We start from the raw sequence: 144,179 nt of genomic DNA on the forward strand, positions 1-144,179 counted from the left end.
GAGTGGAACTGCACCCGAGGGGAAAGGGCCCGACAGCCGAGAAGGCTGGCACTGGGTTTGTGATTGTTTGCTGTTACTGCCATAGTTATTGTTGTTTGTTTGACTGGTTATACACATATAGATATATAACAGTAAAGAACTGTTATTCCTATTTTCCACATGTTTGCCTAAAAGATCCTTGATTTCAAAATTATAATAGCTCAGAGGGAAGGGGGTTGCATCTGCCATTCCAAGGGAGGCTTCTGCCTTCCTTAGCAGACATCTGTCTTTCAAGCCAAGACAGCATAGCATTAAGTGAGGCCCCAGACACACATCTTGGGATAGCCAGATGCACAAGAGAGAGGAGATGGGACACAGCAGAAACACTGAGATGTGAAGCTCAGAGATCAATACCGCAGGGTGGATGTGGAGGCCTGAGGGTAGGAGCTCACACAGGTGACCTGTTCCCAGTCAGTCCTGTTCTCCTCCTGTTGCCATAAACAAGCCTGGTGCAACCAGTAAGGTGGCTCAGAGCAGTCCCTGGGGCCTTGGGGCCCAAAATACAGTAACAAACAGTTGCCCACAACTTCCCAGCCAAGTCCTCCTTTCTGTTCCACCCATGTAATTCCCTCTGGGCCATATTTCACTGCATGAGTTTTGCTACAGTTCTAAAACAGCTGATTCAAGCTGCTGATATAAGCAGCTGTAAGGCCACTGCCTTTATTGAGAGCCACCAGAATATTTTCAGAGGCAAAAATCAGGCCAGAAGTTTTAGCTTCCTTTTTTTTTTTTTTTTTCCAGTGTGAAACATCCTTTTTTATAATCAAGAATAGCAAGTAGGCATGAACATAAACAATTACAATCTTTTCTGTTATCAACACTCCCCCTCAGAACATTAACCTAATGATGCTAAGATGCTGTCTTTTAAAATAATTTTCCCCTTTATACTTCTTCTCTTTGGAAGTCTGCCTGTCTAGAGGGAAGCTCTTTGTTGATAAGGGGGAAATAGCACAGACATTGAACATTACCTTTCTTTAGAAAAGACACTTCACACAGATTTAAAGGACTCCATTTCAAATCAGCACAGCAGATCAATTCAAGATGAACCTTTGAATACCTTACAGAAATCCTCCTGTTTCAGACTTGCAAGAATTTCCTAATGCAAACCCACTTGGAATCGTCACTGCCTGCCCACAAAACAATGGGATCCAGCATCATCCTCTGCCCAACAGCTCTTAACACCCACACACCCCTCCAAGCGCGCCGCCCTATTTCAGATACCCACTACAAACAAAGTGCCCCGACAAATTTGCCAGAGGTGGACTGGCGGAATAAACCAGCAGGACTATTTGAGAGGAATTATGTAATGCATCCCGCTCTGCACCACTGCCATAGCGGCTCATGGTGCCGGCTCTCCGCCGCACGCATCGCGCCGAGCTTCATGCGGAGTGCCGCTCCCGCCTGCCTCTTCCCTTTAAAGAGCTTGGAATACCCTTTATCCCGGAGCAGGGAGGGCCAGGGGAAGCTGGATCGCTGTCCCAGAGGCCGCTTCGGAGGGTTCGGGCCAGTACCACCGTGCCAGGGCGAGGAGCGGGTCCCCACCCGCTGCGGAGAAAGGAGCCAGGAAACAGGGAGGGAGGCGGGGAGAAGGACAAACCCCCGCTACCGAGGCGGGTCGGGGGAGCACTCACCTAGCAGCAGCCAGCCGGAGCCCGCGAAGCCCAGGAGCGGGGCGAGCATCCCTGCGGCGCGGCCCCCGCGCCCCGCTCCGCGCACTGCGGCGCTCACTGCACACCCCGCCGGCCCGGCCCGCCGCTCCCCCGGCGGAGGGCGGTGTTTTTAGCAGCCCTCCTCCTCTCCCCATCCTGCCGAGCCCTCCAGATCCCTCCTAAAAGGGGCTATACTGCCGGTGGTGTGCGGATGCTCGTCAGAGCATCCCTGCCCCCTCGGATCCATGAGCGGCGGCGGGGGGAGCGAAGGGGAGAAACTTACTCCTTTATAGCTTTATTTTCACCTCTGGCCGGTGAAATTGCAGCTGGCCGGTGACCCGCACGACCATCAGAGATGCTGAAACACACCCAGTTTCAATCAGCAGAGACAGCTCAGCATTGCCTCTAGACATCTCATCATCACACAGCTCGTGGCTACTTAAACAAAAAAAAAAAAAAAAAAAAAAAAGAAGGAGGCAAGCTGCAAGCTGTGTGTGATACTAAATATGTGGAGAGAGGAGAGAAGAGAAGATTTGTGTTCTTCACTGTTCCCTGAACAAGCTAATTGTAAAAAAACTAATGTCCGTCCCAGCTCCATGGTACATGAAGGGCTTTGCAGAAGAAGGTATTAAAAATGCTGCACCAGTGGTGAGAGCACGTCTTGCATCCCTCTGGGAATCACAGTGCCAGTGGGGTAAACAGGATGGGAGTGCCAAAGGGTAGAAGAGACGCTGTCTTTTTATTCAGCCGTGTGAGTCACTAACATGGCAGGTCTGCACAGCAGGCAGAACTGCCTGCTCCAAGCTGTGACATGCAGCTGTTTAACTCTTTGGGAACATGGACCAAGATACACCAATAAAATTCCCTGCTTGTACCAGGAATTAGCACTAGTTCAGGTATGATTACAGCTGTGAAGGTCACATTTCCTTTGCAGATACAAGGTTTTGGTTTTCTTAAAGGTGAAAATGAAGCATATGAAAATGAAGAATTTCTATTCCATGTCAAAAAATTTTTCACCATGTGGTTTCCTTCTGATTCAATATGAGAAGGACTTTAAAAAAATTCCTGTGTACAGAAGCCCAGCAGCTGATTAAACCTGATGTAATTTGTATTAGAGTCACCACTGCCCACTCCTGAAAGCTATTATAAAATTGGCATGTCCAGTTTATTCAAGGGCTATTTGTCTTCCAAGACTCACGGTCTCAAGGCAGAAAACCATCATCAAGCACTTAACAAGTGAGCTGGAAACCAAAGAGAACTGTAACTGCTTCATCAGACTGCAATTCTCACAATAAATGCCTCTAAAGTAGTTGGGACTTCAGCTACACCTTCAAGTGCCATAAAATCAAATATACCATCTATAAATTTGACTTGGCAAAATCATTTCTACTGCCATCTATTTTGCTTGAGAGCAAGATAGATTATAGATTAAATACTGCAGCATTTATTTTACTCAAGAGCATCTGTAGCCTATTCCTACAGCCTTCTCTTTCTTGAGAATGAAAAACAAGTTTCTACCCCAGTTTTTACTTGCCTCCCTGTGGCAAGTTTTGTGTTGCAAGGCTGTAGCATGTCTCATCTTCTCCAGGCTACCTGGATCCTACAGTTCCTCTGTCTAGGCAAGCCCAGACTTCTCCCTGAACCACCAGTGTCATTTACTGAGCCTTGCTTCTGGGCTCCTGAAATCTGTTAACTGGAAATCACAATACTGAAGCTAACTGATATAACAAAACAAGTTGTCCTAGAAATATTCGAGGCCAGGTGGGACAGGGCTCTGAGCAAAATGATCTAGTTGAAGATGCCCTTGCTTACAGAAGAGGGGTTGCACTAGATGACCTTTAAAGGTCCCTTCCAACCCAAAATGTTCTATGATCCAGAATCTATTGATCTTTGAGGCCTTTTAAAATAATATATCCTTAGGGAATTTGAGGGATCAGAGGAAACTGGCTGAAGAGTACCAGCTCCCAAAACTTCACTAAGATTTATGCAAACAGATCTGCATATGCAGTTGCACAATGAGTCCTGGAAACACCTTCCGTCATCTACCATAAGAGTGAAGATCATTGGCATGACAAATCCCACCTGGACCTCCATGCCCTTGCTTTGGCGCGCTGCAAGGTGTCTGCCTATGCTCTACAAAGCAGAGCTTTCCTGACCTCAGCATCTCCTGCAGCAGCTCCTCCAAGCTCTACACAGATTAAAAAAAGGCAAGTGACTTCCTGTGTTTCACACAAACTTCCTGTCTCTCTGCAGAGTTCTCATAAACCTTTCTTTAACTCTTGACTTTAAAACCTTTTCTAGCTCTTTGCTTCTCTGTAACTACAGCCCAAGGCAAATTTGGCTAAACTGATTATTCAAAAGGCCCACCTACAGTTTTCTGAAGTTGTCGGCACCTCAACAGCAGTTTAAGTGCTCTCACTTACTGGTGTAATAGTAATGGATGTTCTGCCTTTGGAGGTGTCAAGGTGACAGACATCTGTCATAATAATGCTGAAATTTTCCATGCTAGGAAACCACCCAGAATCTTATGATTCACAGAAGCATCCCAAATCACTACTACACCAGAGCTGTCACTCCTGCAGAGGACCTTCAGCCACCAAGATATTAAGGCCACTGCCAGCAGTGACCTTCCTAATAGTCAGAGAAGAGCAGAGGGCAGCATGAGGAAAAAACTACCAGAACCCCCATCTTCTGTTTGCATCACAGCCTGGGCTGGGTTATCGAGAACAGGCATTTTATCACCTCCCCATGAATACAAAGTGGTTCCTACTTGCTCTCAGAATTAGATACAATAACATTAGCCTAGCTGGGAAGAAATCAGTTTATTTCTTGCTTGAATACATTTGTGTCTATTCAATAGTCCAATATAATCTGCTTGCCCCAAGTAACACCACTATAAAAAAACTTCAGAAGTATTCCATTTTGTTAAATATTTTTAAAAGCATATGAAATATATTTCAAGCTGTGGTTTACATGATTTTTATTTCAGATTTTTCAGTCTCTCCTCATTCCCAACCAGATGGTAAATAGTTACTATGGCAGCACCTAAAGTAGAGTGACTCAGCACTCCCTCAGATTCCAGTAGCAGCACTGTCTACCCTTCTGGTTTCTTACGATTATAACCTTATCTTCTCTTTATTGTTTCATTGCAGAAGTATGATGTTTAAAAGATCATTTTTTCCTTATGAAACTCAGCATTTATTGGTGGAATCAATGCAAGAATCTGCTAAATAAAGATCATATCTATTCAGGATGCTATTTCAGCTTTCCTTTTGTGTTGATCACAAAGATATTTGAATTGTTTTCATAATTTCTCAGTGTTTCTTTGGAGCTTTATATTGCCAAGTGAGCTTGTCTCATATCAAGCCACAACACGCCCAGCTCCAAAATATCCCTGTCTGTTTGACTGGGAGCAGAAGCCCCCCTTCCCTTTGTTAATGTTCAAAGCTTCTTGCTTTCTGTACCTGTGGAGTTTTTTTAAAATTTACCTTGCTTTGAAGGTTGTATTTACACCCTGAGTCTTCTCCTTTATCCTTTCTTTGGATTGCAGTTCAACCCAGAGGTGACGGGCCAACCAGTGGCCATTGTTACTAAAACTCTTTGAGTGTGACCATCCAGCCAATTCTTTATCCACTACAGTCATCCAATTTTTCATGTCTAAGAGCATGAAAAGGTTTTGGCAAGTCATCAATTTAGAAGAAATTATTTTTGGTAACAGTGAAACTTGAAAAGTCTGTGGTTTCCCATCTCATGGTTGGATTTCCCCAGAGCTAGAAGGGTGTGAATGCTCTCATCATGGATATTCCTGCCATTGAGGTAGTTGTTTTACTGTATTATGACATTCTGGAAGAAAGCGAATTTCAAGTGGCTGGCTAGGGATCTCAGCTGAGTTAGTTTCTTAACTTTAACTTTCTAAAATTGCAGTTGACAGATTTAGGACAAATAATATAGCAAATATGTGTGGGAAGGGTTAAGGTACTTTGTGAACATTAAGATAGTTCTTTTAGACCTGGAATGCAAAAACCTGCCTGAGGATGAATAATTTTATTTTTCTAGCTAGCCCTGCAGGCATCTTTCACTTTTTTCTCAGCTATTACGAGCCCTCCCAACCGTGAAATCACACAGGAAGCTCGAGGCCCTTCCCACCGGGTGTGCACCTGCCCGGGTGTTTTCAAAGAGCAGATAAATGAGACGATCGCGGCCGGTGCCGGGGCCCGGATCGTCCCCGGGGGCTCAGGGGACACCTCCAGCACCACGGACAGCGACAGCGCAGTAATTATCGTTATTAATTAACAAACCCGTTCTTTGCCCCGTTAAATCACTGGAGGTTCTGAGGGACTCCCTACTGTGTTCGTGTTACTGCTAACATTAGAGATAGCAACTGTAATTAATGTGTTACCCTAGAAGTTGCAGTTGTTCCTTCCTTGTTGTCTGCTTTATCACTAGCCTCCTCTTCTGCCATTTTATCTTTTCCTACCTGCAGAAGAGAAGATAATTAAGTCCATCCTGCAACGGACTAATAGAACCCTTTAAGTTAGTAAATGCTTTTGAGATATTCAAGCCCAACACTAAGCCATGTCCTCAACATGTGCCACAACTACACATCTTTCAAATCCCTCCAGGTATGGTGACTCAACCACTGCCCTGGGCAGCCTCTGTCAGTGCCTGAAGAAATTTTTCACAATAGCAATCTAAGCCTCCCCTGGTGCCGTTTCCTCTTGTCCTGCTGCTTGTTCTGTGGGAGCAAAGAGCAACCCCTACCTGGCTCCAAGCTCTTTTTTGGGAGTTGTAGAGAGAAAAAGTCCCCTCTGAGATGCCTTTTCTCCAGGCTGAGCCCCTTTAGCTGCTCCTGATATGCCCCAATGGTCATCTCATATAGATGATTGTGGGCCTCTGCCTAAGGGCTGTAGGCAGCAGGTGTACTCAGGATGGGCAGAAGATTTATTTACCAGAGGGACAGCACACAGATCAGTGCTATCTCGCAGCCCAAATCCAGATGAAGAGGTAGGACTGCCATTTCAATAAACCTTTTTTTACATCTCATAGCCAAGAGAAGATTCCAATTGCTGCTGAAAGCTATACAAACATGCTACATGGTGCCAACTCTCCATACTTTCCTGACCTTGAAGATTTAGAGAAAGATATTGTGACTAAATGAAGGGACAGAATCAAACCTTTGAAGTCAAAGGTACACATTCCCTCAAGTCAATAGAAACAGCTCCTTTGACCACTACATTGGTGCTTAAAGCATTCCCATCTTTCAGGTTGTTCATATCAGCCAGCAGAGCATTATGATTTGCTAGCAGCTCTCATTTAAACTACATTTCCATCAGTATGATCTTACCTTAATGGCAAGGGTACAGCTACAGTTAGAGCAGGCCAATGGCTCCCTAAGCCACAGTAACACACCTGCCCTCCCAGACAGGATGCACTTCCTTGGAGCCATGCACAGCAAGCAGGACAGGCCTCAGGGTGGCAACCAGGGGTCAGGCCAGATCCCAGACTATCAGATATTATCTGTGCGGTGATGAGGAAGGACGAAGGTCAGGAAGTCAATTCACAGGCGGGAGCTCAAGTCCCATGGCTGAGTACAGGCATGGCTGTGACTGAGCTGAAAACCAGCATTCCTGCAACTCAGGGCAGAAAGAAGCTTCTGGGACTGGGCTTAAATTGTCTCCTGTGCACATGGGAAGCGTGTGGGCAGGAGCCCAGGTGAAGCTGGTCAGGACCACCAAAGCCCATTAGAGCTCTCAGGACTTCAACAGTTAAAAACTTTCTGCTTTGAGCAGTCTCTTAATGTTTGACTCCAGACACTTGGCATAACAAAGGTCCCACAGGATTCTATAATAGCACTAATTAATTGTCTTTTATGTGTTAAACTTTCACAGTAAATACTTCTCATATATACATATACACAAATTACAATTCTTGGACTCTGAAGCAATTTACCAAGTGCAAATCTTTATATGTCTCATTGATTTCATAAAATCTCACCTATGCATCACTGTTAGCTGAGATCAATGACCTTAGTGCCAAAATCTTCATGGCTGTAAGGAAAAGGCTGGAGACAAGACTTCTATTGAACTATTCACAGGAAAACTCAGTTGACTGTGAAAAAACTATTGTTGAAAATACCAACAAGCATTAGATTAGAAGTGGTATAATGACCTAGTTTGTTCTCTTGATTTCTGTTTACATCCATTAATCACCATGAACACTATGAACTACTTCTGGTGGAGTTATGCAAGGAGTGCACAGGTGCCACTGCTGCTCTGCTGCTGCTCCAGCTGTAAAGACAAAGCAAGAAGAGGGTTTTTAGAAAAAAATCCCAAATCCTAGACCCACTCTTTCTATGTTACAGTAAGAAGGGAGAAAACAAGTAGTTCTATTATGGTTGTTATGGAACAAATGAAGATATCAGAGTTGGACAGAAGTCAATTCCATAGCCCTTCACGCCAGCTATGCTGAAATCACATTAAGAAAATAAGTGATATTCAGCTTAACCTCTTCTGACTTAGAGGACATACTCACAGCTCAAATCCAAAAAGATCCTGTCAACAAAGTGGAGCTCTGTTCACACTTCTGCTGTGGCCAAAGAGCTTAATGCTGCTGCAGGAAACTATGTTAGGCCTCCATTAGACTGGAAGTAAAGCTTCAATCTATATAAATATAAACACACACTGTAATGACCTTTGAGCTTTCATTAGAGAAAAGCTCTCTCTTTAGATTTAGACAATAGACAAATACAGGTATTGTGGTTCAGCTTGCAGCTCATGAGCCACACCTCTAAAGTAAGTAAAGGACAAAGCCAAGACCTGAGCATACCCAAAAGCTCAGAACTTCTCAACTTTAGGTGGAGTTTTAAGTGATAACTTATATATATTGAACGATTTTGCCACAGATTTTGGCTGGAGGCAGCTGAATGCTGACCTGTTCATGGCAGTTGTGTGGGCAATGAGGTTGTGCAGTGGCTGCAAAGCGACTGGCTGTTCCTGCTGGTGAGCTCTTGAAGTGTCAATCCTATTATTTAAAAAGCATCCAGGCTCTTTGAGCTGTAAGTGTGCCAATAAAGCACTGTGCTTCACCAGCCTGTGTGAGGAGGGAGAGTCCTCATGGCCAAATTTTGCCATTGATCCACGATGTGACCTTGTCAACGGCAGCAGACTGGCAGAGCAGGGCAATGAGCTTTCCACCTTGTTTCCTCCTGTAGCAATCCCTTTTGGATTTCTCATTTTGAGGAAGATGCCATCTGCTGTCAGAAGCTCATTCAGACAATTGGGACAGAGTCAACTCCAGTAAAAGCATCAGAAGTCAAAGAGCTGCAGAAATATCCCCATTGAGAGTGCAGGCTGAAATGCCTTTATATAACTCCTTATTACTATAATCTCACACATTTATTCATGATTTTCTATTAGCTTGTACTCAAATGGAGCATCTTTTAAACAAGCATTTGTGTTGCAGACAAAAAGCCCTTTAGCCTAGTCTGTCAGGGCTTTTGATGTCATTTGCCTTCTCGCCACAATCATCTGCCAGCTGCCTATTTGTGCTGTTTAATTAAAAAATAGAATTGATAGGTCATGAAATTTTTATAATAGCGAGATTAAGAATTTAGAAAACTGTTCAAAAACAAAGGTAAAAGAGGTGTGAATGTCAGAGCTGGACCTGAATATGGTCTTTTAGAAGCACTGTAGAAGAATCCCTTGTTGCACAGGGAAAACTCACTGTTTACCAAGGTAACAGCAAAAGTAGCTGTTAAATAGTAGATTTTTCGTTCATATTTTGACTCAAATAATATTTCTTGAAAGGGAGTAAAATACACTGCATGGTCTAATAAAATGGATGTAATGGAAACAAATCCCAGTATCAATGAATGGATGCAGGACTGAATGTGCAAAAAGGGGGCATAAATAAAACCAAAGTAATGAGGAGTTTGGATCACTTCAGTCAAAGGGAAAAGCCACTGCATGAAACAATTAATTGCTTACAAGACCATGTTTCAGCAGCAGCATTTAAAGCCAGAATTAACAGTAGCAAAGACCTGAATTGCTTAATATCCTCTGGAAAAGGAGGGGGATGAAATTTGAGAAGGTGTGGACTGATGCTGAGTACTCTCTGAAGCTGAGTATGAGGCATCATAGTAGGATCTCACAAAGATGAATGATTGGGCAAGAAGATGGCACAAAAACCTCAGTGTTGGTAAGCACAGACACGTACCCGGAAAACATATCCTAAATAGGTACAACAGAGAGTACCTATTGAGTTGGCTTTTTTAATGACATGAGAAATGTTTCTGTTGAGCTAAACTCTTTACACCCCAGAGGGGTAACTCTCCCAGGTCACTGCTGAGTGCACGCACATGTTGCTCTCCATAGCAAAGTGCTCTGCTTTCCAAAAGGCTTTTATTTTCCATTTATGTCAGTATTTTTAAAACACCTCTTGAATGATAAAGCAGCTGCCTTTAAGCACACAAGAGACCTCAAGATCTTTTCCTAATACAGATCAGGCCATTCCTTGGAGGGCAATGTTTCCTTCTGCTTTCTGGAGGAGGGGAGCAGAAGCAGCTGGAACTGCCAGCCAGCAGCATTGAAGCAAAAGGCATGTTGTGCTGCCTGTGACACTTCTGGATAATGATGGTAAAGGCACTGGCTGCTGGTTGCTTTAAAATAGCACACTTACTCCCAGAACCTACTTCTCTTTTCCCAAGGGTAAGAGATATTGAAATGCAGTAGTTTATCAGACAATCAAATGATTGTCAAATGAGATCTAGAAACCTATGTCTCAGTACTCAGGTGTGGAAAACCAGACTGAAATCCTCACAGCAACCTGAAAATTCCCCCCCTTTTTTTACAAACTGACATTGATACATATTTGATTTCTCACCTCTATGTTGTCACATCAGTTTGCTTGCATAGGGATGCTGCCATGGGCCCCGCCCTGTCCAGTGCACACCTATGGGCATGGGCTGTGTGCTTCCCTTTCCATAGCTCTGTGGGGAAAGCAATCTGGGAGACCCAGAGAAAAACATATCCTGGTTGTTTGAAATTAGTTAGAAATAGTCTCTCTTCTTGTTTGTTTGTTTAAAAATAGCATAGCAATTCTAAACATTGATGTTCCTCTCAGCTGATCTGGAAACGTCAGAAACTTCCAAAGGATGTGATTAATCTTCCAAGCAGGCTCTATTGCAGCTGCTGGGGTGCCACAAAGTGCCTTGAGACAGTGCTCCACAAACTCCATACTGGGTTCTTTAACCTCTGACTCTCAGCATTTTTGCCATCAAGAAGTTGTGGTGCATCACCAGCTCCCACACAGCCGCAGGTATTTTTCCATCACGCTGAATCCCACTGGTTTCACCAAGATGGAGGTGATGTTCTCTCTTAGTGCACTTCCAAAAGATGCATCTTTTCCCTTTTGTGGGAAGCCTCATGTGTTACCTGTCATTTTCTTTTCTCAACAGACTTATCAATGTTTAATCACCAGGACAAAATTTTCCATGTTGACTGGAATGCTGACTCATCTTGAAGATGTCAGTAGGTTCTAAAAATAGGAAAAAGATATTTAGTAAGACTGAAAACATGAAATGACTTTTTGTTTGAAATCTCTATGGCCTTATATAGTGCAGTTCACGGAGTTCCTAACCATGCTGGTGTCACTGTGACTCCACAAGTACATTGTCTGGGGGTTTGGTTTACTTGGTAAAAGAAACCCCAAAATTACATGGGAAAAAAACTACTTAAATGGATTATTAAGCTTGCAAAACAACAACTTAAAAGTTAGAAATGCTACAGGAAAACTGCCATCCAGGAGAGGTCCACCCTGAGCAAAACAGAGATTCAATAAATTTTTCATAGGAAAAAATATGCAAAATATAACTAAAGAAAGTTTGAAAGCACGATGTAAGGAGACTAATACATGGTCACATAAGCAAACTACATTTTAGGATTTTGTTTCTTAGGAATTATAGAATCATGTAGTTTGTAAAAGACCCTTAAGATAACCTTCTTGGTGTTCAACTTTGTTTTTATTAAGTATAATAATAAGTATAATTAATAAGTATAAAAGGTGGTAAAAGGATTCACTACACAGACAAGAAGCTGGATTTGTGAAATCTTTTACCAGGTCATTTGAATCACAGACAAACCTGTAAAAAATGCCCAGGTAAAACCTTTGGCTACAAGGATCCTATCAACAGCTGTGGCTTTGTGATGAAAATTCCTTTCTTGAGGTTTGAAGGTCCATTTCATGGAAGATATGAATATATGAATCCATGACTACTTGTAAAAATCCATTTTCTTTTGTCTTTGCAGTTACTGTGCATGGGTGGCATTTTTCCTCCGAAACAGAAACCACCACATGACTTGTGAACATCATCAGTTCACCACATCTGGGAAGAGGAGTTTCCAATCCTTCCCACTGATACCTGGGTCCCAGTGTGCCTAAGGCTGCCTGCTGCATCAGAAGGGGCTTGGAAGAAAAATGGCTAATTTTTATACTTATCGTTGTCAGTAGCCTGATGACCATCATATTCTCATTAATATTTTCAATTCTGTTTTGCATTTTTTTATGCAAAATATCCCAAACTACTTGCTGTACTTAAATCATTCTTGTCTGCCAGGTCAACTTCATGGACCTCCCCTGGATGTGCTGTATGGTTTCTGGCTTATGTTTCCCCCTTTTTGCTATTGATAAAGTCTCTCATTCACATAGTGCTGGTGCATCCATCTCAAGCTGATGTCATGAAAGTATTTATAAATGTAAGCTCCTACTGTACTTCCCATTTTGACACAGTGACTACCAAATGCCCCAAATTCATAATGAGTTTGAAAATAGGAAAAGAAAAAAAAAAAAAAAACAAACCAAAACAAGAAAAGCAGAGATAATAAATGAGTTCTTCTACTCACTGCACAGATTATCACAAAATGTCTTGAGTTACTTCTTGGTCACATGGGAGCAAATCTCACAAGAACCAAGGATGCCTGTTTTGGGCTCAGTTCTGGAGCAGTGGGTTCCCAAAGAGGTATGAGGTTATGTACACAGGAGGACAGACTTCCATTGGGAAGATCCAGACTGATCCATCCAATACACCTGACATTATGGCTTTTGTTGTTACTGTCTAAATGAACCTGCCTAGACATGTCTGAATGCAGTAGATGGTTGGATGGAAAACAGAGCGAGCAGCCAGGCTGTAGCCCATCAGGAGACTCAACCTCTGCATTTTCACATGACTCTGACAAACCTCAAGACCCCTTCTAAAATCTAGAATTCTTCACATGACTCTGAGCAACTTTTCCAGAGGTGCATTTCAAAGCAGCAAGAATTTGCATGTACATCAGAAATGGAAGTTAAAGCTCTCATCATACCATTGCATCTTTGGTGTCCTCATTTGATCTCACAAAGGGTTTATTAATGGCACAAGAAAGCACTTGCTATCTGCACTTGTGGTTTTTATGACAAAACATCTGTAAAGCTTCCATAAGAAACTGGAAATAAAATATAGGTGAGATACATTAACTTTCTGACACAAATAGTTTTATTCTGCCCACAGGGAAGTGAGATGATCTTTAAGGTCCCTTCCAACCCAAGCCATTCTATGATTCTACTCCTTTATTCCCTCAGGAATTTGGTTGATTAAATGTAATTAACATAATTATTTAATCAAGATCACCCAATAGTTGGCCTTGATAGTTCCAGGAGAAAGTTTTATATGTTTGCAAATATATACACATTTCAAAATAAGTAATTGGAAGAAGAGTAAATAAATCCAGATTACTGAGAATGGAAGAAATGTACTGTTTTACACAAGCTCACTCCAGAGTGGGCATCCCAAAAATAATTAAAATTTCAGCTCAGTTTAGTGGGAAGCTAAGTGTGAGACTAATTCAGCGTCTTGCAGTACAGCAGTTGATTCACCCATGTTCCACCACCTGGTTTCCAGTAATCTCCTCACTACTGAAGACATCAAACACTTCCCTATGTGACTGCATGTAGTGAACAGCAATGAAGCCTGTGGGTGTGGGCTCACTTGCAACTTGGGTTATGGCCTGAAACATCTGGATTTTTTCAGCATTTACTCTACTAACAGCACAAGGTTAGTGCAATATGCTCTGTTCAGAGAAATTAAATCCATCTCATTAACATGAGATTCTGTTTGGAGCTAGAACAGAGGGCATCCTTCTTCCCACTGTGTCTTCCAGCATTGTTCTCCATGACCAAAAGAGCTTCTTGGACTTTGACATCTTCAGGCACCTCTGAGCATACAGAAATTGCCCATGGGCTGACGAAATTGCCACTGATGACTGTACATATATCTTCCTCTACTCCACTCTCCAATATAGGTCAACACAGCTAACTTGCCAGAGGTACCCTGTTTCCTAGAAAGGGCTTTTGCAGATTTCTTAGAACAGACTTGTACATTATTTGGAAGGAATTTGTTGTTTCACAGATTGTGAAAACTGTCACAGTAATTTGATGCTAATGATTTTGCAAAATACTCTTCCAGTTTGAAGTTTAAGGCTTTGGGGAGATTTTCTTTAAGTACAGATACAGAATGTAGCATGAGCCAGACTGAGATGTCTCTGTAGAGCACAACCTGTTTGCTGACCATGTAACTCTCTGTAACTGGGTTGTCTTTTTGGTGCTCTTCCTTTGCCACAAACACACAGCTGTTATTACTCATTGACTGCAGAAATTTGGAGCAAAGACTCTGTTAACCAGGATGTATCTAGGAGATCTAGTCAACAAAACACGAGCATTGTCTTCATAAAAATATCCCCTCACAGAAACTATTTAAATAAACTAACTCTAGCCAAGTCTGCAGGACATGATGGAATTAATTTTTGAGCTCCTAAGGCTTTCTGCAGCGTGACTGTGGATGACTGCTAACAATCCCGGAAAACCCAGACTGTGGGAATTTCTGGGAGTGGAGGAAGACAAACACAGCCTGGGACCAGTAGAAAGCTGAGGAGCTTATAAAGCAACCAGTTCAGCTTGAGCTGGGGGAGGATCTGGGAACCAGTTCTCTATCAGTCTTTCCTACTAAAGGTGATTGATGAGTTTTCATATAATCATAGAATAATTTGTGTTGGAAAGGATCTTTAAAGCTCATCTATTCCAAACCCCCTGCAATGGGCAGAGACATCTTCAAGCAGACCAGGTAGCTTAACACCCCACTTAGCCTGGCCCTGAATGTTTCTAGAAATGGGACATTTTTAAGTAGTCAGTATAAAGTTGGGGTGACGCTGTTGCTCACAGTTAAGCTGTTCTTCGATGTGGGTGAGGGCGAAGGGATTGCTGGGCTCCTAACATGACAGGCCGGGGACTAAAATGTTCAAATATCTGAAGACATTTTCTTCAGAGGGTGAAACATCTCATCATTGTGGATGATTTCCTATCAAATGGAGGGAGTACAATGGAGTTTTCACAGGCAGTTTCCCTAACCAGATATAATTTTTAAAAAAGTAATAATGAACTTTTCGAATCATAAACCAGTGACAACCTTGTCAGAATTGAGTGTGATGTGCTTTTGGGAAGACAAGGCATAAAGTGCAATGATTAGGGAGGCAAATGGCCAAAACACACACACACACACAGAGGGGCCAAGCATCACTGAAAGATCACAAACATCAGCTAGGTTTGCCTGGCACAGATTTTTGTCAATTTCTTTTCTTCTAATTAATTTTCTTCCTGCTTCCCATTTTATAAATGTGCACACTCCCTGTGGGATGTACAAGCAGGCTGTGGAGATGTAGGATATGACAGATGCTTATTCTGTCCTGCACATAGCTGGAAACATAACAAAGCATCTCGCAGAAGCCTTTTCCCAAAGAAATACTCCCTCAGAGCGATGACACTGACACCAGACGGCGACACTGTTTTTCCATAACCTCCTCAGCACAGCCATTTACTTACTCTAATACTCTAGACTGCATCCAATAAAGTAATTGTAAAAGTCATAGTCCTGGAATTTATCTCAGATTATCATTGCAGATTTTAACACTGGCTTCTGTTGTTTCTGGCAAGTGCCCTAATTGCAAGATGTAACCAATTGCATGAGTAACTGCTTTATGCTTGCCTGTTGTAAATCACTTGCTGTATTTGAAGTTTTCTTACTAATACATTTTACACTTGCTAGTTGGTTTTCAGCCAGTCTCCAGCCCTTGCCTGCACATCATGTCCCCTGCCTGGGTGTGAAAGTATGTGCAGGATGCTAAAAAATTAGTCCTGAAATATGCATGACCCTGACAGCTGCACTAAATAAATTGGGAATTACCAGAGAAGTGTCATAGATTATTGATGGAATGCGGAAGGAATTACTAAGCACAGCTCAAATATTAGTAAAGTGATGAGGAAACAATAGCTCACTGATGGAAACAACCGCTGAGATGAACCATATAGATATGGAGAAACAGAGGTAGCTGGAAGAAAGCCTTCTGATGATGTGATCTGATATAACACTGACTTATGAGATATGCTTTCTCCTTTCCCCTCTTACTTCACATCTTTTAAAGACTATCCAAATTCACAGTGTCACCTACAAAATGTTTGTCACAGTGCAAGGTCTCTCACAATGCTACTGGAGAAAAGCAGATTGTTATCACAGGGTTGACTTTTCAGGAGAAGAATGTATTCAGTGTATTTAACAAAATGCATCTGAGAGATGGAAAAATGCAAAACTGTGTGTTACCTGAACATACCTGATCATACAGGAATGAAAACAAAAGGGAGCATCCCTTTTGAGCTGGATGTGATAAAGCACCTGCGCATAGGCTGAGGGAGTGTTGCCCTCCCTGAACATCACTCAGCATGGTCCATCCAGAATAATGACACAGCATGCTCAAAGGACAATCTGATTTAAAAAATTTTTTCATTTCTAGGGAGCAATAACAAACACACAGAGAGCAAAGCAGATCACGTCATACGTAACATTTTTTTTAAAACAGTTTGCTCTTTGGACTTCTGCTTTGTTTAGTAGAAAAACATTTATTGACATTTTTGTCCAAGGCTACAGCATGTTTTCATAAGTAAACTAGGGGAGAAGAGCTGAAATTACTGCATTAAATATATCACTGTACAAGCAATTCATCATCAGCTTGCAAGGTCATACCTAGCTTTGGCTGTAAGGATCTGGTCTGGGTCCAGTGTTAGTCAGGACTTTCATCAGCAATATTGTATTAAAGAGCAAAATACAGTCTAACAAAATTTCTGGATGACAGAGTGTGTACTCCTACTACTGGCTCTGAAAGTGTGTTAGGCACAGGGAAAATACTGAGTAAAGGCTTCCTTTTCCTTCGCAGGATATGGCTACACCCTCATCCAGCACCCACAAGTGCATCCTCAATAATCCAGGAGCGAATAAATATCCTGGTAACACTCTGATTTGGAAACCCTTTTTTCATACGTTGAATAGAACATGGAAAACTACAGCTTGGTTCCCATCCTCATTTGTAGCCCCAGGCTAAGTCAGTGAGACACAGCCATTCCTTCTAGAGTAAAGTTAATCTAACCTCTCTTTGTCAGGGCTGCAGCATCCATGGTGATCTTCCTCTAATGCAACCCAGGGGACAGCTGTTCTTATGAAATCTGGTTTTTTTTTATATTCACAGGTCAGCAGACTTCTGAATCATTCTTTACCAAATTTCTCCACTTGATATTCGTAATTAGCTTGTCCTGTGCAGCTCTACCCCTATTAAACAAAGTTTGATTGCAAAATTTCTCTGTTACTGTTCAGTTTATTTTTTCCACAGACAGCTGAAAAATCTGTCCTGAGACCACAGTGCCTTTCCTAAGAACACCAACACTTTGGAATCTCTGTCCTGACTCAGTCAGGTTGTAATACATTTCCTGAATTAGACAGAATTCCCTGTAGAAACTCTACTTAATACTTTTGGTAGTTTTATTGTAAATCTCAAAAAATTTAAATATACTAATATTGAGCACTATAACCATAGTTTTCTGAGGGAGCCTGTACATTTTCTTTAAATGACCTCCAAATTTTTGGAAGAGCTGAGAAACTAATATAAAGAGAGATTTAGTTTTCCAGCATCCACAGTTGTGTGCACATTTGTCTATACACGTGTATGTATAGTCTATGAATACATACTCTACTAAATTCAGATGGCTACAGATATCTGTCTACACTTTATCCACACCAAAGGGTTGTACAGTTTGCCTTGGAAATACATATTGCAAAGGGATTCAGGTAGAGAGTCTATAAAATTGCTCTTGATGCAGAAAGTACATAGACTCTTACTCATTTGAATAACCGGCAGATTCCATTCTTCAGGTAACTCTTCCCCGCCTCCCCTTTAGCAAGAGCATGTTTGTGGTGAGATATTAATCATTTCCTGCAGCACTGTGTATATAAAAGGAGCCCAAGGCAGAGCCACACACAGTTCACCCAGCTGAGGAGCAGAGCTGACTCTCAAAATGCTGGTCCAGGTTGTGGCTCTGCTGGGTCTGGGGGTGCTGGGCAGCTCAGCAGCACTGCAGGAGGAGCGCTCCAGGACTTTGGTGGGATTGATCATTCAAGAACTTCTCCAAGATATGAAGACACTAAATTTAAATTCAGTAAGTTACTTAATTTTGAACAACTTTCCCCTAGCTGCCCTTCTATTCCAGGTTCTATTCTGAAGTTACTAACTTAATTTTCTCTTGAGCAGGTCCCCAGCCTTGTAACTGTGAATGCTACGGTAAGAAACCACATGCTTCTATTTAAAATTATTATCTAAAATCCCCACATTTCTTTCCCACTTCAGAATTCTAATAGCAGTAAGAGAACTTTACAGACCCACAGAAATGAAAAGTTTTTGCAAGAACCTATAGAAAGCTGCTGCCAATGCTAAAATACTTCAGTAATTCTCTCAGTAGGCAAAGGTCTCAGATGTGCACGAGCATCTTCTTGGAAGCCTCACAGATTCACTCTGATCCCTTTGTTTCAGAACAGTCTGTTTAGTCCATATCCTATACAGACCCATTCATTTCACTGACCTGTATTTTCCTGAAATCCAGTGGAAAAATTAGTTTTTTATGGAGGACACAAGGAGTACCAGTGAGAAATAGCAGCCCATCTCCATCATTAAAAGTGAACAGAAGACAAATGGCATCAGTCCCTCTTAGGTTCAGGGAGAAAAGTTGAAAATTCACACCAGCAGCAATAATTGCTTTTATTTCATTAAAACAATTCTGATCCAGTTTCAAGAGAGACACAACAGCAAGACATGAAGCCTTAATGCAGGGTTGGCTCTCCTTTCCCTCAAGGAACAAACATCTCCAGAATTGAAGACATCCAAATTTTATATGTCCAGTTTCTTGCGGCACCTGCAACTTACTTAAGGCAGTTAGGAGGTTTTGGACCTTGGCATGTCCTTAAATGAAAATTATAGATTGTACTATGATTTTCTAAATTTGGTGTTCAGTAAATGGCTGAATACAGAATCAGGGCTAGTGTTGAAAACACAGCTCTTAATTCCTGTAGGTTATTATTTTTCATGGTTATTTAAATTCCTGGGATACGATGTTTTATTTATGTGCTACCAATCATTACTGTTGAAATAACTGTTGAAATAACTCATCTGTATCCCTGTAGGTGGAGAGATGCATGCATAGCCACCTGAAAACCTTTGCTAGCACCTTGACAGCTCTTGACACTCACAGCAAAGTCATCGCCAGAAAACTTAGCAGACTTAACACCTACAAAAACATCCTCCCCAAAGTAAGTTTGGCTTTGTGGTACTTAATAGCAAAATAATCAGCAAAGACTATTCAATAATGGGGCGTGGCAGCTGGGATGGCACTGAGCTGGCTGCAGTGGACACTAGAGATCTCTTCTGAAAATGATATGATTAAGAAGGGTGTAAATATATCCACTTTCTTCCTTGGATCACACTCTGACATCTTTTCCTGTGGTAATCCCAATTGCAAGGAAGATAATAATATGAAAAAACCCTCAAATGTGAGTGGAAGCTGGGACAGCACTGGGGCTCAGGGCACTTGTGAATGATGCCAGGTGATGAGTTGTCTGTCACCCACACATCATCACCCTGCCTTGGAGACTCCAGAGGCAGCTCACCCAGCTTTCCAAAACATGCCATGGGCTATTACAGCCCACTTGTCAGTTGAGGTATCAAATACCAGAGACTTAAATGTGACATCCAAGTTATATGGCTGAATTATGTCATCTTTTTTTTTTTTTTAAAGGATCTCGATAAGGAATGTAAGACTGCACAAGTAACATGGGATGACTTCCTGGACACGCTAGACAGGTTCTTGAGATTGCTCTCTGAGAAAATTCAAAATGCCTAAATAGAGCAACTAGTCCAAATCTGAGAAGAAAAGGAGAACCTGAACTCTACTGCAACCAAACTGTGACTCAATTAACTTATCCTCAGGAATATGGCCATAGAATATTTATATAGAGAGAGATATGTTGCATATATATATGTATAAATAGTGATATGACAGCAGTCATGTTCACTATAATGATTGAAAATGCTGAATTTTTAAATGACAAGCACTTTATTTAAATATTTTAGATCATTTTAATATTTTAACTTTTGTCTTTTTGATAGTGAAAAAGGAATTTTTATTATTTATTTATTTATTTATGAAGACTTTGAGATATTTATTGTGATGCTGATGTGTTTAAGTATTTGGTTTAGGAAACTGCTGTGTGATGGTGTGTGAGGAGGAGCTCTGGGGATCTGCTTCGGGATTTGCTGCCACAATATTTCTCTCACACTATCCCAAGCCACAGTCCCAGGGCTCTCAGAGCTGGGTCAAAGACAGTCTGTGGGACAGGGACAAGGCCATTGGTGCCACCCAGCCGCTTCACTTCCCTTTGGCTCCTGAACCAGCTCCAGGATTGGAGAAGATTGACTTCAGTTGCGCACTCCCACCTCCCCTCCCTCCCTGAGCATTCAGATCCAGGGGGTAACTTCAACCACTACATGTTTTACTGTTGGTGAAGCAGAGCCATGTCACCCAAATCCAGCCAAACTGGGTAACACAAAAGCAAAGAGGTCTTGTTTGTTTTTCCTCCAAGTTTACTCAGCTGATATGAGGTGTTTCCCACATCTCGTGTGAACTGACTTCTACTGAACTGAATCAGACAATACTTGTTTTCCAAACTGTTTAAGTAGCCATAGCTATGGCAGGTACTCACAAAGTGCATACCCATGTAAAGCTATCAGTTAAGATTCTGAAAGTTAATGTTTAATAAAAGAGTATTGAAGGGGAATGTTCCTGCAAGGACTGGTTTTTAAGGACTCCTGTCATGTGCCGCCTATACTTACATATCTGTTACTGAATGTTTGCAACCTTCCGTTAATGTAAATACACCTTTACAAAAATAAGCAAAATTTCCCTGCATAATTAAGAGTCCTTTATTTGTGAAGGGTGAGTGGTTTCAGTGCTGTTCAGGGGAGCTGTTTGATTTCCAAGTGGGATGGATACAACAGGTGCTGCCAGCAACAGGGGAGATGCTCCTGGTCAGGGCGAGCACCCCACACCTGCCCTCACCTATCCCATCACCTTCCCAAGGCCTGGAATCACCTGCTGCAGCCTGGCCTTGGACTCAGCTTTACTGAGTCGTGTTGTGCTTAAGCTTTTAAGAAGACGTGTCCTCTTGTCCGCTGGGGTGACTCACTCCTGGCTGCACCATGTCCCTGCCACATCTGCCGTGCTGCAAAAGCAGAAGAGCTTTCACTTGGCACAGCTGAGAATCATCCCCTTGCCTTCAGTGGTGTGGGGAGCTCCCAGCCCTGAAAATTTGAGAAGCATCCATGTTCACTGAGAGGATGGGGATGGAGAGACTGCCCAGCTGAAGCAGGAATGAACACGCAAAGAGCCAGAGACATACAGTCACCATGGCAAGGGCCCATGGAGACAGAGAATGCCTCGCAGAAACCTCCAAAAATGTGGTTTTTCCCTGCTGACAGCATGGTGGCCCTGGACAGGGCTTGCTACAACAGGGGTTGGCTCCTACACATATCCCATCCCTTCCACGGTGCAGAGCACATCCCATTTTTCAGATACACACTTCCAATGGTCGAAACAAAAGCAGGTGCTTTGCATTCAAACAGCATCTCCCCATGCAAATACTATATGTGGCAGAGCCCAGTCAGGCTGGACAGAGACTTCATCTCCTGACACAGGGCCAGTAGCCTCAAAAACATCCACAGTGGGGACACAGCTGCCAGCCCTGGATGGGGACAAGTGCCCTGACTGTCCCCAGGTACCACAAACTGCCCAGGCTCCACGGGCAGGGTCATTGTGCATTGTTTTATATTGAATTCTTGTAAGAACTGGGGAACATGGAAATCAAACCTAACCCTGAACCTGTTTACTAAGATCAGAGAAAGAGTGAATATCTAGCCAAACTCCCTCAAGTTAGACAGTTAGGAAAATCTCTGCTCCTGAGCTCCATCTTGTTCAGTGCTGTAATAGTTCAAGGAATAATAAGAACCACCCTGAAGAGGTGAAGAAACCTGAAGAAACCCTTCCTGCCATTAAATTTCAAAGTTTTCATTAGCAATGAGGTGTTTAATATTTCAGATACATTATTTCAACATTTAAATGTTTTACACTAAATTTTAAATTCACCCTTCAGAAAAATGGGAAATCTCAGAATCACACGTATATGGAAAGGAGAAGAATATCAGGATTTTAAGGAGAAAACATTAATCAGGCTCAACATTCTTGGCACAGCAGTCCAGGAAACTCTGACACATAGGAGGGAAAAGTGAAGCATTAAAAACTCCAAGTCAACACTGGACTTGCTGTAGGAAAACGCAGACGGAGCTGTTGCCTGGGGCAGCAGACTGCCAGGGAAAGCACTGGTGTGGCAGGACAGCTCTGGAGCCTTGCAGGATGCAGGAAGCTGGATGCAGGCAGTGGGATGCAGGGAGCAGGGTCCCAGGTCCAGCTGGAGCCTCCCAGCCCTGATGCCAGTAGCACCCTGTAAAGCTCTCAAGCACAGCACAGCCCTTCCTCTTCACTACCCTGCCCTGGCAAGGGCAAAGCCCATGTGGCTGGGGCTTCCAAGGGCCCTGCTGTCATCTGTGATCCCACATGGGCTCCGAAATAACCTGATACCATTAAGCCAAGCAGAAACTGTTGTGCAAACAGCAGTGAAGGGAATGCCTGGTTTCTGCAGGCAGGACAGTCTTATCACCAGCATGACAGCATCAGTGTGCTGAGCACAGCTGCCTGAGCATGATAACCCTGACGGCTTCATCAGAGCTCTAACAACCTTGATAAGCATCTTGCATCATCATAATACAACAAAACACACCTGCCTTGATGTCTCAGTCAAGCTGTGACTGACTTTTGAGGGATGCCACAGATTTGTTTGTATTGGAAGTAGATTTTTCATTAAAAAATGATTGTTGCATTTCTTACACCAAGGCAGGAAAAGCAGCTCTGTGAGCCTCAGCGGGGGACAAGATGTGTGAGCTGGTGGCACAGCGGGGGAAGGTGTGCTTCACAGAGCCATGTGCTACTTTTAGAAGTTGTAGGTGTGAGTTATATTTAGTATTCCCCATTTGATAAGCAAGAAATTATTCATGATAAAACCCATGTCCCCAACACAGTGGCAGCAGAGCAGACCCCCTCCAGTTTGCCCAACTCCTTTGGGGTGCATACCACATGCCTAGACCTGCCCTGTGTTTATGAGATCCATGATGAGCTCTCCAAGGGTGGAAGAAGCCCATCCACCCTGTGTAGGACGAGCCACAGTCTTCCGGATGCTCTCCAAATATTTAATGGTGGCAGCTGTCCTGTGCTACCACAACAAGCAGGTCTGGGGAAAGTTTTGCCAAGAGACATTGGGCAATGGGAGCATGTGAGACACACAACACACAGGCACCAGCTTCACAAGGCCACATTTTTCAGCTTGGGCCAGGGGGTGTCTCTCCTAGAGTCCTGCTTTCCAGGCTTTAGATGGTGCTGGAATACCTGCAGAGGGGAATGTGGCAGGGCAGCCACGATGAAGGCAGCTGTGCCCCAGCCTGCAGGCAAGCTCCCTCCCAGAGGATCCCCTTCATTTATGCCAGGGCAGAACTGAGAGAAAGCAGCTTGGATATGGAAATGCTGTTCCCATGCTCCATCCTTCCGCTCTTGTCCCAGCACCACTTCTCTTGCCATCATTTCTTAGCACTAAGGATGGGAGAAATGGAGATCAGCTATGGCATTGCTCCCCTGCTCAGCTGTGTCCAAAGGATGGTGATGCCATCACAACCAGATGAATGCAGCCTCAGCTCCATCAAAGAGCAATCAGCAGCCAGACCTGGGCTAGTACTCTACAAGGGTAATTCCCCTGTTTCTTTTTTTGAAACATTTGATTAGTCATTTTCTGTCAATATTTTACTTCCTTTTTCATCTGTCGTTCTCATTAGTCACTTGTCAGGATTCACAACCTTCTGTTTTCTGCAGAACATGACCCCACAGGCTTTGGAAAACCTCTCTTTTATTCTTTTATTTCCTCATTCATACATGGTGTCTTTGAAACCAAAAAAGTAAGTGTCCCTTTCTGGCCTCCACCTCTCTGGAGCCAAATTTCATCAGGTCAGTGGGTGAGGCTTGAAAACACCCATTACAGACTTCTTGGATTGATCATCTGTGTTTCTCTCAGACTCACTTGATTTCAGACAAGTGACTGAGAATGCAATGAATCATCATTAAATATGTAGTTGTCCTTCCTGCCAAGGGCACTGCAGATGGGTGACAGGCTCCAGCTTAAAGATGCAAGAGTTGCAATGTGGTGGCTGCTCTCAGGGTCCACATCAGGTCCTGAGGGAGCTTGAATGGGTATTACACCATAAACTCAAGTCTAGAGATGTCTTGCAATTTCTCCCTATGGGTGGGAAGATATAAGAAGCTGTAGATATAATTTCTTTCAAAAAATGAGAAGACTATTCTATTTTCTCTGGAAGGTGAAGTGTGCATGTGATAATGTTTGTTGTCCTGTGAGCACCAACCTGAGTCACTGGGGCTGGAGAGGCAACAAGGCTGCCTGTGAAATCTTTTCTAATCAAACCAGCATCTCACTTCTTAGAATTTAACACTGAAATCCACAACTTATCTCTAATTTTGCCTGAAAGGTAGAGAATTTGTTGTGCATCTCCAGGACATCTCTCTGAGCAAGCAGGGAGGTCTTCCTTGATTTTCCAAAGTTGTGTAGTTACAAAAAATTCTATCTATGAGTCCTAACAGGTTAAAGGAGACAGGATAAGCCCTGCTGACCCCCATCAGCTAGGGAGACCTTGGCAGAGCCTCAGCAGACTAAGGGATTACAGCAGAGGACAGGGGTCCAGGAGGTTGAGATGTGCAGAGTGAGTCGGCTTTGGATTAATTTCTGATTTCATGCGTCAGTACAATTCCCCCACCGGGTCCTGCAAGGGAAGGACAGGCCTCTGTGACTCACAGGCACTTTTGCTGAGTAGCTGCAGAGGAAGTCATACAAACATGGGGAATACCTTCTGATCAAATAAAAAATCTTTCTCTTTCCATAACCTATTTCAAAACATGTAGCCTCTGTTCTCCAATTAGCCTGACTTGGCGTCATGCTCCAAGGGCCACTTGCTAAGGATGACAGCTCACTGGCCAGACAGCTGGCCACAGACCAGGGACACAGCCAGAGCATGAAACACAAAAGGAATGTCCTTGGGCTGGGGAGCAGAGCTGCACATCTGCTGCAGATGCCCCAACCAAGCACAGTCACCAGCAACAACGATCTCAGTTTCTGCTGCAGAAGCGTTTAAAATCACTCTGCATGGCAGGGAGAGGCATGGCTTCCTCCTTTCTGCAGAGGCAAACCACAGAGATAGAACATCCCTTAACTCCTTCCAGTACTGAGGAACACAGTGTCAATCCTATGGTGCAAAGGACATTGTAAATCATTTCAGCCTCCCTGTTCAAGATTAATTAAAGTGGAAGGGCTAAGGAGGGGAAGAGGGTGCCCATCAAGACTGAGGAGCCTGATGGTTTGGTCTGCTCAGAGGTTTGCAAGTGCAGCTGCCAGCTAGAAATGTGGCAGGGGCAAACATCTGGGAGAAATCAAAACACTTCAAGGTTGTGCAAGAATGCACAGAGATGGACTTGGCATGTGTATGACAGGGATTTTCAGAGAAGTGAAAGGAGGTACTGATCAATCTTTTCACAGAGGAATGACAGCAAGAAGATAGTTTTGAGACGGAGTGTCACAAATTAGTAAAACTACTGTCAAAACTGTTTGCTTTCTCCCTGATAGGACAGGAAGCTTCACAAGAGCTTGTGTCACCCTTCAGCTGGCTGAACTTCCATTTCAGTGAGCTACAAGGGTGTGATGATTTTATAATGATCATTTATGTGGTAATGAACCTGAAGTTGTCCAAATCCTTCACAGGGGAAGAATGGTCTCTGTACCATTGCTGAGACTTCTCACCAGGATTTCTACTTTAGTTACGTAGAGCCCAGCTCACAAAACTGAAGCTCACCATCTCTCCAGGTTTAGAAAAGTGAACAATTCTGTTGGTTTTCAGTTAATTTTCTATTGTATTTTCTGTTTTTCAGTTAATTTTATGTTAAGCTTTTGGTTAATTCCTAATGGGCTGGGCCATTTTCTGTTCATTGATTTAATTCCATGTCTGACAAGGATACGGGTATTTCATGTGGCTCTGCTTAGGAGTGAAAGCACATCAGTGATTTACATCTCATCAGTGCTAATCCTTGTTGGATTTTTTGGTGGAGGTGGAGTTGGATGGAGGCATGATGCTGCATGAGCCCTGGCTGGAAACTCCCTGCAGCCCTCTCAGATTCCTACAGCAGTTATCCCCTCAATACAGAACAGGAAAGAAAGGTCAATGCTGATCCAACCGTGAGGGGAGAATGGTGGTCACAGCAGTTTCACCTTTGAGTGAATATTTGCAAAAGAGTTGGTGTGTGTGAGATCAACTGAGGAATGTGCGTACACGAGTAGACCGCAAGTTCCATCTTCCTTTCTGGTTTTATCACCTCTTTTTTTTCCACCCTGGCTGCAATCTAAGAATGTATTTGCATGTCATTAGTGGCTTTAAAAAGAATAAAGAGAAAAAGGTGGAGTCCCAACTTCACAATTCGTTTTTTTCCAGCAGTAAAAGTCCATCCTGCCCACACCTTTCCCTTCTGCCCTCTCTGCAGGAACTCTCATTTCTTTAGATATTTTGGAGATAAAAGCAAAATCCCCAGTGCTCACTGACAGGTTTAGCTGCAGCCTTAGCTCCTACTGCTTTTTCCGAGGGAAGAAATTCCCTGCACTTTGAACCTGGCTACAATTTATGGTACCAGCAGGTACAGCCATCCATGCACGGTAAGGTTAGATGAGGCTCTGGCCAACCTGGTCTAGTGGTCATTGCAAGGGGTTGGAACAAATTGACCTTTAAAGGTCCCTTCCAACCCAACCCATTCCATGGTTCTCTGATTCAATACATACAATCCATTCCTTCCCTTTAAACCATGCTGTAATCTGTTTTATCTCCATGGCCACAGTGGTGCCAGGGACAGGCAAAGTCCTGAACCACCGACAGATGGGGGCAAACACCTGAGTCTCAGGTGCAATTCTGCTTCCAGAGGTGTGCAATGCACAGGGTCACTGGAATGGTCCACACTACTCACGAACTCATTAAAATAAAAATAATCATGGGATTTTTTTTAACAGAGGCCATGTGTGCACCACAGAGACTGGTATTCACCACTGCCTGAACTGATGCAAATCCTTTGATAGCACGAGGCAGAGACAGCATTCCAATGGATGCTGCCCTACTAAGGTAACACACAGTGAGTTAACATCAATTCTGGAATAAAGCCAATCTTCTGACTACAGGGAAATATCGGGAATATCAGTGTGACTCCAGCAAGGCAGGAAAACTACCCCAGTTCCCACACCAGCATATCCCGTGCATGCAGGAAAGGGAGCACAGTCTGCTCCACACCTGGCTGCTGCTTTCAGGGTGGCTCATCCAGCAAAGGCTTCTGAAGGCTGAGCTGTGGAGAATGGCAGGGGAGATGCCTCACTCACCAAACAATTAGCAAAATGACTGAAAACAAAAAACGGAACAAGGTGGCTCCTCAGGGGAGAGAAGTGCCTGGCAGCATCTCCAAAACCTGGTTTGTAGCTAACACGACAGTGCCTTTTGATTTAATTAATATCACGCAAGGAAACCAATCAAGTTATGTGTTCTGTGAAACATCAGCTCAGGGACTAGTAGGAAAATGCCATGAGTGTGGAAAAAGCAGGATTTGGGCTCTCATCAGCTTGGATGGCACCTCTGTGTGTGTGGGTCACCTGCCCTTGCCTCAGGGGAGAAGAATAAACAAAGCAGTCTCTCTAGCTATGTACCACTTGAGTTTTTTTAAGGGAAAAAAACCTAAGTCACATTAAAGAATGTCAGTTACATAATAAAACTCCTGTAGGATTGAAATAACATAATTTAAATTATAGAAAAAAAACATGTAAACGTAATATTCTGAGGTTTTGGATAGTAATGACCTGATGTCCTGCAGGTGTAATCCTGGCATGTTGTTCATTCCTCTTAGGGTGACTGCAGAGGAACTGTGCAGCAGGGTCAAAGGCAGCCCTGATGAGGGACTAGGGGACAGGAGAGGGCTCTGCACACCCAGGACCCACTGTGGCCACCCCAGAGCCCACCTGTAGTTTGAGGAGCAATTCTCTCAGTGTCTTTATCAATCATCAGTGCTATGCACCCCATCAGCCAAGCTTCCTGCAGATGAAGTAAAATGAGATACCAGCCAAATGGTTTAAACCTCCTCAGGAGAGCACAGAAACTGGATAATTGCTCCTTAGAAAGAGCAGAGGAGCTGCTTTTCTGTCCCCCCCAAGATACTGAGCTACCCCAGCAGTCCATGGCTGGTCCCTCTCCCCAGCACAGGCTCACATGGTGTCAGGAGGAGTCTTGAAATTGTAATTTATGTCTGAGCATGGTACCATTGAGTAATTCATGGGGTTCTAATGACAAGCACACAGAACAAGGGCAGAGAACTAATTAGTAAAGGTGAGTGTATTATTTAATGTAATGGCAATATTAAGTAGGGCAAATATGGATGTAAGGACCCAAGAGACATTTAGTTACTTTGCATCAATCTTTAGACAATATCAGTTCATAAAAATGCTTCAGCATTTACAATCAGAATGGCTCAAATATCCAAGTTACGTAGCTCCCACTGAACTTCTGGGGGAGTCCTTATTTTAGAAACATGTAGTTTCCTCAATCAGATAAGAAACGAACAGCTTCCATTCTACAGGTGACTACTCGCCTTCAGTTTAGGCATTTTTGTGGTGAGGCATTAATCACTTCCTTGCACCAGAGCACATATAAGAGGCAGCCAGGAGGCAGATTAGCCAGTCCAAAGAAGGGAGCACAGCCCCTTTGCCACAATGCTATGCCTGCTCGGGGTTATGTTGTCAGTGCTGTGCCTGGTGTCCCCTGCATCATGCACCACAGGCACAGCTTGCCCTGCCAGCGCCCTCTTCAAGGAAACCATCGAAGTCCTTCAGAACCTAAGCTCTAAGGTTGGTGCCTTTTCTCTGTGCCCTGTGTCTGACTTTCTGTGTTAGCAGGGAACCTACTAATCTGATTTTTACCAATCTCTTTCAGGGCAGCAGCGAAATTGAGCCTCTGGTAAGATCCCTTTGTGGTTCACTTTCTAATGCTGTGGGCTCATGGGGTGGCTAGCTGCTTTTTGAGAGGGAGGGGGAAAGCAGATGTTGTTATAGCCCATTCTGGATGCTCTTGTGCTCTTAAGTCAGGTCTTAGATGGCAGCTGAGTCACCCTTTTGGCTTTTTGGGAGCACCATGGTGGGGTGGATGTGTGCTGAGGGATCACGTGCAGGGCTCTGCTCCCTTCAGAGTTATCAAACAAAGATCTCCCTGAAACACCAGTGCTCAGGGTTCTGCCTTCAGTATAGCGGTGCAGAACAGCTGGCTCCCAGACAGCACTGGTTATCTCTCTTTTCACAGGCAGATAATCATAACTGACTGTCTTCCAGAGTCAGTTGGAGACAGGTACCTTACTGCTATTGGAAAGTGGGGAACAGGCTGTTTCCCTGCCTTTTTGGGAAAGAAACACCCATGCTGTTAGAGACCAGTGCCAGCAGTGGCATCGGCAGCGTGTTTCCTGGGGAAGCTCAGGAGAGGCAAAGCCCAGGTAGAAGTGCTGGAGGTTAAAGATTCTCCTAAGAATCACTGCCTTCCCATGCCTGAGTGAACTAAGGAGGCAATAAAAAAAACAAATGGTGCCCAGTCCTGCCTAGTTCCACCTCTACAGATGCACTCTGTAACTTTTGAAGGTGATGTCAGCCTTCAGCAGAGGGAAAGTACTGGTTTGCACAGTTGCTTCTCTACTCTACAGATTATTATATAATTTTTTAATAATTATTATATCATTTTGGCCTCAAATCATTGTGCAAGATTATTTCTTGTAGCAGGCATTTTGATTGCATTAATGTGATGGACTCTGTGCCAGGTATACCGTACAGAAAAGACAAAATTGCTAAACTTTGTTATTCCAGAACAACACGATGGAGGCAGGAGGGAATGCAGCCACCTATCTGGAAGGATTTATAGAAGCCCTAAATAACAGCAAAGAGAGTGTGGAGAAGAAACGCATAGTTCTGAACTTGCAGAAAATCCAGTCTTATGGAGAGTCATGCACTGGGTGGACGGTATGTTTGGGCTGATTCCCTGCTCACTGTTTCCTGCTGCTTTAGAGGACCATGAAAGATTCTGTGGTTTTTTTCTGGTTGCACTGAGAACAAGTGTCTGACCAAAGTACCCACTGCCTCCTGGTCGTGTGGTAATGGGAGCAGCTTCCAGCCAGCCATGGCCCCAGTGCCTCCTCTGCTCTGGTCACCTCTTCCCAATGTCTCCTGGCTAAGACAAAGCCCATCACCCAGTGGAGGTGCCCTGGTGCAGGGGACTGGAGCCCTGGCTGAGAAACAGCTGCACAAGGTGCAACTTGTAACACATTCCTCAGCCATTCAAACCCCAATATCTTCATGAGAGCCTTCATGGTCTTAAAATTAATTATTAAGAAAAAAAAACTCAGAAAAAAAAGTCAGGGAACAGAATGTAACTTACATGTCCTGATTCTTTTCACTCCTCTCCTTTCAGTCTGCCCTCAAGGAACATCACTGGAAGGCAGTGGAAGAGTATGATTTTTTCAATAATTTGGAATATTTATTAAGGTTCCTGGGTCACAATGCCCTTCCAGAGTAAAGAAACTAAGCTTCAAAGGAGTTTGGTTTACCTGTCTAGATTGCCAGAAGACCTGAGCCTAGCATATCCTCCTCCAAGCAACGCTATTGGGAGCTGTTATTTATTCGGATCTCTATTATTATTTATTTATTCTATTTATTTAGAGAAACTTCAAATTATTTATTTTTACAATGAAGAAATGCAATAGTTATTTGCTTTAGAAGACTGCTGTGTAATGGTGTGTGAAGAGCTGCTCTGGGGATCCAGTTTGGGGGTTGTTATTACACTATTTCTCTTACATGCTGTTCCAAGCCACAGTCCCAGGGCTCAGCTTTGCATCACCCAAGTGGTCTCAGAGGCAGGACAGAGCCAGCCTGTGGGACAGAGCAATCCATGTCACTCAGCACCTCCACCTCCCCTCTAGGAGGCTGAGGCACTTGCAGGGGACAATCTTATAAAAGGATGCACTTCTTCAAATTATACCTAAATACTTCTTTTAACTGAAGACTCTTATTATGCCACAAATGCAGTGACAATCATTTTAAAATGTTAAAATGTGAAGTACAAATTGTGTAAGCATGACTGTTCTCATTACAGCTGTGTGCTGCTGGCACAGGACTTGTACACTTTCTATGGTTAAGTATTTGGGAAACTTGTATGCAGAATGCTATGAAATGTACCTAAACTCTTAACAGAATCTGTGCAAAATAAATTTTCTGCACAAAGATAGAACTGGCAGTTTTTCTTTCGTGGCACATGTAACACAATCACACAGACATTTTATATATAAAAGTATATTGAATTATATATTATATATGTAACATATGTAATATGATTTATCTGTTTTAGATATAAAATATCTAGATTGCATAATATTTGATATATTATCTATAGAATAAATTTTCTAATATAAACATAAATATATATTTATGGTGATGTAAGCAACATTCTATCTAAAAATAATTCAGATTGATTGAATCAATGTCTCCTACTAGTGAGGTCTGGACAGTGTCAGCAGGGTATTATATTCAGAAATCTTTAAGTTTATTATATATATAATACATAGTCTATTGTGAATGGCTAGAGATTGTGTAGAGGATCACCATCCTTAGGTCCAGATACCACCTAATACCACTAGTGTTTTCAAATTTGGGTAAAAGTAGCACTGATTACTTCACAGTGGAGATCTCCCTCCAGTATCTCCTCTTTTCCACCCAGTTGGATATTCTGATTTCAGAAAGATTCACCCATGCAGAAGAAAGCAGAATGTAGCTGAAAGAAAAAAAAAATCTTTTTTGGGGCTCTGATGGGGAAAATAGCAGGGACCATCAGGGCTGTTAGACACACACCTTCCCCTCTGAGGGGATTCTTCTACCCAAATTTCACCTCCAAACCTAGCCCATCATATTTATGTACTTTTGCTGGCATCACTGAGTACCTGCAAAGAATTTCCCTAAACCACATGATTCATGAAGAATCTAGCAGAGAGCAATGGCTGTGCAAGCCATGGTGTGTCTGTGAGATACCCTGAACACCACATTATCTGCAGGAAAAGGCAGGTTGAAGAGGCAGGGAGATCCATGCTGGAATCTGCAGGGATCCCTTAAGGCAACCCACATGTCTGAAAAATTAGCCAGTTTCTGTAACAACACCTGAAGAAGCGTTTATTCAGTGTGGGGGAAGAAAGAAACAGTAGTCACAGGGAGGGAAGATTGAAAAATGGTGGGACACTGCAGCAGTCTGCCCTGAGAAGCTGGGGATGCCCCATCCCTGGAAGTGTCCAAGGCCAGGCTGATGGGGCTTGGAGAAACCTGGGATAGTGGAAGGTGTCCCTGCCCACGGCAGGAGACTGGGACTAGATCAGCTTTAAGGTCACTTCTGACTCAAACTATTCTGCGGTTCTATGATCCTACAATAATGTTTCCCTTAGAACAGGCTGGGGAACAGCAAATACGCATGCCCCCAGACACTGCCTTCCCAATCACCTGCTCAAATACAAATAAAATTGTTATCACTATTATTCATCTCCCCCAGGCGACCCCTCAGCCCTTAGGCTGGGGTAAGTCGCAGAGCACGCAACCCCTCCTTGCTGCATTTGCCGCAGGTACTCGGGCTGTGTCGAGGTTTGGCATGCGTTTCTTCCCCAAAAGAGGGCCCCGAAGATGCGTGTGCAAGTGGCGGTGGCTGTTCTCTAGGTGGCAGCCCTGGCCCGTCCACCGCCACAGCGCTGGCATCCGCCAGAGGAGACCGATAAAAAGAAGGGCTGCCTGTGAGCTACTCGCTCAGGTTTTTAATCATCTTTTCTCAGTATTACTCCAAAGAGCTCAGAGGTGTCACAGAAAGGTGAAGGAAGATTTCAGATGAGTTGTTTTCTGAACCAGCCTGAAAAATGGCTTGTGTGCCTCAGTTCCCCTGCAGTGCCCAAACCCACTGATAAGGTATCCCCTAGGTGTATAACTCTCAGGCTTTAATGTCAAATATTTTTCAGCACTTTGAGAGATTTGGTGTTCTACTTGTTTATCCCAGCTTCTCAAAACTCCCTGTGCCAACATCCTTGAAAACTATTCAGCTGGTTAAAAACATGAGCAGTCCTGTTTAGAGTATTTTTGGTATAAAACATGTTTTTATAAAAATCTATAGATCAAAAGGGTTTAATGAAGCACAGCAGATTCTCACCTCTCATTACAGAAAGAGTTAAAAGCAAAACAACTCTGTCAGGCCCCACAGTTTCTAAAAGAAGGCTGGCTTTGAGCAGGAGTCAGTGCAGGCATGAGGGCTTAGCACCAACATCCGGCCACTGCGGCATCACCAAAAGATGCATCCTGTGCACAGGGAGTTGCTCTCTCTGAGCATGAGCCTATTGATAGCATCTTGCTACTTCTCTCCAGCAGCTTCAAAGCTATTTGACATTAAGTCACGGTATGTTTTCCAGGTGGGCGTGTATTAAAAGGAGTGACACTGTTCCAAAAGGTATCTGGTGCAAAAATATTTGACAAATGGGTTTAGAAGGTGTCAATATTGCCTAATGGCTTAGGTGAACATACAACCCACATAGAGCTTTGTCCCTGGTGGGTCTGGTTATTAAATCCTTGTACACAGTAAGGTTGAACCTCTTGCCCACAGCTTCCCCTGGGGCAAATGATCCAGACAGAAGTGGGAGAAGGTAAAGGAGACTGTCCTTTCCTGATTTCTCCCACCTCCAGAGGTGAGGAGCAGAATGGGCTTCCTTGTGTTACCAACAGATACTGAAACTCACATAGGAAAAAGTACAAAGGCATTTTAGTTGATTATTTACATGTTTTGCATCTTTTGGTGTGCCAGTTTAGCACATTTAAACTATCATCTTGGTAACTCATTTTAATCTACTCTACCTCAGGCTGTCAGTTGAAAAGAGATGCCCAAAGCTACTTGGTCTCACAACAGCCTGGCTGGGAAATGAGGGGGCCTGGACACCAACAGACCAAGAGCAGCTTGATACTAAAATTTTGCCCTTTGAGAGAATGATTCAAGCCTCTCATCAGAGAGCTGAACCAAAGCAGTGCTGGAAAGTGCAGCCGTGACAATTTCCCACATGCTTTTTGCTACAAGAACCTTTCACATAGCACTGGAAAATGCAAATAACTTCTCCAGTTTGCAAAAAGGGTAAATGAACAGTGAATAACATGGCCATGGTTAACATACAGACTTGTCTTTATAGTAGGGACAACCCTAAACATACTCAAAGAACTTAGAACATCATCCAGTCTCAAATATTCATATTAGTAGTAGTAGTAGTAGTATTGTTGTTACTATTATTACTTAGAACACTCTCCAGAAGTAAACATATCCCTGACTCAACACAAAATTTCCCTAAGCAAATCTGGAAAAACCCATCTACCAACTCTGTGGCTTGTCAGACATTTTCTATGAAATTACATACCTAAAAATCAAATATAAGAATAGAAACTGGGCTATATGGGAAATATTTAAGAGAGGCCCTAATAACAACTGGCCCAGGCTGACAGGGATAATGGCAAAGCTTGGCTCTAGCTGGGAGCTTGGCTCTTCTCTCACCCTTTCCAAAGAGCACCTGCCAAGCATGTTGTTTCTGGCACTGAACAAGGAGTGCTCTGCTAGAGCCAGGGCTGTACCTGAGCACAGAACAAGGTGAGGCAGCCCAGGTGTCCCAGAGAAGGTTATGAAACCTCCCACTGCACTGCCAGGCATGGTTGTCACCAATGATGATGATTAGTGATTTCCCTTTCCTTGGTAGCCAGAAATAACTTCACACTCAGAGCTCCCTTGATGACACTTCTTTTATTAGCTGTAACATTAATTGCCACCTAGCATAGAACAAATTACCCTTTTTTGTCTTTAGAGATGCATTGCCTTCATATTTGGAAGAGAACTCCCTCGTGTTCATTCTGAGCTGATTGTGCTGGGAGAACCACAGTTACTCTGAAAGCTGGGGGAGCTCTGTCTCCCCTCCTGAGGGACGCTGAGGTCCCACCCCAAAGCATCTCTGACACACCACCACACAATGTGGCACTGTCCTTGCAGCCCCTCTTGTCACTTACTAACATGTCCCCATGTAAAATCACCTCATTACCTTTGGGAAGTGTTACATAAGAGCCCAAGTATCATTAATGAAGAAGCAAACATTCCCCGCCCCATGAGAAGGAGAAGCTGCAGTTGTCAGCTGAGACTGCAGATTTGCACAGCACTGTCATACAAATTAATCATGCCAGGGTAAAATCCAGCTCTCACACTTACTAATTATGATGAACAAACAGCCTACTGTTTTCTTTTCAGGTCAAAGAGAAGATACTTGCTCTAGAAAAGTAGCTAGGTTTGCAAGGCTGCTATACATGTCTGTGCCCTCCCTGCTCACACATGCTCACCCAAGCCACACTGCAGGGATGTAGATGGTTAATTAGATCCTATGGGCTCCATCTTTAGCTGAAATTAGCTCCAGAGGTGGTGAAATCTTTGAAGTGCAAAAATTTACAGCAATATAAGATGTAGTCTAATCTGAGGGGAAGCAAACCCCTTCATGGGTGCATTACTACAAGTTTCCTCAGACATTTTCCTTGATAGGACAAAGGAGAATGGCTTCAAACAGACAGAGGGCAGGGTTAGGCAGGACTTCTTCCCTGTTAGGGTGCTGAAGCCCTGGCACAGGTTGCCCAGAGAAGCTGTGGATGCCCCATCCCTGGAAGTCTTCAAGTTCAGACTGGATGGGGCTCTGGCCAACGTGGTCTAGTGGAAGGTGTCCCTGGCCATGGCAGGAGGTTGGAACACAATGAGCTTTAAGGTCCCTTCAAACCCAAACCATTTTAAGACTTTATGATTATGTTGTTGTTCTTTTACAATATTCATGCCCTTACACATCACTTTTTATTTTTGCATTAAAGCGTAGCTCTGAAGTTAGAGGCTTTAGGAAATTTACCAAAATTTTAATCATAAAAGTTTCTCAAATCAGATATGCTGATAATTCAGTTGCTCAAGTTGTCATCGTTTTCTGATTTGAATGATTTATGAATGAGATAAGATGGTAATCACATCCTGCACTTACTCATCTTCTTTATATAAGCCAGCTTTCTATCTGCCAAGAGAGAAGAGCTTGAATTCAAAGCCCTTTCCAGATAACAAGGGTCAAGCTCCCAAATTAACACCTTTAAAATGCATCCTCACGTATTCTTGCTACTACTGAGTTCTGGGGTGTCCAGTTACTTTCTCCCTCTGAAGGAAATGCCTCATCTGTTGAACGAGACTAAATACTCACTAATTGATGAAATGCTTTGTTTGCTTGAGGCTGAAAATGAGCCCATAAATGTAAATAATTTCCCCACTTCCCTCACATCAGATTTACTTTTTGAGATGATTTCCAATCTGTGACTAACAGATTTCTGTTATTTCCAGGAGAAGTTCTTCAGACCGCTTCACATAAAGGTAAGAACCTGTTTTTTCCATTCTATTATTGTCAGTCAGAGTCTCCAAAGGGAACTTGGAGCATAACCTCTGGCACAGCAAGTCTGAGGACATTTAAAGCAAGCTGTAATTGCTGCAGATGTAAGTGGTGTCCTAAACACTGATGCAATGTCATATTTTTAAAAGATTACGAGAAGGTGGCTAGTAAACATTCTAATTGCCACCAAAGATAAAATTTGAGGTAGGATGTAATTGTCAGTTGTTTTTAATGTTTTTTTGCAGAGAAGCTTCTGTTGGTGATTGCGAAGTCTGGTCTTCAAATGACTGGCAATATAAAGAAAATTGTTAAAGTAGCTCTAAGTGTCCTACTTCCAAAGCAAAGAAAAATATATCACTCTCTGACTTAGATGGAATTGAATCAAATTCCAAATGTGGTCACATCCACCACTGACAGAAACTGGACCCTTTTAATTTCAAGGTTTCCAGCTATAATAGCTATGAAAACTGTCCTTATAACACTTCTTAAAGGAAGGCATAAGAGGAAATCCTAAAAAGAATAAAAGAAGTTTAGATTTCCAGAGAAAAATGGCATATTCAATAGGATTTATTAACAGTTCTTTTAAGAAAGAAAAGCTCTCTTGTTGCAAACTAGAACACTGTATATATTTTCCCTTCTTCTCCTAGAAACTAAGCTGTGCACATAATAACACCGAAATATTTATTCATGAACTAAAAAAGATTCCCACATGGATGTGCATGAGAAAAGTGGAGAAAGGTATGCAAAAGCTAGAAAAAATCTGCTACATTTTGAAGGTAAGCTTCTACTATTTGTTTGATTTGAGTTTCAAGTATTTTCTTGTAATTATCCATTTATCCAGGGTTTTTAACACCAGGTGATTTATCACTCATTTTTTAGCAAAGAAACTATCACTCATTTCTGATTTTGAACCAGCTACAGTCCCAGGGAAGGAGACCAAGCTCTCTATCTCATGTACAAATTCATTCTTATGGAGACCACATCAATATAGTTCAGTTATACCTGCAGTAATGAAGATTATTTATTAGGTGCAATTTATGATGACCTGTACAGCTTGTCCTTCAGGAAGGACAAGGCAATTAATAACAGAAAAGAGAGATCAGAAATACTACAGATAAAAGAATCTGTCTTTTGAATCCAAAAGAGAGAAAAACAGAGAAATTAAGAGGATAGAAAATAGGGTTTGCATGGACCAGTGGCCAAATTTCCAACAATAACTGTGTTTAGGTAATTCCCTGGAATAGAGAAGCAGGCTTTAGGAAGAAAACCAGATAAGCATCAATTTTCTATCTATTGCAGCTGCAGAATAAGCCATATCTAAGTCTGTCATCCAACCAACATGTGCTCCACGCTGCTGCAGCTGGGATTGTGCTGGGACTCAGAGAGTGTCCCACACTCCCTCACGGTTCCCAGGATTTGGTATTGTGAGAGAATGTTTTTGACCTTCCAGATTGGCAGATGACTCCTCTGCCCCTCAAAAACAACACAGAAAAGTCTGCAATACTGTGAAAGTCAAAGAGAAATAGCTAATGACTAACGATTTCTAAAAATTGTGTGAAATGGTTTTGGGGGTGTGAAGGGCAGCATCCTACTCCATCCCAGTGAGCTGAGACAGAACGTGCAGAATCTGTAACTCATGCATCAGTACCTCCTTTTTACTCTTAGAAATCTTCATCCAACGACAAGAGATGCTTAGAGAAGGCAAAAACTAATTTCTCACAATTTAAAGAGAGTCTGCAAGAATTCCTGAGATGGGTCAATGAGAAGCTGGACTGCAGCATTGTCGGGAGAAGCGAGTTGGGTTTGTACCTGGATGGCAAATGCAGCTGCCGTGACCCCACCGAGGCTTGGGCTAGGGAAGAGTGGCCCAGGCAGTGAGGGGCTGGGTGGAAAGGGGAGGGGGAGATATGGCTGTTACAAAGCAGAGTTTTTGCTAATTAATGCAAATATTCTGATGCTAATTAATATTAGTTTTTGCTGGCTAATGCAAGGAAGCAAATTAAAACTACACAGCAATTAAAGCTTTGTATAACAAGCATGGTCAAGTGTCATCATTTATTTTGTGCAGTTATCGAATGTGAAGCATCTTATGTCACCAGAGCATTATGGTATAAGGATATATGCATGTGTGAGGATTGCACAAAAGGAACAGAAAACCCAGCACTGACCCACGGACCAGGAGATCCAGCATAACCCCCAGGAGGGTGGAAGAGACTCAACACCCACCGTTCCATGTGCTTTAACCCCCAGCACAAAATTCATGCTTTTAGTTTTCACTGCTTTATTATGAGCTTTAACATGAATGTGCCTTAATAAATCTTGAGGCTCCATGAGCTGCCACTGTGGCTGCAGTGTCTTCTCCCAATGCACTGAACAGACTTTGCTTTGAATTTTTCATGTTTTTTCACTATAGAGCATTTATACAGCTTATGACTAGATCCAAACCGGTGCTGAATCTCATGTTTTAGGAAAGATTCAGAGCATAATATTCCTTGTACAAGACCTCACATAGCTCTGTGTAAATCAGTACAAACTGGATACTAGATGCTGGTTTTTTACTAGGTATCTGTATTTTTGAAAAAGTCATAGAGACTTAAATGGGAAGAAGTTTTTAAAAATACAGACTATCACAAGGTTAGCCAATTCTGGTCACGGCAATACCAGTATTCCTAGTCTACAATAACAACACCTTGTAGAAAAGGTCATGGATGATGGGTCTCTCAAGGTGATGCTGATGCCTGTTCCCATGTGATTCACAGGCACCACAGATTTCAAGGGTTTTGTCCTCACACTTAGAAAAGATGGGGGAACCCAGACTTCTCTGAGCACAGACAGAACTATAATTTGTCATAAAATTGAGGCAAAAGACAATTGGCTTGTATAATAACAAATCTAGCTGACATCAGTTAAAAATCCATAGTTCTTCTAAGCCCAGAAAAAAGGCTGGACCCAAATTTGAAACTACTGTGATAAAACATAAAGGAGTCATCAATTGATTTTCTAACTCTGAAATATGACAGATGTGTATTTGGTAGATGAATCTTACCTTGGTGCTTAGACCTTTGCTACCGCTGAACACACTTCACCACTCCGAATCACAGCCTAAGGTTGGTGAGTTTTGGACAAGGATTGGTGTTGAAGTCACTAACAACCATGGAAATTCCTTGCTATGGCAGTAGGATTTATCACACATTAAGTCTTGTAAATTCATACAGACACACAAGCCAGAAGGTTTGCACCTTCATTTCCCATCATGTCTGGATCACTAACCAATATCCCACCTAGACTGGAACTTCAGAACTAATTTTTGCAGCTGACAAAATAGTGGTAAGAGGAAGAAAGAGACACACCATTTATAAGGTATGTGGAGAAAAATATCTGTCCTATTGTCATGCTTCAGTCCCAACATAGGGAGTTTTCTATCATGCTCAGCAGGCCCTGAACCATCAGGCATCTCCAGGTTAAAACAGCAGCAGTGATGGGGTGGTACAGGTCTTGCTGTAGCTCTCTGCATCTTTTTGCATCCTAGGCAAACCTAGTGACAAACCACTTTGGAAACCCCCACATCACAGAGTACCTTGAAAACTGAAACAAAATGATAAATTGGGAAAGCTCAAAGCCTATGAAAACATCTGAGATCCCAACACAATCTGAATTGCAGCAGCGTTCTGTAGGGCCATATTCACACAGCCAGGTGAAGGATGAGCTTCTGTGGTTGTGTGTGAAAGGATGGGACCTACACAAAGAAACCTGCTGAATTGCTGTCCTGAAATTCTTCTCGGCACATATAGTAAATGCAACCAGCTCCCGGCGATCCACTCAGAGCAGCTGCTGAATAATACATTAATTTGCTCACATATTCAGCCTCACCTCAACTGCCAGAGGACTTTGGAACTGGAAGATACCCAGTTTAAAAGTGGTTTGTTTAAGCCTAGTGTGTTTCTTTCTCAAAGTCACCATTCAATGTTATGTATCCATGATCTCACCTTTGCCCTGGGGTTTTCCTCGAGGGCATGCAGCCTCCTGCCCTGGCCAACCATTTCAAAGCACGACTCAGTTTAAAAAACAGAAAGAAACTGAAGAGCACTTAGTTTAATTCCATGAATACTCAAGATGACCAAAGTGCTCCTGTCCAACCCTGTGAGAAAGAACAGATCAGCCCATAATATTTTCTGGAGCTGGCCTAAGGGTTTCACAAAATCCCACAGAATAAGAGATACTAATCCAGTCAGTGTTTGAACTGGGATGGTAAACAGAAGAGTCCCATTATCATCAGAAATATATTTATTCTGTGGGAGTCCATGATTTTAAGGAATTCTTGTCAAACAACATCTTTTTATTACCGCCTGTGGTCGGGTTGGCTGAGATTCAGTTGGGTTTTCCTGCTGAGCACCCACCTGCTCCAGCAGCTCCTCCAAGTTTTAACCTTAATGTAATTCAGTTTAACTTAAAATTCCAAGCATGACATTTGGGCTTAGTATTCTACTGACTTGATCAGAAAGTCCTGTAGCACCTCCAGCATGACTCATATTTGTTTTTTTAAGTTCATAAAGAGGTGGGAAAAAAACCCCAACCACCTACTCACACTCTTACTATACCCACTCTTAAATTCAGGTCACTCCCCCTGCATAGGTATTTATTTTTCCAGACATCTACTTGAAGCCCTTGCATCAAGGAAATGCAGAAAAGGAAACCAATTTAGAATTACATTTTGACCTTTCAAATTGGGTAGGCAGCAGCAGCATTTTCCTCACCAACTTTATGAATGCATTTATTTAGCGTGTTTCCTGCACACATATGTTGACCTGTCACATAAAATCCTCAATATCAAAGCCATGCTCAGTTATTCCTCATGTTTTACAAGATGAAACAACCAAGCAAAGCTTATAAACAAGCATAAAAAAATTATATGCCAGCACCCTGGTGTTCTTTCAGGTATCAGAGTATGTATAATGATAAAACAACCAAAGCTGGGCAAAGCTTTTAAAAATACTCTGATGAAGCCTATACTTAAAGCCAATGCTTCTATAGAAACAAGAAGACACACAATTTAGGATGATTCCTGATATCATCCATCAATGTGAAGTTATGAGAAAAGGCTTGCACAAGTTTAACCCACAGGATTTGACCCAAAGGAAACATGGGCAGATAACTTCAGCATGTTATTCCCATTACTTTGTCACAGTGGGGAAATAAACCAGGGACTGAGGCTACAGTATCTGTTTACCATAGCTGAAATATTTGAAACTCTTTTTTTTGTGTGTGTGTCTTAAGATGCAAAGAGCTGTTACCCACATCCTTGAGTCAAAAATGCTGTGAGCGGACAAAGAATATATTCTTATTAAAAGAAACCATAACCTTCAATAATAATAATAGCAGGACAGAATGGAAAATATTTTTAAAAACTCATATTAAAAAAAAAGTCAATGGAAGAAATAGCAAGTATTAAATAATTTGTTTGAGCTAACAGCATATCAGCAGTCCACAGACTGTAAGTCTGGTTATCACTGACAGTAACCTTATGTAAAAGGTATAAAAGAATTCATTTCCCAAAGATGTAAGACTTACAGAAACCCCATCCAATTCTGGTCAGAAACAATCCTGAACCAACCCTAATTCGCTATATCCGATCTCCTAAGTTATTTGAATCTTCATTCAGACTTTGAAGCTTTTCAAGTGCAATGCTCTAAATATTCTCAAGGGCAATAGAATAAAAAAGAAATATGGATCTAATATTCTCGGCAGCAGCACAATCTGGGTTCTAATAACTTCTGTTAGTACTGGGATCGCGTGTCTTGAAGCATATTTTATCTGTGATATACTTCACATGCAAGGGCTTATAATTTTTATTATTTGCAAGAAAATGTTTCTTCTCTGTCCTCACAACAGGGTCTAAGCTTTGGGTGCAGGACAGAACTCCGTAGGGATCTGAGTGCACTGTTAACCACCTACCACAAACAAACAACAGAAAGAATGGGAAAGCCCCTTCCCTGACTCCCCCTGCTATCTGTAACAGCATCATCCCTATTCTCTCTCCTGACTTGAGCAATCCTGCAGATAAGCAGGAGGCACCTCCCATCCACCTCCCTACTGAGTCAGCATGGATCCACTCTACATAAATTCAGACACATTATCCTGTCAGTTCCCCCAGAACCTGCTGGCAAATTCAAATGTATCGCAATAATGGTTGCTCTTCCTGAACTTAATTGTTACCCTCAAAAATTTGCATATTTCAAATAAATTGTGAAAAAAATGCAACAGCTAGAGCCAGAGGTACAAATTGTTTTTCTCATGTCCGGAAGGCTACTGGATGTATCTGGCAATTTCCAAAGTACAACATAGGAATAAGCTTACCTTATTGCTTCTTTTTTCTTGCCAAGGTGCTACACAGAACAGAGTCACTTGTGATCACTGACAGCCTGTAATGGACGAGGTTTAAAAGGTATTTTAGCTTTAGAAAAGTTATAAAGGAAGATAGAAAATAAAACAGAAAGAGGTGTGATAGGCCGAGACCTCCCTCCCTAAGATGGAGGGGTGAGATAAGGCTGCGGTTGATGTGGTGGGAGCTGAGCACAGGCAGTGGTCATTGCTGCACCCCACTTCCCATCCCATCCAGAATTCATTCCCCAAAAGCACATAAAGTGAAATTAAAATGAGCTTACTTCAATTTTTGACATTAGTGGAGAGCTGCTGAAAGGTTGGGGATGGATAACCCTGGATGAGGGACTCTGCATCCCAGGCATGGTTCCTGTCTCCCCAAACCACACAGCTGAGAGCAGAGAATCTCACTGCAGTGTCCGCCTTGTTCCCATCCTCTGCCAGGCTGTGAATGCAGGGCAGGCTCAGGCCCATAGTGTCAGGTCTGGTTTGCAGACTGGCAATCCAGTAGAAAGTATAACATGATTTCCAGGAGCTCAAATGAGCTTCTCATTCTGTGATCTCACTAGGATTCAAATCAATCACATCCTTTTTCCAGTTGTTACTCACTGAGCACCTCAGTTCTAGAGAATACATTCCTACCCAGCAGCTCCTGCCACTGTGCCTTTCCAGTTAAGTGGAAAAGCATTAAAATGCAATGCTAAGCACTAACCAGTTGCTCCATAGCCAACATTATTTATTTGCAAGGCAGTTTAAGCTCTAGTTGATCAATTTAACAATGCCCATAGCAGGCAGTTACACACCTGGAGGTAATGGTCAGGTGGAAAGCTTTGCCCACGACTGACACTTGCAGAAACTGCACAGCTGCTCTCCCTTAAAACACCACCACCATAGGGCCCACCTTTAGCAAGCATCAAGGCTTGTTCCCAGCAGTTTGTACAGGTGCTGTTTCACACCTGGTGCAGATCCCCGTTGTGCTAACAAAACGGTAGCTCTCAATAGTAAAATTCCATTTTAATTTCCACCCCATTTTAATGAAATATTAGTTCCAGTTTTTATGTGTAAATCCTGGCCTGGCTTAGAAACAGAGCTACTAGCCTGCAGCAAACAGCAGGACTGGGAAAGGACAGGACTAACCTCTCGAGGAAGAGCAGAGCTTCTGTCAGCCCTGCGGAAATCTCCTTCACCATCCACTGTCCCTTTGCACCACACCACTTTGCCTCTGAATTATTTACTTCTGTCAGAAGGGTTAAAAATTGTTTTGTCAGTAACAAACCAAGCCAACCACAGGGTTCACATGGCAGGTGAGCAGTGCTCTCAAACAAGTTAGACTCCTTAGGCTCCATTCTGCCTTGCTTTGATGTGCTGAATACAGGTCCCAGGTGTATTTCCACTGCAAGGTGCCTCAAATCCCACCCACACCCTCTTCAGCTCAGGGAAACCCCACTGTGAGTTATAAAAGCTGCTGGAAGTATAAAATATCCTGTATTTACTCCAGGTAACATGCCAAGGAAACAAGGTCACTTGTTTCTCCTACCCCTGTCCAAAGGATATTGCATCAACTAACTGTGTAGACTGAGCACAACTATTTGATACTTTGGCTTGTTCTGTGGAAAATAACTTTTTTCAGTTTTGGAATCCACAACAATCACTTTGTCCTTTCACCCAGCCATGGCTCAGGGCACCACAACAAGCTGGCCACTGCTGCCACTGCCAAGCACCACCACACAGGCTCTTTGAAAGCACTTAAGGGATGAGTGTCACTCACAAGTGAGAATTCAGCATTTTATTAACGAGGAGTTTGTTTTAATAACACTTGGCATATTTTAAATTGTTTTTTGGCTTCCTGGTTTTTCAGATTTGTTTGGAATTTTTTTAACAAAAATGCTTTTAATAAAGGAAAGTTGGTTTCTAGGAAACAATTCCGTCCTGGAGTGGCCAAGCAGTTGGACTAGATGATTACTGCAGGTCCCTTCCAGCTGAATAATTCCAATAATATCTTCCTCCCAAGCTCCAAATGCTCCTTCTCACACTATCCTGGTGCTCTGGCCAGCAGCTGGCCCAGCTGGACAGGATCAGCTTCCCAGTTCCCTGCACAGCTCTCGAGCCACACTTGCAGCTACGTGGCAGCCTGAGCACGAGCTGGTGGCACATACAGAGGACAAGCAGGGGACACCTCAAGGGTGGCTTCAGAGCCAGCCATGGTCAAGCCTGGGCAAGGGGAACTGTTTGACAGTGCTGTCTTTGAAGAATTTCCCAAATTATTATTTCCCATAGGATTAAACCCAAATTGCAAACTCATTGTGACTTAACAAAACAGAATTTAGATGGGTCAAATGTCCAGCTAACAGGGGCTGTTATGTATTAATAGCTTAGGAAGTTTTTCTGATAGCACAAGTGTGGCTGGGTAAATCCTTTCTTTGAGAAAGGAATTTCTTGGCCATCTCTGAGGTCTAGGACACATAAGGGATTTAACCTGACAAATATTTAGAAAAAAAGTAGAATTAGCACAGTGCTGCTAGGGCAGCTCTGGGGAGGTTCACAGGACAGAGGTCCTCCTGAAATATGAGATGCAGCTGCTCAGCCCTGCCGGGCTCAGTGGGTGTTATCCAGCCCCCCAATCATCTCGGTTGCACAACTGGCTCCACACACCCAGGTCTTGACACTGAGAAGTGCTGAGCTGTGCCACCTGTAACTGATGGGGTGGAAGATGCAATTGCCTTTATCTGTATATCGAGCCCCAGAGCTGTGCTGGGGCATTTCTTAGAGAACATGTAGTGCCTGATGATGGTTTCTTCATGCAGCAACATTCCATGTTGCACTACCTTTAGGCAAGAATTCTTAGAGACAAAAATCTTCCTGGCCTGTTTTATCTGCTGTCAGCTCTTGCAGTAATTTTTATGCTGGTTCAGTAAAAACCAGATAGCTGCCACAGAACAGCCATGAAAAGTGAATAAGAGGTTTGTTCACAGTTAAGCAGACCACTGTGCACTTGTTCACCCCAGCCTGATTCTGCCTTGTCTGATCTAATCGAAGGAGGGGTATTTTCCAAGCTATTTGCTGTTCCATCAGTGTCTGCATCCTTCCTCTTCCCTAAGGAGGCACCTGGCACTGAGTGAGACAAACCCCATCTGGCAGCATCCCACCAGGATGGCAGGAGCAGGGCAGTGCTGGAAGATGAAGTCAAATCTTGGACTAAAATACCCAGGAGAGATGAGGGGGAGGAACACTCCTGGAAACACCCTGTCCTGCTCCAGACTCGGGTTTGTAAAATCCAACTTCCCAGCTGAGTACAAGACACACTTCAGACTTCCTGAACTCAGAACTGCTATTTCTGAAAGACATGAAAGTGCAACCAGCCAGAGCAGCACCTTGGCAGAACTGAATGCCAAGTGTCAAAAAGAGGCACTGCTTGCACGAGGGTTAGTAAGAAGCTTCTGATCTGTGTGGAGCTTCAAATTTGTGGCTTCCCAGATACAACTTAAAAATGGCATTTCATCATTAAATCGTTTGCAGAAACAAAGGTCTGGTACTCACAGGGGTGATTCTCCTTGACACCTTTGCTTGCTTTGCCTGCCTGGGTCCACTGGGGACAAATACCAAGGATGGGAATATTACTTTGAACTCATGCCAAATCTTCCATTAGCACTGACTCCATTCCTGGGAGTGCTGCTGAGGGGTTCTGGTTAGTCCCCAACAGCTTAAGGACCTTGGACACATTATACACTGCTGTAATGTCACTTGGTGCTACAAGGTGTGGTTCTGCTTACCGAGGATGCAGTCCACAACCGCTCCCCTCCACCTTTAAATGCACCCAAAGTTGTGTTTCCTCTGTACCGCTTCAAAACCAACTTGAGCTTGTCATTTCCTCTTTCCTGTGAGTAAACCCAGGCTAATTTTCTTGAAAACCTAAGCTATCATTTACTCAGAGCAAAACACAGAGATGAAAACCACAGCAAGGCAGCCTGTGCAAACCTTCTGACTCAAAGGGCTTTTTTGTCAGTGTTCTTCAGTCACAGGCAGTGTAGTCACCGTGAAGCTCTTGTGGGAAGGAATATTCAAAGCTGGGAGTGTGTAACAATTCAGATGCTCATCTTACTCAGGTACAAACCTGAGTCATTAAGCAGTCTGAATTTCTAGGCAACATGTCAATGCAGAAATAGTTTCTTTAAAATGAATTATGTGATGTACAAACTCTTTCTGGCTTGAATGTGACATAGTAGGACATTTCCACACTGTAAAAGTGCCCAAAAATGTGTCAGACCAGGCCCGCTGTACCCAGCTGGTTCTTCTCTGCGTATGGAGCATCTTTGGGGGGGTGGGTCAGTAAGCAGAGCCTCAGCTGGCCAATGGGCTTGCTAAGAGGTTTCCATCATTTATTTTGGCAGTGGTAAAGCTACATGAGTAAGAGCTCCATTACCTCAGACTCTTTGCTAATTTGAAACAGCTCCCTCCTTCTCAGCTGAGCTAGAGCAACCCCTGAGAGGCTGAGCTGCAGAGAAGGTGGGATCCAACTGTAACCAACACGTCCAGAATACAAGCATATATTCCCAGCTGCTAGAGGAGCTGGAGAAAGCCATGCTAGAAACACACTAAGCCCTTGCATGGTAAAGAAGGACACCTGTGTTAGAAATAAACTAACTTTCAGATACAATTTAAATGGGGACAAAGTCGCAAAAGAAAACTATTTGTAACGATGCAGCTGAACCAGGTGCGTACCTCCTCTGACGAGCTCCAAACACGCACACGCACACACACACCCCCCCAACAAAATGGCAACTTTTTATACCCTTTCGCGGCCGGGCGCGGTCCCTGTCCCCTTTCCCATTGGATGGGTACTCGGGAACTTAACATTCTCTCCCGATCACCTACTTTTCTGTCCCCTCCCCTCTCACCCTCCTTCTTTTTTTGGTCCTGTCTTCAGCCCCGCTCCTCTCCCAGCTCACAGCAACACCCAACAAATTAACTAGAACAAATTCAAACCATAAAGAACAACACATAGAACCAACAACTTTCATTCTTTTACCTAATAAGCTTTTGTCTGCAGCAAAATATTATCTCATCTCTCACACCTGCAAGAGCCAGACTTCACTCCATATTAGCAGGGTGATATCCTGCAGGCTGGGGACACCATAGCCAGCAATTGCATCCATCCTGCAGTTATGGGTGAGTGACACGTTTTGCAGTGTTTCTCCCACCAAAATACATATGTGGGGGCAAAGTGAGAGCTGAGAACATGAATAAATTAACACTTGTTAGGAAGTGACAGCCTAAGGCCACAGATGGTATTAAGGCTCACAGATTTCCATACCTCATTGAGTCAGAAACATTTCACTTGACTGTGCCCACTCAAAATTACAGTGGAGGAAATCAGTGCAGAAACAAGCAAAACCATACTGTAGCAGGAGGAGGTGAGCTCTCACTGCCAACCTACCCATGGTGCAGCAGCAGTGGCTGCACCCTTCACAGAGAGCTCAGTGATACTGTTATAAATGCATATCATAATATTGGCTTCTCGCAAGTATTAAGGTGAATATTATATAATGTTAGAAATGCTTTTGCTGTGTGGATATAGTTTTCTTTCTTTTTAGCAAGAATATTAGCAAGTGTGAGCAAGTAAGATAACCTCCAAGAAAACAGAGGATGAGGCCTGAGAAGCTGCTAATCAACACTTTGTCCAGAGAACAAAGGGGCCCAAAGGCTACTCTTCGTGGAGAACAGGAGGCCCAGGGGGGCCCAGAGCTGCTATCACCACTCTGCCAGGGGAACAAAGAAGCCAAAGCTGCAATCAGCCCTGACTGACTGAAGAAATTAAGAGGTCCACTCTACTATCAATTCTCACCTAACGAGCCCAACCCCAAGAATCAAAAGAAGTAAAACCGCAAGGCGGAGAAATGCGCATGCTCTAAAAAGGCGGAACCAAGGAGTGGCCATGCAGAACAGCTCCGGGAAAAGTTTAATATGCATAAAGAACATGCATATAAAGAAAATTGTATAAAAAGGACTCACCTCGAGCATCAGGTGTGCTCTTGGCAGAGCACCAAGGCACCCGGCCGTTACCTCTTTGCTTTATTTTATGTGTCTCTTATTGTCTTTATATCAAACTTTTTAAATTCTCACAGGAGAGTGAACCTTGTTTTTCACAATACCACTGGAGCTGGTGCACACCTGGAGTGCAGGTGGGTAATGGTCACAGCTGACTGCAGCTGCCACTCTCAAACCAAATCACACACAGCTGCTCCAGGGCCAGAGGAACGAGCTCCATGGACCCAACTCATCTTCTGCAGAAGATGGGATAAGTGCCAGGATCAGCCAGCTCCTCTTCCAGGCGATGAATCCCTTGGAAACTTTGTCCAGGTCCACAAATGGATATGGTCACAGGATTGCTGAACCTCAGCAGGTGAGTCACTCCATCGCAGCCCAGCCAAGCAGAGAAAATTTTAAAAGTTAATCAGGTCTCATCAGGTCTGAATGCACAATGCGATACATCAATCTTCCATCATCTTCGCAGACATGGACAGCAATATCCTCTGCAGCTATAAGGAATGATGAAGTGTCCAACAGCCTAAACAATCAGCAACCACACAAGGGGATGCTGGTGTTCACCCAGCTCACTCCTATATAATTTTACATCATTCTCAAGTTTCAGAAGTTGCAGGGATCCCACCTCCACACTGGAGCATGAGGCAAAAAGGCATCCTTGAGTCCAGTCTCTGCTTTGCAGGTGAGGGCCTGAAGCAGAGAACACTGAGGATGTTATAAATAAAGTATGTAATTCGTGCTATTATGTATAAAACTAGAATGTAATCAGACTCTACAGAGACCGAGTTTCAAAATCCTTTCACCAGCCTGGCTGAGAGAAAAATTTCACAACACTAAAAGTATTTCTTTCACAATAAGTGAGGATTCCACCTAGGTGGGGTTGGATCTTATCACCGGGACATTTGCACCATGACGACTTGATCACCACACTCTGATATCTGCATCGCATCTGATAAGGAATCGGATATTCCGGGAACTAAAAATAACTGTTCCAGGAACCAGAGATGGCCCATTCATCATCAGAGATGGCCCTTCCATCACCAGAAATGGCCCACTCATCACCCAGGATGGACGATTCATCAGACCCAGGAAAGGCTTTGTGCAGCCCAACTCCGGGACAAGAAAACTTCATGAATACGAGAAGAATAGAATTAATTCGGACTCTACCCAAAAACTGTATAAGAAGGGACCAGCCGAAGCAGCAGTTGTGAACTTGGGAGGTCTGGTGTGATAGAGATCAGATCTGTGCGTGTTCACCCAGCTCCGACCCCGGGCTCGGTGCTGCTTTTCTCGATCCTGGCTTTTGAAATCGATATTTCGGTCGCATAATAAATGTCATTTCTTTATACATTTTGATTGGGCAATTTTGTTTATCATAAGGAGAAACCCCATTCAAGCCTGTGGTCAGATATGACCCTGCCCAGACTGAGGTATCCTGTTTTTCAACAAAGTGCACCAATATGCCAATGAAGCGAAACTCGCCTTCTCCTCTTCACCATCTGAGAGCTGAAACACCAGGAAGTACAAGGATGTTGCAAGGGTAAGCTAAGCAAAGATAGAGGCAGTGCTGCCCCCAAAGCCCCCAAAGCCTATCCCTCTTCATAGCATGAGGAAAGGGACAGAACCCTGCTCTTTTCAGGGGGAGAAAAAGGATAATTTCATAAATACTTCTCAAGCTTCTCATGAAACAAGAAGTCAGAAACACCTGATATTATCCTGAGGCGTTGGAGGTTAGGATTTTTCCTTTTCTCTCAGGGAATTTTGTCCCATTTGTTGCCTAAAAGATGATAATGACCGGTACTTAAGGGAACTAAAGATGTGGCTGGGAGGAGGAGGGGGAAGGTACAGCCGGCTACTCTGTTAGCTGGGGGGTTTTCTCTTAGAAAAGGCAGAGGTACCACGAGATTTTGGCTGGGGGGTGAGGGGCTGGGTTTGGCTCCTTGCTCTCTCTCGGGATCAGAGTGGAGACAGGTAGGGTTTGGTGCTGGACCATTGCTCTCCAGAGCATTCGCTGCCACTGCAGAGCTTTTCTCCTCCCACTGCTTCTCCTATCGTGGGTGAGTCTTTGCTCATAAGAGCAGCTGTTGAACTGGGACCTTATCAACACCCAACCTCACTGGTAAAGGACCCTCACCATCTACTGGGGTGCCCTAGGGGAACACTTAGGACCCCAAGCCCCTCCGAGGCAGCCTCTCCTGGCTGCTTGCGGGAGCCTGGCTGCCACTGCCCAGCTCCACTGTCTTCTGCCACTACTTCAGGTTTTTCGCTATACTTTAACCCGATACCCCGTGTCTGCCCAAGCTCCAGCAGTTTCTGCTATGGCTGTGGAATTTCTGCTACATTTTGTTTGCCACCCCGGAGTCTGCTCATCCCTGCCCTTCCAGCCGCTGCTCTGAGGTTCCTGCTGCAGCCCATTTCGCCACCTGGAGGGGCACCAGGACCAGCTGCCCCTGGGGGTTTGCAAAGGAAAGCCCCTTCTTTCTCTCCCGCAGGCCCACCCGCCATTCCCCACTGCACAGAGGCGGCCGAGCTCGCACCACAGCACCCCCTGCAGCCGCGGGGGAATCATCGCACCCGCCCTGCCCAGCCAGGAGCCAACAGCGCCCCTGCCGGCTGTGACCGGAACTGCACCAACGGGGAAGGTGCTCGACAGCTGAGAGAAGGCTGTTGTTGGGTTTCTGCTTTTGTTTGTAGTCGCTGCTGTTGGTGGTGGTTGTTTGCGTTGTTGTACATATATATACTAGTAAAGAACTGTTATTCCTTTTCCCCTATCTTTGCCTGAAAGCCCTGTAATTTCAAAGTTATAATAATTTGGAGGGATGGGGGACATATTTTCCATTCCAAGGGAGGTTCCTGCCTTCCTTGGCAGACATCTTTAAATCAGAACATGAGGTCTGCTATTTCTGACCCAAATCTTGATGCAAAACACCTGATAAAGTATATTTCTAGCACAAAACTACACACTGCCAAACAGCTTAATCCTTATTCTCCTTAGTCAACAAACAGCAGCTACACAGCTGCTTTTGGTAGCTGGGCTGCACAAAGATCCACAGCAGAACACGTGGGCAGGAGTTTAACCTGAGCCACAAGCTGCAGCCGTGGGGCTGCCCACCTGCATGACACATCCCCACAGCTGCCACTGCCCACCTGCTCCAGCAGCTGGAAACCTAAACTGCAGCCAGCCTCCTTTCTCTCCTTCCCCCTGGTGAAGAGCTTGCTGGGTCACACTGATTACACATGCCCACACACAGCGAGGTGCTGCCAGGAGGCCTCAGGGCACCATAACCCCAGTTCCCCTTCACGCTGCTGATGCAGCTGAGAGCCCTTAGAGCATGAGAGAAAAAGAGATTTCAAGGAAAAATAATTCTTCATCTATGTAGTGGGTTTTGACCCATCTGATCCTAATATTAAGTGAGCAGTTTGGTTTTGTCCTTGACTTTCTCTCAAGGCCTCATCAGGAATTTCAAAAGAAAGATCCTGATGTGTATGCTCAAGCCAACAGCCATCTCTGAAATCTAGAGAATACCTGGGGGGCATTTCTCCCAGGGCTTTGCAAAGTCTGTCTTTGGGTAAATCCTTACCAAGCAGAGGTAAGTTTTGGGCATGAACTGCCTGGCTTTAATGACAGGTCACCTGCTGTGCTGAGCCAGCCCAGCACTATCTCAGGGTGCAGAAAGAACAGAAAGAAAGGCTTGGAGGACAGCTATATCCTAGGCTGCCTTTTACACACACATGCACCACCCTCCTCTCAAATACAACTTAGCATCACTGAAAAAGGACCCTTCCTCTTCCTGCATTAGGGAGTCCATAGCTCAGCCAAGGTACAGAACTGTCTTGTGTAGCACAAATGTGATCCCCCTCTAAGCAGAGCACATCACCTGCTCCCTGCCAGGGTTTACACAGCCTCCCGTGTCCATCCCAGCCAGACCCTTTAACCACTCCCACTACACATTTCAGCCTGGATGCCAGTTTTTCCACCTAAGGTGATTAGACTGATGGTTTTCACATGCTGTTCTACTGTAACAGGAATGAGAATTAATTTCTAATGCTGGCAAAAAGATGATAAGCACTTCACTGAGTCTGTTCAGCTGAACATGAATATTTTGGATGATTTCCCAACCCAGCTGGAGGGCTGCACAACTGCTCAGTGACACAGTATATATCCACCTGAGCAGCATTCAGGATGTGGATTACCAGCATGGACCGGGTGTGGTTGTTCTTCCTATGACTACAAAAGCTACACAAGATAAGAAACCATCTTTCCATAAGAGCTCATATGCTGTCTGCCTTCACCAGTATCTGTCATACAGGGCAGCACTTTGCAAACCTCTGTCAGAGACTGAAATATTATATTTTATGACTTAAACATTTTCTTAAAGGACTTTTAAAACTGTATTCCAAAACCTGCAGAGGAGACTACTGCACCCTGAATGGGGCCCTGACTGAGGCCTTACACCTCTCACTGATGAAGATAAGATAAAGTAACAACTCAGGGCTGGGAACATTCACAAAGCACAAGCTTAACACCTCCAAGATGAGGACCACAGCCCCAGGGCTATCAGCTGCCAGGCTTGCACAGACTATCCACCAAAAGGCAGGAGGGAGGAGAGGCTTTGGGTGTGTGTTGGAAAAGCCTCTGGTAAGAGGCGCAGTGACTGCCCATCCTCCAACTGTGCAGAGGAGCCCAGCTGAAGGGTCCTCACCGGGCTGGGGGAAGCTTATCCACAGCAGGAGGGGGTGACATGGCCCATCACAGGGGCCCCCCTCAAAGGGGTCCCCAGACCCTGCACCAGAGATGATGCAATAGACCCTCAGTGTTGCAAGGGACAGTGTGTCAAGCCAGCCCCTGCAAGAAAGACATGTGGGTGTTCCCACCTAGCCCGAAGTGTATATTAATCCACAGAGTTCTGTACTCTTGGGCGTGTGGTGTGGCAGCGTGGTGTGGCGTGCGGCAGCATGTAGTGGCATGGGGACCGTCACCACCAGCAGACCAGATGGAGGGGAGCAACAAGACGTCGTTGGGACCCTCAGATGGGTGATACGCTTCCACCTAACCTGTCACCTCTCCCTGTTCCCCCACTCCCCACACACCCTTCTTTTTTCTATTTCTTTCTCTCTTTCTTTTCTCCTCCCTTCTCTTTGCCTCTTTTACTACTAAATAAAATACATCAATTTTTTGGCAACAACATCTAACCACGTTTGGTTTTACTCTCGTTTCTGGGAATATTTTGAACCTTCTTTCTGGTTTATGCTCAGAGACTTAGCTTGCTTTGCTTTCCTGGGTCTAAACTGGATTGTAACAACCTCATCTCTGGCTAATTCCACCATCTGTGACCAGAAAAGATCCAAAGCACTTCAAAGTGACTGGTAGCCACTGGTCCAGAGTCAGCCTTTGCAGTGTATGTCAGTATCTGTGCTAAGTACTTAAACCCTATGAAATAAAGAAGAGCACACATGATGTCAGGAGAAAAACCATTTCAGTCTCAACAAGACTTAAGTCCTTCCCTTACCAGTAATATACTGGCAGGAACTCTGTGTACCTAGATGCAGAAAGGCTGATTTGCTCCAGCATTTGAAACTTCTTTTAGGTCTAAGAACTATCCAATAGCCTAAATTTAGGCTAACTGCCATATTCTGTTCATCTTCTACAATGATAGGAGACAGAACAGGGAGTATAATGCAACAGACTACACAAATATCCTTGGGAGGTTCCTGAATCTCACACAAAAAAAAAGCCACATATGCTCTTTTCTCTCAAATTATTGTATTTATTATCTATTACTCTTCAGATCAGATTAGCAGTAAGCAAATCCTGCACACAGCACCAAAAGCAGCTTGGCATTCAAGCAATTCTGCATCCACACTCATTGCCTCCTACTTTAGATGGGAGCAAGGTCAAAGACAACTGAGAAGACAGAATAGGATTTTTCCCAGAGAAAACAAGCAACTAAAATTATCTTGAGAAGTTCAGTATGATAACACACAGTTAACAATGGTATTTCCTAGCTAACTGTGCTATTTCAGAAGTGGGATGTGCAGTTTCTGGCCAGAGTCCTGATGTGAACTTTATCTGTCAACATACCACGTTGACAAAGTCTAAGTAGGTTCCTCTTCCTTCCCCTGAAACCCAGAATGTTCCAGCCAGAGGAGGCTGTGCCTTTGGCTCATCGTCACTTCTTCACATCTGCAAGACTGTCATACATTGAATACTTTGTTACAAAGCAAAACTCCTTATTTCCCAAGTTTATGTTACGTTGAGACATTTTACTAAGAAAACTGGAAGTAAATAGTGAGATATTCTGAACAGCCAGCCAGCAATCACAAAATTCATGGCAAGCAAAGGAGTGTACTGGGAGATTAGAGAGCAGCTATTGAGCTCTGCTGTGCTGGGTCTTCAAAGCCTTTAGGAAAAAAATATTGCAGGTCCTATAGCTACCTGCTGTAAGTATTCACACAAAGCTTAGTTACCAGTCTAGATTCTCATTTCAGTATTATTAACAACTTAAGCTCAGCAAGTCTCTGCCTGGACAATGCAAGGCCTCTCTCTTCAATCAGTTGTGCATGTTTAACAGAAAAATTAAAGCTTTAGTGAGTACAGGTACATGCTGCATCTAAATGAAGCAATAACCCTCAAATTCATCCATTTTTCACATATAAAATACAAGAGCACATGAAGATACATTGCTGAGCCACATTGTTTTAATACTGATAGAATAAATTGATGACATTTATTATATCTAATATGTAAAACTCTTCTGTTGCACAAGTCTCTCCTAAGAGGACAGCAGGGGAATTGCTTCTAACCCTGCCCAAAACCTGTTTCAAGCTTTACCTCACTCAGTCTTTGCACAACACAGGACAATGCAGAAGCACAAAGCAAACCAGCCTTGGTCATATGACAACCCTGACTGCAAGCGGATATCTCAGTGCAATTGAAGTTTCTTTCACTTTCTCAAGCCAGTTCCATGCATTGGTACATTAACTATCACCCAAGCATGTCTTTAAGCTTATGGTTGTACAGCCATTACCAGTTCTGGCTTTCAGTTCACCTGCAGTCATCCATAGTCCCATGAAGTCAGGCCCAAACGACACACAGCCAGGGAAAGATCCAGTCAATGCACCTGCACAGCCTGCTACTAACACCAAGTTCCTACATTTCTGAAACATTTAACTGTTTCTCCGTTAACTTTTGCCTCTTTTTTTCAGCAATTAACTCTCATTTCTTCATAAATAATTCAGAAATGGGACTTCCTTTCAGTCCTCCATGTGTTGGCTTAGGGCCAACACTCACATGTTAACAGAGCAAAAGGGCAAAGGAGGATCACAGAGCAGGATTATTCCCAGCCTGTATGAAGGGCATGACAAAACCGTCCTCCAGTCTACAAAAGGAGGTTAAGATTTGCTTGCAGAACATCCTACTGATTTTCATAGGTGCTGAGTTCAGGTACTCCTGTGGGAAAAGCACTCTTGCCTCAGCAGATACCTGTTTTTAGAATCGGGGATTGTCAAGGCTACCAACATTCTTGAAAGGCTTCAAATATTTTTAACTGCACCCCACAAAAGGAGAGACAACACCACAGGACAAGGCTTCTCATAAGTGTGAAACACTGAGACCACAGCTGCCACTGGCACAAAATGTGCAGCCTCTCTGCTCCCAGGACACATTATAGTTTCAATACACAAATTACACACTTCCATTTTCAGGAGAAGGTGCAACAGTTCTGTCTTGTGTACTGGAGTTTTAGACAAAAGACTATGCAAAACCATGATGTATTTTCTACAGGAAAAGGGCAACAAGGAAACAGGCCCTCAGAGGAAAAAGTAAAGGCCCACTGTTCCCTAAAACCAAACACTGATGCACCAATCAAGAACTTCAAATAGATAATCACTTTATGGAAAGAACATTTATTTTTGCTTTAAAACTTGTGATCCATAGAAATACAATAAAATCAACATGTACACAAAACTTTTTAAAAAAACAACTTTGGTTCAAAGAAATATTTAACATTTAAATCTTCTGAGGTACAAAAGGCACAAGACCAAGCACCCAAACAAACAGAATTGCTTACAGCACTGTTTGCACCACTACTAGAGAGGAAGACTTTAGGGAGGAAGGCAGGGGAAATATGGAAATAACTGCAACCAAAACACAAGGATGTGTACAATGCCATTAACTTTCTTTCATGGGTGTTACATATTTTATTGTTCTTTTGTTGTAAAGTGCCAGGACTCTTGGAGAAAACGATGGATCATTTCTTAGAAATGAACTGGAACAAACAACAGTAGAAAAGGAGACACAAAGGTCTGTAGCAGGCTGGAGTTCAGTCAACCTCTGTTCTCCCACAAGGTCTTAAGAATTCATTTCCTCTTTCGTGAAACCATTTGTTTGAAACTGTGGAAACAGGGAACTGGAATTAGTTATCACCATGTACCCAGTGTGGGTATCATCACAACCTGGATGGATACTTTACACAAAATCTCTCAGTTTGGGGATCCATGTTTATACTTCTCTACTCACCCAAGGGAAAATACATAGAAAGATGCAAAAGCCTGGGGAAGAAAGGATCTTCCCCAATGCACAGTTCTGGAGCCAACACTAACAGAGCAGTGTATTCTGGGGCTGGTATCACTGACAGTCAACATGCTCTGGCACTCCAGGGGAATACCTTGGAGGCTGGAGGAATATAGGTACGGGAATAGGTAACATGAAGCTTGAGAAGCTTTCAGCAGGAAGCAGAAATTCCTAGTGCCCAGAGACTCCCATTTTACCTTGCAAGGAGCTCTCATCCTTTTGCAGCTAGAACTGTGCACAGATCTTTGTAGGAATAGACCCGATTCTAGCCAAGTGATAATTCAAGTCATTCTGATGCTGATACATTACACAAACCCAGTGACAGTCTTACACTTTGTGCTGCCATTGACACAAAAACTCACTAGAAAAGCTATAGCTGAACAATGCAGCTGCTTAACACTTCATGAGATCAATGGCAGGAAATTTCATTATAGCCAAATGACTCCAGTAGTTGAAATGGCAACACCCAGGTTACTAAATGCTTTTATAAGAGGTCAGTATATCCCCAGCTTTACATACATGAGCCTTCCTTCAGGTTTTGTTCCTAAAAAAGTATTACTTACCCCATTTACACCCTACTAGTACTGGACAAGCTGCATGTCTTGTTCTATAATCCCCCTCACCACTTCTGAAGAGATTGTACCAAAACACTGCTGTTCCCTGAAAAGCGAGATCAGGTCTGGATTAGTCAGAACCTAGTCAATATAAGCAGGTTACAGTAAGGGGAGGGGGATGCCTACGGATTCAGCTGCAAGCAGCTGGAAGCACTTTAACAGGTCACCATAGACAGCACATGAAAAAAACCCTTAGTCCTGTTCTAACTCAGTCATGTTCAGAGTACAGAGGAGGTCTACTGAACACAAGTTTACTTTGTTAAAAACAGCTGTACAGAGAAACTGTTCACTTCATACATACCAACAAATGGAGATGCCCTCAAGTCTGCAAGATCACTATAACTGCAATGAAGTGCACTTGTCGCATCAGCTGACTTTTACATGGACCGTGCAGAGGGAGACACAGTAACTGGAGAGAGAAGGAATAAACCCAAACACATAAACAGACTTTACCTTCTTGGGCCATATTGCTGCCCCAAAATCTGGGAAAACTGTCGCTCCTCCAGCTTCTACATCACTCATCTGAGAAAACAAAGTCCACAAATTGTCCATTTACAAGGTTTTTTATACAGTCCCACAAGCTAAAGTGTCCCAAGGCCTGAAATTTCCACTTGCACCTCCACAAGCAGCACTGATGAGGAGGGTGCACTTCAACCAACACAAACTGCAGAAGAAGCAGTACCTGCTGTAGAACAATTTTATTTCAGCTGAAGGCTTTTGTCCAGATTATGTATGTCTAGATATATATTGCCTGGATTATATATCATCTACTTCAAATAGCCACTAGAAGTTGAGTACCTACAAGGTTAATAAGCTAATGTTCTAGAACAAGAGAGAGGACTTCAGAGTAAGCTGGTTTCAAGAATTTCATTCCACTTTATGATCCAATTAGGAAAACAAGCATCTGTTAAACCACATTTCCTCAAACTGAAACCATGCCTTTGGAACTAATTTTCATAATTTAGTTTATGCATCTTGGTCAACCACTTCAAAAACTACACAAACTATTAGAAAGCTTCTTTCGGCCCTGTTTCTATGCTGCTCACCAGCAGTCTTATGCAATTTCAAGTGCTTTAGGCAGCTCAAGCTTCAACAGCTACAGCTATGTGACTCTAAAAAACCCCATGTATCTTTATGCTTTGCCCTTCCACACTGGAATGAATTTAACCCTACTAAATTCACCAGTAATTTACAGTGGATTTATTGTAAATTCTAGACTTGACTCAAAACCCACCAAAGTTCCTGGAAACACTCCCATTAAAAATATAACATCTTTCCACTGAATTCAGTAAGCTTTGGGTCAGATTCTAATGAAAAGAAACAAATTAGTCAGATCCAGCTCCCACCAAATTTAAAAACTACTATTAATACACTCCCCAAGTCCCCAGAATCCCTATTGTAACTTAGATTTCTGTTTAAAGCAGATTTAATTACCACTCTGGTGTCCTCCTCCTTGGTACCTACAATAAAAGGGCATAAGATGCCAAAGGTGCACGGGTTTTTGCTCCTTCCAATTAGAAGGCATATGCATGCAGCCTTGCAAGCTAATATCTATGTCTTAGCCATACAACCACTTTTTTTAGTAAGGGTGTTGGTACATGTATGTGTTATGTGTTCTACATTGGACAAACAAGGGCAAATTGCCTTTGACCATGTACAACTGGCAGAGATTATGTGTACTGCTTCTTCTAAATCAAGGCTTGTCCAAAATTCTGAGAAGCAAACAACATAAAGATTAACTCAATTTAAAATGAAAATCTCTTTGCAGCAGAATATTTCACAGCTACCCATCTTACTCCAATTCTTGTTTTGAAGATTATTTCCCTCCCTGCCATATCAAGTTGAAAGTGCTTCTGGCTCTGTTTTGAGCTGCATTTCACTCTCAAAATACGATGTCAGCCATCAAATTTAAAATTCTGTCACAAAATATTTAAATTATATCACTCAAATCTTAAACACAGAAGATGAGGTGATCCTAAAGATATAATGAGTATAGGTTCATAGATAAAACAGCATCAGAAGACTAATGAGAAAACAAGGCCATTATTCCCAGCGGCAGCAATGTTTAGGATTCCAGTGTACATGGTCTGTGGGCTGTATAATGCATGCAACTAATGAATCTTTCAAATCTGCACTTGTAACCCAGTTACACCAAGTTTATCAGCTGTGCCTCCCTCCGTTTGTTGAAGCAGCAGCTGTGCTGAGCAACTCTGGCTTTGCCACACAGCTGAGGAAGAGGCTGACAGACCACAACATCAAGTGCTGTCAAACAGTGGTGGAAAAATATGACTGTCTCACATTAAGTGGCTGATAGTCAAGTTCTCCAACAGCATACCATATGAGTACCCCAAGTATTTCCCTTTGAGAAACATGCCAAATTCTCCTCTTCCCCCATGGAATCCAATTAAGTAAAAGATTCCATAGTAGAGTGGCCAAAAGGAGAAGATGGGTACTATGCTCAAATTTTCTGCTCTGAGGTTAAATACCACCAGAATTCTATCAATTCAGATGGGACAGCACCTGATGCTGAAAGAATAATGAAATCCCTACTGCTAGATGCCAGGAAATCTCTACAAATAACCAACTGCATAAGCTGTAAATAAGATGCTGCTAAAAGATCATCATACTTACATAGTTTAAAAAAGTGGCCACACGATTTCCAGTCCCTAACCGCTTGAAAGCATCTGGCTCATCTTTCTATAAAATTAAATGAGAGTAACTGCAAATTTCAAGCTCCCAGACAGTAGACATACAGAGGTACTTACATAGTTAAGAAACGTCGCTAGCCTATTTCCTTCCGATTTGAGTGTGCTGTCAAAGGGTCGCTGCAACAGACAACAACTTTAACCTGGGTTCCAAATAGGCTCTCACTAGAACTACGTACATGCAGCTCAGCAGAGATCCTCAAGCCCAATTTAAGAGATGGAATAGAAAGGGGACAACTGATACAGGGCAACATTAAAGCCATCAGAAGCTGCAACCAGGGTGCACAGCTGCATGCACAGAGCACTTGGATGCAACGAGGAGAAGTTGCACTGAAATATTCTGAAGGGAGAAGAGAAGCAATGCTTTCAGGGCCTGTGCCACAGATGTTATCCAAGTAAGGTCAACAACAGGCCATTATTCTGGGCACTGATCCACAGTCAACAACTGAGGTGAATACAAAAAACTAATCTTTAGTGGGCTTTAGATAACACAGATTCTTGTAAATGTAGCAACTCAAAGAAATACTGTCATAAGAAGAGCAAATGCATGTTTTGACAGCAGACAAAACTATAGAGTAGTTTCAGGAGGTTGCCTGTCTAGGATTAAAGACCACATCAAAAAGATCAAATTGTCTTTACTCTGTAATAAACAATGAGTTTCATTTGTTGAAGTTGAGATCACACTGGTGCCATGCAGAAGCAGAAAGAACATCTAAAATATCAGTGTCTTTCTTGCCTTCCATAAAATTAAATCAGAAATTTATTTACATTGCTAATAGTCAGGAAGTCATTCCAGTCAGGAGACATCAAGGTGCATTTTTTCCACACAAAAGCAATAATGTTCAACATTTAAAGAAAACAATAAATCAATATTGAAAAAGACAAACAGCAAGGAAAACCACAGCCACCATGTCTAAGATGATGTAGTTCAGTCTGCTTGAAGCATATTTTAATAAACAAGTGTTCTTTCCTGAAATGGGTTCATAAAAACCCCAAGACTTACACATGCAAATCCAATCCAAAAAAGCCAACATAAGACCACTGAGATACAGGGAATTCCCTGGTTACTGCCACTGCTGTGAAACCCATGTCCAACCATGAATTTCTGAACTTCAATAGCAAAAATCTAACTTGAACAACCAATAAAATCTCCAGGTTGTAATAGGCAGCTACTGAAGTGCCTCTATTTGAGAACTGCAAGGGAACAAAAAGCTTCAAGGCTGATCAGAAGCTGGGGAGACCCAGCAGCACCTCTATTTCAACACAAAGTCTATGATGCACAGAGAGCCTGCAGGACTAGACCAAAACTCTGGCAACCACTGCAATTACCTTGCCTCAGCTGACAACTGCAGCCAAGGTTAAGTTCCACTTGGAGCTCTGCTCCAGCTCCTAATCCAAAAGTAAAGTCCACACTGATGGACATTTGATGCCTGAGGTCCTTGAGTTCAACGGCTTTGAAGAGAATTCAGGAGCATTTGCTCAACTCAGGAAACCAAGCAGACTTAAGAGGAAAATTCTCACAACAGGACAAAGTTAATAACAAGCTTCCACAGTGTTGAAACTTGGATTTTTTTTTTATTTTTTAAACAGTGCTAAGTTGGGTGGCTTCAATTCTGCACTCAATTATTGGGTTGTGTGCTCTGCTGCAGCAATCACTCCTACCACGTAAAACCACTGGGACAATCTGAATTATGCCAGATTCCACTGAAATACCACAGAAATCAAGGCATCAGATGGATTTTATATTTGAAGTTACCAGTCACCATAGTTCTTCAGTATGATTAGCACAGCCATGAATTTGTTTAGGGTCATTATTAAGAATCTGCTCTTTTCTCCCCACTCACAGCAAACCACAGCTGTTCTTTGCCAGGCAGAGCCCTCTAGTGCCTCATGAAGACCCAGCACCACCACCCGTACGTCCACCTGCTGCTGGAGCACTGCCCTCAACACCATCCCAGGGAACCCTTTTCAGACCCCAGCGCTGCAGCCACTCTCAGGGCTCTGCCAGAAGGGTTGTACAACCCATCAGGATTTCCATAACATTTACTCTTCTGAAGGGAGGTGGAAGGATATCTCCTCCTTAGTCAGCTCCTGCAAAATGCTTTAGAGCACACAGCAAAGCAGGGTTTGGACAACATTACTGAAATCAGAAGCCTAATGGAACAAAGCCCTCATAACCCAGGGCTTGCAGACCTCAGTTTACAAAAAAAACAATGGAAAGAGCACAGTCAAGTGCTGCATGACTCTTTTAGTGTCTCTGTACTGTGCAAGGAATCAAGGTCCCAAAGGTAAGCAGGGAGATTTGTTCATTATTCTCTTGAACTTTCAGCATCAGAGAAGGCAGTGCAAAGGCTTTTCAGAATTCATAATCCATCCATGCAACAGGCCTACATATCAAATGCTCTAACAAAAAACAGTTTCAAAAGTTCTCCCAGACCAAACTGTTCCCTCCTCCCCACTCTACTAAGAAAGAATTGCAAGTGTGATCTTACCCTAGAAAAATCAAAGTGTGGCTCGTACTGCCCTCCCATTCCATAGTTGGCAACCTACAGCATGGAAGAAGGAAGCACATAAATATCTACTGAACTGCAAGTGACTGCTGCAGAATAGAACTCGCTCTCAGAAATCCAAAGCGTGCTCTGAGAAACAGCACTTTGTGGCAAGATTATTATCTATAGTACACAATTTATTTTTAGATTGCCAGAACTGAGGTACTCAGATGAGAAACAGCTTGAGTGCTTTTTCCCTTTTGTAGTTCGAGGGTTTGTACTTATCACTACAACAGCCTGTTTAACATACAGCAGTAATAGTTTCACCATACTGTTGCTTCCTTCCTCTGAAGGGAAGGCAGATGAATGTGTGCAACTCCCTGTGGGTCCAGCCTAGGGGACAGGACTGGAGTCTGTGCGACTCGTGAATGATCTGTTATATACAAATGCCTCTCCAGAATCACAGAAAATTAACTTAGAAGCACCTCTTCACTTACTTTATGATCACATAACATGTTTTAGTTACTCTGAGGCTGTACCTAATGTGTCTCCCAGATCACTACACAATTACCTGGTTTCTATGGATAGCCTGTAATCCACAGTATTTCAATCAGGCTCTGGAACAGGAATTGAAGGAGCATGGAGGAAAAGAAACAGTAAATGGGCTAAGGTACAGCTATTCTGGCAGTGCTGTACTACTGGCACTCTTCTCTCCAACATCCAGAGACCAGAATTCATATGAGACTATAGCAGGACTACAAAAAATATTTGGGTCTTAGAAAGGTTGAACTAGAACAGAAATTCAGCTTTTGCAGACTTGAAAAATAAGCAGCAGGCATTTCCCTCAGAACAAACAGGTAAATCTCAGATTTCTGCACAAAGTTAATCTTCTATTTCTTCGATATCTCCACCCTCTCTACCTGGCACACACAGGGAAAACATCCATCTGCACCAGACCAACCTAACTAGCAGCTAATTCCACCAGGATGAACCCAGGGCACCAACCTGCAAGAGCTCAGCTGTTTTCACTGTTAACCCTGTGATCTGCTGCATTCGCTGATTCACCTTGGCCACAACAGGATCATCATCTTCTTCCAACCATGAGCTAAGGGAAGGACAGAAACACATTATTTTACAATACCAACCACCACACCGCATTTCCCAAGGCAGAAGGATTCTTCTGCCCTTTGTCAGATGGCTAAAAGAGCCATTTTCCATGCATTTGTTGGGGAAAGCTTTGGTGACATGCAAAGAAGTTCAAGTTTTCAGATACAATAGGTAGCAGGTAACAGCTGTTAAGCACAAAAACCTTAAAGCTAAAACCCTTCTCTCTGCTTACCTCTTGGATACCCTGTAGCTAGCCACTGTAAGGACACCGGTTTTGGGATCACGTACTGTGGCTCGTGCCAGCTGTGCCAAAAAAAATCCCAAGGGGGAAGAAACACATCAGCTACGGGATAGAAAATTTCTTGCATCTTACCAAAATCAACACCTGATTTGTCCAACTTCAATATCTCATTGGATGAAAGAGCTTCAACCTAGAATATAATCTGATTTCATGTTAAAACAATACCTGCAGAAACACAAGTACAATTCATCACCTGCATTTGATCCCGGAAAAAGAGTCTGCACAAGCCATGATATTGATTAAATCCATAAGTTGCTTCGTGAACAGGTTTTGAAGGCACTTTTTTTAAACAGCTGGAGTCAACATTAGTGAGAGGGAACAACAGCAAAAGTTAACAACATATGAAGTCCAAGTTCCTGGCAAAGAGAAAATCACTGGATAGTCCATGAATCAGCCTGCTCCTCATGTGGACTGAAAACCCAACCTCATTCTCAGATGCAAAATAACAAGTGAAAACTTTTACAGAACGAGTTACAAGTTATGGGGCAAGCAAATCTCCAGTGGCAGAAAACTCCTGAGGACAACTCTCAACATTCCCATGCTCAAATTTTCCAGCTGAAAAATGTCTGGAACATCTAGTTCTGAGACAGTTTGAGGTGTTATTACATGATGAAGGTAACTCTGCAAAAGCACAGCACACCTACACATTTTAAATAGTATCATCACATTTAGGCCATTTCACCAGATCTGTAGGAAAAAAAAAATGGAACTTGGCAAAACTGATAAAGTTCGCTGTGGTGTCGGAGTGACAGATGACTGCTAACAGTACTTTGGTCACTTTGGTTTCATTCTTCCAGCTGAGAACAAGAATTGGGACACTCCTTTCTTTGACTATAAGCTCGGACTACATTTAAATTTAACTACTGCCAACCGCACATGCTCTAAATCATACCTCTTTTCTTCCACTTAATTATATGTCATAGAAAGCCTTTTTACTTGCATTTCTTCAGAGCATAGAGTCATTATTTCCTTTGTTTTCCTCAAGTAAGTTTCCAGCCAGCTTTACAATCCATGTCAGCTGTGTTGTCCCTATACAAGAGTTCTTGGCAGAGCTGTTGCTGTAATTCTGACTCACTATTATTTCGTTCCAGATTTCTCCTGTATAAATCATAACAGAAGAGCCAGGCTGACTGAATATCGTTCTTCACTGGTACAGTGAAGCATAGCTTTAGGGATATATATTTTGCTTCCCAAACTTTTCATTCTGCTGCCATTTTCAAGCTTGTATATGCTTGCTTGATTTCTGCACCTAGCATATGATCTAAATAAATCAGAACTCAAAAAAGCCTGACTGCCTTGATATTATTCCCTATGTGCTCTGATAGGCAGGTTTCTTCATTTAAGACACACAATCTACATCTCCGTTGGTACAAGCAACTGATAAATGTAAGGCTTCCTCTCTCAGGGTGGAGAAATAAGCCTTTTAAGAGGCATTCGCTTTGAAAAATCATCATAACACCCTTCATTGGTCAGAAGCTTCACTGACGGTTTCAGAGTCTATTTAGTTTAGCACTGCTATTTCCTTCTGAAATTCTACACTGCTGAAACTCTGCAGCATGAGCTCAGATATTCATGGGTTCTCACTTCATGCCATATTCTTACCTGTTCAGACATTCCTGGCTTGCAGGTAACACTAAGAATTTTGGGAATATGGTTCTCATACTTTAATGGCAGACCTGCCTCAATGCTATCCACATCAATAGAGCTAAGAATTTTCTTGACCCACCCCAGCCAGTTCTGATGGGTTGCCTGAAAATCTGGATCTAACTTTTTGGAAGTGGAGTAACAGTGATTTTTGCAAAACAAGCATAAAAAGCAACTCAATTGCAGCTACTCCCAATCCCATACAGATGTTCTTGCTCTACAAAAAGTATTGGCAAGTGTAAACTGCAGAAAATGTTGAAGTACTTGGACTCAAAAGTAAAAATTTCTTGCAAATGCATTTTAGAATAAAGAACGTGCTCATCTTTCTGAGCCTAAAATAAAATAACACTTCACAGTTCTGTCTGAAAGCTTCCATGATTACTACCTAAAATTTCTTGGCTAAAATTAAGCTGTATTTAGTAAGGACCATCTCATCACAGGATTTGCATTTTCCATTCTTTCAGTAGTACTGCAGAATTTAAAGTTTTTCCTGCAGCTGAGCTATACATAGCCTTAGAAAAAATAACTCAAAAGGAAATGGCTGCTTTTTTAAATTGACAATTTTCATCTGAATCTTAAGGCTATAATATTTATCTACTCTTCTAGGGACTGACTGCAGCTCTACACTACATAGATTACATGAAAAATACCTCTAACATTAGTAATATACACAAAATTCAGAGACCAAGAATTAAGACTTTCCATAAAACTTTGAACAAAAAGGAAAAACCAAAAAAACAGCTGTCTTTAGACAGCACTTTATTTGATAAAATAGATTAAGTGATATGCTCTATGTGAATGCTTCCATTTTATCTGAAGCTCTTGAAGTTTTCTACTATGATGTAATAGGAAAAGTTCTCCATTTATGGAGGTGAGAGTCCTCACTGAGACAGGAGTGTTCAGCCAACATTTCCATAGCTGGCTGGTAGTCATAGAAGTCCAGCTTCACAAACATCCCAAATTATTAAATGTTCTTGGGAAGCATCAGTTTCTCAGTCTGTTTCTAACTATTTATGCTTGCATTCAGAAATACTTACAGAAGGGTAAATCTTCACTGGAATTTTAGTACCATATTTCATAGCAGTAGCCTTAAGAGTGCTAAAATGAACCACTCTATAAGCAAAGATTTGTTCAGCTTTACATTCTGCTCAGACATGACAGAAAAACTAAGGTGGCATCTACTACCATCACACTGCCATACTACTTTTTGCTAGAAAGGTGACAGTTAGGCAGGAAATTCCACCTCCAGAAAACCAGATAATTACTAGCTCTGCATGAGGTAGCTGCTTTTTTTATTGTGTGCAGAGTCACCAGAACTCATACCTTGAGTAACAGGGAACACGTGTGGTTTATAATAGAAGCAGTGGATTCCAGGATACACAAGCAAACAAAAAAAAACAACGCAAAATTAAAAAAAACAAACAAACAAACAAAAAAAAACCCAACAAAACCAACCACCAAAACCCCAAACCTCTAGGTATTATTCTAGCCCAACTTTTTTTTTCTTTCCACTTCTGTTGACATTTGGGCTTTTCAAATTTCATTTATGTTTGGCTCCAGTTCAAAAGGCAGACTTAAGGCATATTGCACACCTACTCCTATCATTTTAAGTCAGCCATTTACCTTTTCAAATATAGTCTCTAATTTCTTAAAAGCTTTCTAAGCCATTTACTGAGAACTTTGCATGATTAAGTGCAATAATGCATAAATACCTTTGGGAGCCTGGGCTTTATGGTCCTACATCACCAGGCAATTTTGAAATCTTTAGGCTCACAGCTGCAGTGTATCATCTACAGTATGAAACCAGACCTTTCAAATCCTTTGCCTAGTCCTTGCTAATAGAGATTGAAGCATGGAGTTAGTGAGATGGGAAAAGGGAAACTTACCCTTGGCTTAGCTAGTTGTTTAATTTTCTCAATTTCTTCATCAGACATGACATCATAGTATCGCACAATATGAGGGCTGTCCCATTCATCTTCTTCCTTAAAGGGAGCTATGAGCAGATGAGGGTTTCTGTTTCCATTGTGGTACCTACAAAACAGCCTTTTTTGTCTCCGAGGTGTCTGAAACAAAATGCCAAACAAAGCATTGTTTGCTCAAACACTTTTCTTGACCTTCAAACAGGCAAGACAAGAAGATGAGCTTCATTCCACATACATAAACAAGAGTGATTCTACAATTTACTGCAATTAAAACCAAGATATCCTGTTCCAAATTCCACTGAGCAGCATCTGAAACACTGACCTTTAGGGGAATTAAATCACAATAGGTTACAGATTAAGAAGTGCACAAGCAGTCAGCTGTAAAAAAAAAAGCCTGGTTCTTACAATTAAGACTATGCAGATGAAATAAATTGGTTCTTTTCCCTGGACTAAGAACTGAAGCCATGTTTGTTGAGAGGTACTGGAAATCACTTGGTCAAAATAGTCACTCCAGAAGAACATGCCTAAGATGCAAAAGGGAAGGAATAACATGATTCCCTAAGTGTGGTAAAGCATAATCAGCTCTTGGGGAAAAAGCCTCCTTGTGTATCTGTACAGCTGACTTTGAAAAAGCTGAGTAGACAAACTGAGGTTTCAAAAACCTTAAAGAGGTACAGCTAAGAGTTGTTTGTGAGTAACAGCTGAAGATTGAGAAGCCAAGATATAAGGTACAAATCTTGGCCTGGACAGAACCAAACTCAATTTTTTCTTAAAAAAACAGCTTCACAGAAGGACAAACACACCATGTCCCACCAAGCTTGACCACCTTTATGCAAAGGCAGCATAGTCAGGAAATTCTTATCTCTTACCATTTTCACCCCTTCACCTCTGCAAAGGGCCTCATAGATATCACGCTCTGGCAAGTAGTCAAGAGGTCTCTCATAGGCTCCACTTCGCACCATGGCTTCTGTGGTTGTCACAGAGTTGTTTATTGACTTTTCTTTCTCCTTCTCTTTCCTCTCCTTCTCCAGCAACTTCTCAAAGTAGCGCAGATTACTGCCTGCTCTCTCATGAGTGCTGTCTTCATTGGGAGAAAAACAGAGAGAAACAGTGATTTTTGCAAACTCAGGAACTGTTAGCACAAACAAGTCCCTGTATCAAGACAGCAACAATTCTTCCCTTCCTAAAGCATTATCAGGCAAACAAAGGCATTGCCTTCAGTCTGCACTGAAAATCAACACTGGGAAGTTTCTGTCTTCACAAAGGAGAGGTGCACACAGGACACAAAAGAATCCTTTCTAGAAGAACCCACCACAAAGCTTGTATTCCAAGAAAAATAATAGAAGCTTTTGTTCTTCACATTCCTTTTTCTCTCAACTTTTCTGACCAGTTCTACCCAAGATAAGCAGATCATAGAGCTCATGAGCAGAGACCAAGGTACCCTACTTGCTGCACCTGTCCTCTCCACCATGCTCATCACCCACACTGCACAAGCACACTTTAACCAAGGACTGTGATAGAATCCAGCCACAGTCTTCAGTCCCAAAGACTCCTCTCAGGCTGGGAAGCTCTGAAGTGTGTGTTACTACTTTAAGCCCACCTACAGCATCCATCTGTAGCTCTAACAGGTTTATATGGGAGGGAGTCTGGATCACTAACATCTTTGGACAAATTAGTGATTTATTAATGATGTTGGTATGAATCAATAAACATAATCAATAGACCTTTACCCCAGATAACTAAGAAGGAACAATTCCTTGTTCACCTGTGTTTCTGGATACTACCACCTAGAACAGATTCTTTTCCTTGTGGCCTTCCCACCTTTATTGTGTTTATCTCATGGAACCAACCCCAATGCTCACTGCAGTCACCACTCTTTAGAGCACAGGGCAATAGTGGCCAGATAGGGAAGTTGAGCCCAGAGCAGACAAAGCTGCTGCTTGCAGAGGGAACTACCAAGTGTGTTCCACTGTTTGCTGCTGATAACGATTTACATTCTGCTATCAGTGCTAAGCCCCACTGCAGAGGGAGCTAGGTCCAATACATACTCATATTCTTGTAAATTTTAATTTAAGAATTCTAATGTCTGTGGAAATTAGATTAATACATAGTTTTCAATAGGAAGGTTTCACCCACTCTCAGGATGCTGCTAATATCTAAACTAAGAACCACAGCTCATTAAAAAAACATGAAATACCTAACACACTAAATGTTAGCTCTAAATGAGGAGGACAGGAAGCAGGCAAAGATGGATAGGAAGAAATGCTTATTTGCTTACTCAAGGGAAAGCTAGAAACAGTTCAGAAATAAAAGGTTCCAAGAAAATTTGTTCTGAATATTCAGAAATAAATACTGTAAGATCTCAGGCAAAGTACTCTTCCAATATCCAAGAGTACCTGCACTAAGGAATATGTAAAGTTAGTAGGACTTCACAGAAGGTGCAGCACTGCCTAAGTCTGTGGTAGCCTTGATCTCCACTTGAGACAAGGAAGGCTTTTTACCACTGCCAAACACAGTACCTCAGTACACTGCAGCAAAGCACACAAGTAGTGAGTGCAGTCAGACACACTGGGGCCTTGGGTAACAACAGCATGGACCAGAAGACAGCTCGTTAGAGATACTTCATATATAAACAGACTTTTTTCCAGGACCCACATTTATTTTAAGTCATCTGTCAGGATATCCTTTCCAGTCAGCTCATGGAATGGACCATGACTGTTCTCAGTTCTGCTGCTGGCAACTCTCCCCAGCTAAAATAACGTGGTCTTTGTTCTTACCGAGGGATATCAGCCGTCTGGTGAGCTCCATGGCTCTGTGCAAATCCCCAAACTGGAAAACAGCATAGCTGAGATAATCTAGGATCTCTACTTTGCTGACTGTTGTATCCTCCCCCTCATCATGCTGCTTTAAGGCCTGCTCCATCCAGAGCACAGTGTGATAATAGTCCCCATCATTGTAGGCTGTCTTCCCCATGCCAAAGCAGTCACCAACTGTCAGGGAGGATCGATATTTTGTTCCTAAAAACAAAAAGATAGCTTTCAGCAATCCACACAGAAGCACCTTTGTCTTAATACATTGAGAGGTATCCATAAATACACACTTATTATCCAAAAATGTTTCTAAGAAACAATGCTTTGACAATACTTTAGGTTCAGTACTAAAGTGATCACCATCAGAATTAAAAAGTAAGCTCTATCTTAAACTTCTCTTTGTTTCCAAAGGAATTAATTAGAATAAAATTAACAGCAGTTACAGTGGTAAGATATTGTTTTTTTTGCTGTAGACAAAGGAAGAGCAGACTAACATCTTAACCTACAGATTAAATCTGTTAGATGATGAGAGAAGCCTGACTACATGCACAGCCAGCTTGTTTCTCTTTACTGGAAATCTGCATTTGCACATAAGCAAGCTAATGTTTATTTAAACAAACTGGGTGTGCAGTTGAGTGCAATTGCACTGATTTCCAGTTGCTCCGCTGCACAGATAAGACTTAAAATTTAGTTAATTATTAATGGTTATTAACACTTATAATAACTAAAAACATTGTGTCAGCTTATCTACCCACACGCCAGTGAAGCCTATTTAGTTGGTAAACAGCATGTTGGTAGCCACCATAACCTGTTTCAGTAGGTGTCTCAAGCAGCAGCAACAAACATTCATCATGACTCAGCTAATAATTAGACATCCCAGTATCTCTCTAAATTTTCTGAAACATCTCTATGGCAAAACCCATTGATCTTCATTTCATAAAGGACTTGGGAGAGAGTTTGAGGATGTTATCACTTCCTTCCTGTTAAAGCTGAGGAGACCTTGGTGCACTTACCTGGCAAGTTCCCTCGAGAGAGGATTTCAGGATCCAGTTTATAGGTATCCTGCAGGCGCATCAGAGCCTTCGCTGCTCCAGTCTCATCTTCTTCAGTTGGAAAAAACTGACGCTGGATTGTAAGATTTGCAATAAAGCCTTTGCAGTAAAAGGGAAAGATGTTACTTCCAGAGCTTGAATAAATATCAGTACAAGATTAACATAGAAGAGGAAATATCTGCTCTGTCTTTAGAACTGAGTTTCAAATAACCCAGATTTAAAGCCTCTTATTAGGCTCAAAAGTTATAAACACTTTGCTTTTTGTCCCTTTTTAAGAAATATGGCTCATGAGCAAAAAAGAAAGGATAAATAACTAAACTCAATTTTCTTGTGCCACACAATTACTGATGTACAATGTGAATCTAATGATCTTCATTTTCCTGTAATGTCTCTTTTTGACATGAAAACTTAATAGCTTTCATCAGATGTCCTGCAATATCCACAGAGACAACTGATTTTAGATTGTAGTACTGGTCAATGACCTCCAAATCTACATTCCAACCTCTAAAGCCATAAGAGCTTTTCAAGTCTCAGTTCCAGGGACAGAGACCCTGATGCAGGATTCCCTCACTAGGGTAGGGCCTTATGCAGTGAAGAGACTTAAACCTGACAAGTAAAACCAGGTGATATCCAGAAATAAAATTAGATGCACTGAGTAAACATATCAGGGTTACACAGCAGGTTGGTTGGGCAGAAGATGAAAACTGAATGAAAACTGCCCAACCATTTCCAGTCATATAGCAAGCCAAACTAGAAAAGGAAGCCTTTTGAAAAAGAATTAGTGACAGATGTATTCAATAGACTTGAGTATTTTATTTCCATTTAGGATGACTATTCCAAAAGGCAATAAAAGCCTTGTCTGGAAAAAACTTCCAAGTACCTAAACTTTAGCATATGCAGAGTAGAAAGGGAAAACATGCGGTGTTCTGCCTGAAAAAAAACCACCTCTCCCTCACTTCCCAGGAGTCCAGTAAAAATAAACCTCCACTTAAGAAAAAAAAAAGGCACACAAGCAAATTAAAAGGTATGCAAACAAATTCAGGCAGACACTTGACAATATGATGCAAACCCAAGGATTAGTACTGGAAGCATTTGATTTAGAAGGACAGGTTTAATGATACCAACCATATATTATCCTCGTTTTCACAGACTGACAACAGCATCTGCCAACTCTAATGCTGGGGCTGATAAAAATTTTTCCACCAGTGCAATATGGGACTCATTTTGATTCTTAATCTCGTTCTCTGATCAACATGGTCAAAAAACAGTGATCATCAAGAGAAGGAACAGACTGGGAAAGCAGCGGTAGCAGTTTATATACAGAGAACATAACACTCAACAGTTGCCACCACAGCTTTAAACATATCCCATTCTCCCTTTTTCCCCCCAAATAAAATAGTTTTTGAGCCTTGACAGAGATGTGTTTCAGTTGCAAGTTTCACTCACTTGGGTAATCTGTACACACAAGGCAAGTCCTTTAGTTGTTTTTTAAACAAACTTGGCAGTAATATTTAAGCCAGGCTTGTGGCTTTCCAGAACACAAGGCTGCCTCCTGACAGCAGTCCCCTGTAATTCCTTACCATTTGTTGTATCCTGAAGAACCAGGTTTTCCAATTCCAGCCAGTCAGTATTCAAACGTTTCACAAGCTTATATGCATTTACAGGGTGTGCCAGATACCCTTCTGGATCGGAGGCTGATTTGCTGGTCAGTATATCCATTTTTTCAGCCCAGCTGGAATGAGAAATGTTCACCTCAGCCTGAGAACAATTTATGAATGCACATCTTCCTTCTTAAATCATGCAAACTACATATCTAGATCAAATTATTGCCACTTTTACTGTCAAAACTGGCTTTCAACCTTTTAAGTTCACATGGATAAAGTGGAGGTTTCTTAATTACAATAGTCTCTTTAAAGGGAAAATATTTCCCTGCTTAGTATTTTAAACCTAACTACAGCAGGCATGCATCTCAGTTGTAACGAGCCTTAAAAATACCAGTTTATACATAGATTTAACAGATATTCTCTTTACCAGTACTTGAAGAGGAGATTACTTTGCCTCCGAAGGGCAGCTTTTCAAGAAAAGAACATTTTATGCATACGTGACCAGAATTCCTATCATTTCACTACTCCATAGCTCCATCCTCATCTTACACTCCCAAAGGAAGGTTGGATTGACACATACAGCCTCAAGTTCAGAAGTTCTTTGGAAAGCATGACTCCTTCTAAAGGCACTTGGCTCTTCTGAACCTGGACCTCATTTAGACTATGCTCCTGCCACACCCTAGTAGATACTGCTTTTGGCTAGACAAGCATAACAATCTTCCTAAGGGACACAAAGTATCAGTTGTCAGGAAGAGCCTTTCAAGTGATCCAAGCAATCAGGACAACATCAGAGATGCGCTGCAGATACTTTGGCACCTGAAGAGAACAAGGCAGGAGCACTGTTCCTGAGGGCAAAGCCAACAGAGGAAGGAATCCAGAGATTTGGTAAATGCCACTGGCATGCTTGGCTCTTGTAAGCAGGGCTGATGGCATGAAACAACAGGCAGCACAGAACACCGGCACACAGAGGCATTTAGCTCTCATAACAAGACTCCTGATATGACTCTGATGTGTCCTCTCTACACAAGTCCTGTGATAGTACAAGGACAGGGCAAAGTGGGGAAAGCCCACCAGAGCACCATTTCCAAAGAAGCAAATTCTAAGTGATATCTGAAGCAGGGACCCTTGTATGTTAATGGGAATAAATTAAACCAAGTTAGTACTATCCTCTCCCTGTGATTATCTACTGAGGCAATACCAACAAGATCTAGCAGCAGAGAGTGGTGACAAAGGTGGGGTGTGATTGAACACAAATGAAATACTTCGTCATCCTTCATTACACAAATCTCCTCCCCTACCTTTTAATCTGAGAGAGCTTGTTCTCTTCTGCTCGGATATATTCCTTCAAAGACTGTATCAAGTCCTTCTCTGCATAAATCAGGTCGGTCATTTGGCCTAAAAAGAATAGGAGCAAATATCCATCAGATCTAAAAAAGTAACAATTACCAAGTGCACAGAAGACAAACCTTAAATGCTCCAGGGCCATTAAAACCACCACAAACAACAGACAAATTAATGGTATGCACATCAATGCCTGTAAAGCACAAAAGCTGTTAGACACATGGGTCTGGCATTCAAATGCTTCAAGGGGCTTTTAAAGTCCCAGCTTCAACAGTTCATGTAGCTTTGCTCTAACCCTTTCACTGCCTCTGAATTACTTTTAGTATTACAAGTGCATTCAAGACAATTAGAAGAAAGGTTTGACACTCATATAGCTATGGAGCCAAAGCAACAAAAGATCCAAATGGTTGCCAAAGCATCTGTTCTACATATGGATACAGATTAGGTCACACTAACGAATTATTAGTGTAATCTCTGGCATTATTTAAAGTTGCAGCTTTACAATATGGGTAACTGTGGAAACAGCCTAACATTAAGCAGAGAGGAATTTCAGACTAATATTCATAGACTCACACACACACTCTCCTGATTAGCATTAGTGGAAATTGCTAACATGTCAGTCCCAATTGCTGTGACAAACTTGGCTTTTCAAAGCCCAAACTGAAAGAGCATGATGCGATTTATAACTGCAACCACAGCTCTAGCTCCAGCATTCCAAAGTAATTATGAATGAGGCATGATTAAGCAGATAGAAGGCAGCAGGCTGTTTTCAGAGTTAGGAAAGGTTTAGAAAATTTCAGAGTTAGGTAAGCGTAAAGAGAAGATGATCCTTCATGGAAGCTTTGTATAAAATGCTACTTAACTTAGAAAAAATCAGAAGCAAATACTACACATGTAGTTAAATATTGTTCAGCCAGCCGCCAGGCATTGAGGAGGTTGGCAGTGGGACTCTGGCTGAACGGTTCCACACAGTGGTGCCGAACAATCCACCAGGAGCTCTGAGCTTTGCCATTTAGAAACAGCTCCACTGACTCAAAGAACATTCTGGAGAACAGCCACTGGTAGTTAATCAGCCTCTAATACCCTTATGAAGGGGAAGTCCCCATACTGCTCCACAGGAAAACATTAGACCAATTAACAGGAGAAAACTCAGTTTGTGCTTATTTTGAGGCTCTACCACAATCATACATGCTTGCAACCTATTAGAACATTGGAACTAAATTGTCATAAAAATCAAATTACTTTTCAGATTTATAACAATTACCTAGGATTTACTCAGACCTAACAAAACACACAACATAAGGGAGTTATTAATTTTTCCTTCTGACACCTAATTCTAACTTTTTGAGAAGACAGGCAATTCCAGGTCCTGTGGAAAAAAACCTTCATATATTTACCACTTAAACTATTTTTGTAACTCAAATTCAGGACTAAGCTTTTTAGCATAAGGTAGTGTGCTCTGTTCAAGGTGACAACAGATGCACAAATCCTAATAGAACACAGGCCCCATCTTATTTTACTAAGAGAGGCCCCAGAGAAACTTGAATCATGTTCGTCACAACATTCTAAGTCAACCAACTGCAAACAAATTGCACTGATGCTGTAGAAGAGCAGCTTTTCCTAATAGAGACAGTGTTGGCCATGGCCACACGAAGAAAGCCATATGCTTCAACTGATAACTCCAACAGTTCTAGCAATCACAATAACCACATCACAACATCATGCATTGGTTCTTTCCACACCTATGGAGGTGAAGAATTCTGCTTCTGTGTGCCAGATCAGGAAAACACAGGGGAAGAACACCAACTGCAGCCAGGGCTTCATCTTCCAGATACCTCAAACCTGTAAAAAATTAAAAGGAGGAATAAAAATAATGAACTTATTTGTGAGAAACAAACTAAAGCATTAACCTTTATCTTCAGTCATTTTACCCTCATGAAAGTTATTTAGACTCTCTGAATTTTAATTAGTAAAGCTTGAAAAAACTCTTCTTCAACCACAGGAGCTGTTACTTAGCAGCCTCAAATGCTATCTTGCATACTCTTTGGGATTTACGTGGAAGACACTGGAAAGTCCACAGGAGAAAAGTAAGGGAAACAATATATTGTCCACTGAGACAGTGAGAACAAGCTCTATTGCAAGAGCAGCTCAGTGCCTTCCATGTCAGACATAACTAGAACTGGAAAATATGAGACCCACAAAATTATATTATATTCCAATAATAATAAAAGTCTAAACTAAATGGGTTTATAGCATTCTATAAAACTCAGTTATTTGAAAACTGTCTAGAAACACAAACAGTGAGAAAGCCAAATAGTGAAACAGAACATTTTGTAGTGTGGAAGTGGCAGCAACAGTTGGAAAAGTTAAAAGTGAAATTTCCAGCTCTGCTTATTCAACATGCATCGTCTCAGCATACTGGCCTCTGGGCACAGCCCTTATAACTTCTGTATTTCAAAGGCTGTGCCAGTTTAAAAACCCAGTCCCAGAGATGAATGTTGAAAGCAGATTGTTCCACTTCCAAAAGCACAGCCTGAGGGGCATGGGAGGAAAGCCAGTCTGAACAGATAGGGTCAAGCGAAGCAAGGGATTCAAGGGGCATACAAAAGAGCCTCCTGGGAGATCTGATGACCAGAACACCTTTTCCAGGGGATTTGTGAGGAGCACTGCACTTGAATCAGCCCACAGCTCGCTCCAGAGCTGCCTGTCCACCAAGCAGGAACAGCCACCAATGCCAGACTTGTGTAAGGGGCACTGGTGCTCAAACATGGAGCTCTTGGCACGCCCTTGCACAGTATCAAAATGGAGGTGACAACTCTCCACCTCAGCTCAGGAAGCAATTATTACTTTTTCCTACTCAATGTAACTGGGCAAACTGGTGGCTCAAAATTACCATGTGCGACCCACTAACTCCAAACACAGTAAAAATGCATCTAGTGGGGGCAAAATGGAATCAACCTGAGAAAGGGAATGGAAGGGAGAAAGGAAGGGAAAATACATGGAATGTCCTGAAATTTCAAGCAATGCAGCAAATAGGAAGGAACCAAGATAATTCTGCAATAACTCTTACTTGTTCCCTTGGGCTCCACACATCTGCCTCCAAAAGATGAAAGGTGGATATTGCCCTTTCTTACTTGGATTTTCAAGCCCACAGCACAAGAGAAGCCCTCACCCTCAGCTGGGCTCACCAGTGCCAGACACAAACATGAAACACACCCTCAGTGATACCACCATCACTAAAAACATTAGAAATAGCTCTGTCCTCTGTTGTGTATTATCACACAGCAAGATGATTGGTTTTAAATTATTCTTTTGATTGCTTTACAAGACTACACAAGGAATCAGAATCATTTACCACAAGTTTGCAAGCATGAGTAAGAGCAGGAAAACATCTCACAGCATCAAAATAAGTCTTCTCCTTTCCTTCTTCTGTTTCTCACCCTCCTGCAAACCACATATTTCCAAACTGCTTGTTTAAGTTAGTTAAGAACTAGTACATGGGTAATCTGAGAAATGAGTTAAGCTGAGTGAATAGTGCCATGCAGAGGTCTGCCAATACTACAAGCCACAATAAGTGATGTAGCAGAAAGCCCAGCAAGTCAAGAGCACTTGGGAAGTACATTAATTTGGATATATTAAGCTTCGTCTGTCCATCTGAATAGTCTGTCATCATTTAATGGAGTGGTTTTTTGGATGCATAACATAAAGCCTGGGAGAACAATTACAAGTAAATTTTCCAGTTAAAACAACACAACTCTACATTCTCCTGCACCTCCTCACCATGTTCTCTCATGGCTGAGGATATCTGCCAAGAAGTACACTTACTACAGCTAGCAGCTTGTCTTTATAGCAGATCTTTAACAGCTTTACCATTCTACTCAGTTTTACTTAAGTCAATAAACAGAGACCTCAGTAAACAGAGAAAGCAGCTCTTGGTCGAACAAGCAGGACACCTGGCTGCAGGGTTTGCAGATTGTTTGTACACATTCTTTTCACAGCTGTTACTGGGAAAACCAGCACAAATAATGAATTACAGGAGGCTGAATAACCACAGTCTTGGCTGGCAGGAGCATGTGTGCACAGCCACACGTCTGTGTGCCCACCCCACTCCAGCTGAATCATATGCTAACAAAGAGGGCAAGACGGGTGGAACAGGCATGAGTAGCTCATGCTTCAGTAATGGAGACAAATGTTTGTAAAGTCAGTGTGTTTTATTCAAACAAATGCCAGACAATAAGTCTGTGTAGAACAAATACTGCCTATATTCCTGGCTTTTTTTTTTCTTTTAATTCTTTACAGTATAAGACCTCAATGAATCATTACTCCCACTGGAAAGAGTGCTGTCAGGCCCAGAGAACAGTGGCAGAAAGAAAGAATGGTTCTTCTAGACAAAATAGACCAGGATGGAATTTTTCTCCACAAGTTCTTTATTAAACAAGCTTTCTAAAGACCTCATAATCAACAAGCTATAAAAATAAATACCTGATCTATTAAAGGGAAGTTGTTTGCACACCTACTATGTGTGGATAGAAAATAGCAAGAAAATCCTTGCTACCAGCATTTTTGTAAGTCCATGAGAGACTTTTCTCTCTCACAGAAGAGGTAGCAGAGTTATGTAAACAACCAAACCACCTGCAACCTTAGAAAGTCTTGTTTATGGTACAGTAGAAAAATACTTTGACAATGGATGTTTTAGGATTTTAGCCAATCACCCCAAGGGATGGCTGATCCTTGTCCAATTAGACTATGAAGAAAAAAGTCTATAAAAGTTTGTAAAATAATTAAATAAATCAATCTTGCTGCACAATTCCTGCCTGCTGGATCTTCTCTCCTCCTCCTCCCTACAGCTGCAGGACACGGTGATATACCCTAGGGCCCAGGCCTGAGGTAATAACCATGGTTCTTCAGTTTCTCACACACCCTGAATTTCATATCCAGTCACAGGGGACATAGGCCAGCTCTCAGCCAAAAGAGAGGACTTTTTTCAGGTCAGAAGAGGAAACAAACACCTATTACTCATCCAGTGCCTTTAGGATTCAACTTCTGATCAAACTGATATGCTACAATCTCTTCTATTCACGACAGAACAAAAGTCCTCCACTTGCCTGATGGCCTAACTAAAAACAGGGACAAAAAGCAGAAGTCCTTCATCCAGCTCCAAATTTGCACAGACTCCTCGTGCAGGAGAATTAAATAAAGTGGGACCAGTCTGTGCAACATAAAGAATAAAAGTCATACCCTTTATTGTGGTAAATTAGACCAGAGTGTTACTTGTACTCATGTATAAACACTTTTTGATCACATGAACTCCAGAAAAAAACCCCAGCGTTCTTCCACTCCACACTCAGTGGTGATAGCATTCCCTTGCTATGGGGCTTCTCTAGGGGAGGTGGGGAAGTGGGGTGTGATGTAACTGCTCCAAGCAAAGTCACCTCTTTTTCCAAAGACTAGGTGGGGGAAAATTTTTTCAGAGCACACAGCAATAGTTTCTTTTAAAGAACTAAGGCAGAGTCCTGCTCTCTGGTTTGGTTCCATGCTTACAGACCCAGAATTTGCTACAGAATAATAAAGCTTATGAGACAAAGTATCATAACCAGATACAGTCAACATCTGATTAAGATACCATTTTTCTGAGCTAATGGAATACAACATACAAGCTGATCACAAGTAAGGGTTACAGCCTCTCTCCTCTTCTGTGCTTGCCTGTGCTGTTAAAGACACCTGGATAATCACTCTGATAAAACAGCTGCTTTCACATGTATCTACATTTAAATATCATGGTGAAATCCATTAAGCAAATCACTACTTCAAGGTCACCTCAGGCCACTGATGAGTTCTAAGTACACACACAGTTGAGGCTCTGAAGTTTGGTCCATCCTCAAAATACAGTTTGAGGCTGGACTCTTTGATGAGACAGGTCTGTTTAGGGCTCCTCCAAACGCCACTGTTTTCTACCCTGTCTTCTTGCTTGCAGACACATCAAGCAGTACTGAACTGGTGCTGCAGATGGCTTCATCCCTTTCCCCTCCACAAACAATGGAGCTTCAAAAGTAGGCATCAAGCTGCTATCAATACTGACAGCTGTAGACAAAGTTAATGATATTTAAGTGGAAAATGGTATAAACAAAAAACCTGCAAGGCTGCTTACCTATTAAGAGCCAAAAGACAGGCTTAATTGTAAACAGATTTTCAAGATGTTGCCAAGAAGAGCCTCTTTCAATACCAACCAAGAAAAGCAGCCATAAAATCATCCACTTGTAGCAGTATTTCCAATCTTGGAGATTAGCCTGACACACGATAGCAGCTATGAAACTATTTAGAAATTATTAAATACTAAGGAATGAATAATTTTATCCTAAGAAAGAAAACCTACACCATTGGCTGAAGACTTTGAAACAAGTAATTCAGAGCTGAAATTCATTATCCACATGAACTCAGATGCACCAGTGTCCAACTGAGTCCCTTCCTCCAGAGCACACTGGCTTTACCGCTCAAAGCAGCTTACACCAACATCACCACCTTTCTTTACAAAGCATTTTAATATGCATCTAAAACCAACTATAAAAGCAAAAACACCAATAGGATTGCCTTATGTTTCTCAAGGCAAGCCAAAGGAAAATGAGAAAACGTTGTTTATTTGCAAGCATTAACAAGGACACAGCACAATCATGCAAAACTGCTAGCATTTCTTCCAACATAAAGTAAATTATAACCACCTTAGAAGCCATAATCACCTTGATTAGCTACCAATAATTTTTTAAAGCCATAACAAAGAACATTTCTTCCACACTCCAGTAGAGAACAAAACTGATGCAAGTCTCAGACACAGCAAATCCACCTGAATCTTACTGTGCACGCTCTGCCTATATGAAGCATCCTGGAGTCAAATCCCACAGTGTCAGTGAAAACAAAAAGACTCAGGGCTTTTTCCACTACAGCGTATTTTTTTAGCAGTAATATTTAGACTGCATTTTACTGTGCAAAGGCCATGAATTTAGTATATCATCATACTTGCCATTTGCTCACATAAAGCATTAAAAATATCTTCCTGCTCAGAAATAAGAGTGGTTCTTTTCATATTAAAAGGTCTACTGCCAATGAACTGTTTCTTTCAATTATATTTGATTAAAATCAGGCATTATCTCAGAGGTTATCATTATCTCAGGGGTTGACTCTATTCTAACTTCACCCTAGAACGTGCCCCCTTCCACACTCCATGTTCTCATGTCTCTGACATATAGAAAACCATGCACAAAAATCAGAACTAGACATAGGAAAAATATCTGTGTTTACAGCTTGCTTCTTTGGAAGTTTGCCAATGTGCACAGCATGGAAACTATAAACAGATTGGATTCCTGACTTAAACATCCACTGAAAAACTTCTTATGCAAACTGGTAAATCCTGCTCCCTCTGCTGTTACTCTCTTTAAAGGATGTAGTTCCTGCACTGCTTCCCAAAGTATGATTGGTTACATTAAAAAATTGAATCCCGAGGAATTATGGCATTAGCAAGAAGCCACATTCTTGTCTGTTGGTGTCACAGCAGTGCCAATTTAAAAGTGCAGAATAACGTTCTGCTTGTGAAATATGAGTGGCAGTTACTGATTGCTATATATATTTGCAACATACCTGTGGGATTATTTCCAAGTACTTAATGCCAGAAAGATGAAATATTACCCTGGTAAAGATGGCCACAGTGGCCTTTCAGCTCCACTCCACCCTCACAGAGCACCTTTAAAATTAAAGAGCAAGAGGTTTTGTTACAAAATTTTCTTCTGGGGAACACTACCTTACTACTGAGGAAGAGGGATGATTATTGGCTAGAAATACCAAACATCACAAAGTCATACAGTCCCAAAAATAGTCTTTATTTACATATCCTCTCTCCTCCTTGCTTCCAGGTTACAAGAACATTCTTTGCTCCCTGAAATAAAATTACTCCTGTCTAGTCAAAGGCATGTTTTGCCATCGTACAACATGCCAAGCTGCTTTGCCCCAGCTGAGCTGTGGTAACACTTAGCTAGTGCCTTCAGTTTTCACGCCAGCTCCTCTCCACTTTCTCTACACAGCCTTTTCCACCGAGGCTTTGGTCGCTGCATCGTACAGGTCACACACAGCTGTCTGTGCTCTCCTGGCTTGCCCCCAGCTCAGGTACACAACTATACAAGGACAGGCTTTTTTAGGAAAACAGAGCTCAGAGTAAAATTAAATGACACATGAGCAGAACAAGTGGGGTTTAAACACCACTACGAGGCTTAAGGCATCGCTTGCTCCATGCTGAGCCTATGGCAGGCAGGGAACACGCACAGCCGGTTAATGCAGCTGCCACAGTCAGCTGGCAGTCATTAAACCAGGAATGCCAGTCCTATCGAACCCAAACAGCGTGGAGAAGGAGAACAAGCTCTTCCATGATTTTTGCGATGAGACCTCTAATACGCTTACAAAGACCCGCTGGTGTTTTGCGATACCACCTCCCCGTGCCAAACCGCCGTCCTCCCAGAGCCCGGCCCGTGGGCAGCATAGAGGGGCTGCTGCTCGCCGACCCCGCCGCGGGGCGCTGGACTGGGGCAGCCACCCAGGACCCACCAACCCCAGCAGCGGAGCGAGGACCCTGGACAAGGATTTAACCATGGCGCGGCAGGGCTGGACTGCCTCCAGTCCGCTCAGACCGCGCCGCCGGGCAGCGCTCACGGCTCCCCCGCAGCGTCACTGGGGAGCCCGGCAGCAGGACCCCTGCGAGTCTCGGGGGGCTACGGGAACGGACACAGCTTGTTGCAGGCTGCTGCCGCCCCACCGCCCTCAGCGTAGGCGCCAGCTGTACCTGTACTCTCAACTCTGCCCCACTCACCCTGCATCCGCCGCTCCCGCCGCCCGTTCTAGAAGCGCCCCGGCCCTTCCAGCCCCGCCTCCCGCCGGCCCCGCCCCCTTGGGCCACCGCCACATCCGAAGCTCCGCCCCTGCCCCTCCCCCCGCCGTAACGCCGCGAGTAGCAGCGCATAGCCCCCGCCGCCCGCAGCGCCCAGGTGCTGCTGAGGCCTCTCAGAGACTGTTCCCCGGTGAAAAGCGGATCCAGAGGGAAATCAAACACCCCTGTAACCCCTGCTCCATCCCTAGAACAACCCGCCTGGCTCTGGACGTGCTCCCTGCAGGCCGGCGGCAGCTCAGGAGCTGCTCACAGCACCGCCGAGCCAGCGCTCCGCTGCTCCGGGTGAGCCCTGGGCAGGCGGCGGGCTCGTGGCAGAAGGAAAATGATGGCAATGAAGGAAAGCAGTCTCAGTGCCGGAACGTGGCAGGGCCGTACGAGCAGGGTGATGGGTTCACGCTGGCCTGGGCTCCGCCAAGAGCAGGAGCAGCCGGAGCCCCACTGGGTCTCCTGGGACCAACTTCGGGCGAGGGCGGACCCGACACGAGGCACGGGCAGAGCTGAAACAAAGAGAAAATCATTCCCCAGCTCACCAGAACGTCTAATTTACTGTTTCCTCTCCAGAAACCAGCATTCACTCTAATTCTGAGTGACCATTATCACTGTCAATCACCCTAACAGTTATGTCTACCAAGAATAACATCTTTCCAATATTAAATAGAACCAGGAACCATATTAGACGATGCAAGACACCAAGAACAAGCTACCTCTTGCTTTCCAAATTCACTCCATCACAAGTCCATTTTCTAAAGAGAGATCTAGTGAAATACAACTGAAAAAACAACGTTTTGGGAGATGACTCACCAAAGCACAATCCATAAGAAAAATAGAAAATAGGGAAATAAATATCTAACATAAGGGTGCAATTTCACTGAAACTTTCAACTACTGCTAATATCATAAACCATAATAAAAGGGTCCAGCTGTCCTGTCACCAGAACATCCTAACACAGTTCCATATGTTGCACATACATACACTTTGTACATTAACATTTGTTTGGGTGAACTTAGAAATGATTGCATCACTATCAATGAGAGAAGCAAGCTGTGAGTCTGTGGTGGCATTAACAATATTTGTACATTTTAGAGACTGTAAAAACACCATTAGTCTTCAGAGCCAATGACATGAGTCAGAGCCAGATTCCTCAGTTCTGATGCTTCTTTGTTAATCTATTATAGACTTTTTGCTCTTATGTTAGGGAGAAGCAGATTTTTTCTTCTCTTTTAGTAGAAAAGACTAAAAATGTGTTTGTACAGGTGTGTTGGGTTTGTCTGGCAACGTTTTGGTAGTGGGGGGGCTACAGGTGTGGCATCTGTGAGAAGCTGCCGGAAGCTTCCCCCACGCCCGATGGAGCTAATGCCACGGACTCCAAGAGAGACTTGCTGCTGGACAATGCTGAGTCCATTGGCAACAGTAGCAGTGTTAATGTATGTATAAAGGGGAAAAAAAACTGCAGAGAGAGGAGTGAGAATATGTGAGAGGAACAACTGAACCCATAAAGGTATGGCATGGAGATCTGCTTTAAAACCAGGAGAATCAAGCATCCTGTGGGTGTTTGAAGCCCTTATGTTCCTTAAAAGTAGAGTAAAAATCCCTTTGCAGAGAGCTTACCTGCCAAAAGTCCCCACAAGTATTTTTGGGTGCCCCCTTGTCTCTCATATTATAAGGGTTTGTTCAAGACCTAGGCAGAGGAAATATTAAAACTATCTGAAGAGTACTTATGTCATGCCATATGGGATTTCCCATAAAACAATGCAGCAAGTCAGAATGGAGGCGGCAGGAATATGTCTGGATAACAACTCTTTCTGACCTCAGCATAGCTCAGGTTTCTCCCTGAAACTGAAGCTAAAAGTTACATGTGTAAAAAGGCCTTGTACAGGAACAAATTCTAAAATTAGTTGTATGTCTGTTGCTCTTCCTTTGTTTTTCATGAATGAAAAAATAATCATACCAGATCCTAGAAGAGCAAGGATGGAAGACAAAAGTCAAGGCATGTCAATATCCAATCTCTGCTGTTTAAAGATCCAGCCAAAAGTCTGAGCAATGTCTTTACATCAGCTGTAGATAAAAGATTGTGCCATGCTGTGGATATGCTGCCTGCTGAAGTATCATCTAATTATTAGTCTTCCTTTAGCCGGTGCACAGGTGAATCTCACAAGCTGAGAATTTGGTGGACCAAAGGAAATACAAACTGTATTGTTGGTGATGGGGAGAAGCAGGGGGGCTTCTGAGGTGAGGGAAGGGTGTATGTACTGGGACAAGCCTCCTGTGCCAGCTGCAGCCATGGGCTTGGCACTGTCTGGTACCCATCTGACAGCAAAATCACAGAGCATTTCCAAACAGCAAAATTCCTGAGCATTTGTCAGGAAGCCATCCTAAATCAAACCCTTTAAGCATTAAAGAAATGTCTCCATCACAAGGAGAAGGTGCGACTAAGATGCGAACACAGGGAAAAGGCAATGTGGCCAGACAGACACGCTTCACTACGAACAGACCTGAGTACAACTTCCTCTTGGAAAAACATCCTGTGTACAGTGGCAACAAAAAGCTACATAAGGTTACTGCACTTCCACAGACCACACAGCCCACTGCTCTACACACTCCCACTGCTCTGCACTGGGCATCTGCTGTCTTGATTGCAGGTAACTTTGTCCAGCAGTTAGCCCACGCCAGCTCAGATGTCTCTGCATGGAGCTGCCCTGCACAGGCTAAAGAAACCTAGCGTGTAAAATGCTGAGGTATCAACTATACCATGCTTTGTCCTCTGACAAAACTCAGAGACCTTGGCTGCAAACAAACTCCTGCTATGAAAGTTTCCTGAGCAGTCTGACCTGTGCCAGGATCCTCCTGGAATGGGCAAAAGGCTTTATGCCAATATACTGTTTTGGGAACTCAGTCCTGTGAGGCCCTGAGCAGACTGGGAGGCTGCAGGCAGTCATGAATAACTCAGTGTTATTCAAGGCTGCACCCCTTGAGGACACCAAAGTGCAACAGAGAAGTGAAAGGATGGGATTTATGCCTTAAATTCTGCTGCAGATAATCTAGACAAGACTTAAGGTGAGATAAACACACAGTGTTCAGATGGAAAAGGTCTGTCATACAGAGCGATACCTCCAGCTGTCTCTGTGCCAGGTTTGGGACACTAAAGCTGGATTCACCAGGAGCATCCCAGGGAGGAATCTGATGGCTTGTATTCCTATTCAACATGATTTTGGTACAGAGGAGGCTGGTCTGGCAGCACTCTGAACTGTGCCCAGCTGCACATTCACAAAGCCATTTAAACTTCTGCAAACACAGAAAAAACTAGTAATTTCCCAACTGGCTTATTTAAAACAGTACAAGTGCACCCATACAGAATTAGAGGGGTCTGACTGCAGGGAGGGAAAAAGACACACATACTCCCCTTCTTATTTAAAATTACATTGCCCATGTTTTAATTAGATTTTCCAGATTATCCACGGATGCCCAAAAAACCAGGGGGTGTTGGGATACAGACCACAGTCCTTGCTCAGCATCTGAGGGGCTTGCAGGACATGAGGCACCTTTTATAAATTGTGTTCTGATATTCTCCTTTGAAATCTGTCAGGGGGCATTTGGGGTGGACAGCTCTGAGGACTGTGACTTCCATCATTTGCATGCAAAGGAGGCACTCTCCAGGATGAAACATTTTTTAACTATATCCATGTTTTATGTTTTTTAATCAAAACTTGGCCCCTGCCTCAGCAAATGAATAAACTCTTTTGTAAACTTTGCTAGCAGAAATGATGGATCACCCTTTGCTCTCTGTTTGAACTAAGAAGGAAATACTCTAAGTGGTTGGAGCCTGAGGAAGATGCTGATTTCTGCAGAAAGATGCATTCCCATCTCCCTGTGTCACCACAGCTAGGGTGTAAGTGAAGTGGAATGTACCTGGGTGGCTGGCAAGCAGGCACCTCTGAGCATTGCCCACCCGACCCCTGTGTTCTCCACAGAGCAGTGATTTTCACTGCTAGGTAAAGAAATGGAAGACTTTGAAGTAACACAGACAGATTGCCCTGCTTGAACCTCAGAAAGCAACCTTCAAGGGATTTAAGCTTGTGACACATTTAACATAGGGGTTTGTGGAGGAGAAGCACATTTTTTGCATAATAAAGTCCAAGAGGGAATGTGGAAGAGGACTGGGTCATCCCACACTGCACTGGGCAGACCTTTCTCTGCACGCCCTGGATTTCAACACAGATTCTGTATGAGGCTAAGCAGCCAATGTAAAGGCTCTGTGAGTCATTCCTTCGCAGACTTCAGCATAAACCAAATCCAGAAATAGGAAAGGCCATCCAGTCACATTACTCCTTTTAGGTTTAGAGAAAGATGTAGTTAAGAAATATGGGTAAAAGACATTACAAACCCATGAAAAAAAACCCACAAAAATCTCAACCTTTATTTTATTTAGGCTACTAATTAGTGGATGAAAAACCAGACGTTTAAAAAAAACATATTGAATCAGTCTGAAGTCAGATCAGGATGAAATATTTCTCTCTGGAGAGATGATAATTTGCAGTCACTGCGTTTTAGGTGGCAATCATCTGCTGGGCATAGCTCCTGCTATGTGTGTGGGTTTTCCACATGGAACCGAGGTATATTTATCCAAAAAAGATTTCTCACATGAGGAAAGGGTCACTGCATTTGGGTTTTTTGTACTGAAGAGAGCAGCCTGGGAAAATGCTGCTTGCAAGCTCTGCGATTTCACTGCTGACTGGCTCTAGCACTCTCAGCTCCATGTCCTTACTCATTCAGCATCAGCCTGTGCTGGCTTTTCATATCCCGTCTTTGCACACAACATAATTTACAGACACCTTGGAAGAGAAACCCAGCTGATGAAAAATGCTTATGCAGAGGGCTTGTTAGCTTTGTGCTGAGATTCTGAAATCTCAGATCTCAGAACTGAGATCCTAGGGAGGCTGACAGCATCCTTCCTAAATTTGACTGATCACAGGTGTAAGTTCCACTCTGACAGACTCATGACCTCCAGGCCTGCCAGCAGCCAGCAAGCAAAGCAAACATATCTTTCCTCCAACTGCAGAGTACTCAGTCCTTTAGCTTCTCATCCTTCTCACATAACATCCCCTCATTTGTGTTTTGTATCATTCATGGTTCATGCACAGCCACCCAGGCCAGAAGGGGACAGGGTCAGTCTTCTTCCCAGAGGTGCCTCCTCTCCTGCCTGATCTGGAGCTGCTCCTGCAAAGCATCTTTTCTGAACCCCCATTTCAGTGCTGAATCAGGGCAACTCTGGCAGCATGAGTCCTGATCCTTCCTCTAAGCAGCAACATCTGCACAGCAAAATTCAGTGATGGAATTGTTAACTTCTGGAGTTCCTGAAATCCTTTCTGGTACTTGATTTAAAAATATTTGTCTGACTTGAACAGTAGATCTTTATTCCTTCCCAGGCAGAGGAAGAGGCACAGTGTGTGCACTGTATACTCAGCATAAGTAAACAGTGAATGCCTAAGTATGGATGTTCATGTAGAGGTATTAAATAAGGCAGTGAACTCCTTTCACTACAGCTGCTGAAAGGGGAAATATATCTTCTATATATGCCCATGCTACAACTCCATAGGTAAAGTCACACCATTCACTTGCTGGTGTTATTCCAGAGCACATACTTTTTCTTGCTCTGCCTGTGATAGGACACACAAGACAGTTCATTTCTGGCATGATCTGGGGAAGTGCAGAGGCAGAGATTTCTCCCACAATGACTGGTTCTACAGTAAATAGTGTGTGGAAGCGTCTTCAGCTCCACATTTTCTAAGCACATTTAAGTAACTCAAAGAGCTTAAATCAGTATGGGCTGTGTTCTTCCCTTACATTAGAAAAGAAGAGAAAAAAAGAACTAGACACGCAATGGAATTAAGCTGCCACTGCAAGAAATGAAATTGCATATCTGTAAAGAGTATATACATTTAACAATTTCTGACATTTGAACAGATTCCAGTGTTCTTTATAGGCATTTTAATAACTCCTGATATAATTGTAATGATATAAGTGTGTGGTTTTATGTTCTAGTCTGCTCTTTGTTATATATGTCTCCACTTCAGCTCTATTTAGCAATTACTGAACTGAATTATTCTGGTTAATGAAGATTTAAAGCTCCATGGTTAATACAGAAAAATAATATGTTTAGAAAATATGTATTAATACAACCAAGAGGCTAATAACAATACTTGCTTTAACATAAAAATATCCCTTGACTTTTTTACTTGTTGTAGAGCTGGATGGAAATTCAGAAGAAAATTAAACGATATTTTCTCATTTGTAATTCAAGAAGCACATTAAAATATTATAAAATAAATCTTCATTTCCACTCTGTTCAATCTGGCTTGTATTGAATGTATGGGTGTGACAGAGGAAATTTATCACAAGGTAAATAATTTTGGCCCTACAGACAAATCCTCAGCTTAATACAGATTGTAAACCCCTAATAATTCTAGAAGGAAGGCTCTAATTAGCAAAGTTTCAGGTCCCAAGAAATGAAGCTATTTTAGTTGCAGATCTAACCCTGGTATTGTGGCCTAACTTGCTGTCCCTGTAATGATTTTGGGAAGTCAAAAATGAAATGACTCACCCTGGGCAGTGCTAGTATTTGTGTTCAGTTTTCTTAGAGGGTGCAGCCTGTGGCACAGCTCTGCTGCTGTGGTTTTACACCCCACAGCACACACTGCCCATGGGCAGCCAAGGGCAGCTGGGAACACAGCCATAGCTGCCCAGCTCCCAGCAGGGCCTCACATGCCTGGAGCTGCCCTTTCCATATCACTTTCAGCATGATTTTGCTGCGAGAAATTAAAGGACACTCTCAGGCTGTTGGAAAGTTCCCTTGGAATCACAGAATATCCTGACCTGGAAGGGACGCACAAGAATGATTGAGTCCAGCTCCTGACCCTTGATAGGACAACCCCAAGAATCCTGTGATGTATCTGAGAGTGTTGTCCAATCTCTTGGGAAACTCAGAGCCATGTGGTTGTGCAAAGTGGCTTTTCATGCCTCAATGTGGCACTGTTTATTTCACAGAAGCTGTCTCAAGGCAGCCATCTGGTTTCTAATGTGACACTGGTGAAGCAGTGGCCCCACGCTGCTGCCCAGCCTCCAGAATCCTTGGGAATCATCTTCACCTCGTGCTGCTGCCCAGCTCTCCTGACACCCCTGGGTTTTGTCCTCACCAAGTGCTTCGGCTGAGATCCCTTCCCTGAAGGAAGGCTATAGCTGTTCTCCCCCAGGCCCTGGCTGCTGACCAGACAGCTCACCCACCCTTCCCACCGGGCAAAATACGGCTCTAAGCTTTGTGCATCATCTGTATTAACCCCGTTGGTTGTGCCTCACCATCTCCCCAAGCCCAGCCCAGCCGGGCAGTGCGTCCCGCGGGACCCTCCGGCTCTCCCCGCAGCCAGCGACCGACAGCCAGACGCGTGTACCCGGGGCCGGACACCGGGCCCAAGCCGGGCTGCGATTCCCGGAGCGGCCGCGTGGGAGCACGCCGAGCCCGGATCCAGGATCAGCCGGATCCAGGATCAGCCGGATCCAGGATCAGCCGGATCCAGGATCAGCCTCATGCTTCACCCTCTGGAGCAGGCTGAGGGGCTGCGTGCCTTCTCTAGCCCTGCATTCCCGTGCATCCATTTCCAGTGTAAAAACCTCCACAGCTGAGAGTGAACATTTAAATAATAAACACTTTTCTTGCTGTAGGTGCTCAGAATAAATCCATTCCCCCCTCCCAGTAGCTGTGCTAGCTCCACATGGCTGTGGTAAAATAGTTATTACCCTCGAAGGGAAGTCTTGGCTAGCCAAGGAAGCAACATTGGATAATACTCAAGTACTTGTTACCTCACATCAAACTGAAATAAAAACTCACATTCTGCCAACATATTGGGGCTACACATGTAAGCAATATATTTCACTATACATTACACTATACATTAAACAAATCTGACAGGATACCAGCATCTGCCACACATAGTTGGGTAGTAACAAAGTAACTAGCAAAACATTCAGAAATTAGATTTAACAGTTCCAACAGTTCTGTTATAACCCAACTAGAAAACAATGGGTATTTCTGTATTTAGTATGTCTGTCATGCTTATTTTAAAGTAAAAGAAGGGAATTATGTTCTGCAAAACCCAAGGATCTTGGCTTTATCCCTAAAAGCATTAAATATACACGAATACAGACCAGTGACTGACTCAGCAGTTTGACAGTGAAACACAGAATTAGTGAGATTAATAATAGGCTTTCAGCCATCCAGATAGGTAATGCCATGATTACTCTCCTTATTTTGACAGAAGCATTTTGGATTAATCTGATTCAGTTGAAAGGGAAATCTGGTAGCCATGAAGGGACGGTGGTTTGTGACAGCCTCTGTGAATCACTGGGACAAGCAGAATGAGGTCCATATGGCATCAGTTGCTGTCTCAGCTCCTGCTAAATGTAGCCTTTGTTCCTACTTTGACAGGTCAGCCATGAAACAATGAGCAGGAAAGAATGCGCTCCCCTTTGGCATCACTCCCGGGGGCCCTACAGAAACTGTGTGGCCTGAAAGAACCCGTTTCTAAATTAATTCACTTAAACTAGCATAGTCACTTTCTGGGTGGGAATTCAGGTGAGCAGGAAGTCAGCGTTAGCTGCTCTGTGTCTGACTTCACACCAGTGAGCCAGGAGCTGCATCACAGACTCTGTTGGCTGAAAAGACAATTGAGACACAGCAGGACTATTTATTTTTATAGTCTTAGAGACATTTTCTCAAGAAAGGCAAAGTGAATAGACACCAAAGTTCATCCTATAACTGCCTAGACATTTCTCTGCATCCCAATCCCTCTTTTGACTGTGAGCTGACCAGCAGCTCCTCTCCCTCCTCCTCCTCCTGGCCTTGATTTTGGATTGGCTGTGGAAGGAAGATGTGAAGGAAGCAGAGAGGAATCATGCAGAGGGAGAAGGAATGGGGTCTCCTGCACACCCTATGTGTGCATCCTGGAGCATTGCTGAGCTGGGAGGATCCACTGCTCCCCGCTCTGGGTCAGACATTCCGTCCTCTCCCAGAGCATGGTCACCATCAGCCACTTGCTCAGCATGAGCAGAGCCTGAAACACATGCTCTGCATGTAAGTCCCACCCCTTGGGAGAGAGCAGAGCATCCAGGGCTGAAATCCTTCTTGAGAGACAAAGTAAAAAAGAAATTTAACACAGCTCCTGACAGCTAACATAGGCACACAGTGCAATGGTCAATGAACAGGTTAAAAATACAGCAGGAATTTAGCTGGTGCTGAGAAGACACTCCTGTCAGCTGGGCAGTGTGTTTAATACAACCTCCCTGCACAGTTTTTCAAAAGCATTCTCAGAACTCCTGTGGAAAGTGGCCAGCAGCTGTGAAGCTACCTAATGCTAGCAGGCCATGCCAGGAGGCCTTGACAGCCCATCCATAACCTGCTCCCTCCGGCATGGCCCCAGCTGATACGGCTGACTCAGCTGGCTGAGGCCTTGCTCAGCGCTGCTGTCATAGGCCTCTGGCTCGAGGCTGAGGGAGTTGTAGCATAATCACCCCACCCTGCCTTGGAAAACCTCTCCTCTGTGCTAGCACAAGCTCTGTGTTCCTCCTCTACTGATATGGTGTTTGGCTGTGTGTTTTGGTGATGCATCACAGATGTGCAGGCTGTAAAGCCAGCAGAAGATCAAACTCCCAGCAGCTTTGAAGAAACAGTCATTTTGAGTGTTCATCATGGGCCTTGTTGGGACCCACTTCTTGCTGGGTGTTTTCTGTGCCTTGACACAGCTGGGATGGCAGCTGAACTGGAGCATCAAGGCCTTGCACTGACCTGCCTGTCATTTGTGCAGGCGGAAATGCCCCAGTGAAGAAATTATGGGAACTGGCTCCTCGCCATGGCCTGGCTGCAAAGTTGTGGAACTTAGTTTGTTCTAAACACATGAAACCAGCTGTACATTGGCAGAGGGTGGTTCCCAGTGGTGGAAAAGGAGTTTAGCGACAGAGAACGTTGGGTCTGGAGTTGGGTATAACACTGAGCTCCATTCTGTCAGCATCGATGGGAATCAGCCCTGGCTATTTAAAGTACCTCCACCAGCACCAGGGAGCTCAGCAGAGGCCTGCTGTCTGCAGGACACATGTGAGGCAGTTTGACCTTCCTACTCCTTCATGGCCTGGCTTTTTTATAGCTCCAGATGTGCTCATTAATTCACCTCCTCTAATTATTCACCTCCTCTTTGAGTCCTAGTCATTCCTAAATAAAAGCAACCCAGTGATCAGACTGAAAGATGAAAAGCTATCATGGCTGACATCTGGGTGCAGACTGCAGACGTTCGTGCATTAGTACATTAACACAAGATATTTATGTGGGCTGAACGCAAATAGTATCTTTCATCTCTCGATGAAGTATTTTACTCACAGAAAGTCACAGAGAGAGAAGAGGAGAATACATCATCCCATTTATTAATGCAAGAGCATGAGAAATTCTGTACGATGTAAGATTATATTATGAGACAGTCACAAGAGGGACAATTTATAGTTAAATGTCAAAAGAAACAGAAAACTAACCTACAGAGCAGATCTTGGCCTTCTGTGTCTCATTCCTTTTCCATGTCATTGTTTAAAGACGCAATTCTGGGCATCCGTCACAATGGGCAGCTTCTGTTCCCATAGCAACAAAATTCAACAGCATTATTGGTATTTTCTGTATTAACATGCAATTTTCCCTCTGCTCAGGACAGAGGGCTCTGCCTGTGACTGACGAGGTGATCCAAGCATGTGGGCAGGCAAGAATACTCTAAGTGTTGGATGAAGCAGAGAAACAAATTAAAAGATCAGCTTTACAGAGATCCAGGATATGGGGGTAACAGCCCAACACCGTGCTGGGCAGACAGGCAGAGCCCATAAGGCTTCTCATGCTGATACCAAACCCAAAGTCACCCCAGGTTGCTCAGGCAGCTGAGAACTGCCTGACATCAGGAAAGAGCACTGAAATCAATGGATTAAAGGGTGTAAACCAGATGTAAGTGATGGTGGTCAGCTCTGCTGTTGCAGTTCTGTTTCCAGTCCATTCATTTACAGCATCAAAAGTGACGAATACCTGTCTTGGGACAGTTCTGTAGTTTAAGCTGCTCCCTCCTTCACTAAGCTGGGGATGTGTTATTACATGACACATCCCCAGCACAAAACTGTGACCAAGAGGATGAAGCTGTCCTCAGAGTGGTTATAGTAAAACTGATTTACACAGAGAGAGCTGTAAATACCACTTTTGCTCTCTAAAAATAGGGGGTTTTTTTAAACCAAAAGCACAGAGAGGAAAAGCCTGATTTCAAACACTAGTTACAAACCACAGAAACTGAGATATCATGCCCAGTGTTCCACAAAGTGGAATTGTAAATGACAGACTGTCAAAGGCCATTTACTTTGTGTCTCTGCCCTAAAAAGGACCAGCTTGCATGACACATCTTCACCAGCTGGGGCCTCTCCTACAGTAGGCACAAACAAGGGTTCCTTCAGTCCTCTCACATCCAACTCTTCTTCTGTTCCAGCACCATGCTGTGTGTCCCAGCAGGACTTGTGCAGCTGGGATTTGTTTGCCCCCCACCCATTCTCAACAGAAGCAAGCACCTGTGCCCCTAAGGAGTTAGTCCAGAAAGCCCACCCCAAAGCAGACATGGATGCACAGCACTAACCCATAAATCAGTCCAGCAACTGGCCAAAATTCAGCTGCTGGTTTAACACCTCTCTCACTCTGAAGGGATTTTTTTCCTGGGGGTTTCATACTGAATGAGTCAGTTCTCCTTTTAACCTTAAAACTCCGAGTGCATGGATGTAATCTGTCATCCCAGCCACAGCTGGGGTAATGCAGAGGTCAAAGGAATAAATAGCAGAGAGGCTTTATGAACTTTCTCCCCCACAAAAAAAATCCCATTTGTAGCCAGGAACAAAAATCACACAAAATCCATTCCATTGCTTGCTTGCATCATTACTACTTTTAAATTTTTTTTTTAATTATAAAAAATACCCTTTGTCTTTCTCTTGTTGTTTTTTGCTTGTTTGTTTGGGGTTTTGGTTTTGTTGGGTTTTGCTTTTGTTTTGGTTTTTTTTTACCTTCTTTCTAAAAATCTGTGGAATAGGATTCCCTGTTTTCCATGTTCTCCTGACACGGTGCCAAACAGCAGAGAGCAGCTGAGGCCATATTTTGTCAAATAACCCAAAAGCCAACATACTTGGCAATGAATATGCACAAGATGATTCTTATACAATGAGTGGGTTTCATTCCAGACCTGTTTTCATTGCTCTTAGAGTTTTCATGGCAATGGTCTGGCAGGGTGATTATTTTTATTCACAATCAAGTTACCAATTTGGCTCTTGCTAACATTATTACACTAAATTATCAGGAGAGCTTGAAGTCTCTGCTCCCATCTGCTGTCCATCTCAGAGACTAGAAATAAGGTCCCAGTGCTCCTAAGTTTGCAAGCTATTGTCTGGAGTTCGAGTCAAGTGCATTTCTGCCTCTCTAAGTCCTCCTGACTTTATCAAAGAGCAACTTGGAAAACAAAGGAGGGGGCTGGGACCCAAGGAGAGCTGCTAGGAATTACTAGGGTGCAAAGCTGAGTCAGGGAAACCCTCGCTCTGTTCCTGCAGAGGATGAAGACAAGAACATATTTGTTGGTCCTTCCAACAAGAAGACAAGGACCTGTTAGAGGAGGTCCACAGAAGGTCACAAAGATGCACAGATGGCTGGAGTCCTTCTGCTCTCAAGATAGGCTGGGAGAGCTGGGGTTGTTCAGCCTGGAGAAAAGAAGGCTCCAGGGAGAACTTAGAACCCCTTTCCGTGCCTAAAGGGGCTCCAAGAGAGCTGGAGAGGGGCTTTGGACAAGAGCCTGGAGTGACAGAACAAGGGGGCATGGCTTCAAACTGATGGAGGTTGGTTTTAGACTGGATATTAGGAAGAAATTCTTCCCTGTGAGGGTGGTGAGGCCCTGGCACAGGTTGCCCAGAGAAGCTATGACTGTTCCATCCCTGGAAGTGTTCTAGGCCAGGTTTGACAGGGCTTGGAGCAACCTGGTGTCTAGTGGAAGGTATCCCTGTCCATGGCAGGGGGGGTCGGATTGAGATGATCTTTAAGGTCCCTTCCAACTCAAATCATTCTTTGACTCTGTCAGGAGGAAGCCATGTGTCCCACAGGGAGAGGGAGGAGGAGGCAGGGCAAAGGGCTGTGACCTGCCTCAGCCCCTGCACAACCACCTGGCACTTGGCACAACACAGAGAAGCCTGACTGCGTGGAGCTGTTTGTACAAGGGGATGTTTGCAGCAGAGCCAGCAAACTCCCTCTGACAAGGATGCTAACCCTGGGGTGAAGTGGTGACAAGTGAGGAAGTGTTGCTCTTTCATGGCAAGCAGCTGGGGCCCCTTGCACCTCTGCCCTCCTCAACCCATCCTGTCACCTTTGGTGCACCCACTGGGCTCCTTTTAGGAACCTGCTTGTTTTCCATGCAGATGGACACCCTCCTTGATCGGGGTCCCTGTCTGGGCCTGTCCTCTCTGCGATGTCTGGGTTCCTGGGTGAAATGAAATCCAGACTCGTGTGCTGTCTGTGCCAGTAAAAATCCACATTTAAAAACCACCTCTGATTGCCTCAAAGAAATAATTAGCAGTGAGTCACTGCATGGGGCCAGCAGTGAGCTGAGACAAATTGGCAAAGCTTTATTAACTGAGGTACTCTCCAGACTAAAGCAAGCAAGAGGCTGAGTGAGCTGCTCACAGGAGCCATGTGATTGACTAATTCCACAGGCACTTTCCAGCCACAGGGAAGGATAGTGAAGGAGCTGCTCCCTGCACTGCTCCCCAGGATTCAGCAGCTGAGGTCGGCACTGCTGGCTCCAGCCTCTTGGTGTTGTTCTTTCCAAGCCAGGACTACTCACAGTTGCCACCACCGTGAAGGTGGTGACAGGAATTTGGGGATTCTGGCTAAAAAGCCTCCATACTTTTCATGCTGGGGCACAGCAATGCAAACAGCTGGAAGGGAAGGAGAGGGCAGCAGAAGAAAATAAACTGTGTTTATCCAGAGTGAGTACAGCCCAGTACAACCAAGTGATATAAACACAAAGCATATCTTCAGCATTTAACGAACAGGTTTCCTAATTAACTCCAATGGCAACCTGAACTTGTCTTCTGCTGTAAAAACAGCCAAAATGCTGCAGTCTGAGATTTATAACGTCCGTTTTGGCTATAGCCACACACAAAAAAGGCAAGAATTTTGCTGGTTAGGCTCAAGGAATAAATAAAGAACAAATCCTGATGATCCTTTGAGTCTATTTCATAAGTAAAAAAAAATACGTCCGAGCTGAAGATCTATTCATTTAAATGAGAAATTTATATGAGTTTATTAGAAACTCAGATTCTGTAGAACTGCTGTTGCCCTGAATTTAATTACAACTGTAGATTTAGTAGTCAAACACAAATTAATCAAGATTGGTTGGGTTCAACTCAAGATACACTCAAGGTTCAACACTGAGAGTTGTGTAACACATTTCTTAATGGGATCAGATTCTTTTTTCTGGTCAGGTTGTTATGAATAGTAGCACTATACCAACAATGTAGACCAGCATACAGGTGCTCCAGCACCTGGTCCTAGAGCAAAAAAGCAAAAATCCTAAAGCTAAAAAATAAAAAACCCTTATATTTTTTCCTTGGCAATCACAGCAAGTGGAATATATTATTCTTTCCACATTTAACAAAAAAAAGGTTTCCTCAGGGTTATCCTGAAGTGAACTTGATTTAGGGCCCCAGCACAGCCCCAGCAAGTTAAAAGCCATCTTTCCACTAACTTCAGTGGGAACCAAAGATTTGTGAGTAAAATGTTGGCACAACTTTAACAACACCAGAATTTTGTACTGAGTCCTTTAGGGAGTAATCCCTTCATTAATTGTAGCAGAAATATAGGACTGTGTGTTAGTTATTGTCCATGAAGAGAAGCAGGTGCTCCTAACGTGACTTCCAGACACTGAAGGAAATGGAGACCCTGCACAGGCTGTTAAGTTCTGGCAAGCAGGCTTTGTGTGGAAAACATCCATTGCAGCATGCTTGATCCTCTGTGTGCTTTGGAAATACCCAACTGGAAAATCAAGGAGCACCAAGAGGAGCTGCTAATCTCTCCAGGCACATTCCCTCCAGGCTGACTCCTGCTGCTCCTCCCAAAGTAGTGCTGGCTCCCCAAGGCACCACTACCACTGGATGCAAGGAGCAGGAAGGATGGGTTTGTATGAATTCACAGGATTGCAATTTGAAAGTCATGGACCACGCTTTTGTCCCAAAGGTCCCTGTCAGGTCACTTCATTTCTACACATCTCAGCTTTGCAACCTGGAAAACAATTCTTCCGTCTCTCCATCTCACAATAAGTTTTCCAGTCTCCGTCTGTTGGCCCCACACTGACCAGGAAGGGGGACATACCAGTTCCTGCCTGGGGCCAGGTCTGTCATCTGTCCTGGCTTGAATTACTCCCAGGAGGGCAGGAAGACAAGCCAGGACTGCAGCTGGCTCAAAGGGACACACCAGGGTCCATAGAGCTGCCCCAGTGACAAAACACTCCACCATTAGTCCCACAGACGGACAATCATTGAATCATAGAATGGTTTGGGATGGAAGGGATATTAAAGATCATGTAGTTCCAATTCCCTGCCATGGGCAAGTTGCTCTAAGCACCACCCAACTGGCCTTGAACAGTTCCAGCAATGGGGAAGCCACAACTTCTCTGGGCAACCTGTGCCAGTGCCTCACCACTCTCACAGGGAAGAGTTTCTTCCTAATGTTGAATCTAAAACCCTCCTCTTTTATTTTAAACCGTTTCCTCTTGTTCTATCGCTATCTGCCTCTGTAAAATGCCACTCTCCCTCTTTTTAATGAACACCCTTTAAGTACTGTAAGGCTGCAATGAGTTTCCCTAGGGCCTCTTCTTCTCCAAGCTGAACAACTCTGATGCTCTCAGCCATAGAAACAGGAACTATTGCCACAAAAAAATCTCCTTACACTAAAAGCCGCAAACCAGAATATCCCACTCACATCCACCATATGATTTTATTCACCATATGATTTATTATTTATTATGATCACAGTTGCTTCTGGATGAGATAAAGCACTATTCTCAACAAAGCACATGCATTTGCACTCACCCAGAAATGTTAAAGGCATTTACACATCCAGCTGTACTGTGGGATGGAGCATGGGGCATATCTGTCTGAAAAAGGCCCATGGAAATTAGGACTAAACATGTACTGTGGCATGAGAGTGACACATTCCTGACAGAACTGGGGCTTGGTGCCTGTATGGGATACACCATTACACCATGCCAGGAAGTGTGTGCTGTGCCTGCAGGGGGTGGACGCTGTGTGAACACACCCAGCATCACCAGCTACTAATGGCCTGCAGCAAGATAAGCCAGGGCTGGGGGTCCAGGGAGACAGGAATGTGGGAGCGGGGCTGGCCTCCATGATAGTATCTGCTCAGTGGTGGTCTTATGGGAGAATTTACTTCCAGACAATGCAAAACAAATGAGGTGGTTTTACATGTCACGTAATGCTGGGCTACAAATAGCAAAACAAGGGCAGGAACTTCATTATGCTGAAAAACATCCCTGATTCATTAGAAACCAAATACACTTTGTCTTCAGTGACTATAAAGCAAATGCCTGGGGAATATAGCAAGCAATCCATTACTGCTCCTGGCCTGCTCCGAAAGCCACACTGACCGGGAATGCTCACGTGGGTTGGATTGGAGCCAATACAAAGTCTTTAGGGGCCCCTCAGAGCATTCAGCAAAAGTAAATCCCATTTAGGCTCCAGCCTCACTCAGAAACTTAATTCTCAGGCACTTCCAATGGGCCAGGAAGGTCTTTTCTACACCCCAAAATTATTTGGGGGCATCTTTGCAGGACATATGACCTGGAACTTGTGCCTGTCTGTGAACATCCACCTAAAATGTCCTGTTGCTTTTAGTGAGTGGGTCAGCAGAGGAGCACAGTGAGAGGGCACAGCAGCCATTTTTTAAGTCCCCAGGGTGACGCTGGCTCACAGCACATCAGGAATTGACCCTCTATGTTTTATACATCAATAGGAAACCATTAATTTAATTAGAAACCTCAAGCTTTCCATGCTGGGAAGATTTAGAAAACCATTGTGTTGACTATTCTAGGCACACAACTTCACACTTTTGTTCTCCCACAGTGATGGGTACCAGCAGTCAAAGGTTGAGCACCTGCATTTCCTACTGACACGCCAGCCAGGAATGCAAAGGAAGTGCCTGGGAAGGGCAATGGAAGAGAGCTAGATTTCTTTATAAACGAACACACCTCAAATGAATGTTCAAAGGAAATTAATTTCTTTCACAGAAAGCTTTAGGTGAATGTGATTTGGTTGCCTATGAGATGAAAAAACAGGAGACAGAAAAAACCCTCCCGAAAACACTTTATAGTGGAGTTACACAATGCTGGCAGTGGGAGCTGGAAGAAAGGGAGATTTCTAGGTTTCTAGCTACAAAGAATCACAGAATCATGGAATGGTTTGGGTGGGAAGGAACATTAAAGCTTATCTCATTCCAACACCCTACCATAAGCAGGGACATCTTCTACTAAACCAGGTTGCTCCAAGCCCCATCCAACACTAGAACATGAAAATACATGGAGCAAATTGTTAGTTGGCACAAATTAGCAGAGATGAATACACTGGACACAACTACACAGGCTGACAACCAGCCAGGGATCCAGCCTTGCCAATGAGCCACCCATGAGGAGGATTATAGGAAAAAGGCTTCTAAAAACACAAACAATAAATTTGCCACCTAGGTATAATTTGTGGGTTTAGGTCATCACATATATCCTCTTAAATGAAGTAGCCATAAAGTAGCTTAATATTCTGTCTAACATCAAACAACTCCATAAAAAGAGATACATTAGGAGGAGTTCAGTTCAAACCAGAATCAGGCTTTGTGGTTTGGGTTCTGTGTCCTGCCTTCCCCTCCACTTGGGTGTGATTGATTCAGGAGCTACAAGTCTCTTCCTGACATCCTGCCTTGAGCTGAGGCTCAGACATGATGGGGTGTTCAATTTTGTCTCTTTTTAGCTCTTTATAGTGGGCAACCAGATCTGATGAGCTAACAGGAGCCTTACATCATTACAGAGAAAAAAACTCTATATGGCTAAAAATACCATACCGTATGCTTGTCCAAAGGGAAAGAAAAGGTCTGCTTCCCTCAGCATGTTGTAACCGTTGAGTTGGACACCAGCTGTAAGGGCCTCTTATTAATTCTGTCTTCATAGTCACAAAAATACAGAAAAGACCTAATAAGCTGCATCACTCATTCAGTGAAGAATATTTTCCTGATGGCACTGTCCAAATTTGTTTTGCCAAGTCCAGCGAAGGGACTTCCCCTATTTCCATTGTCAAATCCCTCACAGGAGCAGAAACTCTTAGCAATTTTTTCCTGTGGTATCTGTTGTTGTCAGCTGGATTTCCTCCCTGCCCGACAGCATGGAGATGGTGTGTGCAGCCAGGGGGTCAGTGGGAGTGGTGGGATGGAGGCTGTGTGCTGGTGGGGGACAAGCTGCCAACAAATCATTTCCAAGTGAGTCATCAGCAGTTGATGCTCAGTGACTGCAGGATGCAGAGAAACCTCTCTGCTGTTAACTCAGCTACATGCTTGCTCCATCTGAGTTTCAGTTTACAAACCACCAAGATACTAGAGCTTTCTGTAGCATTTCAAGAGCACTATACCTCTCTCCCTCATACAATCATGGAATGTTTGGGGTTGGAAGGCACCTTTAAAGCTTATCTAGTCCAACCCCCAGCCAATGCAGGGACACGTTTTACTAGACCAGCTTACTCCAAGCCCCATCCAACCTGGCCTGGAACACTTTCAGGGATGGGGCATTTGCAGTTTCTTTGGGCAACTTGTGCCAGGCCTCAGCACCCTCACTGGGAAGAATTTCTTCCAAATATCCCATCTAAACTGACCCTGTCTTGGGATGATTTGTGTGGCTGCAGCATGGCTGGCCTGTAGCTTCCTGGGGAGCGGGGTGGGTGAGGGGCTGCAGCCATGCTGGGCCACCTCTGGCATTAATTCAGGAATTTCACTTCCTGTGCAAAGTGTGCTGTGAAGAATATTCCTTCTGTCCTCAATTATTTTTTCAGTCTCCTTTAGAAGAACAATAGTACACCTATTTGAGAAATTCTACAAAAGCACAACTTGGAATAATACCTGGGGACCCATAAACTAAAAATCTTCCTTGAACACATGTTTAAACTATTCATGCTTCTCCTGAGACATTCTGAACAGGCACAACTGACTCCACATCCATGAAAACAGAAAAGTAAATGTCCACCTGTGCCAAGTATTTGTATTCTGGTTTTAAAAGCAGCGCTGAAATGAAGATATTGAAGGAAGCAGTGAATGGTTTTGGGGTGAACTAAAGAAAAATGATGGATCTTGGGCCGGGCAAGGTTTTCCTGGGAACAGGCAAGCTGGGGCCATGGCACACGGTTGCACAGCAGGGCACCCTCTGGCTAAGCTCAGCAGACCCGTTCACAGATTGACGTTGGGGTTGCTGAGAATAAATAATGAGCTTTAGAGCACTGTGAAGATTTAAAGCCAACTAAACAAAAACTAAATCACATTAAATCTTCAAAGAGTCATGGAAAAATTTAAAAAGGTGAATGAGTCACTCTTCCTGCCCATTTTATGAGCATCAGAATTGCTAGGTTCTGTTTGATCTTGTGACACCTCAGCTTGCATGCCTAAACATTCATAAAATATCCTATTCTTTGGCAACCAAGTATTATTTTGTGTTGTATGTTTAACCGATGAAATGTCTTTGGTGGAACATTGTTAGCTCTTTCTGCTAACTGGTTGTGTATCCAGATGGACTTCAGGACAATTGATGGGACAGAAGAGGACCCTCAGTCCCTTGTGGGTTTTTCAGACACATCCATCTTTTGCTTAAACCACAGGAGAGTAAACTAGGAGATCGGGTACAATTTCTAGCATGACTGTTAATTTAACCATTTGATGCAGAGTCTTATTTGTTTGTTAAACATCATTTATTCTGTGTGCAAGGACAAATTTGGAGATGTTTGCAGAAGACTCTTAAGTGCCTTGGTTAGAGAAGTAGATGGGAGCTATTTCCTTAATAATAAATTAAAGTACAGTCATATATTCATTACCATAGTGTAATACTGTGCTTGAAGCAGATAAACAGTTCAACATTAATAACATTGGCTTTTCATGCTCTTCAGATTTTAAGTGATTTTTATTATTTTGTCAGACATAAGGCATTTTATTCCATAGTCAGTTCATACCCTTCCCTAAGAAAGGTAGAAAAAAGCTGAAGAACATAAGGGGCCACACGTGTTAAAAAAGAAACAGTGAGACCTGACCCTTTTTTTAGGTGAAATCTCTGGTTATCCTAATGCCCACTGGACACTTGGGATAATGGCCAAGCTGCTCATTGAATCAACATTCCCACCATCACTGGTGGGATCTTTTCTATTGACATCACTGAATCTTGGAGCAAAGTATTCAATCCTGCTAGATAAGGTTTTGTGCAATATCACCTAACAGCCTTGTAGGTTCTTAAATATCATTCAGGTTATTTAAGCTACAAAGGCAAATTCTAGTCCAAATCATGCGACACAGCTCTTTCAGCCTAAATGAGTTGCCCAGATGGAGCCTAAGACAGAGTTTTGGCCCAGCCAAGGCAGTTTCTGAGTAAACCATTTTGTTCCCTCCACTTCCTTACACTCAAGTGAATGTCAGACCTATTTCTCTGAGTAATGACAAATCCTTCAAAATACTTTAAAGGTTTATTTCAGGCTCAGCTTTTCCATGGCCCAGTAACTGGATGCTTGGAAGGAGAGGAAAAAGAAAATTAAATTACCATTTGTGCAGCATCAGTTTCTTCAAGGAATATGCTCCAGAAGATATCCTGGGGCAGTGTTCTGGAGAGAGCAGAAGATCATCTTCAGTGGCGGGAGCCTGCAGCTGATCAGCCTTAACACAAATTTAATGTGTTAAGAACCTAATAATAACAGAGGAAAGATGTGCTTGAACTTCTCTGAAGAGGGTTGTTGATACGTGTTGTCCTCTGACTGCAGCCACCACACTCTCAGTCAGCCTAGACTGTGTCCATTTAACCATCGTTTCAGTCCCCAGCACGAAAACCCTGTGAGAAAACCTGTCAAACCTCTTGACTGAAACCTATTCATGCAACTGGCCGATCAGGAATGGGAGGGGAGCTGAGGAACCACAGGGGATCCCTAAATTGCCCACACAGCTCCAGCTGCAAAGGATGAGCATCTACACCTGAAATGACAAACATGAGGGAAATCCAGACAGTTCAAACCTAGGGGAACAGGTATGGAGCTGTGAGTGGGTGGCTGGAGGGCCTGACAGATGAAAGGAGCACTGATGGATGGTGTTGTAGCAACAGTCAATGCAAAGGCAGAAAAGGAAACAAAAGAAACAGGATATGGCTGTTTAAGGAGGTTGATATGTTACATTCCTGCAAGCATTTATGAATTCCTGCTTATGTGCTAGAACACAAATGTTGGCAAGTACTTTGATTTTTTTTTTTTTATTATTATTTTTTTTTCCCTATTTTTTTTGCCTGTGTTCAGGGTTTGGAATTTGTGCTGTTATATTTGTGCAATCTGGGCACAGAAGTGCAAATTTTGGGAATATTAAGAGAGAACTAAGACAAGACATAGTAATTCAGAAGACCAATCTTGAATTGTTATAGTAATCTCTAAAATTCTATTTGCATGTTATTTGCCTGCTTTTGGTCTTACTTGGTGCCCAGGAGATTCTCTCCCAGAAATGGCAGGATTTGGACACCAAAGTATCTTAATTCTGGCCTGCAAGCCCAAGTAGTGACATGAAAGCTTAGTGTATTTGTTTCTTTATAGTAACCAAAAAAATAAGGAGTAAGCTAAAGCCTATAACATCAGGAAGGAATTTCTTCATTTTGTATTACTGAGTTTTTTCATTTCTTGCTTGTGGATGATGAATGCTTAATCTTCTGTCCAGTATGAGCACCTCATAGCATTTCACCTCAAAGTCGAAGCACAATCGTTTTCAAAAGATTCTTGAAAATCCTTCTCTGATGAACCGATGAACTTAAGAAATTAGGAGAGTTCAAACTGTTAAACATACCTCTCTCCTCCAGGATAAACAACCCCAATTAAGCACTGCATTTTCCATGTCCTTCTAGGGGATGTTCCCTTCAGTCCCTAAGAAGTGATGTAACTGTGTATGAGTGAGTAGAACCTATGGTGTGAGGAGATGCTTTGGGTCTCTATAGACACTTCTGCAAAAGTCCTGGACATGATGAAGAACAGCCTGAATGGAGGGAGGAAGCATCTTCTCCAGAAGCTGAGGTGAGCCATGTGCCTCACATCCTGTTCTCACACCCTAAGCTATTCTACCAGCATTGCTTTGCCCTTACCATGTAGTTTACACTTTGCAGAGTACAGCCTCTTACACTAGATGAGGACTGATCACTCTGGATTCTCCCCAGGTAGCGTATGGAACACCCCCAGCACAGCAGGAATGCTTTACATGGGGCGAGACAGCAGCTGATGGATTGGGCTAAATGAATCCTGGAAGAACATACTGGAGTAAGATATCACACAACTTATCCCCTATTTCTTAGTGTACTGTTTGTCCCTCTGTCCCTATCAGTTTAAGGTTGAAATGAATAAGAAAACTTCTGTGAAACCCAACTACAGGAACCTTTGTGATCACTGAATCTTAACACCAGCATCTGTGGAACTCAGCCTTTCAAAAAGAGTTAGTTTGCTGTAATTATCTCTGAACGATAAAAGGCAAACTTTCCTTGACCTGCATAAATTGGGTCAGCTTATTCAGCTTAATTCTCTCCAGTTGTCTGCATTCTGGAGCCATACAATACCCTAAAAAGGAAGCATCACTGTAAACAGAGTCAAGAGTGTGGGTGATAAATGCTGAAATCCCCAAGAGGTCTGGGGAGCTCCTCTGCTGGATAGGTACTATCGCTTGGATTCTACTGTGTGAAATAAAAATGTGCCAAATTTGTTTGCAGGATATACCAACAGCTGACATCTGTCATGATTTCACAAGAGAAAAATCTCAGTGTTTAGCTGCTCAGTGAAGTGACTCACATTAGACCAGAGGTTTTGACTTTGTTCTTCCAGGCACCGTTTCTGATGGGAAATCAATCAGTTTAATCCCATAATGGAAACAATTAGCCTTGCAGAAAAAGCAGATCACTTGTAATCTCATCTTCTGCTTACAATATTATGCAAATATTTCTTTTTATTTTCTCAACTGCTGCTCATTGGTCACAGTGGCATGGCTGTGAAAAGGTTACCGCTCGCACAGGGCAAGAGCTGGGGTTTAATCCTGCCCACGTCAGCAGCAGCTGAACCTGCTGGGAGGAGGTCATACCCCTTCCAAGCAAACAGACCAGCTTCTTCCATCTGGCCCATATATTCCAGGCTTGCAGCTACACAGGTGAGCTGAAAAAGACCTGAGGATCTGCTTCAGTGTGGCAGCAGTGAGTGTGGCAGGGCAGCAGGACAGTCCCCACCTGCCTGCTTTGTGCAGCCCGGCTTGTCATGGCATTAGTCTCAGTCTGGGGATGAAGGTGAGTAAGGTCAGACGTGACCTAACAGGCACTTGCTCATCTGTTTCTTCTGACTTCTGAGATGGAAAGTGAGACTGAGAATAGCGTGACCATGAAACCAATTCATTTTTTGGCAAAATTGGTAAGAAGGGAATATATGTATTTTTTAAAAAGTGTTTTGTTTGTAACATTTTGAATGTGTTGTGACCTTTCTGTGAGCCCTGATGTGAGCTTTGTCCTTGTCGACAGCCTTCTGTGAAGCTGCTGTTATCAAGGACAAGCTGCTACTGAGCTCCGATATGAGCTGGCCACGCTGTGTCATTGCTTCCTGGTGTTCCTCTTGGGGAAATCCATTCACAGGCTCTTGTACAGTGTTTAGTCTGCAGTGTTTGAGAGGTAGGGACTTATGCTTGCTGCTTAGTGGTTGCAAAACCCTAGCATATGAAGTTCTGGTAGATGACTGGTAGCCTGATGAGCAAGACTGAGAATAACATGTAAATATTTTCTCATTAATATTTGCCAGAATAGAAGAATAAAATTCATTTTGTGTCAGGCCCTGCTGTGTTTTACCCTCTGAACACATCTTACAAAGACAAAGGATTTACCTTTGTCCCTTTTGTGAATCTGCTCCTGCTGCACAGTGTTGCAAACCAAAGATGAATCTGACCATGGACAATGAAGCTTCTTAGTTTTCATAGACTCACAGAATGTTTTTGGTTGGAAGAGACCTTAAAGATCACCTAGATCCAACACCCTGCCATGGGTAGGGACACCTTCCACTAGACCAGGTTGCTTCAAGCCACATCCAACCTGGTCTTGAACAGTTCCAGGGATGCGGCAGCCACAGCCTCTCTGGGCAACCTGTGCCAGGGCCTCATGACCCTCACAGGGAAGAATTTCTTCCTAATATTTAATCTAAACCTATTCTCTCTCTGTTTTTCTCTGTAAAAAAGCTCCAAAGCCTTGGGAGACAGCTGGCTTCTCCACCTGAAGGTGATTACAGAGAAGAAATTCTACTGGAGGAATGAGATTTCTTTCATTATCCTAATGGTTTCTATCACAGCTGGATTTTTCTCTGTGGGATGCTTAGATCCATGAGACAAACTTAGAAATTATTTAGACAAACAAATGAATTAAGCAGAATTCAGAATGACAGTTCCCAACACTTGGGTGTCTGCCAAGGAACTTTCAAAAGCCAAAATAATAACCCAGATCTGAGAGATCCTGCAAAGCATATAAATTAAGTAACTCTTTGGAAACCTGCAGCTAAAGCTGCCATAGGATTGAGATTTGCCTGTACTTAATCCAAATAATGAGTTTCAAATTTAACTGTTCACAGGATGTTGAGGTTTTGGATTTTTTTTTTTTTTTAATTATTAAGTAAAAGACTAAACTGGAACCCTTGAGAATCTGTTGTATGTGGATACTCTTGGGATAGGAAGGCACCAGAAGGGACTCATTCAGGCAATAGAAATGGAAATTAAGATGAAAAAAGTCAAGGATTACTGATTAATGTAAGAAAGGAAAAGAGGTTGTACTCTGAGAAACACTGACTATTGGGAGGGCAAATTGCACAAATGCCATGAAACATTGCTTGGAGTTTTTTACTCCCACAAGGATTTTGAATTCATGTGATCAGCATCACTTTCAGGGACCTTTTCTAATCACAAATATGAAGAGGAGTAACCAGCATTAAAACATACAAATGACCATTCACAATAAATGATTTTCAAACATAAACCATGAGCCTCTGACACACAATTTTAACAGGAGTGTGGCTGTTGGTCAGGCCAACCCACAGGCTAACAGCTATTTTGGTGCTTAAAGCTACTTTTAAATCATAGAACCACAGAATGGTTTGGATTGGAAGGGATCTTAAAACTCATTCCAATCCCCTGCCATGGGCAGGTATACCTTCCACTAGACCAAGTTGCTCTAAGCCCTGTCCCACCTGGCCTTGAACACTTCCAGGGATGGATAACTCATGACTAACTTCAGCCACTGAAATGGCTCTAAGCAGAAACAGCCAGAGCCCTGATGACAATTTGTACAAGCAAGAAAATCTCCTGACCTGGAGAAGAACCATCAAGCCATAATGATGCTTTAAATCACTCTCATATGGACAGATGTTCCAAAAAAAGCATTGAAGGGTCATTATCGGGACTCTCAGATAAACACAGACCTCTGCTAGATATTGGGAGGGTGGCAGATGGAAAATGTGAATGTTCATTCAAAATGGGACACAAAGATCCGTAGTTTACCCAGTCGGTCTGTGATAACAAAGGAAGGAAACTGAGAGTGTCACCAGTGGCAAAGTAGAACCTGAATGGAATATTCAAAAAAAGAAACAAAGAGGTGATAAGGCTTTGGGGTGGAAAAACACTGGAAACAAACACCAAGGGAAATATCAGGGAGGGGAAAGATAAAGTGAATGGAGTGATGAGATTGAATTCATGAACATGTTTGACCTCTCTTTGAATAATGTGTGGTCTTAGAGCTTGCTATAGCACTCGGCTGAAGAATGAGCATGTTGGCAATACTTTACTTCAGCTGGATGTTGAGGCTTGCTCCCACAGCAGGGTTCAGCTGCTGTTAACTTCTCAGCCAGAAGTAGAATTCCAATTAGTTTTTGGAAATGACTTAAAGTAGAATTGAAAAATTCTCGCTGAGCAACCTGTTCTAGAGGAATGTGTCCCTGCCAATGGGGGTTGGAATAAGTTGATCTTTAAGGTCCCATCCAACCTAAGCCATTCTGTGACTCTGATTCTATCAAAGGCAAAACCAGAAATTTATGAGCTCGCTTTAGGTGGTTGAAGTAAGAGCTGACTGGGTCCTTTGTAGACTGCAGTTATGTTTGCTTTGCTCAAAGCAAGCATATGTGAAAAGGTGTGTGAGCAGCTGAGAGAACATGGGCCAGCTGTGAACTAAGGACCTCTTTAGCTAATGTTCTCATACCCTGCATCCTAGGGAAAAACATCTATGACAGAGGGGTGCAAAATTAGTTCCTGATACAGTTCTGAATCCTGAGGGCTGCTCTGCATGTGAACACTTTCCATCAGGAGCAACTTAAATGCAGATAGTTTTATTCAGGGTAAAACTGCCTCCACTTCACACAGCATAGTGTATTCTGGAATACAGTCTCATTTGGAATAAGCACACCCACAAATTTATACCAATTTAGCTAATTTTGTTTTACTTGGGTTAAGTTTTAGATGAGCCATCAGTTCTATGAGGGGTGATCTGGGCTGAGCATTCAAAAAGCCTTGAAGAGAAAGTGCCTCAGAGCCAGCAGTTTCCTGTCTGCTTTTGAAATGAATACTTGGGATTTCTGTGTTTTGATCATCTATTGCCTCTGCAAACGAATTACTTCGAACCCCTGAGGCTTTGCTGCACAACGGAGCTGCCCCTCACAGCAGGGTGCAGTTCAGAACCCAACCAGAGAATAGAGCTCCAGTGAATGGCAGTGGGAAATGTCTGACTCGACAGAACTGCAGGTTTAGGTTTTTTCTCTTCCTCCATATTGTTTCTTGTTGCTACTTTTCAGTAAACTTAGTGCCTTTCACAGAAAGAATTTTTTCTTTTCCCTCCCAAGAGGAAGGAGATGCCGATGCTGACACACTGCATTTGTGCACATCTTTAACTCTGTCCTTCAGGGAATCCTCTTCATCATTTTGAACAGCGAAAGCAGGAGAGGTGGGACATCAGCCAGTCCTCCAGCTCTCTGCAAGAGAAATTTTGCTGTTTAGCTGGGTGGATTTTCTAACACAAGCAAGCAAACCTCAGACCAACCTACTCCCAGGCTTCTGCAAGCTGGGTGATACCATGCAGGAATGAGGAGGTATGATTCATCACCCAGACCAAAGTCAGGCTGTGTAGCCTCTCTTGGTGGAGGCGGGCACTTAGGAGGAACAAAGAGTAAGGGAAAGCTCTGCTGGTATTGGCTGCAGCTGGACCTCTCCTCTGCAGGCACCCTTCTAGCAAAGCAAACTAAGTTTATTGTGTTTCAGGTTCGTGACACAGCATGTAGACTGTACTCATGCTGCTAAATCCCAAAGCTGCAGGACAGCTCAGGAGCCTATTTAAAAGTCACAGCTCCCATCCTTGTCCCAGACCAAAGCCCAGTAAATGGGCACAGCAATGAGCCAGTCACACAAACCTTCCTGGGTCACGAACAAAGAGACTTAGCAGCGAATGGCACATAAATCACACTTGCAGAAACCAGGCAGCGAGAAGGTGCTCAATGAAACTGGACTTTTAAAACAATGAATCCTTTGTTAGGTCCTTTTTTTCAAGTGGGATATTCTGGTCCTTTTTTTTTCAAGAGGGCCCTTTTCAGGAAGAAAAGGAAATTGTACAGATATTTTGAGATTTTTTTCTCAGCTTCTGGGGGACATGCTGAGCAGCTTTACTGACCACTCACCCCACCTCCAACTCACTGCTCTGTGCCTGCAAACCATCCCATTAAACACCACTGGCAGCATGGACATCTCCATGGTACTCCAACAGGTGGTGCACCACCAGGAAACTGAGATCCTCTGCAGTGCTGGGTGCTGCTCCAGAGACCCCTGCAAGGACACAATGACGTTGGGGTGCAATGGCCATGAAGATGCTCTGACGGCTGGAGCACCTCTGCTGTGGGGCAGACTGAGAGACCTGGGAGTGTTAAGCCTGGAGAAGAGAAGGCTCTGGGGACAAATTAGAACCTCTTCCAGTGCCTAAAGGGGCTCCAAGAGAGCTGGAGAGGGACTTGGAGCATGAGCCTGGAGAGGCAGAACAAGGGAGAATGGCTTCAAACTGACAGAGGGCAGAGGTAGACTGGATATTGGGAAGAAATTCCTCCCTGTCAGAAGAATTTCTGTGAGGCCCTGGCACAGGCTGCCCAGAGAAGCTGTGGATGCCCCATCCCTGGAAGCGTTCAAGGACAGGTTTGATAGGGCTTGGATCAACCTGGTCTAGTGGAAGGTGTCCCTGCCTGTGGCAGGGGGTTGGAATGAGATGATGTTTCAGGACTGTCCCAAATGAAATCATTCTGTGATTCTGTGATTATTTTCTTCAAAGTTTATCTTTTGCCCAAGTGAAGACCATGAAGGCTTCACAAACTGTTTTAAACCAAATCTGGTTATTTTCTTGAACTTTTTTCTCCTTCAAGAGACTTAATGTAATGAATAAAACAGTCACAATCAAACGTTTACTGACCTACTGCATTATTTTCCTTCCACTGCAGAGGATGAAACTGCAGTGAGGGGGGCTTTGAGCACACCAAACGCATGCTTTACTACTAGTAAAGTACTGAGACTTTACCACTGCGAGCAGTCGCTCCGAACCCCACTTATAAAACGCTTCAGAAGGAAATCCGTGCTAAAGCTCCCCCAGCGACGGCCGGGAAGGGTCTATCCCTCCTCCCCGGCACGCCCTGCGGGCGGGGCGTGCCGGGGAGGCGGGATTGGTCCGCCTCGGCATTTAGGAGTTGTGGCCGGTGATCGCGAGTGGGAGCTGGAGTTGCCCGTGGATAGGGAATATTCTACCGTCGCTATGTCCCATTCGGTGGTCCTGCATGGCCCTTCGCCGTGGGGTTTTCGTTTGGTGGGCGGTAAGGATTTCAGCGCCCCACTGACCATCTCCAGGGTGAGCTCGGAGGGAGAGGGGAACGGAGCGGAGAGGGGGCCGGCCGCAAGTGATGGGCGGCGGGCGGGTGGTACCCGGAGTCGGGCGGACTGTACCCGGGGCCAGTGGGTAGCAGCGCTTGGACTCTTTTGAACTCCAGATTATTCTGTATACACCCAACACACTCAAATAAGTGCTTCCCTCTGAGCTTTGCACTGTTTCAGCTGCTTTTCCCAGTGTTGCAGCGTTTTCCATGCTTTATTTTTTTGGATGCTAATTCATAAGGATCTGCTTTCAAAGCTTTTAGTGTTCATAGAGTTTGGATTCTTGCCCTGGACTGAGTTCATAGGCTGTTGGGGTTTTTAAAGAAGGCATGAGTTAAGTCAGCAAGAAGTTTCTCCATGCAGGCTGCAGCGTTCTGGGGTCTCTGTGGGCTGGTAATAATTACTGTGTAAGCGTACTCACACTTGTGTTCGACCTCATAAGTATGTATTCTGGAAAATTCTTTGCTAAGACGCCGCAGATAGCTTAAAATAGGCGTTATGTGTAGATATGTGCGAAAATAAATCATTCCCTGTGCAGGAAGGAGCGCAGCGAGGTGGTGTGGTGGGCTGTGTGATGGCTGAGGTGCTGTGTGTGAACTGGGCACATTCCCGTGGGCACTAGTGTTTCCATCGTTGTCGGGCTGCTCCGGGAAAGGGCTGGATGCCCCAAGCTGCTTTGCCTTCCCGGCATGTCAGGCTGTGTACGATTGCTGAGCTCCCCTGGGCAGCTGCCGGTTAAGTTCTGGAACAAACCCTGAGTGCATTTGAAAGGAGCTATAACTTAAAAATACTGTTGTAACGTACACAAGCTGTTTGCCATCTTTTCATTTGTATGCCAAAGCTGTGACGGAAAAGCGAAAACACGTACCCTGAGTTTCAAAGAAATACTTGTGGAAAAGAGCATGTTTTAAAGAGATTTAGTTTGTGTTCAAATATGTCTATTGCATGGCTTTGTCTCTGTTTTTACTTTGGGCTGTCCCTTTCCAAGTGCTCCAGTGAGGGCTGTTTTGGAGGAGTAACAGGAGGAGATGGATGGGGGAGAGGGAAGGCCAGGGTGCTGCAGGGAGAGGCAGCTGGTGGGGCTGGCTGTGCAGCGGGGAGGGCGGGGGGCAGGTGTCCACACGCAGCGGGGGGCTGTGCTGTGAGAGGGGGCACTCGGCTTTTGGGCTCAGCCTGAACCTTCTGGGCATGGGGAGTTCTATTTCTCCCCTGGTAACATGGGATGTATCACAAATCACTTCCCAGCAACTGTAGAAATGTTCCTGTTGTGGAAATGAACATCTGAACTCAGTGGAGGGAGCCTGTTTTCCTGTTACTTTGGAAAAAAACCTGGTTTAATATTAAACAAGAAAAACCTAAATCTGCTTCTGCTTAGACAGGTGGATTGCCAAATTTCTTGCTTGATTCGGCAAACCTGGGAGATGTGAGGAGGACGATTCTCATTAGGCCAGTCTTGCTGTGGATCACAAGGAGTTGTAACACAAGAAGCAGATGTAGGGTGTTATTCCATTTGGCAGCCTTTTAAATTGCATCCTTTTTAAATTTTGCTCCCACTGAAGGGTAGGGTGATGTGCCATACTCTAACGGCTGCTCCTGAATGATGGTAAACAACTTGCTAGGATGTAAATGTAGGTTGAGCTGCTCGGGCTCTAGTCTCTAAACACAAGAGAAGACATGGCTTGCTTTACAAATAGTACCTGAAAATGTTACAGCTGGGGAAGAATTATCTTTTGCTACAGCTCCTGGCCATGGGGATGCAGGAAGGGGCTGCTGGAGGGCTCCCTGGGGAGCCAGGGCTTTGCTTGGTGGTGGGTCTGTGCAACCCTGCTACTGTGCAGAGGACTGATGATGGCTGTTGTATTCCCTCTTATTCTGTAATTGTCCAGGAAATCTGTTCTTTCTGGCTTGAAACATGGGCAAGGGGGCTTCCTGTCTCCAGGAATGAGAAGCCTACATCCCCCTTGCCTGGGCTGGCTCACGGCAGGAGGGAGATTCTTGCTAATTGTGGAGGCTTTCAGCTGACTTCTGCTTCCTTCAAAGTGCCTTTTTTCTTTACTTTCAATTTTATTTGTTTTATACTAAAATGCCATTAAATTACAAACATCTTTGGAACAGCAGAAATTCTGCCAGCAAATCATTTGTGGTTTGGGTTTTGAGACATCCAAAGCCACCCACATTCAGCTCTGGGTGCTGGAGGCTGGAAATAATGGAGCAGCTGGAAACAGCAAAAGAAGCTGCCAGGCTGAGCTGAGGAAGAGGCACAGTGATACGGGGCAGAGAGGTGTCCAGCATGAGGCAGGGGGCAAAGCTGAAGGTGGTCCACAAAAGTGTCTTGTGACAGTTTTGTCAAGAGATAAATGACAGTATATGGATTTTAGCATGGAACATGATGATGACCCTGTCCTGCTTTGGTATGGGACTTGCCTCGCTCACAAGGGTTTACTTTGGCCTTTAGCCTCTGTGAGATGGCTGTGTCCGTGCAGGTGCTGATGGTGTTCCATCCATTCCTTGCAGCTGTCTCAAATAGGCTCATGACATTATGCAATGGCCTTTTTTTTTTCTTGAAAACAGGTCACTTCCCTCTGTGATTTGATCAGCTTTAAGTGACATGGGGTAAGGATCTGATTGCTCTGCTGAGCAGCTGATGCTGAGCTCTGCCTTGGAGAGGCCAGGGCTCCAGGTGGAGTGTTGAATTCCTCAGTATTAAAGATAAATGCAAATCCAGAAGGGCATGCTTAGGGCCTCTCTCATGCAGTCAGATGAAAAGTTAGGTGTGCTATAGCTACCCTTTTATCCCCCATTTCTTCTTTTATATTCAGGAGGACCCAGATGAGCAGGGCTGGAGTTTGCTGGGCCAGTTTGGGGGCATGCAGCATGGAGGGTGATACTGGTGTGTTGTCAGCACAGTGTGGGGGATGGATTTGTAGCCCCAGGTTGTGCTCCTGGGGGGGAAATGCAGTTTGTTTTATACCCACTGTTACAGTGAGCTAACACTAGGTGTAGGACATCACATCATTAATGGTTATTCCTCCTAAGGATATTTATAGGGGTAGGGAATGATCTAAAAGATCTCCTTCAAGTTGGCCTTAATGACTTGACAGAAAGTGGTTTTAAGACTTAATTAAATTTCTGGTAGCAAACAGCTGCTTTTTCCTTGGTTGAGCAGGGTAATACTGAGTGCTGTGTTTGCCCTATGTGGGAAAGGAGGTTCTGTGGCTCTTACTCCAGTGACAACATTCCTTTTGACCAGCAGCCATGGCTCAGGAACAGGAATGAATAACTCATTCGGCTGTTCTCACTGTTGTGCTTGTAACCACATTAAAAGATAATCAGTCATTAGCGTAACTAGAGGAGCTGAATGCATTTAATCACTTGAACTTGCTTGTTCAGCTTCTAGAGCAGCCGATGTCATCATCTGCCCAGCTCTGACAGTGTTAATCCATGCACTTGCTGCTTTTGAAATCATAGCTAAATTACTTGGTTAAACAGACAATTGACAAATAGACCAATTCCAGGATTTTTTGAATGAGATTTTAATACAATTTTTCTTTTGTCTACTGGCTTCAATATTGGTTTACCCACTGGTCTCTAGTCGAGCAGCAAAAATGTAATTTTCAGCATTGGCTCGGAACTGTAACACAAGACGGGTGAGAAATAATTGGTGTGCAATCCATTATCCAGGTATTGTTTAAGGTTGACTTTTAAACTTAAGCAGCTTTCACATTTGAGCAGAGATGTGTCCTGTTAAAGGTTAGGATACTCGAGAAAGAATTCTGCTGAGGAAGGAATTCCAGTAAAAGTGATTTTGTTGACTCTGTCAGGGCAGATCTGAGTCTATGGTGTGATCCTATGTGAATGCAGAGAGAACCCACTCAGTGGTATAATATCTGGGGAGGTCTGTGAGATTTGTTCTTGTGTGGGTGGGGATGGCTGAGCAGAAGGGACTCCCCAGAGCTAGGGCTGGGAGTAACAGGTTTGGTTACCCCAGGAATTCCATGTGTGTTGGTGGAGAAGGTAAGAATCAGAGACAGCAGCAAAAGGAACAGGGCTTTTCACTTTGATTTTCATAAAGTTTCTATTGGTTTCACATAATTCTTCTGTATTTGATAGTTTATTAGATGGAAGTGATGCACTCTCTGGTCAGAGCTCCCAAATGGACTGAAGAAGCCACTCTGGATTGCTGAATTCCAGAACTATGACCCCACCTGATTTCTGCTGACTTTTGGTGGGTTTGCTGCCTGTGTAGAGCTGAGTGACAAAAGCTGTCCTTCAGTTGGCTGCATAGTAATGTTTGTTATCATATTTCAAGTGAGATGATTTTTTCAAGTGGAAGAAAATACTTCTGCTAGTCAGTTTTTGTTGTTCTCATCATTCCTGTAAACTTGGGGGCAAGAGGTCTGGGTGGTTATGTGTGAAGCTGTGCTGGTATAGAACAGTTAATCTGAGCTACAGATAAGAACTGACAGAAATATGTCACAAATGTATTTGATGCTGAAGTGTTTCTATCACTGAGGCTTTGCTTAATAACTGAAAGAGAAGAATAAATGCTTGTGCTGGTTCAGGAGACAGTAATGGTGGAACATGCTGGAATGAAAACCTAATACTAATTACCGTAATTAAGCATACTGATAATCCCAAGTGGGAAAGCAAGTGGAAAGAATGATTCATGTAAATCCATTTAGTCAAGGTCTCACCTTGGGACAAGTTAACAAAATACACCCAGCACACCCTTGAAAACACGCCGGGCCTCTGCCAGGCTGGACAAAGCAGTATGGGTTCAGTGTCCCTGGGTATTTGGGATTAGGAATTTGTGGGTTTGGGGTTTTTCTTCCTCCCCACTTCTTTTTGTTTAAATGGTGGTGATGTCAGTTTTCCTTAAAGATTGCCTGTTGAGACAGGTATTCAAAATTATTTTGTAGAAGTGTGCACTTATATTCCACTTTATCAAGTGGGTTAAAGAAAATAAAGTTAGATAACAGGCTTACTAGAACAGCCCTGTTGGTGTAAGAAGCATACAGGGGGAAATATGTGCAATTATTCTTTTTTTCCTAAACTTTTTTTCTATATAACACAACAGATATTTATAATCCTGGTCCTCCTGAAATTGGATAAATCCTTTAATTTTAATACAAATATGCCATTATGAATTGTGTGGAATTAATGCAGACCAATGCAATTTAATTTCATTTTTGGTAGCTTGGGGACAAAATACATGTCACAAGGTCACAAGAGTCACAAGAAATCCTAGAAGGAACAATATAATATTTCTAACTGAATTTGTTGTCTGATTTCTGAGCTCACAAAATGCCTTGATGGTTTTCAGATACCCAAACACTTAGTAAAAACTTTTTTATTTTTTAAGTCATCTGTGACCACAGGTGCTAAAGTGTGAAAGAAAACAGTAGCTCTCTCAAGATCTAGCAGTGTTGATAAAAAAGGTTAAAACAAACAAGTTCAGAGAAAAATACTCTGCTTGATTTGTTGTCAGTACCAGATGTGTGCCAGAGCAAACTCCCTATCTTACCGAGCTTGATCATGTAGTGGGTTTGTACACAGCCCCTAACACCCCACTTACCCCAAGCCCTGGTAGATAAGGTTGTGTTTGGTTTCTACTTCAGAATTTACACAAAAACTTCAAGCACAGGTTTCATTGTGTTACTTGAGCAACAGCAAAGATGTCAAATCACAGTGTGGCATCTGAGGAGCTTTTACGGCCAAGAGAGACTCAAAACAAATCCCACTTTCTCCCCACAGAGAACACAGCTCTATTTGAAAAAAATAGAAAGTGGTGTTCAAGAGGATTTCAGCCAATGAGTTTTCCAAACACCATAAGGATGCCTCACAGCCTGTACCACACTCAATCCTTGTCAACCAGAGCAACTTGCATTCATGCCCATTAAGCTTTAAGTAGTTTTACATGTTGTGTGGATTAATAGCAGACTATGTGGCAATGGCATTTTACAGCCCAAGCTTCAGAAAGAAAAATATACCAGATTAAAGAACATTATTTAAAGTTATTATTCTTAATTATCAGACATGGGCAGTGCACAGCTAAAAGAGAAGCTGTCTTGAACAGTTGACTCCAGGACTGGTCAATAACACCAGAGGACACGGTCAGCTGGGAGGTTTGCAGGATGCCGACACTGCTGTGCATGCTGTTGTTTACCATAAGCAACAAAACACTTTAGAAGCCTTTAGCATGTGTAAAGCTTCTGGTTCAAAAGACCAAGCCCTGCAAAATACTTGACATTCACCATTAAAGTGGGAGAAAGCAACTGTGTAGCAAAGGTGCAAATCCTTGCAGTCTATGACTAACTCCCGAGTGTGCTGCAAGAATGAAACTTCAGGTTTGCTCACCAACTATATTAAACTTTTTATGTTGAAGAATTGTCTTCTCTTTGGAGATCACTCTGTGTACACTTCCCTTTGGTGGGAAGGAAAGTGTCGGCCTGCCTTCCTGGCCAAGAGTCAGATGGTTTGGAAGGCAAACTCCAGTTCCCCCATGTCTTCTGCACAGCGCTTAAGGCTTACTCCTGAGAAGGGCTCGAGAAGCCCTGCTGCTTGTTGATGGGTGTCTGAGGGGGAAGGTCCTAAACCTCTGAAGGAGATGAAGCAATTCTGGTTGTGAAAAACGAGGTTCACTCTCCTGTGAGAATTTAAAGGGTTTAATATAAAGACAATAAGAGACACATAAAATAAAGCAAAGAAGTAATGGCTGCCTGCCTTGGCACTCTGCCAAGAGCACACCTGATGCTCGAGGTGAGTCCTTTCTATACCATTTTTACTGTCTATTCTCTATTCATATTCAAACTTTTCCAGGAGCTGTTCTGCATGGCTACTCCTTGGTTCCGCCTTTTTAGAGCATGCGTATTCTTCTGCCTTGCGGTTTTATTTCTTTTGATTCCTGGGGTTGGGCTCGCTAGGTAACAATTGATGGTAGGGTGGATCTCTTAATTCTCCAGACAGTCAGGGCTGATTGCAGCTTTGGGCCTCTTTGTCTCTCCGGGCAGAGCGGTGATAGCGGCTCTCGGACTCTCCTGCCGCCCCCCCCCCCCCCCCCGTTCTCCAGGTAGAGTAGCCTTTGGGGCCTTTTGTTCTCTGGACAAAGTGTTGATTACCAGCTTCTCAGGCCTCATCCTCTGTTTTCTTGGAGGTTATCTTACTTGCTCACACTTGCTAATATTCTTGCTAAAAAGAAAGAAAACTACATCCACACAGCAAAAGCATTTCTAACATTATATCATATCTACCTTAATACCTGCGAGAAGCCAATATTACAATATATGTTTATAACATGGTCATAAACACTGTGTGATGCTGCTCAATCTGGCTTGCACACAGGTGCACAGTGGTGTGGTATGTGAGGGACTGTGGCAGTGCTCCGAGCACACCCACATCAAGGGCTCACTGGTGTCCCCAGGGCAGGCTGTCCCTCCCTGGCCTTGGTCCCTATATTATGGCAGAGTAAATATAAAGCAGATTTAAGTGTAGTAGCAGCTGTATTTGCTGAATTGGGCTGTTCTGTGCAGTAAAGCAGTACAGAATCTGTAACCTATCTTTGGAGGAAGGAGTGAGGGGGCTCCCAGTGGCCGTGACCAGGAGAGGCAGCGTGGGGAGTGCTGCTGGAGTTGTGTGCCTATAATAACTGCGTGTGCTGGCTCGAAGAGAAGTCTGGAGGTCTAGCCCCGCAGCCTCTGATTTACAGCGGCATACACAAAAGGATCAGAGGGGAGGCGCTCCTCACCTGAGGGAGCTGTCCCTTGAGCCGAGTGCGAGAGCACGCAGGCGGAGGTGAAGAAGTGAGAGAGGGGACTCTCTGTGTAGGTTCCATGCAGAAAGTTTACTTAACTAAAACAACGTGAGGAGGAGACATAGAGCCAAAGAGCTGAGGGTGTCCAGGGGCTTTATAGTGGGGATAGGAAAGGCGGGGATAAGGGATACAGCCAATGGGATACTTGACAGGAGGGTGGGGTTGAGGCTGAGGGAGCCAATGGAAATAACACCAAGGAGGGACTTAGGGAAGAAACCAATGGGGTGTTGAGTATGACAGAACCATCTAGAACTTATACATATTAAATTAAGGAAAATGAATATACATAAATTATACATAATATAGGGAGAAGAAAACATTAACCAACCATACAAAAGTATGCAGATAACTGAACTGGGGGATTATGGGCTCTCACCCATACAAGCCGGGGGGGAGGATACAATTTAACAAGAACCAATGGGGGAAACCAGGAGGCGGGAGTTACTACAAGGAGCTAGTGAGCAACCGAATAACAGAGAACTTTCTCGAACAGGGGGAGGTGGTTTGAACCTGGGTACTGCCCAGGGGGATGCGGCTTAGGCTTCTGTGCCACCCATCGACCCGCCTTCATTGTCACTGTCCGGGGTGGGGAAATTCACCCAAGGGAGAACCCTGAATTGATTGGCATTCAACTCTCTCAGCCCAACAGTGGGCTGGGTCACCGCAGTATGGTGGTGATGCTTGCAGTGCTGTCACCGAACCTTCTGTGGTGACTGAAGAGGGAGAGGACAGTGAAAGAAAGGCTGTTCACTGGGAGCTCTTTATTTAAAATTACCTTTTTCGTACTGGAAAAATAGAGGGCGTTGAGACGGGCACCAGTATTGGACCTCTGGTATTTTTTGAACCACAGTGCTATGTGGAGGACATAGAAAGATATCACAAATGAGACATATCCTGAGGGGATTAGGAGGAATAATATGCTTATTAGAAAAGAGGGGAAAAAACTACATTCTGGCTTCCTAGGGGAGCAAGTCCCTGCAGAAAGCACCCTCCACAGGCATGCTATGTGGGTAGGGGCTGCTCTCTGGGATCTCAAGAGCCTGGAGCTGCTCACCTGGGGCATGTGCTCTGCAAACAGCCCCTTATGCTCTGCTCTAGAGTATCATTCCTGGGCAAGTGGTTTGTTTCTTTTAGTATTTTCTGTTTATAAGTGTTCCCAAGCATCTTCATTTTTTGAGAGAGAGAAGTGAGGAAGCAGCTGCTTGTTTTTGTGGAGGGGTTAAACACAGAACATTGTTCTCTCTGTATTTAATTTTGGGAGAGCAGTAAAGCTGTCAGGCATGCACACTGCGTTCCCGGAGCGGCGGCCGTGCTGTGTGTGCATGGCTGCCTTGGGCAGAGAACACACCAGTGCTTCTATGGGCATAAAAGGAGCTGTGAAACCACAAGTGCCAGTGACCTACCCAGTACATGAACTGGTTCTGTACATATTTCATGCTTGGATCCTTCCTGCTGAAAATATAGCAGTGCTTAGGTGGTGGGTAGTACTGTGGGCTTTGCTTAACCGTCTCATGAAGAGCTCGACACCAGCTCACTCCAGCCCTGCCCTAGTCCCTGATGACAGGCCCACTGCACTGGACCCATTCCTCTGAGTTGCTTTGATTCACTCGCAGAAAACTTGAGGGAGTGGCCTTAAGCTGAAGCAAGAAAGACTTGGATTAGATAGGAGGAAGAAATTATTTCTGTGAGGGTGGTGAGGCATTGGGACAGGTTGCCCAGAGAAGCTGCAGCTGCTCCATCCCTGCAAGTGTTCAAGACCAGGTAGGATGGGATTTGGAGCAACCTGGTCTAGTGGAAGGTGTCCCTGCCCATGGCAGGTGTTCTTTTCCATTCCAAACCATTCTGTGATTCTGTGAAACCATCAGCTCTTCTGGATTGCATCCCAGGCTGTGCCTCAGAACCTGCTGAGCAGCAGGGATGGCACAGAGGAAGAGGCTGGATGGCACTCCTGGAGCAGGAAGATGCAGAGAGAAGGTCCTCTCCCCTTTCTGTGGGATTGGCTTGTCTGTGTTGGGCAACTTCACCCCAAGTCTCCATGAGTTGGCTTTGGATTTATGTTGTTGGGAAAATACCTTTGCATGCAGGACAGCATGAACCAGGAGTGTGAGTTAACTGATGGCTGGGCGTTCACCTCAGTGCTGCTTCACTGCTTCCTGAAGTTATGTCTTTGGGAGCTCAGAGCTTCCAGAGGAGGTGGGTTTCTTGTCTGATTGAAAAATAAAACCTTTAGGGGAACTGTAATAAAAATATTGGTGTTTCTTTAAGCCTGTGGTGTTGGCTCTTGGTGCTGTGCACTTGACCGCTCTGAAGGTCTGTTGAGGTTGCTGTCACCCCATGGCATGACAGAGGTCTTTGGGAGCTACATGGCCTCACAGGGAGCAAGACCCTCCTGAGCTGCTGATGGTATGAGGGCTAAGACCACCCTATCCACCCACAGAATTCCCCACCTGAAACACCAACACTAGCATGGGGCCCTGCTGCCCTGGGTGTTAGCAGGGTGTGAGGGACTGGGCTGACTCCTTGCTGATGTGTAATTGCCCTGCCCAAGCTGTTCACTGGAGAAAAGCGCACAAGCAGCCCAAAATCCTGGCAGGCACCAAGCCCAGGCAGGATGAGGCATGGCACATGCAGGGCGCAGTGGGCACCATGGGACATAGCCTGCGTTAGGCCCTGGTGCATGAGATGGGACTTGGCTTTAGGGTACTCACTGCTGACTGTGGTGGGTAGATCGCTCACACCACCCTGAGTTACCTGTCCGTCGGTCTGGGCTTGGTCTGTGTTCATTCAGCATTGATTTTTGAAATGGTTTGTTCTTGGCACAGATGGAGAACTTCAAAACCAAATAAAATCTTACCACTGTTTTTCTTAATCCTTTCCTGTCCTCAAACCTCAACTCCTTTGGAGGCCCCTTTCAAGAACATGGGGCTGCAGTGGCTCAGTGCAGGTTTTCTTTGTGGTGTTTTTAACTTCATGACATACCTGATTATTCTCAGACTTGTGTGTGCTTCCTTGATGTCACACACACTGTGGTTCTGGCTCAGGGCAGACTGGAGGGCTCTCTGGAGAGAGGCACAGGTGAGTGCCTCTGATACAAGCTCCCTCCGAAAACCTCTGTGCACTGCCAGGCTCTAATGTCATACAATCACAGAATGCTTGGGTGGGAAAAGATTTTTAGGACCATTGAGTCCGGCTGTTAACCTGGCCCTGCTGAGGTCACCACTAACCATATCCAAAGCAGGTAGAACCCCTGCACGAGGATTCAGGCACAGCACTGACCCATAACCAGACTTGTCCAGCTTTCTGTGGACTGTTTGGTGTCAATGGCTTTGCACAGCTGTGGGTTAGGAGAACTTAGTCTACAGTATTTTAAATATTATTCACTGAAATACAAACTTTGGGCCTGACAGGCATTACAATAATGATTCCCAAGCTGTTGAGACATCAATGCTGTATCTCAAATGGATTCTTGGTGTGCAGCTCTGTTTCAAGCCCTCGGTCATCTCCACAGCTAACATGAAAATACTGCCAAAATAATTTGAAATAAAGCAGAAGCTAAAAGTAGGAAACAGCTAAGAGTCCCATTTTTGGAGAACAGCTTATTCTTCAAGAAAGCTACAACCTGGTTAAGATCAGTGCAGGGGGAAAAATCCATCAGACATCTAGACAACACTGAATAGACAAGAACAAAATACAGCTGTCCTGGGTCAAGCTGAAGGTCTGTTAGTCTAAAAGCCTGCTGCCAGCCAGGGCTGTGGGGTGAATACTGAGGGAAGCAGATAACAGCAGGCAAGAGCATGGAGGTGCTACCTTGGAGTTGCTGGTTGAGCTTCAGGTTCACTTTCTGATGAGTCTGGCAGCTTCTGTGGCTGTAGAAGGACCCTAATGCCCTGTGAATGGATACAGGGGTCCAAAAAACTCTAACGATGCCAGGGGAAAAATAATCCTGTCCTGTGTCAGAGCTAATCTAATGCGCGTGGAGCTGAAAGACATCTCCTGTTGTTTGCTCTGAGCTGAGTCATTGGGCAGCTCTCGAGGGGTTGGCCTGGGCAGGTTTGTTAGAGCCAAACAGCCCAGCTGAAACTATTGAAGAGCAAATAGCAAATACTGATTTACTCTGACAATGTGACAAAAGCTGTAACTTGGGCTGCCAGTTCTATTTAACCGTCAGAAGTGGTTTGGAGTTTCTCAAACACCTTCAGGTTCGTGTTTCGGTGGTGCCAGTGGCTGTGGTCATGCAGGAAGCAGTGCAGCAGGCCCGTGTTACACTTGGGGCTGTCTGCTTCTCACCAGGGGCTGTTGTGGTTAGACTTAAATCCTCTTTGAATTCCCTACAAAAGTAGAACAAATTGTCCCTGGAAATATTCAAGGCCAGGTTGGATGGGACTTGGCGCAACTTGATCTAGTGGAAGATGCCTCGGTGTTGGAACAAGATTATCTTTAAAATCCCTTCGAACCCAAGCTATTGTAGGATTCTGTGAAATCAAGATGTAAGCTGGGATGTGTGCATGCCTCCTTTCTAAGAAACCACCTGTTTAATGATGGCTTGTGGTGGTTGGGGGGCTTCTGGACACTGGGGAACTGCCCCACTTGGTCTTACCGTCTGAAAAACTATCCCTGGTCTGTCTGGTTGCTGTCATGTACTGTAAGCCATGTCCAAGGGGAGGTGGTAGGTAGAGCAGTGCTCCTGTTGTCTGGATTTCTCAAGGAGGGTGGGACAGAGACCCACCACCTAAGACAGGGAGTTATATCTGTGTAAATCAAGAGTAAACAGAATCAAACCACCAGCTTTCTTTAATGCAGTGACACATGAATAACCAAAAGTCAAGCTCGCCGTGACTTCTCAGTTGATAAAATGTGTTTGGTTAGCAGATGCTCTGAAGAGGAAATTAGAGGGCAAACACATAGCTATTAAGAGTTTAATCAGATGTGTTTCCCTGTTCTGACTATGCCTTGCGTCATTTTATATTATTGTAAAAATTAAAACCACATTTGGGATGATGAAAGGATGAATGAAATGAAATTTCTCTAGAACCTCTTTTATGGGCTCCAGGATTGATCTTGTGGCTGACCACAAACAGTACCTGGACCGGTCATTAGTTCCTCAGGAAAGAAGTTAGAAGTTTTATAAGGTTCTGGCACTCCTACAAAACCAGAAGGAAAGAATTGTGGAGGCTTAAAGAGCCATGTGATATTTATAGAATAGAATCATGGAATCATTTAGGATGGAAAGGCTCTTAAAGATCCTTGAGTCCAGCTGTTACCCCATCACTGCCAAGGCATGTTCCCAAGTGCCACATCTGCTGAATCCCTCTGGGGTTGGGATTGGTGACCATGCAGGACTAGAAAGAGATGCGTCATTTGGGTGACAGTCCAGAAAAAGTGGTGTCAAACATGACCTCTCCCCAGGCAGCAGTCAGGGGATGGCACTTCTCCATGGGTGGTTAATCGAAGGGGAGGGTTTCATGTGCCCCTTAGGGATTGACTCTTGCAGCGTCGTGAAAGGTCTGCAAGCCAAAGGAGTGTGAAGCATCTCTCTGGAAAGAGCGTATTGCATTTATTTCAAGCACGAGACAAATGTGAGGAGGGGACCTCGTCACATAGTAGCTGGAGTTGACTGAAACTCCTTATTTCAAAGAATGTTGTTGCAGGGGATGGCCCTTGGAGAACTGGGGCGTACCTGAGACCTCTGACATCCAACCTCAGGTAGATGCCATTGGTGTAGATAAAACATATTCTTCAGAAATAACCATTCCCTTTACCTGCATCTTATTCCAAGAAACTGGGCTTCTTTTAAAAAAACCCCCAGCATTCTTTTAAGTAACCCTTTTATTTTTCCCAGATTAACCCTGGCAGTAAAGCAGCCATGGCAGACCTATGCCCAGGAGACATTATTTTGGCAATTAATGGAGAGAACACGGACAACATGACACATCTAGAAGCACAAAACAAGATCAAAGCGTGTGTGGACCTGCTGCTGCTCTCTGTGAACAGGTTGGTTCTCTCTGATGTCCTCCTGCGTCAGTTTTGCTCAGAAGGCTTTTGGCTGGCCCTGGAGCAGATGTGCTCTCAGGCTGGGTTCTTGGAGCATCCCCATGGTCTGGATAATTGTCATGTGTTTTCAAAGTAAAACAAAATTATTTTTAATGGATTACTGATAGAAAAAGTGGCCTCTCCAGGCTGTGGCCTGAGTTGAATCTTTGAGGTTGTGTCAACTGAAGCAAGAGTAGCATGGGAATCATAATCTCCTTTGGACAAACCCTTCCACTTCATTAACATCCACCCATCATTTTAAGCATCTGTTCAATGAATACACTTTTGAAGGTCCTGCCAAATGAACTTTTTAGGGTATTTCAAAGCAAAATGAAAGCGTGAGTTTGGTGTTGGGGGTCTTCTGGTTATTGGTTTTTTTTTAAGTTGGAGCAAGATTTTTTTGTGTGTGTGTTGTGGTTTTTTGTTTGTTTGTGGGGTTTTTTGTTTAGTTGGTTTGGTTTTCTTGGGGGTTTTTTATTTCTATTAGAATTAATTCTGTAGCAAAATCACAAATTACCCAGGCAAAATGAGTGCTCCTTATAAGGTTCACAAATGGCTAATATTATCTGTAATAAATTTAAATAAGTGGATATAGTTTTCCACTTCAGATTAAAGAGTCATTTCCTGCTATAAAGAGCTATCATTTACTGTTTATACTTTTCTTGGAAAACCATGTAGTTCTGACTGGATGCCTGGGCAGCGGGGAAGGAGTGCTGCCATAAATGGAGCAAACCCTCTGTGTTTCCTCATGGTTCCTCAGACAGGCATCTCTGAGCTGCCTGTCTAAAGCAAAGTCCTCTGAGCTCAGCCCGTGGTGTACAGATGATGTTGCTTCTGTTGTGTTACAACAGAAAGAAAATAAGGAAAGCAAGCAAAACCTTTTCACACAGGTGGAATTTCCCATAGCCAAGGAGGGCACTTGTTTTGCTTTCCATCTGGAGCAGTTTTAGAGAGACTAGGTGATTTTCTACCTGCAAGAGGACCTGGGCCCAGGGCAGGACCAGGGTTCCTTTCCTGACTGTCTGCAGGCTGCTGGAGCTCTCCTTGGAAGAGGTGGAAATCCATATGTAGTGACAGGAGGTTTTGATGAGCCACCAGCTGCTGGGGTGGTCTGGCAGCAGAACAGCTTCATTGGGAGTTAGAACCAAGTTTTGCTGAAAACAGTTTTCACCTGCAGTGTGGCAGTGTTTTATTCTCATGGATGAGGGTTTCTGCTGTGTGAATTGACGGACTGCATTCCCACCTTTCCACTTCATTTTAGGCACTGGTATCAGCTGGTGGGATTTTTTTTTGGCTCAGATTGGACCCTTGAATATCTCAGTGAAAGTGCATCTCCTTTCCTAAGTGGTGATTCCTGCACAGGGCAGGGATTATGGTCACAATGGTCTCACAACAGTGTTGGTATGTGCCTTGCTGGGGTTAGGGATGATGTCTGCTTGGTTTTCCTGAGACACAGAAATGTTCATTCATGACCTCTAGATGATCTGGAAGATGCTGTGTGGAGGGGCTGTGGCTTCAGGGTTTTTTTACCCAACTGTATCTACCAAGGTGTGGATATTTTTAACAGTGAGACCTTGTGTTACATCCAGAGAAGGTGAATTCTCTGATAGAGATGTGGCTGGTGGTGGCCCCCAGCCTTGCAGTGGCTGGGCTTTGCTAAACAAGAGGATTGCAATGGTTTTGTCAGGCCTTAAAGTCTTCATAAATGCAGATTTTAAAGACTTTTTTATCTTACAGTCAGGCAAAAATAAATTCTTCAAGGCTCTGCAAGGCAGGAACAGATGGTGAGGGGAGGAGCTGTTCAGCATGGGGTGGCTCTTCTTGGATCAGTTTGGTGGCTTCTCCAAGGGCAGAACTCACCTTGGCTGTGCCCAGAGATGTCCATGAAAGTGGCATTTCTCTTGACAGAAAAACTGAGTAGTTTGTTTTTTTATGCAGTGAGGACAGTAGCTCCAGTGATGCGCTATTAGGTCTAATTTTAGTTTGGCCCAAAGTGAGTGCACAGTGACTTGGTTCTTGGATCTCTCTCTTGTCTCCCAAGTGACCTCTTGGATCTTGTTGCCTAATTGTTAGTCATTGCTGGAAGCATATCTGGCATTCTTCTCTCCTAGGTGTGAGTGGATGCCTGCTCCAGGATCTGCCTCCTGGAATGTGGGGTTACCTGGTCCTGCTCAGGGAGCCATGTCCTGTGGCAGTGATGAGGGGTTTTGTTGGTTTGTGTGCATGTCCAGCCACTGCTGTTTGTCACAGCTATGGATCAACACCCTGGGCCGTGCTCTGAGGCTGAGCTCCAAGAAAGCCCTGCCTGCGGGGGTGTGGATTAATATCTTTTCCCTTGGGGAGAGGATGGTCTTCAAGCAGCATCTTTTCTGTACACTGCCTTCAACAAAATACAGTTTGCAAGTCAACACAAGGAGATTTATTTTTAAATGTGTTTGTCTGAAATACATTTGAAATAACATGCCTGTTTGTTGTATGCCTTTAGTGGAGATACCTGAAATTTGGTGTTAACTCTGTCAAAGCAAGGTTCCTCCATCTGGGATGCGTGAGGATGAAGGAGACGGCAGGGAGGTGCACAGTGCTGGTGCTGTCTGGACTGCTCCATTCTGTGCCCTTTCTCCATCAACCCTTGACATTATATGTTACTGAAATAGAGAACAAGATGGGTTTTGTTTTCAGACTCTGGTCAGTAAATGCCCTTAGACTAGGAAGTTCAGTAGGAAAGTCACAATGTGGGAAAAACAAGAAGGGGGAGTTACTGAGTGGCCTGACCAAGACCAAGTATCATGCATCAAATAAAGGTAGCCATAAAATTGGGTTGGAGCTGTATTTTGATGAAATCACTACTTGAAAGCAGAGGGTTGAGGACCTTGGGTGTGGGACTGTAGACCTTGTGGCATCGCTGTTCCTGCTGACACAGACTGCCGGGAAACCCTTGGCAGCACTGTCTAGACCAACCCATCTGTGCCAGAGGACCAGGGTGAGTCCCACAGCTTTTTCTGAACCTTTTGTTGTCTGCCAGCTGGGAGCGTGAAGGCTTGTGCTGCAGCTTTCCTGGAGAAACTGGCCCTATGCTGAAATTGGGAAAACTGCTGGCGAGGGGATGTCACAGCTTTTCAAGCATGCTGGGCTCTGTGGCTCTCCTGTGCCACTGGAGCCAACAGTCAGCGTCAGTATCTGTGAAGCTGCTGCTCTCAGGCTGGACTAGCAGATACTTCTTTTTTTTAAATCTCTTTGTCCTTTATCAAGGACAAATCTCTTGAGAGGGTTTTCCCTCCTTCTTCACACCCTCCATTTTCTAAATCCTTTCTTGGCCAGACCTCCCTGAAGGTAATGGGTGTTTTGTCCCTGGGTCCTGCTTTGCCCCAACATGTGCAAGGCTGTCTTTGGGCAGTGAGGCTGTGAAAGGCAAAGCAGCACAGTGGCCTTACTGTTCTGAAACAAACTGGTTGAAAGTCCTCATTGATGCCTATATGGGCACTGATGTGAGGTGTGAGGAATTACTTGGGCATCCCTGGAACAAGGGCTGGATGTTCAGGTGTGGTTAATGGCTCCAAAATGGGAGGCCAGGAGTTCATATGGGTTTAGTGAGGCTGTGGGGAAGACAGCAATGGCACTGATTAAGATTTAGTGGGATGGTTCCGACTGCCATGATGATAAATTAGGCAGCTGTTCCATCATCATCTTCCCAGCTGTTGAATCTCAAGCCAAGGTAGCACGGGATGTACTTTGCCTGCCTTAGTGCAGGAAGGGTCAGGCCAGTTATGTGGCAGCTGGTTGGAGAAGATCTGGGGTCTGGAGCAGCCCCATGAACTGCTACTCACAAACACCTGATAAAATTTGTTCTTTTCACTCACTGTGGAGTTGCTTCCAAGTTACACAACAAATTCCTTAAGAGGCAAGAAGTGTGTTAGTGTGTTGTGCCAGGGGAGGTTTTGATTGGCTGTTAAGGAAAATTTCTTCGCTGAAAGGTTGTCAAGCCCAGAAACAGGCTGCCTAGGGAACTCGTATCCCTGGAGGGATTTAAAAGACACATAGATGTGGCACCTGGGGACATGGTTTAGTGGTGGGCTTGGCAATGCTGGGGTAACAATGGGGCTGGATGGTCTAAGAGGGCTTTTTCAACCTTCACAATTATATTATTTCCGGTCCAATCCAATTCCAGCCCTTTCTTTTGGTGATAGCACTAGGGCTGTTGTGCACAGGGTCAGGTTGACACTGGAAGACTGGAATCATCTGCCTGGCCCCAGGTGCAGCTAAGAACCCCAGGGTGGTTGAGTTGAATTTATTTCCTAACTGTGGTGTCAAAGAATAAATCCTCAAAGGTTCGGCTTTGATTCCTTCTATCTAAAATAAATCGTGGAAGCAGTTTCTTCCCCCTTTGTTTGGTGTGTATGCCACTGCTGAGTCTGCTTGGAGAATTGACTATGAAGATTCTCTATCTATTCCTGCTCTTTGTACAGAGATGGAGTTTCTCTGAAAGTTTCTGTGTGAGAAAGCCCAGCAATTAATCTGCTGGACATGTAACCCCAAAAGTCCCTGGAACATCACGTAGTTGATGTTCCTTCCATCTCCCTCAGCTCCTGGGGATTTTGTTGGGGTCTGTTAGCTGTGAGCAGCACAGGCAAGCTGCTGGAAGATGGGAAGGATGACAATGTATGTTCTCAAGTTTCCAGTAAAAGTACAACTGAAAAAGTGAATCACAGCTTCCCCTCTGGAGCTCCTTGAAGACTAATAGAGAGGAAAACCGGCAGCTTTCCAGAGCAATACACAATGGTTTCAGCTGAGAGGAATGAAGGAGGAGAAATCCTGCAACTTCTTCACACAGTCTGGATAAGCTGGGTCCTTTGGGGTGCTCAGCAGAGCTCAGCTCCTGTGCTGCTCACCTGCCTTGCAGAGGGTGGATCCAACGCCTTAAGGTTATCGTGGTGAGGTTCACGATCCTGGGAAGTTTGAAGCATCAGCTGTAGCTGCTTCTAGACTGAATTAAGCTTCTAGAAGGCTAATGGCCATATCAGTGATAACAATCAGTTGTGAGCATTGTGATGTGCCATGGTGGGAGATGAAGAGCAGTCAGGAGATGGGCAGGACCGTGGAGTCACCCCCCAAAGAAAGCGGGTGAAATATAGCAACATGATTATTTTGGTGGCTTGTGGCTGCATGGTCACAGATGGCAGTGACCTGGATCCAGACTGGCACTTCCCAAGTGATAAATGTTAGTTTTTAAGGGGATGGAGAAATTAGAAATTTGGTAAGACACAGGAATTCTTGCAACTTAAAAGCAGCTCTACAAATGTTGAGAGTGAGACTTGCAGATCACTACCAGGTGAAAAAACATTCTGGAAATATGTGAGCATATGCAAGTAATCTTTTGAGAATGACTCTGAAACTTTCAGAAAACAAATGGTGGGATAAAAGGTGTCTGCAACTTTGTTTTTTTTTAGTGATGTTCTGTTAATGGGTCCATTTCCCACGAAGCCCTGTGTGGAAGGCCTTGCACTAACCTAGGTCAAGGTATTTTTTCTTGTGATTGTCCTAGCTGCCATTAAGAGAGCAAAGTGGTGTAAGTGCAGGGTAATGATTTTCACATAGCTGCCTTTAATCCCCTATAACACATCGGAGAACACTTTTCCTGTCCCTGAGCTGTAAATTAAGCAACTCCTAACATTCGAGTGATGCCTGATCTGTTGGCTGTGGTATATGAAAAGTGTGTTGGGTTTTTGCTGTTGCGTAAAAACAAAGCTCTGACTATTGGTAGGGTGACCCTGCTGCGGGGGGGTCTTGGGGTGACTCTGCTGATCCCCAGGTCCCCACTGTTCTGGGGCTTGTTCTGGGAGGTGCAGGGGACCCCTGTGCTGCTGGTCCTGCTGGGGCTGTGGGCATGGGGTGTTCCTGCAGCCAGGGCTGGGGCATGAGCTCCAAGCATCAGCCCCTCCTGCAGTAGCTGCCTGTAGCATTGTTCTCTCAGGCAGAGTCATCTCTTAATTATTTTGGATTATTTCAGATTACATGGTATTTTGCTGTTCCCAGGGAAAAGAGGGAGTCTCCCTGTGTAAACATAAATGCTCATCAAGCTTACAACTTGACTTTCTTTTTGGTGAGGCTGGTGTTTCTCCCATTCACCCTTGCTTTGCCTTTCAAAGTGCCAAGTGGAGCCCAAATTGTGCAGTATCAGCTTGTTTGAGTATAGTTCAAGTGAAAGCTGGGTCTAATGTGAGCCTGGCTTTGTTCAGGCTGTCACTGGAAGCTCTCAGAGTTGGTCTCCATTATACCAAGAACTTCTGGTCACTCTGCAGAACTGATGGTGAAGCCTTGAGTTCAGTCATTAAAGCATTAACCGTGAATGGGCTTCTCCATGCAAACTGAAGTCTGTCCATGTCTGTCATTAAGTGTAAATATACCCATAATGACATTTAGAATGCACAAGTTCATCTGCTTTCTGGTGCAGACAGTGTGATCTCTGTCAGGGGTATGGAGAACTGGGAAGTACGGGCAATACTGGTGACCGAATGCCCTGCTTTCATGCAGAATGAACTTACTGCTATCACTCTTATCTTCTGCAATCAGAATGTTTCTGAAGCTTTCTGAAGCTCTGTTCTTATTTACTGGCAGGTTGAAGTCTTTTGGGATGCTTTAAGCTGTGTTTGGCATGTAGGCTCCAGAGCTGAGTGGGGGGAAAGTTATCATGGATCCTTCTCGGGGCACCGCGAGCTCTCATCAGGCTGGCTCAGGAAAGCATGGAAATAATAATGGTGATCCCTGCCAGTGTAATTAGGCATTTCTATTGTTCTGGGCCTCCAGATCTGATTTGCAGTGTGGAAGCAATATACACAGCAGTGGATCGTGGCAAAAAGCAAGTCGGGGTTGCTGGGAATGCTGATGTTCCTGGGAGGGACTGTTTCCTTTGTCCCAGTTGGAAAGACCAATTTATAGTGAATTGTCCCAGCCTAAAATCAAATAACTACAGTAAAGATAAATTATCAGAGCAAGATATCTAGCTATGAGAGAGAGTAATCATTCCCTGTTGAAAAGGCTATAATGGCAGTACTGAAAAAAAAAAGCTGAAATCCTCGGGGTGGATCCTAGATTTGGAAAGGCAGCTTTGTCTGCTGACTTGTGTAGTTGTGAAAAAGGTAAAAATCACCTCAAGAATTCCTGGGTTAAAATCACGCTCCTTATTTTTCAAACTTAGACTCTGCAGATAATTAAAGTGAAAGTGAATGTGGTATGTGGCAGGGGTGAGAGTCCACACTGGATGCTTGGATGCATCTGTGCCCATGGAACAAGACCTATTTTTGTGAAGTGGTGCATATACAGACTGCAATGATAAACAAAATAGTTTGCATGTTGAAGGATGTATCTTGAACTTAATGGAATTTCCATCTTCCAACTTAACCTTCTTGCATCCTGAAAAGCCTGTATATGAGCCTGCTGGACCTTGCCTGGGCCCCTGCAGCTTCATCATACCCTGAGTGTTGGAGATCTATGCTGGAGATCATGTCTGAACCATGCCCCCAGATGCCTTTGTGGGGAAAAAATTGGTCAGGCACATGGAAAATCTTTGGACAGTGACAGTACTGTGCTCTGCCTTGGCAGGACTGAAGATGCATTTCAGAATGGAAACTGTATTTTTAGGGCTTTTTTCTGTCTGGCAACTATTGAAAGGGTCAAGATGATTCATACAGGGTGGTGTAAGCCTTGTCCCTGTTTATAGAATTCCTGATGTGGTCTAGTACACAGGCCTGCCGGGGATTGCATGTATGTATGTATACATATATCTATACACACATGTAATCAGAATACTTTCTGGATTTGGGGGCAGAATAAAGGGACAAAGCCAGGAATATGAAAAACAGGAGCCACCAAGAGCCTGTCTTCTGATTTCTTGAACCAAAATAAGTGTGTCTCTTAAACCCCAAACTGAAACAGAGCCAGTAGTTCAAGGATGATTTTGAACTTCATGGTTTTAATAGCGTGAAACTGTCATCTTCTCTATTTACCATTGTACTGTTTCTGAGGATAATTTTGGACAAATGCATATATAATATAGGCCTGCCAGGGAATTAATATATGCTATATATGTGTTTGTCTTTTTTTTTCTCTTTTGTGGCTTGTTTGTTACGGTTTTTATTTAATTTGTTTTATTGCTTTTTTGTTTTGTTTAAGGAGCGTGTTTCTTTGTTTGGGATTTTTGTGGATTTTGTTTGTTTGGAGTGCTTTAGTTAGGGCTTTTTTAAAAGCAATTTAAGTAGAGTTTACTTAATTTCCCACTGCAGAGCTGAAGGGAAGACCTGGTCACCCCCTGTCCTGGAAGATGGCAAGGCTCAAGCGTACCGGATCAACATCGAGCCAGACCCTCAGGTATGGCAGCTGCAGCCCTGCACACCTGCTGCTCTCCCAACTTGATTTTGAGGAGAGGACATCGATGTCTGGAGTCTGGAAAGCCCTGTGCTCTGCCTACGGTCCTTCCAGAAGTGAAGGAGTTTCCATGTGCGGCTTTAAAGTTCCATGCAGGTCTATCTGTGCTTTGATGGATCAGCTTGCCAAGGACACAAGGAGGCTGGGCAGCACTGACCCTCCTGAAGCTGTGACCGAGCTCAGAGTCAGTGTTATTTTGGATGGAGCTGTTGGGAGTCCTCTGACTGCCTGGTGCCTGCCCGTCCCGGGATACAGCATGAGCAGAGTCTGTCTGCATCTGCCTCAGCTGATGTGCCTCTTGGCTGCTTCCAAAATCTGTTGCACCCTCTCAATCCCATGACAGTGATTCACCTCCCATGATGGTGGATTTCTTTTTTTTTTTTTTTTTTGTAATGTTCTCATCTTTTGCCTTTGTTTTTTTTCCTCTCTCACTCCTTCTCTCTGCTTTGCAGCTTCTCCCTTCCCTCTGTCCTCAGTTCCCTGGAGCCTTCTGCCTATATCCTGCCCTGCCTTACTACCCTGTCTCCTGCAGCAGCCAGGCAGTGAATGGAGCTGAGCAGGTCTCCCCAGATTTCCTACCCATCTCTTGACTTATGGCTTGTTAGCAAGGTCAGAGGTGACTCTCACTCTCCTTTGGCTTCTTGATGGAAAGAGGAATGGGGTTTCTTTTCTTCTTCTCTGCTTATGAGGTACTGGATTGTCAATTTTTGCATGAGCTGGTCCACATTGTAGAGATATCTGGGGAACAAGGAGGAGACCAGGGGGATAGATAGGCAGAGGGCAGCTCCTGCTGTCTGGCTGCCCCTTGAACATGTGCTGAGCTGATGCACATGCTGCCAACTTTCCCAGGGCACCCGAGGTCAGGGATGGCAGGGCTGGAGCCTGCTGAGGCTTCTCACTGCTGTAAGTTGACCACCCCACCCAGGGCAGTTGCAGAGGCCCTGGGGCTGCCTGCAGCCCTCAGAACACCGAAGTATGTCAGTTCAGGCGGACACAGTCCCCTGTGCCTGCCCCAGAAGCGCTTGAGTGCTCTTTGGCTGACTCTGAGTGTTCAAATATTGCTCAGATGGTCTCCTTCTCCACAGAGGTGGTTTATGTCGTATGCTAGTCCATGCTTTTTCTCGAACCCTTACAAAATGCCTGTGTGCAGGATCTGCTGGTTTAGCTCATCTGCTCCTTTCCAGAGAGGCTTGTGTCCTGACGAGGGTCCCAGGGTGCCCCCTCAGCCCTCATTTGGCTCAGTCCAGAAAGAATGCAAGAGCTGCAGGGGTGGAAGAGAGGGGATGATGCTACAAGGAATAGTGTTTCCTTCAGTGAGGAATGGGGAGAAAGCACTGGCAGCAGAGAGCCCACCGAGTGATCAGGATGGGGCGAGATCCTCCAAACCCCATGAGAAATTGACCAAAGCATGAGGCCATTGAGTCTGTTGGCTGTTCCAGCGATGTGGAATTTGCAGATATTCTGCATTCCTGCTGGGCAGAGGCACAGCACAACAGCAGCACCAGCAGAGCTGCCCCAGTACCGCCACCAGCGACATGTGGGACTGTTTGTCTTTCCTGCCCTGACTTACAGCACAGGGTGATATGTGAGCTTGGGCTTTGCATTCTGGCCATGTTTGCTACATTTATCAATTATAGCCATCTTCTCTGACAGATATTTTTTTCTTACTAGACTTTAATGTGCCCAAACCCTATGAATAATATTAAATGAGGAACAAATGTGCAGCAGTTCCACTGCCAGATACAACATTTCTGAGGTTTAATGCAGATTGGATTTGAATCTGACTATTAATATATGTTACATATGGATCTTTTTAAAAATTAGACAGTTTTGTAGAATATAATGAAGGGGATAGGGATGGACTATTGTGTATCTAGATGTACACTGAAAATATGTAAATCTGGGGAGTAGATGTGTAAAGCAGATGTGTTTGTGGTAGGGCACTGAGAGAGGTGTATGAACAAGGGTACACAAGTACAGGCAGCAGATTCTTGCTCTTGCTCTTTTTTTTTGGTGCCTGTTTCCATATGTTGTCTTCCTTAGTGGCTTTTTGGGTTTCCCAGAGAGGAGGTGAAAGTGGTTCCATGCACACCTCCAGGTTGTGGTGCTTGCACCCAAGATGTGCTGGTTGACTCTTCTCCCCAAATGGCCTGTGCCTCCAGTGTGGTTCATGTTGACAGCCTGGGACACATGCCAGCAGCTGTGCTAACCCAAGTGTTACCACTGATGTCCTCTGACCTGTGTGAGGCTGAGGATGACCATCAGCACCCAAGAGAGCCAACCCTCGCTGCAGAGCACCCAGGCATGGCTGGAGTCCCTGTGGAGCAATGCCAGGTGACCCAGGGCTGTCCTGTGCTGTGTTCATTCAGCCCCTCTAGCAAAGGCACTTACTAGATTGTGAGAAGGAAAAATCTCATTGTAAAGTAATAACTTGGCTCAATATGTGCAACCTTTAGGTGCACTTCCTTGCGTCTGGAAAAAAGCAATCTGCTTTGAAACACAGGGAAAAATTTCTGCTGGAATTCTGCCCTCAAATCACAAAAAGAGGTTGGGGGGTTGTCCCTGCAAAAGATTTTGAGAGTTTTACCTTAGTGACCTTTGCAGTAATGTGGAGCACATATCCTTCCTTCCTCCAGGTTTTACTCTGTATGCTTTTTCCTCATCCTGAGCAAAGATCTGTTGAAAATCTTGACTTGTGACTACAGTAACTCTTGCTGGAGGCCCTGAAACGTGAGCTTAAGCAGAATGCCTCAGTCTGAGTGATTTGTTGGAAAATCTGTATTTCTATTATTACAATTTAGTTTGTTTAGGTGTAATCTTTGTCTTGAAGGCAGTGAAATTTGTAGTTATCTTCTGTGCAAGAGAACTTGGAAGGTATGGAGTGGCCGGTGAGTTTTCCTCTCCCCTCTTTCTAAATCTGTTGTGGTTTCTCAGTTGAGCTTTGTGGAAAATCCCTACTCAGAGTCCAAGAATGTAATCAATCCTCCTTATTAAAACTTTGATTAATGCCATGACTGTGGGGAATAGCTGCCCTCAAACTGAAGAAGCTGGAACTGGAGAGCTGCTTTTTCATAATTAGCAGAAATAATACTGAACAGGATGAGTGAGTCACCTTCAGGAATTTTTTTTTTTTACGCAGGCTTTAGTTATCAGTTGGTTTCACTAGACAAGTCTGTCCTTAATAGCAAGGATCTACAGAGGAGGCCACAAATGCAGTGACATTCAGACTTGCATCCTATCCGTTGGACACGGAGATGAGTGGAGGTGGGACCCACAGGCATGCTGAGGGCAGCTCAGAGCTTTCCAGCCAGCAGTCAAGATTTCCATCATGCAGACATGACATCACTGCTGATGTATTAGGATCCCCAGTCTCACTTGGCATGGTGCTTATGTCCTTGTGGGCATGGGCCCCAGCCACTTCTCCCCAGCAGATGGGGAGAGTGGGAGCACCTATCTGTCAGTTTCTGGAGATCCCACTGATTTTGCTTCCTGTAGCATCAACTTGCTAGTCAAAATACCCCTATGCAGTGCTAATAAAAAGAGAAGATATTTATTTTCTTGTTCATTCTCAAACTGCCAGAATCAGCAGCTCTCTAGCCCAGGGGGGCTGGAAATGCAGGCTTTGGGCTATGGGGACCCTGTCAGTGCTGATTGACAGTAGATCAAGTGGGTGGGTGGGAGAATAATTGCAGCAGAAATTAAATTAGCAGCACGTAGCCAGAGCTGGAATAGGATGCGAGTCCTCCCAAATCTGGATGCTTCACTGAAATAGCTATGTGGGGTGAAAGGCTGGGTTTCTGCTGGCAGTGCAGACAGGGAGAGGCACTTCCCAGAGCAGTCTGTCAGGAATGGCATCCTGGTGCTACTCAGCTGGCAGAGCAGCCCCCATGTCATTTTCAGGGGATGGATGAGGGAGGTAGGTCAGTGCTCTTGGTCCTCTCTTGTGCTGCGTCCTGAGCAGTGGCTTTCCCAGCCCGACCACCCGACTCGGGGATGAGCTCTGGGCAGTGGAGAACAGCTGGTCTCTCCACAGCGTCAGGGGAGTTGCACAGGAATGATGAGAAGGCTGTTTCTGCTCATCATTTCCGAATTATTTTTCCTATGTGTTATCTGTTCTTGACACCCAGCTCTCAGTCCACAAAGATTTGTTGTTAGTTTGTCCTGACTAAAATCAGGTGCAAGGCGTGTGGCTTGCCATGTGAAAATGCCAGCCAGAAGGGGGTGAAGAGGAGGAACTGGGACAAACTTGAATCTACTGTAGCTGTTTGAGCAGCCTAATCCAGTCAGTGCAGGATACCCACTGCTGGGTGTGAGCCAGGCCAGTGGAAATGTGAATACACCTTTGTTTGTTCTTGCCAGAGGGGCTCAGATGTGTGTGGTTGCAGGACTGAGGAGCTGCTACCTTCTGTTGCACGTGGCATCCGCCCAGTGTGGGCTCTGCAGCATCATTCCTAGGAGTTTTTCATACTTGCCCTGACCTCACAAATAGTATCACTGCTGATCATGCTTGCTCCTAATTACATAAATAAAATTACATGTGGGCTTCAGGGCAGTCTGAGCCTCTGGTGCCCCAGCTCTGGGCACCCAGGGACAGCAGTGGTTGTCCCGCAGTAGAGCAGGGAGGGTACTTTGCTGCTAACATGTCCCTTAGCACTCATTTTAACACCTTTAAAAATGTTTTAAATATGCTCATATTTGCTTTTTGCTAGATCTTTTTTTTTTTTTTTTTTTTACTAAGGGTGAATGTCTCCTCAATTAACTGAGTAATGGATTTAGTTTAAGTTAACTTTAATTAAATGGAGTATTTGTTTTAAGTTCTCTGTGGGTTGCTGCCGTGCAGGAAACTTACACATAACTTCTTTTCAAAAGCCTGGCATAGGCCATGCTGAGTTCTGTGAGCTGGGGGTTAAAGCCTCCTTGCTGGAGAATTTCCTTTCTCAAGGCAACTGACCTTCCTTCCTCCCCTGCTCGCAGGGCAGGATGGGCCGTGCCTGCTTCTGGTAAAGGTCTTGCTGGGACCCCCTGTCCCAACTGGCTGGGCACGAACCAGCACTCCCCTGACGGAAGGAGGGAAAATGTCTGCCTTGTGCTTTGGGGAAAACAAAGGATGAGCTAATGCCCTGGCACAAATCCCTGGTTCCTTTCCATGGGAACTCGCAGCTCATTTTTGAGGACTGATTTAATAGCAGAAACATGCTGAATCCTGACAGCCACTGTGGGTGCGTCAGCTGTGAGCTCTGGGTGCTCAGGCAACATTTCACACCCAGATATTGGGGTTTTACACCACAAAATACCAGTGATCTAATTTACTGGGTGAAGAGGTTACACATGCATAGCTGTGCACTTGTGTTTACTTTTTCCTGTGATATACTATTGCAGCATTTGAAAGCAGAGGAGTTTTCTGAGTACCACTGTAACATCTTGAAGCTGTAACCTTTTATGTGAAATTCTCTGTGTATGTCTTAAATAAATTAGCATTAAGTGAGTTTTGGTAATCCTGGTATATGAAAGAGGCAAAAACAATATTAGGATAAAGGAGGGAAAAAATGGGGCTGGAAACTTTAAAATTGTGTTTTCTTCTGTCCAGGTAACTTGAATAATTTGTTCTCCTTGAAGGTACATAGGAATTATACTGAAATGATAACAGTGGGGGTTGGTTTAGGACAAAACAAAATGCTGTTGGATTAAGTGCTAACACAGACATACACTGTGTTATTTTACTTGGTAACATCAGTTTCAGTGATGACTCTGTTAACACAGGTAAGGAAACTGCTGCTTGTGTACTCAGAAGTGCTGAGTGTTTGGAAGCACAGGTGTAGCTCAGTGTTTCTGTTCTTATCCATCAGGAAAAACAGCTTATCCCCTCTCATTTTTCCTTGTGTCTCACTTAAAAGGAATTAACTGCTCTTGGAGGTCACTTGAGTAACCTGCTGGGATGACAGATGTGGAGAGAGCCATCCCCAGTGGTGCAAGGGGGGATACTGGATGGTGGAAGGATGCTCACTGTAGTCCTTCAGGATGATCAGGCTGAAGCAGCTGCCTCCCATCCTCTAAAGCAGCTCATGCCACAGAGGGCTGGGAAAGGCTGAGGCGTGTTTTTGAATCTACATGAATTTATCTTTTTTTATTAATGAGGAAAAAAAAGGTTGGGGCATTCCAAAATGAAAAAATATGTTAACCTATTGATTTTGCTGTGTTTTCTGGTGTACCTTACCCTGGTTTTTACAGAAAGAGGTGTTCAGATAAGCCATTCTGGTGAAGTAGGCACCTTTTGGTTTTACGCATGTAATGTTTGTGTAGCCTGATGCTTAGCTTGTTGCCAGTGAAGCTTTTAGTTTCAATTAGCTGCTGATAATGATTATGGAAGGAAAATCAGAAAGTGTGATATGGTAACACCTGAAAATGCAACAATTCCCCAAATGAGGGAGAGGAGAGAGACAGTAAGCTGGAAAGCCTGAAATCAGGACATAGTCTGTTAGTGTTAAGCTCACCAGCTTTGTCCTATAAGCCAAACACCAGATGGTGAGAAAAGTGATTCAGTGGAAGCATGGACTGAAATGGAAACAGTAGCATCTTCCCTGGGAGAAAGGGGGCAGGCAGGAGGGCGGGTGGACACTTGCTGTGACGGTTTCAGGTATTTTTCCATCTGTGGTGGATATTATTTTCTGTCAGTGGGAAAGTTAATCCAACAGCAGTCTGTGCATGGTGGGGGCATCAGTCCAACACCTGCACTGAGCAATGTTCTCCTGTTCCTGAGCTTGGAAGGGGACCCTGAACACTGGGAAGTAGAAGGAAAGTCCTCTCTAGGGTTTAGACTGTTGTTGAGCCTAGCTCTAGTGAGGTAGTCACCTGGCAGGAGCTTGCTGCTGCTGTTGGGGAAAGGAGGAAATTTCAAGGCTCTTCTACCAAGACATTCATACAAAGCTCTCCTCTGGCTGCTGGGTAAATACCGCTCTCAGACTTGATGTTAAAAATGTGCCCTCTGCACTCCTGCAGGCAAGATAAATGCAAACACATTTTAATCCTGACAGGTAACTTTTTTCCATTGCTGTGGATTTTTAAGAGACTGCTGGGGAGCCAGGTAGTTTATGGGGTAAAGTCCTGTCATTGCAGCTGCAGTCTCTCCTGAGCTCTTTAATTTGCATGGGGGTGGAGCTTCTCCCTGGAGCTGTGGGAGAAAACATCCATCAGAGCCTTGCTGGTGGCCCTCCACATGGCTGCTCCAAGGTGGAGAAATGTTACTGCTCTTTGACTGTGAGAGATTTGTCCCTGGGTTAAATGTGTGCTGGCCTTGTGCTATACCTTGTGCTATACAGAATCACAGAACAAGTTCATGGAGATGATGGTCTGTAGGTCCTTTGCTGGAAACAGCTGCCAGTCCCATTCTCCCCAGCAAATGTCTGGATGGCAACCAGTGTGCAGAAGCACATGAGGTCAGAGGACCCTCTCCTTCAGCCACCCTGGACAGAGTGTGAATCTGAGCCATGTGGCACAGATAATTAAAAGTAATGGCTTTCATAGCTCTCAGTGCTGCCACCCATATGGGCCATTGCTTTTTTCCCAAAAAATCTTTATGATCCTTCTTTTCCTATCTGCGTCATGGTTGAGTCTTTTCTTTATTTCCCTTGAAATAATAATGTAAATCTGGGAATTAGAAACGCATAGCCTGCTTGTATATATATTTGTTTTAAGCATATAAATTGGGGAACAGTTAAAATTATATTATTCCTGGCAGCAAAATTCCTTTTTTAATAGACAATTTGAAGTTATTTTATTGGAAGCAGTTTTCCCCACGTGTGTGTGCATGCATGGTGTGGAGGGAACGGTGCCAAGAGGGCTCCAGGCAGTTTCTGAGCTGGGGAAGTTGCTGGGAGCTTGCTGGATTTCAGCTGATGGTAGGGAAAAAACTTAAAAGGCACCATCTTGCAGTTCTTAACTAAGCTTGGTTTTATCAATGGGTGTTTTGCCTTAGGAAGAACTGAAGGATTGGACTTCCAAGACCGTTTTCTGGCAGGATCTGTTTTTTACTTCTCTTAGCTGTTCATTTTTACAAGGTTTGGGAGTGCCAGTGTGTTGTCCTGTGCACCAGTGATAGTACATTTGTTTCCAATTAGTATTTATGGGATTATTTTAGTCAAAAGTAAGCTTTGTATCAGAGCCCCACAATATGCACTTTGTTGTTTGTTCACAGGATGGTGTTTTATTTCCCTGCTTCGTTTTTCATCAGCTTCAATCTACTGAGAAGATGATGGAAGGCA

The 144,179-nt window shown here is 43.8% G+C and overlaps 2 protein-coding genes and 3 long non-coding RNA genes across 17 annotated transcripts in view; 3 read left to right on the forward strand and 2 right to left on the reverse strand.

Moving 5' to 3' along the window:
* Positions 1-7,558: 7,558 nt before the first annotated feature.
* LOC138118224 (uncharacterized) lies at positions 7,559-43,950 on the reverse strand. The gene is made up of 4 exons (XR_011155043.1): positions 43,520-43,950; positions 43,212-43,276; positions 10,569-11,222; positions 7,559-7,975 (listed from the first exon to the last, which is right to left on the reverse strand). It is a non-coding gene; the product is annotated as an uncharacterized lncRNA (long non-coding RNA).
* On the forward strand, positions 36,520-38,733 carry LOC138118225 (uncharacterized). The gene is made up of 4 exons (XR_011155044.1): positions 36,520-36,724; positions 36,812-36,841; positions 37,505-37,633; positions 38,523-38,733. It is a non-coding gene; the product is annotated as an uncharacterized lncRNA (long non-coding RNA).
* A 13,209-nt stretch (positions 43,951-57,159) lies between the features above and the next one.
* P4HA2 (prolyl 4-hydroxylase subunit alpha 2) lies at positions 57,160-84,339 on the reverse strand. Of its 10 annotated transcripts, XM_069028593.1 has the most exons (17): positions 84,287-84,331; positions 83,068-83,170; positions 77,181-77,280; positions 75,396-75,492; positions 74,074-74,225; positions 72,455-72,592; positions 71,409-71,648; positions 69,501-69,712; positions 68,596-68,772; positions 64,997-65,067; positions 64,663-64,762; positions 63,661-63,714; positions 61,229-61,288; positions 61,095-61,160; positions 58,917-58,985; positions 58,413-58,509; positions 57,160-57,669 (listed from the first exon to the last, which is right to left on the reverse strand). In XM_069028593.1, the coding sequence occupies exons 3-17, from the start codon at positions 77,260-77,262 to the stop codon at positions 57,599-57,601; spliced, it is 1,686 nt and encodes a 561-aa protein (XP_068884694.1). In that variant the 5' UTR covers positions 77,263-77,280; positions 83,068-83,170; positions 84,287-84,331; the 3' UTR covers positions 57,160-57,598. The 10 variants fall into 10 exon arrangements, with proteins under 10 accessions (XP_068884694.1, XP_068884685.1, XP_068884688.1 ...); XM_069028584.1 differs by lacking the exon at positions 61,229-61,288; XM_069028587.1 differs by lacking the exon at positions 61,095-61,160 and having other exon boundaries at positions 84,287-84,330.
* A 21,178-nt stretch (positions 84,340-105,517) lies between these two features.
* On the forward strand, positions 105,518-108,493 carry LOC138118201 (uncharacterized). 3 transcript variants are annotated; one of them, XR_011155033.1, is made up of 4 exons: positions 105,797-105,963; positions 106,624-106,789; positions 106,930-107,029; positions 107,473-108,493. It is a non-coding gene; the product is annotated as an uncharacterized lncRNA (long non-coding RNA). The 3 variants fall into 3 exon arrangements; XR_011155032.1 differs by lacking the exon at positions 105,797-105,963 and adding an exon at positions 105,518-105,768 and having other exon boundaries at positions 106,930-108,493; XR_011155031.1 differs by having other exon boundaries at positions 106,930-108,493.
* A 4,982-nt stretch (positions 108,494-113,475) lies between these two features.
* PDLIM4 (PDZ and LIM domain 4) overlaps positions 113,476-144,179 on the forward strand; it is a 42,108-nt gene continuing 11,404 nt past the window's right edge. The window contains exons 1-3 of one of the 2 annotated variants that reach the window (XM_069029030.1): positions 113,476-113,640; positions 127,313-127,464; positions 135,780-135,864. In XM_069029030.1, coding sequence (XP_068885131.1) covers positions 113,548-113,640; positions 127,313-127,464; positions 135,780-135,864 — 330 coding nt within the window. In that variant the 5' untranslated portion in view covers positions 113,476-113,547. The remainder of the gene's footprint in view (positions 113,641-127,312; positions 127,465-135,779; positions 135,865-144,179) is intronic. The other variant, XM_069029031.1, reaches the window with a different exon arrangement.

The sequence above is a fragment of the Aphelocoma coerulescens genome, chromosome 13 (assembly GCF_041296385.1).
Source record: "Aphelocoma coerulescens isolate FSJ_1873_10779 chromosome 13, UR_Acoe_1.0, whole genome shotgun sequence".
In the NCBI taxonomy this organism is placed as follows: domain Eukaryota; kingdom Metazoa; phylum Chordata; class Aves; order Passeriformes; family Corvidae; genus Aphelocoma; species Aphelocoma coerulescens.

Coding starts and splice junctions, on each gene's coding strand:
- P4HA2 (XM_069028593.1), bottom strand. CDS start 77,262: ATGAAGCCCTGGCTGCAGTTGGTGTTCTTCCCCTGTGTTTTCCTGATC. Junction 71,649..72,454: donor CTCTCGAGGGAACTTGCCAG/GTAAGTGCACCA, acceptor TTTTGTTTTTAG/GAACAAAATATCGATCCTCC. Junction 61,161..61,228: donor TAGCGACGTTTCTTAACTAT/GTAAGTACCTCT, acceptor TTAATTTTATAG/AAAGATGAGCCAGATGCTTT.